Source organism: Oryctolagus cuniculus, chromosome 9 (assembly GCF_964237555.1).
Source record: "Oryctolagus cuniculus chromosome 9, mOryCun1.1, whole genome shotgun sequence".
In the NCBI taxonomy this organism is placed as follows: Eukaryota; Metazoa; Chordata; class Mammalia; order Lagomorpha; family Leporidae; genus Oryctolagus; species Oryctolagus cuniculus.
The window spans coordinates 37,753-155,249 of NC_091440.1; the positions used below are offsets into that span (position 1 = coordinate 37,753).

The 117,497-nt window shown below is 47.3% G+C and overlaps 3 protein-coding genes across 12 annotated transcripts; all 3 read right to left on the reverse strand.

Annotated features, from left to right (window-relative positions):
* Positions 1-5,753: 5,753 nt before the first annotated feature.
* UPF3A (UPF3A regulator of nonsense mediated mRNA decay) lies at positions 5,754-23,343 on the reverse strand. Of its 2 annotated transcripts, XM_008252270.4 has the most exons (9): positions 22,931-23,343; positions 22,731-22,837; positions 21,497-21,603; positions 16,954-17,052; positions 16,718-16,828; positions 13,261-13,316; positions 13,008-13,166; positions 9,284-9,444; positions 5,754-6,735 (listed from the first exon to the last, which is right to left on the reverse strand). In XM_008252270.4, exons 1-9 carry the CDS (start codon positions 23,036-23,038, stop codon positions 6,558-6,560), a joined length of 1,086 nt encoding a protein of 361 aa, XP_008250492.1. In that variant the 5' UTR covers positions 23,039-23,343; the 3' UTR covers positions 5,754-6,557. The 2 variants fall into 2 exon arrangements, with proteins under 2 accessions (XP_008250492.1, XP_051685368.1); XM_051829408.2 differs by lacking the exon at positions 9,284-9,444 and having other exon boundaries at positions 22,931-23,186.
* Positions 23,344-34,714: 11,371 nt separating this feature from the next.
* Positions 34,715-72,806, reverse strand: CDC16 (cell division cycle 16). Of its 4 annotated transcripts, none has more exons than XR_011378591.1 (20): positions 72,588-72,801; positions 70,189-70,243; positions 69,996-70,093; positions 69,132-69,170; positions 68,666-68,806; positions 65,967-66,126; positions 64,611-64,702; positions 64,011-64,144; positions 62,833-62,912; positions 60,748-60,797; positions 58,878-58,951; positions 58,164-58,247; positions 55,338-55,463; positions 47,068-47,220; positions 45,810-45,873; positions 42,497-42,558; positions 41,478-41,613; positions 38,848-38,938; positions 35,088-35,289; positions 34,715-35,005 (listed from the first exon to the last, which is right to left on the reverse strand). XR_011378591.1 is itself a non-coding variant. In XM_051829405.2 (20 exons), exons 1-19 carry the CDS (start codon positions 72,633-72,635, stop codon positions 35,127-35,129), a joined length of 1,944 nt encoding a protein of 647 aa, XP_051685365.1. In that variant the 5' UTR covers positions 72,636-72,801; the 3' UTR covers positions 34,715-35,005; positions 35,088-35,126. The 4 variants fall into 4 exon arrangements, 2 of the variants coding, with proteins under 2 accessions (XP_051685365.1, XP_051685366.1); XM_051829405.2 differs by having other exon boundaries at positions 35,088-35,383; XR_011378592.1 differs by lacking the exon at positions 58,164-58,247.
* A 25,142-nt stretch (positions 72,807-97,948) lies between these two features.
* CFAP97D2 (CFAP97 domain containing 2) lies at positions 97,949-114,652 on the reverse strand. Of its 6 annotated transcripts, none has more exons than XM_017339753.3 (5): positions 114,310-114,652; positions 110,227-110,307; positions 109,257-109,375; positions 102,989-103,148; positions 97,949-98,368 (listed from the first exon to the last, which is right to left on the reverse strand). In XM_017339753.3, exons 1-5 carry the CDS (start codon positions 114,397-114,399, stop codon positions 98,321-98,323), a joined length of 498 nt encoding a protein of 165 aa, XP_017195242.2. In that variant the 5' UTR covers positions 114,400-114,652; the 3' UTR covers positions 97,949-98,320. The 6 variants fall into 6 exon arrangements, with proteins under 6 accessions (XP_017195242.2, XP_017195241.2, XP_017195244.2 ...); XM_017339752.3 differs by having other exon boundaries at positions 97,949-98,371; XM_017339755.3 differs by lacking the exon at positions 102,989-103,148 and having other exon boundaries at positions 97,949-98,371; positions 114,310-114,518.
* Positions 114,653-117,497: the final 2,845 nt, after the last annotated feature.

Here is a 117,497-nt window from a genome sequence, read left to right on the forward strand (position 1 = left end):
TGCACCAGATGTCTACCCTGAGATGCTGTTTACTGTGGCAAAATACGCATAAAATCTATCATCTTAACAATTTTAGGTGTATAGTCCAATGGCATTAAGTGCATTCGCAGTGAGCAACAATCACCATCCGACCCTTTCGTCTTGTAACGGTGGAACCCCATACCCACCGCACAGTACCTCCCTTCCTCCCGCCTTGCCCCTTAAGATGGCTGTTCTACTTTCCATCTCTGAATCTGACTATTCCTATCAATGAAATGTTACCTTTTTATCGCTAACTTTAGCATGATGTCTGCAGGTTTACCTGTGTTGTAGCATACTGCAGAGATTCTGTTTTTAAGGCTTTTAATAAACATTCCATAGTATGGGTATACCATCTTTTGCTTATCCATTCATCTGTCATTTGATTTGCTTCCACATTTTAGCCATTGTGAATGCTTTTATGAACGTGAGTGTACAAATATGTCTTTGAGATTCTTTCAATTCTTTTAGATATTTACACAGGAGTGGGGTTACTGGATCCATGGTAACTCTTTTTAATTGTTTTGAGGCACTACAGTGCTGCTTCCATAGCAGCTGCACAAGAGTTCCAATTGCACAACATCCTCACCTGCACTGGGTAGTTTCTGGTTTTCGGTTGTGGTTCTATGGTAGTCAATCTAACGGAGTTCAAGTGATAGCTAATTGCTGTACATTGCATTTTTCTAATGATTACTGATGTTGGCATCTTCGTGTGATCTCTTGTCATTTATATATCTGGAGAAATAGTTATCCAAGTCCTTTGCCCATTTTTAAATTGGGTTGTTTGGGTTTTTGTTGTTGAGTTAGAGGAATTTTCTGTGTATTCTGGATATTAGCCCCTTATCATATGTATGATTTGCAAATGTTTTCTCCCATTCTGTGGGTTGACTTTTTGCCATGATAGTGTTTTTTGAGCTATGAATTTACATGAAGTACATTTATGTTTTTTCTTCAATTGCCTGTGCCTTTGTTGTCATATCCAAGAACTAACTGCCAACACCAGTATCATAAAGCTTTTAACCTGTGGTTTTCCTCAAAGACTTATCATTTCAGATGTTGTCTTTGATCCACATTGAGTTAATCTGTGTATATGGCATTAGGTGAGAGTCCCACTTCATTCTTTGCATCTGGAGATCCAGTTTTCCACGGATCATTTACTGAAAAAACTGTTCCTTCCCCATTAATGGTCTTGGCACTATTGCCAAAAGACCACATATATGAGGGTTTGTTTCTGGACTCTCTTTTGTTCCATTAGTATCGATGTCTGTCTTTATACCAGGACTACCTGTTTTGATCTCTATCTTGGAGCAAGTTTTGAAATCAGAATGTTATCCTCCAGCTTCATTCTCTTTATCAGGATTGTTTTAGCCATTTGAGTTCCCAAGATTCCATAAGGATCCTAGGATTGCTTTCTATTTCCAGACCCACACACAAATTGTCTCCCAGTCCATGAACCTAAGATGTGTTTCTATTTTTTTTTAAATTTCTTCAGCAACATATTCTAGTTCTCAGTGTTTAAGCCTGTCACCTTCATTAAATTACATCCTATTTTGCTCTTTTTGATGGTAGTATAAGTAGAACTGTTTCTATAAATTCCTTTTCAGATCATTTGTGGCATATAGAAATGCAATTGTGGGGGCAGGCATTTGGCACAGCAGTTAAATTGCGACTTGCAACACCCACATTCTCTATCAGGGCTTGGTTCCAGTCTCAGCCCTTCATCTTACAGTCCAGCTTCCTGCTAACACACATTCTGGGAGGCAGCAAATGATGGCTCAAGTACTTGAGTCTGCCACCTATATGGGAGACCTATGTTGACTTCCAGTTTCCTGACCTTGCCAGTCTTGTTCTGGGTATTTGGGTAGTGACCCAGTAGATGGAAGCATGCGTGTTCTCTCTTTGTCTCTCTCTCTTCATTTCAAATCTTGTTCTCTATTTCAAAATAAATGAAAAATATTTTAAGGAGAAATGCAACTGATTTCATGTGACCTTGTCTTGCTACCTTGTTAAATTCATTCTTTAACAGGTTTTTTTGTAATCTTTGGGATTATCTACATGTAAAATCATATATTCTGAAAACACAGATATTATTCTTTTCCAGTTTGGATGACTGTTTCTTCTTGTCCAGTTTCTCAGGCTAGAACTTCTCCTACTATGTTAAATAGAAATGACAAAAGCAGGCAACCTCACCTTGTTTCTAACAGAGGGAAAACTCTTGATCTTTCAAACCATTGAGTATGACTTTCACTGTGAGATTTTTGTGTATGGTTTTTATTATGTTGAGGTAGTTTCCTTATCTTCTTAGTTTGTTGAGTGCATTTATCATGAAAGGATGTTGAATTTTTTTTCTGCATTACTTGAGATAATGTGTTTTTTCCTTCTAATATAGTGTATCACATTGAAATTTGTATGTTCAGCCATCCTTGCATTCTAAGTCCCACTTAGTCATGGTATATAATCCTTTTAGTGTGCTACTGAGGAATTTTTGATCAGTGTTCATCAAGGATACTGGTCTTACAGTGTCTTAGTCTGGCTCTGGTATCAGAGTAATACTGGCCCATAGAATGATTTAGGATGTGTTCCCTCCTCTTTGATCTCTTTTTCAATTGAATACATGATCTTCTCCTTCAGATTTTTTGAAGAATTCTGTTAGTTCTTTCAAGTTGGCAGAATTCACCTTAAGCCATCAGGTCCAGGGATTTTCTTTGGAGATACTAGATTATGACTCGGTCTGCTTAAAGTTAGGGATCTATTCAAATTTTCTATTTTTGTGTGTGTGTAATTTTGTCTTGGTAGGTTTTGTGTTTCTAACAGTTTGTCCATTTCATCTGGGTTAACCATTTTTTGGCATACAGTTGTTCACAGGATTCTCTGTGATTGCGTTTATATCTGTCCCCACTTTCATTTCTGGCTTAGTAATTTCAATCTTCTCTGTTTTTTCATAGTCCAACTAGCTAAAAAAAAAAGTCGGTTAATTTTGCTGATGTTTCCAAAGAAACAGCCTACAGATTCACTGATTTTTCTCTTTATTTCAGCTTTAATCTTCATTATTTCCTTCTTTCGGATAGTTTTGGATTTAGTTTTTTTCTCCTTTTGTTCTTATTTTTCTATTTCCTTGATTTGTGGTTTTCTGGATTTCATTGTGTTTATAAATTTCCTTTTTAGGACTGCTTTTGCAGCATCACATAGGTTTTAAGGAGACTTTTCTTTTTAGTCACCTCTAAGTATCCCCCCCCCCAAAGAAAACTTTTATTTAAGGAATACAAACTTCATGTATTTCATAAGTACAACTTTAGGAATACAGTGATGCTTCCTACCATTCTGCCAATCTCTATAGTTTGATCAGAATCTTAGACCACTTTCATGTAATGACTTATAGGGAGGGACTGCTATCATCTGCTGTGTCTGTATGCCTTAGAGCTTTTTCTGTTCCTCATTTCCTCCAGTACTATTTTCTCTTGTCTGTAGTTGATTTTTTTCAGTGAAACATTTAAATTCTTTTCCCATGTCCTTCTGTATATATACATATATATTCTATATCTGCCTTCTTTGTGGTTGCCATGGTTATTCCATTTAATACCCAAAAGTTACAACATTCTCATTTGAATTTACACCAGCTTAGCTTTAACAACATACAAGTGGCCAGTGTTGTAATGTAGCAGGTGAAGCCACAACCTGTGATGCCAGTATCCCATATGAGTGCTGGTTCAAGTCCTGGCTGCTCCATTTCTAATCCAGCTCCCTGCTAATGGCCTAGGAAAAGTAACAGAAGATGGCCTAAGTGCTTGTGCCCTGCCACCATGTGGGAGACAAAGATGAAGCTCCTGGCTCCTGCTTAACTCAGCCCTGGTGATTGCAGCCATTTGGGGAATTAATCAGCAGATGGAAGATCTCTCTTCCTCTGTCTGTCCCTCTGTAGCACTGAGTTTCAAATAAATAAATCTTAAAAAACCAACATACAAAAGACTCTGCTCATGGAACAGCTCCACCACATTCCTTTTTGGTTGTTATTAAGTCATGTATTCCTATGTTGTATGCCCCAAAACATCAAATACCGATTCTTTGAGAGAAGTTATTAACCTCTTAAGTTTTATAGAAAAAAAAACCACAAAACTACAACCAAAGTTGCAATAATACCATATTTCAGAGTGAACATTTTTTTTAAGGATTTATTTATCTGGGGACTGATGCTGTGGCATAGCAGGTAAAGCCACTGCCTGCAGTGCCGGCATCCCATATGGGCACTCCCATGGGAGAACCAAAAGAATCTCTGGGTCCCTAGCTTCAGCCTGGCCCAGCTCTGGCCAGTGGGGCCATTTGCAGAGTGAACCAGCAGATGAAGGATCTCTCTATTTGGCTATTTCTTCTCCTCTAATTCTGCCTTTCAAATTCAAATCAATCAATCAATCCTTAAAGAAAAAAAAAAAATCCAGAAGCCTCAACAAGGGAGACCAAAGGTCCAAGAGCCCCAGGTAGGGCAGCAGCAGGAGACAACACACCAGCCCTAGGAGAAGGAGCCAGAGACTATCTCCCTTCTTGGCTTTCCTGCTCCATCCCAGCCCCAGCAACTGGGTGAGTCTTCCCAACTCAGACACACCAGGAGTAAGGGTTCCCCAATTCTCTAGGCATTGCCCACCCAAATCAACTATCTCAGTGTGTATGTGTGTTCTTGTGTTTTAAACGTTTCTGTTTTCAAGTATAAGAAACATCAACAGATTTAACCTAGTTGATATACCCTATCCTTGCTGCTGCAATTTTTAACAACGAAAAAGGATGCTGAGACTAAAAAGTCTAAGAACCAGTTTTAAATCAGTATTTTCTAAGGAACTCCAGGCAACAAGCCAGAACCACCAAGACATCTCAGAAACGAGGTGCACTGTGTCCTGCCATCTCAGATCAGAGACAATGTGCAATGAGGACCATCTGGCCCATGCTCTGAGCAGGGCCTGCTGCCTGCAAGCCAAATAAAGCCTGTGCCTCTCTTTATAAAGTTTTTTTGAAATAATGGTCTCACCCATTCACTTACACATTGCTTCAGGTGCCTTCTCACAAGAATGGCAGAGCCCAGTGGCAGACACATGGCCTGCAAAGTGTAGAACATCTTACCACCCAGCTCTTTTCAGCCAGGACCCTTGTAAAAACACAGCAAGTATTTCTCCCATGGACAAGAACACAGCCATGCCATGAAATTGGCTACCTTGTCAGCGCCGCAGCTTAATAGGCTAATCCTCCACCTGCGGCGCTGACACCCCAGGTTCTAGTCCCGGTCGGGGCGCCGGATTCTATCCTGGTTGCCCCTCTTCCAGGCCAGCTCTCTGCTATGGCCCGGGAGTGCAGTGGAGGATGGCCCAAGTCCTTGGACCCTGCACCCGCATGGGAGACCAAGAGAAGCACCTGGCTCCTGGCTTCGGATCAGCGCAGTGCGCCGGCCACAGCGGCCATTGGAGGGTGAACCAACGGCAAAAAGGAAGACCTTTCTCTCTGTCTCTCTCTCTCACTGTCCACTCTGCCTGTCAAAAAAAAAAAAAAAAAAAAAAAAAAGCAATTGGCTACCTACAGCAGTCATGGGTTTTTAGGTGACAAATGATTTCTGAGTTTTTAATGAATAGACATTTCATAATTAATCACTAACAAGAAATGGGTACAATTAGAAAAATATTCAAATAGAAGCCACATTTTAAAAAAGCATATTTTATACAAAATTCTACTTAGGAAAAGTACCATAACTTCAGGACTTAAAACCCACAGCAACAAACACTTTTATTTAACAAATGGTTAAAGCACAGAGTCAAAAACATTAACATTTTAAAAAAGGAAGAAGTACTGTAGAACACAGTTTTAACATTTACATTAAGCTATTTAAAAATAAAAGTGCCTAAGACCCAGAAAGGCAGGCTATAGAAGCTAACCCGGGTTATCCCTGCTCCACATGACATTTCTGCTTCTCTGGAGATCTAGCAACCACAATGGTTACAAATCCGGTGCGTATCCATTCACAAGGCTGTGAAACTGTTTTAGCCAGTCAAACCAGTCAGCGGTCAAACCAAAGGGCAAGAATGAAAAAATACAATAGACTTTGAAGAAGTGGCTGAATTTTAGTGGTTACAAAGGAACAAGAACTGCTCTTTCCTTGGCACTGTAGCTCAGAGAGGGCTAACAAGAACCACCAGACACAGATTTTGACAGATCATGTGCTAAAAAAAACTGCAAAAGACCCAAAATGGATGCTATTCACAAAGTGCTTTAGAATTAATACCAACACAGTACTAATTTTTTTCCATGTTTTACTATTTTTTCTACTTTCTAATAAATCATTTCCTGTTATGGCTAAGTGGTAAATATTAGCTTATATTAAGAATGTTAAAAATCTTTTAAATTTATGCCCAATTTTTAAATGATTACTCCTTTGAGAATGATTTCCAGATGTTTCCATGTGCCCTCTGTATTTCCAGCACGCAGCTCCCTTCCTAAGGAGTCAGGTTACATTCCAGGGTACAGATCTCAGGGATGCCCTTCTCATCCATGGGGACCAGAGGCTGTTACAAACAAGGTGCACACAAGGACTCACTCTGCCTCTTCACTCTTCTCGGGACCAGTCCCTGCTGAGTCTTCTGCCTCCCCACTCCTCCCGCCACAGCCCTCCTCAGAGGGTCTTTGGCCACACTCACATACTCGGAGGCGAGTTCCTGGCTGATGCAGCTGCATGGCCGGCTGGTCCTGCCAAGGCAGAAGAAGAGCAAGGTCCCCCAAGGGCCAACACCACACACAGTATCTCTGTAGGCCTGATGATAAAGCTGTATAAAGGAAATCAACCTTACGGCTGAAATCAGCCCTTTTCATAGCACATCCCAGAAGCTAGGCATTATGAGGCCAAAAAAAAAAAAAAAAAAAAAAAAACCTATGGAAAAAGAGACAGTTGGAAATCAAAGTAGGTATCTGGGAAAATATTATTGCTCAAACCACTCTGTGGGAAACAGCAGTCAGGGCATTCCCCTCCCAGTTTGAGATGAAAACTCAAACAAGTCCATCTTGGTCCCTCAAGGTAAATACAGGACTGAAATAAAATGAGGCACAGACATCCAGAGAGACAGCCTTTCAGACCTGTGAACCGGAATAGTTACTGACATAGTAACAAGCAATTTCCACGTAGATCACAGCTGGCCTCCCTATCCACACCATGCAACTTCCGTCAATCCTGTGTTTTCTGTGCAGAACCAATTTAGGCATGACTGAGCCATTTCATTATACACTAACAATCAGAATGTTTTAATATAAAAAATTAATGAAATATCTTTTATTTTCTCTGCTTAAGGGTAAACGTCTTAACATTTTATTACTTATTTTTATTTACTTGGACGGGGGAAGGGAGAGGGAGAGGGAGAGAGCGCACCAGGGGCCTGAATTAATCAAGTCTCCCACATGCACACAGAGAGCCGTTACTTACTGCCTCCCTCCAGGATGTGCAGGAAGCTGGAGTCAGGAGCAGAGCTGGGACTCAAACCCAGGCACTCCGGTAGAGTGCAGTGTCCCAAAGAACTCCTTACCTGCTGCACCTAGCACCCTTCTCTAGGGGTGAACTTTACACTCCTCTCCTCAAACAAACTGAATAAATGTGCTAGTTCTATAGTAAATAAAACTAATTTTGCCTGGTGAAAAATAACTTGATTCTCTGAGAAAAGATGATGGCTGATTTCATTCCCAGATCTGAATTTCAGGGTGTACAACTACCCTAGTAATGCTTCACACTGTCAGAATAGAATCCCAGACCTCAACACAGCCAGGCAGATTTTTCATTTCCAGTTTAATGAAAAAAAAAAAAAAGGTTTGCAAAGAACAGCTGTAAGACCATGGACGTACCACGTGCACCCTCAGCACGGAGCTGAGCAAAGATCCCCAGCTGAGTCATGAACCAGGTCCCTGGTTCTCTGCGGCCTCCACAGGGACACTCCCATCCTGGCTCCCCTTCCTCCCTGTCTCAGGCACATCCTTTCCCCCACCCCAGCTCATCCACACTCCTTCCCAAAGGTGCTCACACGCATGGTGAGCCTGTGCTTTCTGCCATCATCTGCAGGACATCTTTGTGTTTCAACTTTTCTCTTACACCTTCTCGCCATGTCCCTTTGCTCTTTCTCACTGTCGACCCAAGACCTGTGACTCAACACAAAGGGTCAGTAACCCGTGCAATCCACCAGTCTCCCTGTCTACAGTGAGTTCCACCCGAGTACTGCCAACTGCTACCAACACAAATAGATGTAACAACAGTATCTGTCACTACACCTGAGTGACAGACATGCTGTAAGCATTTTGGTACTCCATGTACTTTTCCAATTCTCAATAACCCTCCAAAGTAAATAAAATGCCTCCTTTTCTTACAGAAAAAGTCACTGAAACTAAGAATGGTAGAGAGGCTTTCCTTGGAGTCCAGAAGAACATCCCATCCCAACACAGCCCTTACTACTGACAGCGTGACTTCTGCTTCAAGCATAGGTAAAATAAATAGTTTGGTAATGCCAGTAGTTATATTCATGCATCTACTGAAACACTAAATGAATAGTAAACAAATAAACAGCTGCTCAGCTCAACGGTTCTTAAAGTCAGAGAAAGCCCAGCTGCATGTGGCCCGTGGCCGGGGTGGATCAGGAGCAGGTCTCTCTGGTCCAGAGGGTAGAGTGCTGTGTCCAGAGAAGCTCTCTCCACAGAGCTGCACACGAAGCAGGCTTGCTCTTGGGCCTGGACTCCTGCTGCTCACTGCATTGGACACCCCAGGACACACAGGGGCAAGGCCAGCAGAAGGCAGGATCAAGAGATGCTGGTCAAAACCCACAGCTAAGGACTGGGGACAATTTACCTAACACTTGGATTCTATTTGTCTATCACAAAAGACTTGCCAGCCCTAAAAGAACGGGCTGTGAATTCTGTAGACAACATGAAGGAGGACCAGAAGAGCAACTAGGCCGGCATTTCATGACAAACTGATAAAAATCACAAGGGAGGAAAAGACTGGAAATAAGGGCCCCAAAGACTAAAGATACAGGATCCAGAGCCCAAGAGGGGACACCTGAGTAGAAGAGGGAAGTGGCCAAGACAGCAGCCGTGATCAGCAGCAGATAGGGCTGGGGACCCAGGGGTCTCCTGGGTTCCTCCCATGACTGCTGAGAAACAAACACGCATGCACATGTCCTGCAACACTCTACATGCTTGGACTGCCACAGGTACACCCCTACAACTGGAAGCTCAAGTGTGGTAAGAATGAAAGCTTGCTCACTTCTCCCTGAGCTCCTCCAGCGAGCTCTCCAAGGACCTGGCCTTCACGACTGTGCAGGAAGCACAGGTCTCCAGCTTTCCATCTCCAATATCAGTTTCCTCGCCTCTTTCTTTTGGTTTCTCTGTAGTTGGTTCCTCTCCCTTTTCTGGTTTCTTAAGAAGCTGAGAAATTATGATATTAGTAAAATACCAACCTCAAGAGCACATTATAAAAGTAGTTGTTAAATAAAAATATATACTAAATATCAAGCCCAAATATCTAAGTAACAAAATGATGTAAGCTGAAAGTCCAAAAAAACCACCTGGATTTGGTTCAATACAGTCAATATTTCAGCCACTAAAATATTCTGTAGTTACAAGAAGTGGTGTGGCAGTTGATGTGGTGAATTAAAAAATGTCACAAACAGGAGGTTCACAATTTTCCAATTTCAATGTGAAAGTTAATGCATCCACAGTTGTATGCCATTTAACAACATTCTGGATGCATGTCCCTAGGCAGTCATGTTATGCAAACACCACAGAGTGTGCTCGTACAGACACAAGCTGCGCCATCCCCAGGCCATGTGGTCTCACAGGGCCTCCACTGCATACACCATCTGTTGTGGATCACAATGTCCTACGAGGCTGTGACTTATCTAGGTACACACACAGAGAACTGTCTGAAAGGCTCTCTGTATATGGTGTGAACAGTGACTACCAGTCTCTGAGGATTTTCTTTCCTTCACCACAGGTTCTAGTTTACCTAAAATAAACAAGTATTATTTCTGTAATTTTTTTCAAAAAGTTGCTTTAGGTAGATGGCTTTTAGGACACTTTACAGCTTTCAAAACTTATGACCCTCTTTCTTACAGCACGTGCAGCAAGATGCTGGGACACATCTAATTTGACTGTCTTTGCATCAGGGCCTGTACAGGTAGAATCCTTTGTAGAATAGAGCCAGCAGATGCACTTCTGGGAATTTTATTCTCATAAAATTGAACATATTTTAAATTTCAGTGTAGCAAAACTAGTTATGTTCAGTTAAATGAGTTCACTTACAAACAAAAAAGACGTAAGTTGAGGAAAACACTAGAAGTTGTTTCTCATCACGTGAGTGCATTGTAATCCTGTGTGGACTCCCTAAATTTGACCTTCCCCTCAGCGAGTACACTGCTCTCTCTGACAGCAGCAATACATCTGTAATAAATGCAAGCTCTGGGTAGGTCCAAGTCTCCACCTGCACTCATCCAACAAATGACTCTGTACCCACAATCTTCACTCTGTGCCTCTGATACCATCTGCCTGGGGCCAGCTCAGGCCTCACAAGTTAGGACATGACACTGATGAGGGCAACAGAAGGAGCTGGAGGGCTCCACAGGAACAAGGTGGAAATTGAGGCTAGATGAGAAGGCATCACAGCATATCTGGGTGGAGGGAGTAGGCACAGAAGCCTGAGGAAAACAGCAGGTGCACTTGAAAAAAATTCATCAAGCAAGAGAGCTGGAGATGAGCCAGGAACACTCATAGAAGAAGGTGGAGTGGATGTGTGGGAGCGCCACAAGGTCATCAGGAGATGAACAGCTACTGACAGGTGTGTTCTCGCCCAGCATCCATGTCTGCACGTAACCTGGTCACACACCCTCGTCTGTGCTCAAGCTCATACATGTACCTCAGTCACACACACACACCTCATCTTTCCTTACACTACGTATGTGTAACCCATACTCACATGACTCATCTGTGCTTACACTACTTACGTGTAACCCAGTCATATACACAGAATCCTTGTATGTGCTTATGCTTATACATGTACCTCACTCTCACACACACATACACCTTCATATGTGTGTACACTATATACATGTAACCTGGTCACACACAAAGCCCTGCCTATGCTCGTAACTTGGTCACACACTATATAATGTGCAACCCATCACAGACACATACATCTTTTTTGAAGCACTCCATGAAAAAGATCACACAATTTCCTAGATGATGTTGTCTAGCCTTTAACTTGTACGTTCTGGAATTTCACTTCTAATTTAAGCTCACAGCACAGTTTCAGAGTTCTCAGGGGGAACTCAACAGCTGGGTCGCTCCTACAGTTAGGACTGGTCACGAGGACATGCTCCACATCTCTGCCTTTCATCTGTCGGCATATTGCTCCACACATTTTGTTTGTTTGTTTTTAATAATTTAAATTCTCTGAATGACTTGTGGTCACAGATCCCCAAGTTGAGCACAGATGTTTATCAAAAACTAAGCTTGGGGCTGGACGACCTGAATCTCAAATGTCATGTTTGGCCACTGTGCCAGACACTCAGGGCAGAAGCCAGGGTTGGTTGCTCCCTGTTGCTGCCTCCGATCTGCCACCTAGAGTTTGTTTTACCAGATTTGGATGAAATCAGCTCTTTCTCATGCTACGTTTATTCTGATTTTTTTTTCTTTGTGAAGGACACTGAACTTACTTTTACTGACTTAAATCTGTTTCATTTCTTTGACTTATTTTAGATTCTAATTTCATTCTTTAAAAAAACATAAAACTAAAATGCTATACCCCAAAAGTTCTACTTGAAATTATAGTTGACATGGGCTATAAGTTTCAATGGTTCTTTCTGAAAACTGTCAGTAAGAAGCTGCTGACAAGTGATTTTGAGAATGTAAAGCATGAGGCACTGGGGTAGCTGTTGGTCTCGTCTGGAAAGGGAAACGAAAATGAGATCAGATGATGTTTGCATGCCAGTGACCGTAATATTTACAAATAGGTCACTCCTGGTGCATGAGCAGGAAGTGACAGAGCTAGATTTATTAGCTGTCTTTCAAGGACTGTCAGTTCTTACTTTTGAGAACATGTTTGTTAGAAGAAATCCGTTTGCTATACTTTGGTTATGGAGAGCTGTGTTTGTGCATCAAAGAGGCAAGGACACAGAAAAAGAAGGGTTCGAAGTTGCTTCCCAAGGAAAAGCCTGGTTTTGTCCATTCAGCCCCTCTCCTTGCCAACAAGGGATCGACCACCTTTATTTAACAGCCTTGGTTGGGCTCCTGAATTTCACCTATGTTATCAGATTATGCAATTTTAAAACCACATAGATCTTTACACAATTCTTATCAAAGCAAACTTAAACTGTTACAGACGAATGTTTTAGGGACAGATGCTTTATCTATTCCTCCTGCACATCTGTATCTTTTATCTCTGAAGCAAATGTGCTTGAATGACATTCTATTCCCTCTTAAGTTTTGAAGACAGAAACATTTTAAGAAACAGTGTTGTTTATTAGTGCTGCTCAGTTATTCCCGGCTTCCTTGGAAAGCCATATGACTGGCATGGGCAGAAAAAACACATGGCACCTCCTCTTGCAAGCTTTGAGAACTGTGTGCCGTTTTCCAAGTCACACATCCCTTTCCTGTCACAAAGACTGACAGCAGATGCCAAGATGGAGCCTCCATCAGCTTGGGTCACCAGATGACCACTGCAAGCCATCTACTGCTGCAGAAGAGACACATGAGCAAGAAACAAACTGCAGTTTGGTTGGACCCAGAGATCCTGAGACTGCAAGCTCCTGCAGCACAGCCTGGCCAGGCTTGCACGAGGAAAATGGTCGTGTGTTTTTTGAGGGTTACTGTTCAGGAACTGTTCACTCTATCACTAGTGAATTCCACGGGAGAAGTTATGTTACAGAAAATCCTTTGCTTCCCTAGAAAAACTATTCCTAGAAAAAAGAAATGGAATGTTTCTCCAAAATTACCTTAATCTTTACTTCTTTCTCTGCAGTTTTCTTTTGCTTATCTGCCTCTTTTCTTTTGCATCTCTCCTCTTCTCTTCTTTTTCTTTTCTCTTCTTCCCGCAAGCGTTTCTTTTCTAACTCTCTTCTCCTTCGTTCTTCTCGTTTCTCCTCCCGAATTCTCTGCATCCATGGAAAAACATGAGTATGAATCATCTGCATGGAAATGGCAGATCCAGGAAGGAAGGACACTCACCAGGTAGAGGGCCAGACCTACCTGCTTTTCCAATTTTCTATTTTTAATATATTCCAAAAGAGGTGTAGTTCTTCTAGCTAAAACACAGAAATTTTGTGGCATTTAATTCCAAAAACACGACTTCTTTTCAAGTACTTATCTTCAATTTAACCCTTAAGTAATTAGAGGAATAGTATTATTCGTGAAATTTACATGGGCATACACTGTACCAGAGTTCTTGGACACAGCTAATTCCTGGCTCTTTAGAGTCATAAAACACCACTCACAAAGATGGCATAAAAGTAGAACAAGCAGGTGTTAAACTTCCTGAATGTGTGGCCGGCGCCGTGGCTCACTAGGCTAACCCTCCGCCTAGCGGCGCCGGCACACCGGGTTCTAGTCCCGGTTGGGGCGCCGGATTCTGTCCCGGTTGCCCCTCTTCCAGGCCAGCCCTCTGCTGTGGCCAGGGAGTGCAGTGGAGGATGGCCCAGGTGCTTGGGCCCTGCACCCCATGGGGAGACCAGGAAAAGCACCTGGCTCCTGGCTCCTGCCATCGGATCAGCGCGGTGCGCCGGCCGCAGCGCGCCGGCCGCGGCGGCCATTGGAGGGTGAACCAACGGCAAAGGAAGACCTTTCTCTCTGTCTCTCTCTCTCTCACTATCCACTCTGCCTGTCAAAAAAAAAAAAACACTTCCTGAATGTCATGAGTACCTCTTCCTACTTCTGCAGATACATCACATCAATACTAATCATACTAATACATTCACTTTGATCCACAAATATTCTGGAAATTTATTCCTTCTTTCCCTTCTATCACAGGTGCAGCATCCCTAATCAGAAAATCTGAAACCTGAAATGTTCCAAAATCTGAACCTTCTTGAGCACTGACCTGACCTGGGAAGCTACCCCTGATCTCATGTGCAGGTTGCTGTCAAAACACAGGTGCGGGACCAACGCTGTGGCGTAGTGGGTAAAGTTGTTGCCTGCAGCGCCGGCATCCCATATGGGTGCTGGTTCAAGACCCAGCTGTTCCACTTTCAATCCAGCTCTCTGCTATGTCTGGGAAAGCAGTACAAGATGGGCCAAATGCTTGGACCCCTGCAACTGCATTAGAGACCCAGAAGGAGTTCCTGGCTCCCAGCTTTGGATTGGTGCAGCTCCAGCTGTTACAGCCATGGGGGGGGGGGGTGAACCAGCAGATGGAAGACTTCTCTCTCTGCCTCTGCTTCTCTATAACTAACTCTTCCTTTCAAATAAATAAAAATTAAAAAAAAAAAAAAAAAAAAAAACACCTCAAAGATGCATCTACCTGCATGAAATTATCTTCAGGCTGTGTAGGATACACACAAAACATATATGAATGTCACGTTTAGATACAGGTCTTCCCCGTAGTATATATGCACATATCCCCAAATCTGGAAAAATTCCAAATCCAAAACACTTCTGAACCAGGCATCTCAAATAAGGGTGCTGACTGAACCCATGTCCATGCTGTAGATAACTCAGAAGGATAAGACAAAACTCTTTCAAAGTTCATTCAGAAAGTTACCACACACGGCACTGCTAATCAAAATGGCACAGACACTTCCACACAGTCTACCTTGGTCCTGCCTTTCATGCCTCTGACCCGACCTGAACTGGCTGTGACCTGCAGGTTCTGGCACCTGCACACACGCAGACGCAGGCAGACGACAGTGCCATGTGTGCTGCAGGTCCTCACAATCTCAGGCTGAATGGGCTGCAGAGAATCCCTAAATGCATCTGAAACTGTCATGACATTTCTGGAATTCTGAGGATCAGGAATTAGAGGAGAGCCCCTAGCCGGGGGCCCCCAGAAACAAGGGCCCCTGACACAGTGACATCACCTCAAACGGCACCTGAAGAGGAGCTCTGCCGGGCACAGGAGCTATGGAAGGAACTGATGTCATCGTAGAAACCCACACTGGCTGGCAGGTTCAGTGGCTATGGAAAAACCCCTCCTCTGTGTTGACCAAGCCTCTGGCTCAGGGTAAGGACAGGCACTGGAACAGGTGAGATCACCTCAGATGAGCTACAGCCTGACATCCTTTGGATCCTGTCTCCTACAAACTGGCTGCTCTGTTACCCACAGAATTCATAGGACTGGTAAACGAGACCCTATATAAGAAAGTGTTTTATACACCGTAAAAGTATACTTTATCAACAAACATGCATAACCACTAATATCAATTTAACCAGTGCAAGGACAGCTACCACTGCTGTTCTGTGTGCTGTACACTTATCTCACAAGAGGAACGCGAGGCTTGGGAAGGCAATGGCACTTGCTGGGTGTCACCTCTTCGAGCTGATTCCAGGCCTGTGTGCTCTGAAGAAACTCATGACACAGTCCTTGCCAACTAGAGTTTCCTACTTCCATTTCACCCTAAGACTTGCACATGAGAAGCTACTGAAAACCAAAAGCTAAAAAAGCAAAAACTGCTTGCTTAACATTCAAATTTCAGATTGGAAGCAAGGCTCTGAGACCCAGTCCTGGGGAAAATGAATGAATGAGTGCCAGGAGACTCTCAGTTCAACCCAGCAACGTCTAAGGCTCTGAGCACTGTGTGGCAGGCCCCGAGACACTGGCACTGTGAGATGAAGGGGACACAACAAAAGGCAGCAAAAGGGCTACCTTACAACGCTCTGAAATGACAGACCCTGCACAAGGGGACACTGAGCAAAGTGAAAGAGGAACGGGAGGGGCAGGAAGGTCACTTCTGTAACGGCTCTGTGCTTTTCCTAGCTCTCCTTAAATTTAGTGAGTTCAACAGTGAAATCTCAATTTTTTGCCCCTGAAACTTACCACAGTCCTTGCCTTCTCAGTGTCAGTGCCACAATCTACAACTCCAAGAATCTTTTTTTTTTTTTTTTTGCCCCTGACCTCCCACATCCAACCCACCAGCATGTGTGGTCTACCCCACCTTCCAAAATACACACTGCCTCTGCCAGCCTAGCACAACCTCCTGGACCCAGCAAAGTGTGTCAACCAGAGCCCTTGCCCCTTCTCCAGGAAGGGGACGTAAGTCAGACCTCTTGCCCAGGTGCACTCCCTGCCTCTCCAACCACACCGCCCCTTGCTCCTTGTGCACCTGCTGCTCCTACAGTCCCACGGCTCAGCCTCCAACTCCTGCACAGCTTTCCTTACCTTCTGCCACGTCACAGAGCGCAGAGGAAATTTCCTGCTGTTCCAGTTCACTACACTTGTGGTGTCCATCACCAACCCAGAGGCTCTGGCTACCCTGACGGGTGTGCTTACTCCCCACCACCCACCACGAGAAGGCAGCCACGAAGGCAGACACCTTGCACATCCTGTTCACTGCTCTGTCCCTCGTCCAGACCCAGAGTTGGTACGGGCAAGATGTATCCTCAGTACATCCTGTCATTCGCTTTAGTGCTTTATTTTGAATTCAAAATCATGAAAATGTAGAACAGATTCTCTAAATAAATATCCCAGGGGAAAGAAGAAAGGAGTAAAGCAGACCAGTGAGCTCCCTCGCCCTCGCCTCCAGTTCTCCCAGGAGAGTTTCAGGACTGGCACTGGTTTTCTCTTCTTCCACAGAGTAAGCTTCTAAAAACCTCTTGTACTCAGGATCTATGAGGAGAAAAAAATGCAAAATCAAAATAAATACATTCCTCCCCAGGCCTGGGACAGGAATCATCCTCCATCAGTGGATTTCCTCTGGCAGCTTCACGAGCCAGCGTCTGGAAAGAGCTTACCGTCTTCGATGCTTCCAGTCTTGGCATCTTTCTTCTTCAGCTTTTTCTTGGCTACCTTCTGGAACGGAGCAAATTCAACCACAGCTGGGTACTCCAGGCCTTCAACCACAAACAGACCCAAGACCACCATGAGCCTCAGCTCCGTCGTTTGGAAGGCCCTGCTCTACGCTACACAAGGACAAGCCCAAGGTTCTAGACCATCATCACTGCTGCAACTACAACTGAATACTGTTCTCAAACACCTGAGCCCTCACCAGTCAAACTCCAGACTCCAACAGAGGAGGAGCAGTTACTCACTAAACAGAACATTCTTCACGCTGTAGGTCAAAGTTCTGTAATGATACAGTCACAAGCCACCAAACTGTTCACAAGGTAACTTACACCTCATAATTAAAATATCATCAAATAGTCAGGTTTCTCAGTGTCAGTTTACATTTTATATTAAAAGGTTAATTCAATCTGTTAAAGAAGGTCAGAAATTACTTTGCTTAAATGAGACACACTGGGCCATCACAGTGGCACAGCACATTAAGATGCTACCTACAACGCCCGTATCTCACCTGAGCACTGGTTTGAGTCCAGGCTGCTCTATTTTCTGTTTTGTTTTGTTAATTTATGTGAAAGTCACAGTTATACAGAGAGAGAAGGAGAGGTCGAGAGAAGGAGATAGGGAGAGGGAGAGGGAGGGAGGGAGGGAGGGAGGTATCTTCCATCCACTGGATCACTCCCCAATTGGCTGCAATGGGCGGAGCTGTGCCTATCTGAAGCCAGGAGCCAGGAGCTCCATCCAGGTCTCCCACATGGGTGCAGGGGCCCAAGGACGTGGGCCATCTTCTACTGCTTTCCCAGGCCACAGCAGAGAGCTGGATGGGAAGTGGTGCAGCCAGGTCTCAAACCAGCGCCCATATGGGATGCCGGCACTGCAGGCAGCGGCTTTACCTGCTACACAGCACCGGCCCCTGCTCTGTTTCTGATCTAGCTCCTGTCTGATGTGCCTGGGAGAGCAGCACAAGATGGGCCAAGTGTGTGGGCCTCTGCATCCACATGGGAGACTTGCATGGAGTTCTAGGTTCCTGGCTTCAATCTGATTCAGCCCCCCCATTATGGCTATTTGGGGAGTGAACAAGCAGATGGAAGACACCTCTCTCCTGCCCTCCCTCCCTCTGTCCCCTCTGTCACTGTCTTTCAAATTAAACACACACACACACACACACACACACAGGGGTAAAAGAGGACCTTCAAAGGGTCAAACAGCATGTAAGACCTGCTTCAAGTTAAAAGGTTGAGAATGGAAGCTGAGGGGCACAGATACACAAAGAGAAACGTTCACTAAGGGAACTTGTCATCTGCTGCATCAGCAAATGGGACACTTCCACCTCCACGCTAAGCCCAAGTACTGTCTTTGCCCTGGCGGCAAAGATCAGGTACTGTGACACAGCTCTCATTTCCCTGGAGACATTTCTGCGCTAACCTCAACCATATGGGATAAAGGTAAGTATCGGGGCCGGCACTGTGGCATAGTGGGTAAAGCTGCCGCCTGCAGTGCCGGCATCCCATATGGGCGCTGGTTCAAGTCCCGGCTTCTCCACTTCCCATCCAGCTATGGCCTGGGAAAGCAGTAGAAGATGACCCAAGTCCTTGGGCCCCAGCACCCACGTGGGAGACCCGGAAGAATCTCCTGGCTCCGGATTGGTCAAGCTCCGGCCATTGCAGCTATTTGGGGAGTGAATCAGCTGATGGAAGACCCTATCCCCCCTCCCCCGGCCGCCCACCTCTCCTCTCTCTATGTAACTCTGATTTTCAAATAAATAAATATTAAAAAAAAAAAAAAGGTATCAGGAGGCAAGCAGCACTGATGCAGCAGGGATAATGTCTGATGCCTCATAGTAGAGGCTCATCAAATGGCAGCTGACTTGCCCTCTGACCTCAAACCTGATTAGAAAGCCACAGTAGGGGCCGGCGCCCCAGTGCAACGGGTTAATCCTCTGTCTGCAGCGCCAGCATCCCATATGGGCGCCAGTTCTAGTTCCGGTGGCTTCACTTCCAGTCCAGCTCTCTGCTATGGCCTGGGAAAGCAGTAAAGGATGGCCCAAGTTCTTGGGGCCCTGCACCCACGTGGGAGACCAGGAAGAAGTTCCTGGCTCCTGGCTTTGGATCAGCACAGCTCCAGCTGTTGCGGCCATTTGGGGAGTGAACCAACGGAAGGAAGACCTCTCTCTCTGTCTCTCCCTCTCACTGTCTGTAACTCGACCTCTCAAATTAAATAAATAAATAAAAAAGAAAAAAAGCCACAGTAATCAAACAATGCAGGGCTGGCACAAAGATAGGCACACATGGAAGAGACAGCCTAGAATTAAACGACATGTGTGGTTACATGTGTGGCACAAGGGTGCCGGGCCATTCAGGGGGGAAGGGACAGGCTTCTCAACAAGGCTGTGGAAACTGGTCTCTATTGCAGAAAGAGGTTGAATACTAACCTAGCATCACAATTAAAAATTGGCTCAAAGTGGATTAAACCTAAACATAAGCCCTAAAACTACAACACTCTTGAATATGACACCAAGACACATGCAACTAACGTGGAAACAAACTGGACTATATGAAAACAGAAAAACCTCCATGCATCACACTTCTGCTTCCCAGTCAGCAGAGAGAAAAGGCAGCAACTTAAAGAACAGTAGGAAACATGTGCAAATCACATATGTGATGAGGGGCTGACACTCAATGCACAGAGAACTCCTGTAATCCAACAACTCAAAAACACAATCTAAAAAAGGGCAAAGGACTTGGATCTTTCTCCAAAGACGGTATACAAATCGTCAACGAGCACAGGGGAAGATGCCAGACATCAACAGTCATTACAGAATGCACACCTCGGTCCCAATGAGACAGCATTTCAAACTCAGGAGGTCGCTACTGCAGAACCCAACAAGAAAAACCAGAAGATAATCAGTGTTGCTGAGGATGGGGAGTCACTACATCCTTGTGCACCACTGGTGGGAGATACAGTGTTACCGCTGCTATGGAAAACAAAAACTCCTCAAAAAATTAAAAGTAGAATTACGAAATGATCAGCTGACTCCACTTGTGCATCTATATCTAAAAGAACTGGGAGCAGGGTGTCAAAGCTCTATGTGTACACTCACATTCCAGAAGCACTATGCACAACAGCTAAGACATCGTATACTCATGCTGTGGAACACTGCTCAGCCTGAAAAGGGAATGAAACTCTGCAATATGCTGCAACATGGGCAAACCTGAGGGCATTAAGCTAAGTAAAATAAGGCAGTCACGAAACGACAACACATGATTCCACCAACTCGAGGTACCCAGAGGAGTCAGATTCACAGAGCATACAGCAGAATGGCGGCTGCCAGGGGTGGGGCGCATGTGTAGTTTCAGTGCTACGAGATGGAAGGAGTCCTGGAGACGGCTGCTCGAGGAGATCACACTCAACACTAGGGAACTGCACTCTTACAAAAACGGTAAGATAACAGACTTTGTTATATCTATCTGCCAATGCTTAAATAAGATATTTATTTGAAAGGCAGAGTGACAGAAAAAGGGAGGGGAGAAAGGGAGAGAGGGGCAGAGGGAGATATGCTGCATCTGCTAGTTCACTCCCCAAATGCCCACAACAGCCAGGGCTGAGCTAGGCCAAGCTAAGAGTCTGGAATCTTTCCTGGTCTCCATGTGGGTGACAGGGGCCCAAGTACCCGGTCATCACCTGCTGCCTTCCCCGGTGGATAGCAGGGAGTTGGAGCAGAAACAGAGCAGCCTGAATTTGAACCGGTGTTCCATACAGCATGCCAGCATCACAAGCAGCAGCTTACCCCACTGCACCTCAATTCCTACCCCACTTCAATATTTTTTGAAAAGTAAATAAAAGACAGTTGAACAAATAAACAAGCCAACACAAATGTCAAACAGATTTTGACCTGGCCCCCAGCTCAGCCACTCTGACAATCTTGTTTATCCATCACCCTCAGTGGAGAAGGACACACTGATTCACACGGAGGGTGGGAGGAGAGGGAGAGGGTGCCTGATGAGTGAGACAAATTGCTCTAAGACGGATTCAGACTTGACAGCAAAGAAGCCACACCTGGCAGTCCAACAGGGAAGGAGGAGTGGACATCAAAGGCATAACCAGAAGGTACAGGGGATTGAACCCACACAGAGCAGGACAAATCTTGTCATCCACGCAGGCCTGACTGGAGCTCAGGGTCACAACCCCTCCCCGCGACATTACCGAGAAGGGGTGAAGGATGAACAGTGCTGTTAGGAAGACACACACTCAGATTCAGAAAATCTATATGAAAGAAGGATAAAATATAGAAAAACTTCACTCTAACAATAATACACAAGTTGTCGCCATTACATAGACTAAATTATGATTTACAACTTTAAGAGTAGCACCCAATCACAATATACTCACAATATCTTATTTTAGATTAGTCTCTGAGAACTAACTAAAACTCACAAAAATTACACCCAAGCCCATTGTTGTACTTCGAGACTGTAAGAGTTGAAAACAGTGATAAACCTTTGCTGTCAATGAAGATAAATCCATCAAAACGATCTCGGAAAAGAAGGATGTCATCAGGATTCCTAAAATTGATGTATGCTCTCGAGTAGAGGTGAGGACACAGACTGAAACAAGATACAACAGGAAAACCGCTTACCGCTTAGTACAAACACAGGGTCCCCTTTCCTTCATTTGCTTATGCCAAAAAACCATCTCCCGGTTAATTACAGCAATTTGGATATTCTTTAGCAACAAACAAACCAAAAACCACTAACTGAGATCCTTGTAATCAGCCAGAAAGAGATGTCTTAGGCCAGCTTCTCTGCAATGTCAGAGTTAGAATCCTGGTCCTCAGAGGTTGAAAAAACAAAGGCAAGTGTTCTGAACACAGACGACCAGGATGCTGTGTAACTCATGGCTCATTCAAGAAAATGTATACTGTAAGAGGGACTCCGCGTTAATCCGGATAATATTTAGATTTGCTTTTTTTTAAAAGTACTTATGGGGGCCAGTGTTGAGGCATAGTAAATTAAGCCGCTGCCTGCAATGCCAGCTCCCTGCTAACAGCCTCGGGAAGCAGTCAAAGACAGCCCAAGTGCCTGGAACCCTGCTCCAGGTGGGAGACCCAGAAAAAGCTCCTGGCTTCGGCCTGGCCCAGCCCCAGCCGCTGCAGCGATCTGGGGAGTGAACCAGAGGGATGGAAGGGCTAACTGCCTTTCACATAAAATAAATAAAATTCTTAAGAATAAAGTATTTATGGTGGCCCATGGATGGGGTCCACACAGAGAACTAAGCGTCCTCCCCTATGCCACGGTCACCAACATTCTGCGCAGGCGGCGACTTCCAGCCCCTCCCACAGAGCTCTGCAGCTCCGGGGAATCAGGGCCCTCAGGAGCGGTCAGCTCAAGACCGGCCTGGGACCCCAGGCCAAGATCCTGCGCCCAACGCCGGTCCTCGCATATCCGCCAGTCGTTCTGGACGTCATTCACCTGCTAACGATGCTTTCCTTGAACTGGCATTCCTATCAATACACGGTAATGACAGGGGCTGCAGCACAGGGCACCCTGCCTGTCTCCTGCTGGGTCCGAACCAGCTCACGCACGTCTGCCACTCACTCGGCAGAGTCTCAACGCGATTCGCTTTTACAGGCCGCACAGACGAAGCACCGGAGGCGCACACGGCCAGCAGCCCCGCGGCAGGGACGGGCGCGCCGGCAGCAGGTGCGGAGGCCCCGGCCACCTCCCGCCCTCACCTGAGGTCCGCCGAGAAAAGCTCGAAGTAGTCGTGCGCGGGCAGCGGGCGCAGCTGCTCCTCCAGCTGCCGCTTGGTGAGGCCGGGCGGGAGCCGCCGCACCACCACCTGCGGACCGAGCCGGCCGTCAGGGCCCGCGCCCCGCAGGCGCCCCGCAGGCGCCGGCCCTCCGCGCCGCGCCCCCGCCCCGCCCCGCCCCACCTTGCTGAGCGCGGCCCTCTTCTCCTCGCGAGCTCTGCCCGCGCCGCTCCCGCAGCCGGAGGACGAGGCTGGCGGCGTCCCGAGCTCTCGTCGGAACGGGATCTCCATGGCTCTCGTCCGGACGCCTCCTTCGCACTCCGGCCCCGCACAGCAACGGCCGCCCTCCGGCCTCGGCCCCGCGGAGCGCAGGTCGTACCCGCCGCGGGGCCGCCGCCGCCGCGCGCCCGCCGCCGAAACCTCGCGAGAACTCGGCGCCGCGGTCACCTGGGCGCGCGCCTGCGGCTCACAGGCTGTTCCGGTCAGCTGCCGGGGAGGGGCAATCGGAGGCTCGGGCAGAGCCCCGGTGGGGCGCTGTGCGCGCGCGCAGTCCCTGAGGAGTGCCTGGTGCGACCCTACAGAACACCTACCGCAAGACTACCACGACACTGCCGTACTTAGTACAAAACGCTGTGGTGTTTAATACAGAAAACAGTGCGACACTTACTGCAGAATACAGTACTAGGTAACTACGATACTAGAATGCGTAGTATAGAATACTACGCTACTACAAGAAATATACTTAATGTGGTACTTAATACAGAATACTACAATACTTAGCAGAGAATACCACAATTCTTGGAAAATACTGTGGTAGCACACACTGCCATGTTCAGTACAGGGCACTTTGATACGCTGCTCGGGGCAGAATACTTACTATAATACTTGGAACAATGAGTGTAAAATAGAATACTTGCAATGTTACAAAACTACAACTTAGTACTCAGGACTACAATACTACATAAAGTGGTTGTACGGAATACTCAGTATAGTACTACAATGCTATACTTAGTACAATACTTGGTATGACAGTACAGAACATAACACAATACTATGATACCACCGTTCCGTTCTCGCAGACACAGTTGAGGAAGCTGGTGTTTGTCAAGCAGCACCACAGTGCACCTTCGTTCTGCTGTGCGATTTACCTGTGGGGGGAACGCACTTGCTGCAGTGCCCTCACCTGTGGGCCAGGCAGTCAGTAGAGCAGCCAACAGCCAGGCCCCATGCACCGGTATTGAGTCAGTTCACCAGCAAAATTCATAATCCACTCATGCTCTTGATTACTGGGACAACACCAAAACCAGACTCACACTAGTGTATTTTTGCTTTATAAATTACAGGCAGCACTTGATTAATTCATATGTAAATTATGTATTTGTACTCTGCAAGGAATTTTATTAATCTTTATTTCAAACTTTATTCCCAGGCTTCTTCAGCTTAATTAGCAGCAAAGAATGAACTCCATAAGCAAAAACTGAAAGAGCTGCCCTGAGCTTACAAATGTGAGAAATCTAGATTTTATCTGATCATAAACAGAACAATTTTTATAAGCAGTCATAATATAAAACAGCAGCTCCCAGGAACTTTTCTTCAAAAGTTCACTGCAGGGGCTGGTGCTGCGGTGCAGCAGGTTAAGCTGCATCTATAGTGCCTGCAATCCGATGAGGGCACAGGTTGGAGTCCCAGCTGCTCTGCTTCAGATCCAGCTCCCAGCGGAGGATGGCCAAGTCCTTGGGCCCCTGCCACCCACGTGGGAGATGCAAAAGGAGCTCTTGGCTTTTGACTTCACCTTGGCCCAGCTCCAGCCACTGGGACCACTTGGGGAGTGAACCAGTGGATGCAAGGTCTTGGTCTCTCCTCTCTATAACTCTGCCTACCAAATAAATAAATCTTAAAAATTGACCATTCATTTTGCCTCATTCTTAGAAGGCTCATCAAAACTCTCCACGAAATGTGGAACTTCATCATCATCCTCGGGAGCACCTCTTGGTGCCTTTCCATCCACAGATGGGGGAGAGCTTCGGCCAGCTTCCTCGTCTCCGCCTGTCTGCCCACTGCTGATTTAAGATTCTGGGAGGCCGGTGCCGCGGCTCACTTGGCTGATCCTCCACCCTGAGGCACCAGCATCCCAGACTCTAGTCCCAGTCGGGGCGCCGGGTTCTAGTCCCGGTTGCTTCTCTTCCAGTCCAGCTCTCTGCTGTGGCCCGGGAGTGCAGTGGATGATGGCCCAAGTGCTTGGGCCCTGCACCCGCATGGGAAACCAGGAGGAAGCACCTGGCTCCTGGCTTTGAATCGGCACAGTGCGCCGGCTGCAGCAGGCTGGCCATAGTGGTCATTTGGGGAGTGAGCCAACGGAAGGAAGACTTTTCTATCTCTCTCTCTCTAACTCTGCCTGTCAAAAAAAAAAAAGACTCTGGGAAGAATCTCCGCCAGCTGCTTTGTCTCCACACTGCCTGTGATGGTCAAGGGGCTGCAAGAGAACTTCAAGGCTGTTAAAAGTGGATCGCTGTTCTTTGCTCTGTAAACATATGCACCTCTTTTATACTAGATATTAAGTTCTCTAAGTTCTTTAAGGATAAAGTTTTTTATCATCTGCCATCACTGTTCTATGAACTATCTTCTGTCTGCAAGCAGTTCCTTCCGTACCAGTGTACTCTTGTGCCTGCAGTTAAAGTTTTTCCTAGTTCATGATCGTTTCATTTTGTCTGAGTGGAAATGGGGCCACGTGGTAGACTAGAGTCAGTGCTCAGAGGTCTCAGGTACAACAGGTAAGATCAAGTACACACACACAGAGGCTTTAACCTATTTTTAAATGTATTTTTTCCCATTTTATCCTGTTTTTTCCTTTATTCAGGTTGGCTGTGTTTCTCACTTATAGCACCTTTCTTCCAAGAACTTCAAGCACAAACAAAACCTAGAGAATGAAACAACAGGCTTTAGGAGAAAAATAAGAGATTTAAGAAGTCACTGGCAGACAACTGAAAGGAAATCCAGAGGGCTGGCGCCGTGGCACAGTAGGTTAATCCTCTGTCTGCAGCGCCAGCAGGCCATATGGGTGCCGGTTCTAGTCCCGGCTGCTCCTCTGATAATCCAGCTCTCTGCTGTGGGCTGGGAAAGCAGTAGAAGATGGCCCAAGTCCTTGGTCCCCTGCACCAGTATGGGAGACCAGGAAGAAGCACCTGGCTCCTGGCTTCAGATTGGCACAGGTCCAGCAATTGCGGCCATTTGGGGAGTGAACCAACAGACGGAAGACCTTTCTCTACTTCTCACTCTCACTGTCTGTAACTCTACCTCTCAAATAAATAAATAAAATCTTTTTTTTTTTAAAGGAAATTCAGGCTTCCTAACTCAACCCAGTACTTTATCCTCTCACCACTCCCTTGAACATACTCCAGTGTGGTCCTTTTTTGTTTTTAATTCATGAGGAAGACCAAGAACTCCCATCAACTGGTTCATTCCCCAAACACCTATAAGGGATGGAGCTGGGATCTGATGGGGATGCAGGTGTCCTAAGCAGCAGTTTAACCTGCTGAGCTACAACACCTGCTCTGATAGAATTTTAGAACTCAACTATGTCCAATAAAATTATTTAAATCTTACAGGTTTCAAATAGATAGTGAATAAAATACATTTGTAAAATGGCTTTTGACATTAAACAAAAATACTCTGAAGAGAAATTAAACAGCTCCACCATAATATTAAGAAATATGCAAGAGCTAAGCTGACTGCAAGGTCTGCATGGACTTGATAAGAAGCACACACACCCTCCTTGGGACGTCCTCAGCCCTACGCTAAATGCCAAAAGTGTATTCAAACTGCAGAACACAGAGGTCCAGACTCAGAACAGACAGAGCAAAAAGCTCCAGGATGGCCCACCGCACACAGACCTTCCTGCAAGAGTTCTCCCAGCCAGCCCTGAGCCCACCTGACCGCCCAACAATGGGGCCTGCTTGGCTGAAGCCAAGACTCCACTCGCCCTTCAAGACCACCTGTGCAGATGCTGTGAGAACCCGCCCTCACGGCTAAGACGTCATGAGGAGCACTGTGGGTACCCTGGGAACCCTGGATGGTCAGTTTCCCCAGTGTGTGGTGTGAGTTAGAAGTGTGACTCCCCCACTGCATAATAAAATCCTTATTGAAACCAACACTGCCTCAGTGCCATTACCACACTTGCGACAACAGAGAATCTAACTTTGTACATATTACCTAACAAGTTTAAATGCTGTTTCATGTGTGCACAGAACCTTGTAGCCAAGAAAAGAAAGCAGTGGTATCTCCAAAAGTCACACAGTGGATATGGTAGTCAACCTTGCTTAGCAGAACTTTTTGTTTTTAATATTTGTTTATTTGAAAGGCACAGTTAGAGAGAGAAAGGAACAGAGAAAGAGAGGGGTCTTCCAACTATTGGTTCACTCCCAAAATGGCCACATCAGCTAAGGCTGGGCCAGGCCAAAGCCAGGAGCTTCTTCCAGTTATCCCACGTGGGTGCAGGTGCCCAAGCACTTGTATCATCCTCCACTGCTTTCCCAGGCACATTAGCAGGGAGCTGGATCAGAAGAGGAGCAGCCGGGACTCGAACCAATGCCCATAAGGGATGCCAGCACTGCAGGCGGCAGCTTTACCCACTATGCCACAATGCCAGACCCTAAGGGGACCCCTTCAATGTGTCAATGAGACTACATTTAACTAGGTGGTTCCTACCTACTTAGTAGACACTTGAGGAAGCTGGTGCCATAGCACTCCCAGTCTTTCCTCTAAGGATGAGAGCACAGCCACTTTCAATTGGCAAGAAGGGCACCTGTTAGAACTGCATCATTTTGAGACACTGCAGAATTGTGCAGTAACAGACACAATACTTGGCAGTAAGACACAGGGCCTTTTCTTCACTCTTTGAGGCCTAAACACAGTGCTGACACTGCTGATGAGCTGGGTCACAGTTTCATCAAGGGTCTTTTTTTTTTTTTTTTTTTTTGACAGGCAGAGTGGACAGTGAGAGAGAGAGAGAGAGAGAGAAAGGTCTTCCTTTGCCGTTGGTTCACCCTCCAATGGCCGCCACGGCCAGCGCGATGCGGCCGGCGCACCGCGCTGATCCGATGGCAGGAACCAGGAGCCAGGTGCTTTTCCTGGTCTCCCATGGGGTGCAGGGCCCAAGGACCTGGGCCATCCTCCACTGCACTCCCGGGCCACAGCAGAGGGCTGGCCTGGAAGAGGGGCAACCGGGACAGAATCCGGCGCCCCGACCGGGACTAGAACCCGGTGTGCCGGCGCCGCTAGGCGGAGGATTAGCCTAGTGAGCCGCGGCGCCGGCCCATCAAGGGTCTTAAAGTAACTTCATGGGCCAGGTGTTTGGCTCAGTGGCTAAAACACTATTAGGGATGCCCATATCACATTTCAGAGTGGCTGGGTTTGAGTCTTGGCTCTCCTTCCGATTCCAACTTCCCACTAACACGCACTTTGAGAGGCAGTAAGTGATGGTGAAGTATTGGAGCTCTGGCCTGGCTTTGGCCCAGCCCAGCTGTTAAAACTTATTTAGCGGGTAAACCCACAGATGAAAGGTCTATGTGTCTCTGCCTTTCAAATAAAAATAACATTTTTTAAAAAGAACCATCAATATAATAATGGCTCTCTTATCAGAATTCATTTATCCAGAAAACTAAAGAATCCTAATAGATGATCAATGAGGAAACTAAATGAAAAAATGTTTTTGCTCTGGCAGGTCAAAAAAGTGTGAAAAAACACAGAACTTTATGAATAACTACTTTCATTTTAGTTACTTTAAAAATAATTGAAGTTTGGGCCCAGCGCTGTGGTGCAGCGGGTTAACGCCCTGGCCTGAAGCACCAGCATCCCATATGGGCACCGGTTCAAGACCCGGCTGCTCCACTTCCGATCCAGCTCTCTGCTATGGCCTGGGAAAGCAGTGGAGGATGGGCCAAGTCCTTGAGCCCCTGCACCCACTTGTGAGACCCAGAGGAAGCTCCTGGCTCCTGGCTTTGGATCGGCACAGCTCCAGCTGTTGCGGCCAACTGGGGAATGAACCAGCATATGGAAGACCTCTCTCTCTCTCTCTCTCTCTCTCTCTCTCTCTCTCTCTGCCTCTCCTCTCTCTGTGTAATTCTGACTTTCAAATAAATAAATCTTAAAAAAATAAAAATAAAAATAATTGAAGTTCATGGGGCCAGTGTCATGATGCAGTAGGTTAATGCTCCGCCTGTGGCGCCGGTGTCCCATGTGGGCGCTGGTTCTGGTCTTGGCTGCTCCTCTTCCCATCCAGCTCTCTGCTGTGGCCTGAGAAAGCAGCGGAGGATGGCCCAGGTGCTTGGGACCCTGGGAGGAGGCACCTGGCTCCTGGCTTCAGATCAGCTCACCTCCGGGCCGTTGCAGCCATTTGGGGAGTGAACCAGCAGAGGGAAGACCTTTCTCTCTGTCTCTGTCTCTCACCGTCTGTAACTCTACCTCTCAAATAAATAGATAAAACCTTTAAAAAAAATAAATAATTGAAGTTCAGGCATTTGATTTTCTAATCTCAGCCAAAAAGAAAGGAGGTATAGAGATGCTGACAGAAGAGATACAAACTCAAACTAGCCTGAATATGAAAAACACTGGGCAAATTACGGTCTCAAGGTACATTCTTGCTTAAGTGCAGCTGCAGTAAGTGACACTCACCAAGTGGGAGAGACTGGGGTCTGAATGCTGGCCCTGGACACATGGGTGCTTGCACTCCTCATTTGTGTCTTTCCAAGGGATACAGCAGAGTTAGAATGTGGGGATCTTCAGGAAGAGCTAAGATTATTTTGCTTAGGGAGTTAGAAATATATGGAACACATTTTAGATAGCTCATGGTAAAAAAGTTCTGGGGGCCAGTGCTGTGGCATAGTGGGTAAAGCCATCACCTGCAGTGCCAGCATCCCATACGGGCTCTGGTTCAAGTCCTGGCTTCTCCACTTTTGATTCATGATAAAAGACATAAATGTCAGAATCTCAACAATTTCCAAGCAGGATAAACTCAGAGATCAATTTTGAGATGTGTTGTGGTTAAACGGGCCAAGGCCACTGCCAAAGCCTAAGTGAGAACCTTGAAAGCAACAAGGGAAGTAACTGCCACATACGAGGAATGATGAGTTTGATTAAGCTGATTTCTCACAGTGAGATGACCTATTTAAACTGTTAAAGAAAAACAAGGTCAACCAAGAATGCTCTCTGATAAAACGAACCTGCAAGAACCAAGGAAAAATTAAGACATCCTCACATTAACAGAAGGTAAGGGGGTTTGTTACTGGTGAACCTTCACTACAAGAGGAAGTCCTTGGGGCCAGTGCCATGGCAGGTTAAGCCACTACCTGCTGTGCCACATCCCATATGGGTGCCAATTCAAGACCCGGTTGCTCCACTTCCAATCCAGCTCTCTGCTATGGCCTGGGAAAGCAGCAGAAGATGGTCCAAGTCTTTGGGCCCCTGCACCCATGTGGGAGACCCGAAGAAGCTCCTGGCTCCTGACTTCAGATTGGCAAAGCTCCACTCATTGTGGCCAACTGGGGAGTGAACCAGCAGATGGAAGACCTCCCTCCCTCTCTCTCTCTCTCTCTCTCTGCCTCTCCTTCTCTGTGTAACTCTGACTTTCAAATAAATAAATCTATCTTTAAAAAAAAATTGGAAGTCCTTGTGGCTGAAAGGAAATGGTGCTGGACAGTAGCTCACAGGCCCCCAAAGAGCACTGGGAAAGCCAATATCACTGTACTTTCAGCTTACCTTCTCTTTGTGTCTATGTGATCTATAAGGTAAATGCATAAAACAGTAATTACAAACCTAGAATAGGGACATAACATGTAGACAATAGCATATTCAAGGGAGGTATATAGGAGCACAGGTTATGCCACCAAAACAAGGCTGGAAATACTAGAAATTTAAGATAACCACTAAGAAAAAATATATGCAGAAAAAAAATCAAAATGGTACAATAACAAAAAATCAAGTCAAATAAAAAGTAACCGAGGAACTAAGGAATCAAAGCCATGTAAGACACAAGAAAACAAAGAGCTAAATGGCAGAAGCACTTCTTTATTAGTGATTCCTTCAAATGCAAATGGCCTGAACTCTCTAATTAAAAGGCAGAATCAATAAGAAACATATGACCCATCATATGCTGTCTAGATACATGGACTTTCGATAGAACAACATAAAGAAGTTGAAAGGAAAATGATAGAAAAAAAAAACCATGTATATCATAATAAAAAGAACTGAGGGGACTAATATCAGATAGGTTTTAAGTCAAAATTTACCAAAAATATTAAAACAGCACAAATGATGACTGACATGACACATTATATGCCAATAAAGATACTGACCCATCAAGAAGACAACAATTTATAAAAATATACACCCCTAACAAAAGAACCCCAAAATATCTGAAGCAAGCACTGACAGAAATGAAGGGAAAAGCAGTTCTACACAACAGTCAAGACTTCAACATCCCACTGTTAATAATAGAGTAACTCGTCCAAGACTTCAATATTTCACTTTCAGTAACAGAGTAACTAGGAAGAAACAAGTAACAAGGAAAAAGAGGACCGCATCATTCCTACAAACTAATCTGACCCAAGAGTCACAGACCTGTAGCTAAACCCAGAAAAAGAACACACAGTCTCCCTAAGTGGACAAGGAACACCGTTCAAGCTGAACACAAACCATGCCTCATCTGGAAAGACTGAAATCACATGAAGAATTCCTTCTGATCAAAATGGAATAAAACTAGAAATCAACACAAGAAGGAAAAATGGGAAACTCTGAATTACATGGAAATTACATACCCAAAGGGTCATAGAAAAAATCGCAAGGGAAATCAGAAAATACCTTGATAAAAAATTAAAATAAAACCACAATACACGAAACTTATAGGCTGCAGGGATAAGAGCGCTCAGAGGGAAAAAAGCCTGTCATGAAAGCATCACAATTTAATAAACTAACAGTAAATCACAAAAAACTAGAAAAAGAATGGCAAACTGAAACCAAAATTAGCAGAAGGAAGAAAATAAAATTAGAGATAAATGAAACAAAATGAAAAACATAGAAAATCAAGAGCTGGCTTTTCTAAAAAACCTACATTGATAAACTTTTAGCCACGTCAAGTAAAAAAAGGGGGCAGCATTGCAAGCTGCAGCTTGGGATTCCCATATCCCACACTGGAGCACAGGTTTGAGCCTCAGCTATTCTGCACTTAACAACCCAGCTTCCTGATATTTGACTGGGAGACAGTGGATGAAGGCCCAGGTACTTGTGACCCTGCCACCCACGTGCAAGATCTGGATGGAATTCCTGGCTTCTGACTATGACCTGACTCAGAACCAAGTGTTGTAGGTATTTAGGGAGTAAACCAGCGAATGGAAGCTGTGTGTGTCTCTCTCTCCCCTTTACCCTGTGCCTGTCACCCTGCTTTTCAGTCAGTAAATATTAAAAAAAAAAAAAAAAAAGGAAAGAAAAAGAGAAAAGGAAAGAAGGGGGACAGGAGGGTACCTGGCACAGTGCTCAAACATCTGTATCCTACACTAGAGTGCCTGGATTGAGCCCTGGCTCTACTCCTGACTCCAGTTTCCTGCTAATGCATACCCTGGAAGACAGAAGGTGACCCTGATAGCTGTGTATAAGATGTGGATATTTTCCAGCTCCTGGATTCAGGCTGGTCCAGCTTCAGGCTACTGCAGCCATTTGGGGAAGCAGAGTCTGTCTCTTGCCAATCAGGGGGGAAAGAAAGCATTCCACAGAAATAGGGGGAACTATACACAAATCATATACTTAAAAAGGGGTCACTAGCAGAAATCTTATTAAAAAAAAAAAACTACAATAGAGAAACCCAATTTAAAATGAGTAAATAGGTATTTCCAAAATACACAGAAATGCCCAGTAAGAGGCTCCACCTCACTGTTCATTAGATGAATGCAAATCTATTTTGTTAAAAGATTTCCTTTACTTGAAAGACAGAGTGACAGAAAGGGAAGAGAGAGATCTTCTACCCACTGGTTCATTCCCCAAACAGCTTCAAGAGCTAGGGGCTGAAGAGCTTGGAACTCCATCTGGATCTCCCATGTGGGTGTGAGGGGCCCAAGCACATTTGCTGCTGCTTTTACATAGTGGGGAACTGAATAGGAAGTGGAGCAGCTGGGACTCCAAGCGGTACTCAGATAATGGGGCGCCAGTGTCATGGGCAGCAGCTTAACCCTGCCTGGCCCCAGTGAATGCAAATCTAAACCACCAACAAACACTACTTCATCTCCACTAGGCAAGAACCCCCGCCTTCCTGCTCTCCAGGGAGCCAGAGCAGGAATGCCAGGCTAGTGCTATCCTTGCTGGGATGTTCCCAGGATGCCCCAGCAGCCACTAGGTTGCACGGAGAACCACAGGATGCCTCAATACCACAGACTTTCTATATAGGTAGCCTGAGCCAGTGCCAAGGGCGTGACCCCTTCCAGCACCTTTTATTCCACTGACACCTCCTGGCAGAGCTGACCTGGCTGCACAACCACCTGGGCCTCTAGTCCATTCTTGCAGTTCTCAAGGTCTGGGCCCTGAGTGGACACCTAACTCTCCAGGCAAGCCAAGGGAAACTAGAGCCAGGCCCTGCACACAACACCTGCTGGGCAGGACCTGGGAGGTCTGTGCGAAAATGTTCTGGCCCTCCCTCACCTTGGGGCAGCACAAGACTCCAGCTCAGGAGTTTCTGGACCGCTATGCTCTCATCCTAACCTCATTTTCAGAAGGTTCTGAGAAACATTTGGACAAAGCATCTTTTTTTTAAAGACTCATTTTATTTGAAAGGCAGATTTACAGGGGTTGGAGTGGGGACCTTCCATCTGTTGGTTCACTCCTCCATATGGTCGCAAGCCAGGAGCTTCTTCTCAGTCTCCCACATTGGTGCAGGGACCCAAGTACTCAGGCCATCTGCTGCTTTCCCAGGCACATTAGCAGGAAGTTGGATCAGAAGCAGAACAGCCAGGACTTGAACTGGCTATCATATAGGATACTCGCATTGCAGGCAGAGGGAGGCTTTACCTGCTACGCCACAACTCCGGCCCCAGATACTTTTATAAATAAGACATTCAGAAAAGATTTCCACTTGTAGAAAATTCTACAGGGGCAGGTGTCGTGGTGCAGTAGGTGCTGCTTATGAAACCTGCATCCCATATCAGAGTGCCAGTTTTGAGTCCCAACTACTCTGCTGCTGACCCAATTTCCTGAGAATACATCTAAGGAGGCAGTGGATGGCTGCTCAGGTGCTTAGGGCCCTCCTCCCATAAAAGAGATCCACGTCAAGTTCTCGGCTCCTGGCTTTGGACCTGGCCCAGTCCTGGCTATTGCAGTCATCTGAAGAATGAACCAGTGGATGAAAAGATCTCTCTCCCTATCTGTCTCAACTTGCCTTTCAAATACATAAATCTTAAAAAATAAAAAAACTAGACTAGGCAAAATTTATAGACAAAGTAGATTCAATGTTTACTGGGGCTGCTTAATAGATCCTGTTTCTGTTTGGACAGATGGAAACTTTTGGAAACAGAGGTGATTGGTGTACATGTGAACATCATCAATGTTGCTTAAGTTGCATCCTTTAAAGCAGCAAGTGATATGGTATGTATCTGTGTATTCATGCATCTTTCATTAATAGACTTGGTTCTTAGAGCAGTTTGGATTTACTGGGACACTGGACAGAAAACAGTGTTCTCATTTACTCCTTTCCTTCCCCTGCCTCTTTCCTCAGCATCCTGTGATTAACAACCTCCCCTGAACCAAAACTGATGCATTATCATTAACTGAAGCCCACAGTTTATGCAACCTAAATTTTCCCACAATGAAGAAGAAAAAAAAACAATGGATGGGTTGTGTCACAGGGATAGGAAGCAAAGCTCAAAGAGCTCCCTGTGGCTCAAGTGGAAATAATGTAAGTCACAAAATAAATACAAGCATACTTCAAAAAGCTTGTGGAAAACAGAATTAAAAGATAAGTTTATTTTGATGCAAAAACATGTCGCAATCTAAGGTGATAATAACGTAGAGACTGAGGGGAGACACACACAAGTTCCTTGTACTATCTTTACAACTTGTCTATAAATCTAAAATCAGTACAAAAGTTTATTGAAAAAGAAAAAGACATAACAGATGGTTTACCTTCTTTATTCCACTACGTATAACTACTTTGTAGGTTCAGAGAATCAGAAAACATCTGTTGCAAAGGCGTGCTCTCCAAGTCTCCTGGGCGGGTCTCTGTCCCTGAATATAGAGATGCAGTTTGGATTCGTGTTAGGAAATGGGAAACACTTAATACGCGGCAAGGGTGGAAGGAAATACTGACCTACACACTAGGACAACGGGTCCAGGACCACTGCTGGAGTCATGCGCTGTGGTCTGACATGGATGTTTCTAACATCATGTCACTCTCATTCATCTCAATTTCAAAGGTTTCCAAGGAAGGTCTGGAATCTGGAGTCTTCCTGGAGGTGTCCAGTGGTGCAAGCCCCGTGTCTTCTGCAGTCTGTTTTTCTACTTCAAATTCCCTGAAATCCCACGGAGGTGAAATAATGTTTTTTAGTGTCTTCATTGTATGCACATCAAAGTCATAACATTTTAATTTGTCTTTAATGTCTGCTCCTAAAAAGAAACACAATTAGAAATTCTATCATATATGTCATTGCCATCATTACATAATCCTGTACCTGTTCTTTAAGCCAAAGTGTACTTTCAAGAGCACAAGGACAGATCAGAAGGAAAAAAGGTTCCAGTCTTTTTCTTCTTTTATTTTCCTCCCATGTCTAAGGGAGATGTTGGAACACTTGCACAAGTAGCTGCAAGCTATCCCCTCGCCAAGGCCCCTTCAACATGGCCGGCCTCTGTGGGCAACTCTTTTTCTCAGCTGCTTCACAGGAACAGGCGTAAGTGTTGGTACAGTCACTAAGTTATACAGGTAGAATCCACAATGAAAGGAAATACATTTTCCATATTTCAAAAACCTTCAATAATAATATATATTTTTGAACCGATCTGAGCACACAAAATGACAATTTCACACAGTTCCAATTAATAGCATTCGGTAATGGGTGTTTAGCCGACAGTGAGAGGCAGACTAAAAGTAACAGTCATGATAAAGCACCTTGAACATCTCTCCAAGGCCATCACCCCTACGAGGGCAGCAAAATGTCTATTTCTTCATCATTGATATCTCCAACCCTTAACTAGCTTTTGCATTTAAGCCTCACAACTCTTCCCCAAATATATGAGGACACTGAGGCTCAGCCCTGCTCCCGAGGCACAGGGGCCCCTGGGTGGCCGAGCTGAGGTTTCAACCCAGGCTCTTCAGGGTGAGGGAGCTCAGGTGCTTTTCTCTCTGAACCACGCAATCCCAAGCAGACAGCATGAAAAAGCTCACAGCTGACTGCTTCAGGCAGGAACATGAACACTCCCAGCGCTACAGACCTCATGCCCCTGTTTGAAGCAATAATCACTACGCGTTTTTTGTCACCTCCAATTACTTTTGCTTATTACTAATCCTCTCATAAATGGAAGTAATCAGTATATACTCTTTTTGCCAAAATCTGTAGTTCACTCATACTACATGATTCAGTCATGTCTCATTTGTATGAAGCCACAACCTGTCTCTGCGTTGTGCTGGTGGACATGGGTATCGCTCCCAGCTAGTGCTGTCATGAGTAAGGCAAGGCATAACCTGGCCAACAGAGGCTCCTGCTTCTGCAGGGCTGATTCCTGACATTCCAGCTCAGGACGCCGGTCACTACGCAGCACCCCCGATGTTCAGTACATTGGTTCCACAGGGCCAACCCAACACCCTACCCAACACCCCCAAACGATGTGTGAGCTCTGAGTCTGCACTGTCCTGACACTGCCAGTGAACCCCACTCCCAGCACCCTTGCCCTTGGACAGCCCCTCCCCATGCTGACTCTGAGCTTGATTATGAGACTTGTTCTGAAGGAAGTGATGGTGTTCAACTGCCAACCATCAAGAGGTCCTGAAGCTTGAACTCCATGTGAAATGAGAGCCCCAGAGAGAGGCCCAGCTGTGCAAGCTGTGCAAGCTGAGGTCCCCCCAAAGCTATCTCAGATCATCAACCCAGACAACCATCCACTGAACAGAGCTGCATGAGTGAACCTAGGCAAGACCAGAAAACAAAGCAGCAATGGACTCACACACAAAGCCGTAGAACTGGTGTGTCACCGGGGATGAGCATTCATAAGGCAGCAAGACAACTAACACAACTGGCTTAGCTTTGGTGCGTATGGTAAACTTAACCCCCAATAATCCCCAACCCATGACAGCTCCAGCTGGTTGTTCCACATCATCACCAAACACTAGACATTGTCAGTATTTGAAACTTTCAGGCACTCTGGGGGGTGCGCAGTGGTATTTCTGGTGGTACACAGTATCTCACTAGAGTTTTAATCCCATTCCCCTGACAAGTTATGATGCAGGGCCTGCTGAGCTGCACAATGACTACCCGGAATTATGATGCCCATTTTTAATACGCCTTTTGACTATTTCTGTCTTACTGACTTGCAGGATGCATTCCAGACAAGAGTTCTTTGATGAGTCAATATACTGTAAGTCGCTTATCCCCTACTATGGCATATCTTTTGCTCTCTTAACCCACTGAGTCCCAAGTTTTCAATTCTGTGACTACTTCAAAAAATATTTGTTTTGAAGTTACCATACTTGGTATATTTATTACTTCATTTAAAATCCACAGGTGTCCTATGGTTGGGCAATGGGACATAATGGGTTAATGGTGATTCTGAAAAATCAAAGTTTTGGGGGGGCTGGCACTGTGGTGCAGAGGGTTAACACCTTGGCCTGAAGTGCTGGCATCCCAAATGGGCGCCAGCCTGAGACCCGGCTGCTCTACTTCCAATCCAGCTCTCTGCTATGGCCTGGGAAAGCAACAGAAGATGGCCCAACTCCTTGGGCCCCTGCACCCGTGTGGGAGACTCAGAGGAAGCTCCTGGCTTTGGATCAGCACAGCTCCGGCCGTTGTGGTCAGTTGGGGAGTGAACCATCGGATGGAAGACCTCTCTCTTTCAACTCTCCTCTCTCTGTGTAACTCTTTCAAATAAATAAATAAAATCTTTTTTAAAAAATCAAAGTTTTTAATTTTATTGAAGCCAAATTTATCAACTGTTGTTCCTCTTAGGTTTTTATGTCCTGCTAATGAAATCTTGGGCTATCCCAAAATCCAGGTGTCAAGATTTAAACTCCAAGTGCCTAACCTCGTGATGACTGTAGCCAAATGAGTGCCAGGAGACGGTAAATCTGCCCACATTTACCTGTCACTTGCTATTCCATACACGCATAATGCAAAGAAGGATCTATCACTGCTGTGTGAATCAAAAGTCATCTTAACCCACCACTGAAATGTGAAGATTAATGTTCTATTGTCCCGCGGCCAGTGCTGTGCCGCAGTAGGTTAATCCTCTGCCAACAGCACCGGCATCCCATATGGATGCCAGTTCTAGTCCCGGCTGCTCCTCTTCCGATCCAGCTCTCTGCTATGGCCTGGGAAAACAGTGGAAGACAGCCCAAGTGCTTGGGCCCCTGCAACTGTGTTTGAGACCTGGAGGAGGCTCCTGGCTCCAGATCGGCCCAGCTCCAGCTGCTGCAGCCATTTGGGGAGTGAACCAGCAGATGGAAAACCTTTTACTCTGTCTTCTCTGCCTCTGCCTCTCTATAACTCTGCCTTTCAAATAATAAATAAAAAATTTTAAAAATAAATATTCTACTGTCCCTCACCATGAAACAGTGAGGTCAGAGTAGCTGCCTCTGCGTGTCTCTAAGATCTCTTTTTCCATTATGCAATCTGATTGACACTACTATAACACAGTGCTTTACATATATTGTGACAGTATTCTGGCACATCGCAAGTACTCCTTCATCAGTCACTAATTCCTACATCATTATTCCAACAAAGTAGTCTTTTATTATATTAATGTATCTAAAATAGTTCAAGATAAACTTAAGACTCTTAAATGAGACTCTGAGAAACCTAAACAGAGATACACAACCACCTAGAAATGGAATACAATGCCAGTAAGAATGATCAGGATCTTACCGATATAAGCTTCGGAGTCACCAATGTACATCTCAATGCAATGACCAAGCATTGTAACAGAAAATGTGTCATCTCGCCTAAGACCGAGGGCCTGCCAAAAAGATTCAGTATGGTTACTAAAAGATAACTTCTTTATTTTAGTTTAAAAGTTTCTCTATTTACTGACTTCAAAATATTCCCAGAGAGTACGCATTTGGAATAGTGGTTAAAAACACTACTTGCCCACATCCATAAAGGAGTACCTGGGTTAGTTAACAGCTCTGTTTCTGATTCTAACTTCTTGTTAATACAAACCCCACGAGGCAGCAGGTGATGCCTCATACTTGGGTCCCATCACCTATGTGGAAGACTTGGACTGAGTTCCTGGATCCCAGCTTTGGCCTGGCCCAGCCCTGGCTGTGTGGGCATTGAGGGAGTAAACCAGCAGGCTGATTGCTCGTGTTTGTCTCTCAAATAAAATTAAATAAATTAATATAAAATTAAAATAGACAGTTAAATAATAATTAAATAATTAAAATAAAAATAAAATTAATATAAAATTAAATAAATTTTATTCAAATAAAATTAAAATAAATAAATAATTTAAGGAGTCGGCGCTGTGGCACAGTGGGTTAACATCCTGGCCCGAAGTGCCAGCATCCCATATGTTCAAGACCCGCCTGCTCCACTTCCGATCCAGCTCTCTGCTGTGGCCTGGGAAAGCAGTAAAGGATGGCCCACGTCCTTGGGTCCCTGTACCCACATGGAAGACCTGGAAGAAGCTTCTGGCTCCTGGCTTTGGATCAGCACAGCTCCAGCCATTGCAGCCAGCTGGGTAGTGAGCCATCGGATGGAAGACCTCTCTCTCTCTCCCCGCCTCTCCTCTCTCTCTGTGTAACTCTTTCAAATAAATAAATAAATCTTTAAAAAATAAATAATAAATTTTTAAAAAATAATCCAAGGGGCCAGTGCTGTGGTGTAGTAGGTAAAGCCGCCACCTCATATGGATGCCGGTTTGAGTCCCAGCTATTCCACTTCTGATCTAAGACTCTGCTTCTGGCCCAGGAAAGCAGTGGAAGATGGCCCATGTGCTTAGGCCCTTGCACCCTTATGGCCTAGGAAAGAAGTAGAAGGTGGTTCAAGTGCTTGGGCCCCTGTACCCACCTAGGAGATCCGAAAGAAATTCCTCACTACTGGCTTTAGATTGGCCCAACGCTTGCCATTGCAGCCATTTGCAGAGTGAACCAGTGGATGGAAGACCAACCCCTCCCTCCCTCCCTCCCTCCCTCCCTCCTTCTCTCTGCCTTTCAAATAAATAAATCTTACCAAAAAATAATAATAATCCAAGGAACAGGGGATGGGTATATGGGGTTGTCATAAGGGAGAGAGCTGCAAGGCTGATGACTGGTGATATTGGGTGATGGGGTCATGAAATCCCTCAGGCAATTCTATTTTCTTATGATTGAAATCTAACTGCAGTAAAAGGTTAAAAAACTCATCTCCAAAGTGTCCCCTCTTGAGACTTCTGTACTGATTAAGTTACAGCAGAGAGGTAAGTTATAAAACATTCCAACAGAAGTACCTGGAAGATCCTATAAGACCAGAAAGCTTACTTAGTCCAGACTTCTGATAAGCCTTGTATTTCTGATTATCCCGGAGTACATCTGGGACTTTACTTGGCCTGAAAATCTCTCACTTATCCTTGAAAAACAGTTACAAATCTATCTACTCATGAATTATTTCTGAAATATTGCATTTTTTCATATCTTATCTTTTTCTCCAAATACCAATGATTCCTCAATTCAAAGACCACATCTTCTCTGAACCTGGGATGCCTCACAACTGTTGGTTTATCTTTACGGTGGCGTCCTGCCTGTGTATCCAGAAAACCAACAAGACGATACGCAAATTGTGGGTGTTTCCTAAAGTCTTCTGTTGACACCAGCAGGATGAGAGGTTCGGAGACCTTTGCAAAGCAGGTGGGAGGGGACAGAGGATACGGACTGCAGAGGGGCACACCTACACCAGGCCACTATTCTGGGAACCAAGGACACTTGGGTTGCAAGATGTAGTCATTTACATCATTGTCTTCCTTATGTATATACCACAGTGATCCCTGATGAAAATCTGTAACTAAATATGTCCAAAGAGTCCTTTCTCTAGGAACACAAGGTAAGCAACAGGAAAAATTTATTTTAAAGTTTAATTGAGAGCATTTTTTTTTCTTTGTGTTTACTTTGCTTATTCATGGTGTCTTAGGTCTGATGAAGTTTACATGTTAAGGATTCTTCCCTTTTGATGAACCCCCATTCTGTTTTGTTCTCCTAGTAAGATAAGCTAAGGGAATTAATTTAGGGATCATCCAGGAAGCCTGGGAGTTTTCAGGGCTCTCACTGTGACCAGGGATTTCTCTCCCTGCCTACACCAGAGAACGGATCCACTGACTGGTGTGTGCATCACTGCACACGGAGCAAGAGCCTCATGCTTGTGGCTAATCTGATGCATACTGGACAACACACACATGCTGCTTCTATGGAGAAAAGAATAAAATGCAAGGCTATCTGAAAAAATTTTAAAATACAAAAGATCTTTTCAAAGAAAGAAGTGACCAATATTAACTAGAAGTACAGTTAAGCACAAACAAGACATACAGTGTGGAAATAGTCCACAGCATTTTCAAAGTTGCCCATCAAACTGTGGATGTATCCAATGGCAGAATAGGTGGACGCATTCTGAGGAATCAGCACCAAGGCTTGCCGGTGGTAATCCAGAGCCTCTGCGTACTTCCTGTCAAGAGAAGACAAGGAGGGCAAAGACAGGGAACATTTACTTGTACAGCAAAAGGACTGCGTCCCCATGACTGAGCACTCACCTATGTAAACCCAGAAGACATACTCTCTTATATGAGTGACTGCACTGGCCACTGGCTCACACCCACATCCATGTATCTCAGCACCCCTCACTATGCACTTTCTTGGCATGCTCCCTCAGTGGCTGAGGGACACCTGGGTGGACCTCGGCATCCTTTGGATGTCTGGTGATGCTGCAATCAGAACCAAATCCCCGATTTCGAGCCTGTGGCTTACTACACCCTCACTTTCAATGTGATGGAAAATCCCCACACCAGGGTGGCTAAAAGTCATCAAAGAATTTTAACTTAGGTCTAATATTTACTTAGAACATGTTCCCCAAGGTTCTTTGAAATACTTGCCCTACAAATTTTTTTGTGAAAAAGAAGTTTAATGTTTAATTAAAGTGCAAGAAATATCACAGCTCTTTCAGTAATGAAAGAACTCATTAGAGCTTCTCCGACTTGCTTAACCAAAGAACCCACTTTCTACCACTTTCATTTGTGTAACCCAACTCAACATCTCCAGTGGAAAAAAACATAAACAGTTTTAATTAGATCTACTGTCCTAATTCTTCTCAATTTTCAACACTAAAAATTCAATATACAAATAGTTACTATAATCCTCAATATATCCCTAAAATAAAATTATATCAAGAGGTAAATAATGAAAACATTGCTTTTGGTGCTTGCTATATCTGAGCAGCCAAGTACAAGGCAGCTGGAGGTCTCATGAAACAGACAGTGAAAAGGCTACTCAAAATTAAGTGAACTTCTTTCTGGTCACTATGTCTATTTCTGAAAATGGTCTACTTCACTTACTTAAGTTTTCTGCAGACATGTCCCAAGTTGTTCAACAAAGGTTCCCATTTGTCAACAGTCACCTAAAACACATCAAGCCATGTGTTACGGACATTGGTACTAGTCACCTCCCCTCTCCGCAAGCTGGTTGTCTCCTGGGCTGTGCCTCAACCACAGCAACAAGCAAGAGTATTTGCTGTTGTGTCATCTTTCTTTCTTCCCAAAGGAGACTTCCTGAGAAATCCATGATTTTGTTAAAGAACACATCCATGCTGAGCAAGGTCCCATCATGCACCTGCAGTCTATAGTGGCTGAAAGCCATCTGCTGACACAACAGCGTTACCCAGAGAGGCGACAATCACTTTAGATTCAGTGTGCCCCAGCAACCTGTCTCTCCTGCTCCCTGCTCTCTGACCTTACCCCAGCAGCCAGTCAGTGACCACCAGGCCACCGCTGACCTTTCCGTCCACAACAGGACTTCTTCATTCCACCTGCTGGGCAAACTCCAAACCCACTTGACCCTCACTTTCCCCATTAATTCTTATTTATTTGTTTGTTGCTATTTGAAAAGGAGAGACAGATAAGACAGACACACAAAGAGCTCCTATCAAAATGCCCACAATGGCCAGGGTTGGGCCAGGCCAATGCAGGTGTCCAGAACTAAAGCCAGGTCTCTCATATTCGCAGCAGTGACCCACATACTTTAGCCATCACCCTGTCTCCCAGGGTGCACATCAGTAGGAGGATGGATGGGAAGTGGAACCAGGACTCAAATCTAGACTCTTGGGTCTGGGATGTGGATGTCCCAAGAGGTGTCTTACCTACTGCACTGACACCTACCTGTCACCTTCCCCATTAACAAGCGTTTTATCTGGACCTGTCATACAAGTCTGACTACACTGCCCTTCTTAAGCCTGTTCTGTTCCCCACTCTCCTTAGAGTTAAGGTGCAAACCTTTAACATCATTTCACAGCCCTTAATGACCCACACTTACCTTCCTGACCCTTTTTTTTTGGCATTTGGCACTCTGTAAACTCAAAATTCAGGCCATACTACACTAACTCTACTCTTTGCACACGCCAGCTCCCATACTTGAAATAACTTTTTCCCTCAATTCTGCCTGGCCTTCAGGACTGAGGTGGATGGTAAAGGCTTCCTGACTGCCCTCATGCCTGGGTAAAAGGACTTCTCTGCGGGCACCTCTCTTTACTCAGTCACACTGTGTTGTGACTGCCTATTACTCACCTGAATTTCCAAATGGGTCCAAGGGCAGGAAGTATCACATGGGTTCCCAACTGCAGCCAACCCACAGCCCACACTCTGGGCATGGCTGACACCTATTAACTATGCATCTACCAAATGAATGAGCAGACTCAGCTAACCTTCTAATACTGATGCTAGCCCTGGGAGAGCAGCAGCCTGTGGAGATGAGAAACAAATCCTTAAAGATCCTCGGACAGGGCTGGCACCATGGCATATAGCAGGTAAAGCTGCCACCTTCAGTGCCGGCATTCCATAATGGGTGTCAGTTTGAGACCTGGCTGCTTCACTTCCGATCCAGCTCTCTGCTATGGTTCGAGAGAGCAGAAGATGTTGCAAGTCTTGGGCCCCTGCCCCTGTGTGGAAGACTGGGCGCAAGCTCCTGGCTTCTGGCTTTGGATCAGCTCAGCTCTGGCAGCTGCAGCCAATTGGGGAGTGAACCAGTAGATGGAAGACCCGCTCCCCTCCCTGCCTCTCCCTCTGTGTATAACTCTGACTTTCAAATAAATAAATTAATCTTTTAGAAAAAAAAGGACCCTCAGGCAGAACTGTCTTCTTCAGCTACTCTGATGCGTGCTGTACTTTACAAATAAAGTCAAAAACATTATCTCCACCAACCACTTCATCAACCATTACTTTAAACTTCTGTAAGATGTCAAAGTCTCCAAATCTATGTGTGGTTTAACAACACAGCTTTCAGATTTCCTGCGCACAAGCATCACCTGGGGCACTTGCTAAACTTGGCATTTTGATTGAACAGACCTGCAATTCTGCACCTCTCCAAAGCTTCCAGGTGATGCCGATGCTATTAGACCACTGGCCAGCAAGTGAGTGGCAGCCCCATGGGGTTATCCAGAGCTAGTCAAGATCAGCTGAAGAAACACCTGCTTCCTATACATTCTTGTGTGAACATACAGAAATAATTTCCTAAATAAATGCAGCTATGGGGACAGGGAATTGCCACTTGTAAGGAACCCACAGAGTTGTGCAGGGGACAGGTGTACAAACAGGACAGAGACAAGAGAGAATAATGGAACTGAGAAGAGCAGCAAACACTTACCTACAGGGATTCATGCTCTCTAAAATCGTTACTACCTAAATATAATACCAGTGGATCTACAGCTCTGCTAGTTGGAACGCTAATTCACGGGGCACATTTTTTTATGAGACAGAACCTAGTCAAATGCTTCAAACATTAAAAGGCCTACCTACACTGTCAGCACAATATACTCTCAGTGCATGAGTGCGAGTCTCAACAACACCTGCCCTAATCCCACGGCTGCAGAGGGAGTACCTGCAATCACACTGAATCGACCCTCAGGCACAGCCAAGGCTCTCTGAGGTTCTACAGAAATCTCACGTTAGACACCACAGTGCCATCCAATTTCAAAATCACCTACTACGAAGGGTCTTCAAAAAGCTCACGGAAAATGCATGTTGTATGTTACAGAAACACTTCGCGTGGTGGCCAGCGCCAATGCATAGTAGGCTAAGCCTCTGCCTGTGGCGCTAGCACCCCATATGGGTGCCAGTTTGTATCCTGGCTGCTCCACTTCTGATCTATCTCAGCTATGGCCTGGGAAAGCAGCAAAAAGTGGCCCAAGTGTGTGGGCCCCTGCAGCCACATGAGAGACCTAGAAGAAGCTCCTGGCTTTGGATGGCCCAGCTCTGGGCCATTGCAGCCATTCTGGGAGTGAACCAGTGGATGGAAAACCTTTCTGTCTCTCCCTCTGTCTGTGTAACTCTACCTCTCAAATAAATAAATCTTAAAAAAAAAAAAAAAAAAAAAACACACTACACATGAATTTCAAAATTTTTTGCATCAAAACAAGCACCTTTTAATTCCATTTTCCACAATCTTTTTGAAGCCCCTTATATATTCGGACGCTCCCATGTGTCAAAGCCTGAGCACCCTTAAAACAAGCACTGACCTTCCTCTGAGTAGAAATTCACTCATCTCCCCCCTCTGCGGCATAACACCTGCCAACTCACGCAACTGCTGGGTTCTGACCTAGTTTACAGATTGAACAGCGTGCACACTCATGGTGTGCACTCGCAAATACCAGATAGATACCTCATTCCCAATTGCTTTAATTTTTTCCAAAGCATCAAGAAACCATTTTTCTGCTGTTTTCCATCTAAAATAGAGGGGAAAAAAGGTTGCCAGTTAGTCAAAATTAGCAAGTATTAACAGTTCAGAAAAATCCAAGTATCTCTAGTAGTACTAAAATGAAATGGGGTAAAACTGTTGAGAATTACTAAAATTAAAGACATGTAAATGATTAACTTTGAATTAACATAACATGAATTCCAGACATAGGAGACATCTATGGTATTTATGTCTATGAGGTCACTGTGAATGCTGACCTAGCAATGCAGAACCACTGCTCCCAGGGGAAACACATTTAGGTTCCTGCACAGTCCTGGTTATAACATTTTCATAAAGTGATTAAGGAGCGACCCTGTTTTATTTGTTTCCGTTTACAGATTCTTGATTTAAGATACCTACTGATTCATTAATACTGAATTCACAGCCAATAGCACAATCACGCATGCTTGAATGAGGCTTACCTAACACACATTAGGCATATCACAACTCCTTGTGCTTGAGAACACCAAACAGCAGGCAGCACTTGGCTCAGTGGTTATTTTAAACAGCGAGGTAGCCCATAAAAATCACAAGATTGTGAAAAGTGTGGCACTGAACAGAGCATTAAAAATCGCATCTTTTTACATTCTGAGTGAAGAGAGAATGTCCACATCCATTGTACAAACACTTCAGGTCCCAGTTGTGTGGATTATAAATTAAGGGTCAGTGCACACACAGTACTGGCTATATGATATCATAAAGGCTGCAAAGTACCTAGAAAACCCAACTTCACAAACAATACTGAATAATGCATAATCTAACACAAAGGGTATTTTTCTCAGAGTATGAAATTCACTTATTCTGTAAATATCGAGGTTCACATTGACCTGGGAACTCTTGATTTCCAGGTGACCAAACAGAAAACACTCTGGGACTCTCAAGTGAGTCTCCAACTCCCAGTGGACAGACAGCTCTTCCAGGCACTGGGGTAGCAGTGACTCTAACCACTGAGTCAGGCCATGGAACCTGCAGCACCCACGTCACAGGGAAACCCCAGCCCAGATGGAGTATTTTTAAGGAAATCCAAGAAAACAGTTTTAATCTTCTTTGGTAAAGTGTCTAGCTCCCTCTTCTATATTCATGCATTTAAAAATAAACACCTGCTGTAGAGTTGCTCTGGTCAGTCGAGCTCTGAGCCTGATGCTTTAGGACAACAGAACAAGCAGAAGGGTAAAGAACTTACTCTCCATTCTGAAACGCAACCACTCCAACCTCGTGCATAACAAAGGGGTCTTCTGGTGCGATGCTCAGAGCTTGGCCAAAGAACCTTTCAGCCAGTTTTGAGTTATTTGTCAAACCATATTCTAGTCCAATATACAGCATTGGCAAATGACACCTAAAAGTAGTGGAAAATGTCACACATTCAACACCAAAAACTATGTAATTCAGCAGAAATTAACTTGTCAACCTTAAATCCTATCTGTAAAATATTTTAAACATTAACCCAAAATACAGATTTACTTTTCTTCCAGGGGCCAAAACTGTGGCATAGCGGATAAAGCCACCACCTGCAGTGCCAGCATTCCATACAGGCACCGGTTCAGAGTCCCAGCTTCTCCACTTCCAATTCAGCTCTCTGCTATAGCCTGGGAAAGCAGTGGAAGATGGCCCAAATCCTTGGGCCCCTGCACCCATGTGGGAGACCCGGAAGAAGCTCCTGGCTCCTGGTTTTGGATCAGTGCAGCTCCGGCCGTTGCGGCCAATTGGGGAACGAACCAGCAGATGGAACACCCCTCTCTCTCTCTGCCTCTCTTTCTCTCTGTGTTATCTGACTTTCAAATAAATAAATAAATCTTTAAAAAACAAGATTTACTTTCCTTCTAAAATGTACTGGCATTTAATGCATGAGCTAACGAATCTATAGAGCTTTTAGACTAACCTCCTGGATTTGATCAGCAAACTATTAGCCTTTTTTTTTTTTTTTTTTTTTGACAGGCAGAATGGACAGTGAGAGAGAGAGACAGAGAGAAAGGTCTTCCTTTGCCGTTGGTTCACCCTCCAATGGCCGCCGCGGCCGGCGCGCTGCGGCCGGCGCACCACGCTGATCCGATGGCAGGAGCCAGGAGCCAGGTGCTTCTCCTGGTCTCCCATGGGGTGCAGGGCCCAAGCACCTGGGCCATCCTCCACTGCACTCCCTGGCCAGAGCAGAGAGCTTATTAGCCTTTTTTTTTTCTGAAGTAGAAAACAGTCTCTAAAGCAGAGGAGCAGCCTGCAGGGCCACTCCCCCGGGGCTCCCCGGATCTACTCAGGAACACTTAGCATCCTTCGATACGCTGTTCAGTTCTGCTTCCCTTGATGAAGTCCTTAAACGGCTTTGCTCACTGTGAATTCCATCAGGAACAGCTCTACTCTGAACGACACAGGTGTATGAACGAATGCTATTTTCCCATCTGAGAGATTCTAGACACAGGGTCAGTACTATTTATTAATTCAATTTTCATCTGTTCACACTACCAGATCAGTGACTGTATTAAAGCAACACAGTATGAGGACCTTTCTTCAAAGATGACCCAAAACACCCAAGATACTGACTGGTTTATATGTGCTTTGGTTATAAACTGAGTCAAGACTCACATTAAGCTTAGCTACAGAAAGGTCAGGAAGAGTCCTTTAGATTTACCTGCAGGTAGTATTTTCAAATGGTCAAAAATCTACATCCACAAAAGCAAGAAGAATAGTGGCAATGAAACCAGTGTGTTGTCTTGTTTTAAATATTTGTTTACTTACTTATTTATTTGAAAGTCAGAGTTACACAGAGAAAGGGAGAGGCAGAAAGAGAGAGGTCTTCCATCTGCTAGTTTACTCCCAAATGGTCACAACAGCGGGAGCTGCACCGATCCGAAGCCGGGAGCCAGGAGCCAGGAGCCAGGAGCCAGGAGCTTCCTCTGGGTCTCCCACGCAGTGCAAGGGCCCAAGGACTTAGGCCATCCTCCACTGCCTTCCAAGGCCATAGCAGAGAACTGGATGGGAAGTAGAGCAGCTGGGACTCCAACCGGCGCCCAAATGGGATGCCAGTGCTGCAGGCGGCGGCTTTACCTGCTATGCCACAGCACTGGCCCTAGACCAGTGTTGTGACACAGTGGGTTAAAGTCACGGCCCCAACACCAGCACCCACTATCTGAAAGCTGGTTCAAGTTCTGGCTGCTCCACTTGCGATCTAGCTCCCTGCTAATACATCTGGGAAGGCAGCAGATGGTCCAAGTACTTGGACCGCTGCCACTCACATGTGAGACCCCAGTGGAATTCCTGGCTTCTGGTTTTGCCTGGTCCAGCCCCAGCTGTGATGGCCATTTGGGGAATGAACCAGTGGATGGAGAATCTTTCTCTCTGTCACTCTGCCTTTCAAGTAAATAAAACAAATCTTTAAAAAAAAAAAAAAAGTGGCAGAAACTGCCAATTCTACTTCTTCAGAAACTCAGAAGCTGGCCAAGGGCATACATTGAGGAAAATATGGATTCTGGTAAATACAGTAGCCTTTATTGAGCTTTCCTTGTCCTGTTCCCATCTCCCCAACACCGGCCTCACACTAGCCTTGACTGCCAGCAGCCTCACAAACACAGAAGTTATGAACCACTGGAGCCGCCCCTCGCATGCCACAGGAAACTGTCATTCTCTGACCTGGCAGCTCCTTCACAAAAGGCCCATTCCCAGCTTGCTTTTATTTGACTCTGAGTGAACCTGATGATGAAAGCTCCATCCTGGGGCCACTTGCTGAAAACAATCAGCAGCAGTTATTTAAGATTTGGACAAGTACCTTTAAGGGAATCTGGGGAATAAGATGTCCACAGGCACCTGGAAGACACTCCAGAGGATACAGACAGCTACACATGTGCACAGGAGAGAATGGAGAAAGCCTCCATCTCTCATCCCTGCCTGACCTTGAGGATCTGTGCAAGAAGGAAGTGAGGGCTAAGGCCAAGTTGTCCATCTCAGAGTGCTGAAGGTGTGCCCCAACACAGGCAGCGTCCTTCAGCCAAGAATGGAAGCTCTATGGTTCAAGATACACAACAAAACAACCAAGTGACAGTGGCTTCACTGGCCTCAGAACAGAGGGTACAAACTACAGATTTCACTCTGGGAAGAACCTAAACAAGCAGCACAATGAGAAGTCTTGGGGTGGGATGGGGAAATCTGATCTCCAAAACCGCCACACTATGTTACTACATGCAAACAAGGGAGGAAGAAACATCCATCAGAAACTGTCCTAGAGGCCAGATGTTGGACATACCAAATACTTAATACTTAAATATTCAGTGAACTAGAGGAAATTATGAATACAAAAATAAAGTATGAGAACAATCTCCTTGCCAATCAGGGAACAGCAATAAAGAGAAATTATAAAAAAAGAACCCAACAGCAATTCAGATGTTGAAAAGCACAATAACGGAAAATAAAAATTCATTGAAAGAACTGAAGTGCAGATTTGAAGATAGAGAGAAATCAGTGATAGTCACAAAACCATGTAACTGAGAGAATCCATCACCAACAGACTTCCCCAACAAGATATACTGAAGGGAGTCCTTTAAGCTAAAATGAAAAGATACAAGTGAATAACTTGAATCTATGTGAAGAGAAAAAACAATCTAGTAAAAGTTACCAGTAAATAGGAGAATACAGTATAAATCTATTTTTGCTTACAACTCTTTTCTTGTGTCTGATTTAAAACACAACTGAAAGAAGTAATTACAAATCTGTGTTGATGGGTTTATAATATAAGAGATTAACTCATATGACAATAGCAAAGAGGTGGGAGAAAACAGCTAAATTTTTAGTAAGGTTTGGAGCCGGTGCCGCGGCTCACTAGGCTAATCCTCCGCCTTGCGGCGCCGGCACACTGGGTTCTAGTCCCGGTCGGGGCGCCGGATTCTGTCCCGGTTGCCCCTCTTCCAGGCCAGCTCTCTGCTGTGGCCAGGGAGTGCAGTGGAGGATGGCCCAAGTGCTTGGGCCCTGCACCCCATGGGAGACCAGGAGAAGTACCTGGCTCCTGCCATCGGATCAGCGCGGTGCACTGGCCGCGGCGGCCATTGGAGGGTGAACCAACGGTAAAGGAAGACCTTTCTCTCTGTCTCTCTCTCACTGTCCACTCTGCCTGTCCAAAAAAAAAAAAAAAATTTTAGTAAGGTTTGGATAACTATTGAAATTAAGGGAAAGAAAGGAAATAAGTTGGTATTAATCCAAACTAGATTATTTTATGAAGTTAATTATAATCCCCAGGATAACCACTAAGAAAGTAACTCAAAAGGGGCCAACACTGTGGCACAGCATGTAAAGCCACTGTCTTTGACACAGGCATCCCCTAATATGGGCACCAGTTTGAGTCCCAGCTGCTCCAATTAAAATCCAGCTCCCTGTTAATGGCCTTTCCAGCAGTAAATGATGGTCCAACTACTTGGGCCCCTACCACCCACGCAGGAGACCAGGAAGAAGCTCCTGGCACCAGGCTTCAGCCTGGCCCAGCACTGGCTGTTACGACCATCTGGGGAGTGAACAAGCAGATGGAAGATCTCTCTCGCTCTCTCTAAGCTTTCAAAATATATAAATAAATCTAAAAAAAAAAGGAACTCAGAAAATGAAAATATGTAGCATAAGGAAAAACAATTAAAATGGTACATTATAAGATATTTAACACAAAAAAAGTAGGAATCAGAAACAGAGGCACAAAAAGATACATAGAAAACAGAACAAAATGGCAGACATGCATCCTATGACTGTATATTAAACATGAAGAAATAAAGACTACAATCAAATGGCAGAGATTGGCAGAATGGATAAAGAAACATGATTTAACTATATATAGTCTCCAAGAGACATCTTTAGATTCAAAGACACAAAGAAGTTAAAATTATAAAGACGGGGGCCAGCTTTGTGGTATAGTAGGTTAAGCCACCACCTATGATACCAACATTCCAAATGTGCACCAATTCATGTCCTGACTGCTCTACCTCCAATCCAGCTTCCTGCTAATGCCCTGGAAAAAGCAGAAGATGGTCCAAGTGTTTGGGCTCCTGCCACTCCTGTCGGGGAGCCACTGAAGTTCCTGGCACTGGCCTGGTCTAATAGCTGACCGTTCTGGCCATCTGAGGAGTGAACCAATAGATAGAAGACCGCTCTCTCTCTCTCTCTCTTTCCAATAAAGAAAGAAATCTTTTAAAAAAACTATAAGGATGGAAAAAAATAACACCATACAAACAGCACCAAAGGAGAGCTGGTACAACTACACCGATGTGAGATAAAATAGACTTCGGGACAAAAATTATTACTAGATACAATGAAGGACATTACTGTCGCTCCCCCTCTTCGTGGAGGAACGACACAGGACCCTGCGTTGTTCTTTCGTCTGCTCGGCCCTCCCCGGGTTTGCTGCTGGTTCTTCCCGGGTTGGCTACTGTCCCTTCCACCTCCGTGGAAGGGCGGTTCCCCCTGGCCACTTTCCCCACTTCCGCAGGGGAGCGGCACACCGCTGGCCGGCTCTCTCGGGGGCTGCACAGGTGTTCCCCTTAGATGTTCCCCTTAGATGTTCCTGGTGCATGCCGTCTCTCTCCTCCTTTATAGTCCTCCTCCGCCAATCCTAACTCGGCTGCCCACACGCCGAGCACGCTGCTCTCCAATCAGGAGCAAGTCCTACAGTTTATTGGCTGAACTGGAGGCAGCTGTGTAGAAGCTGTTTTCTCCTCTCCCAGCGCCATATTGTGGGAGAGCAGATGCATAGAATAAGTCTTAATTCCAGTAACTTAGTCTAGTCCGAGTTGCTCCCCACAATTACAATATTAAAAAAAGGCTCAATCCATCAAGAAGTTACAATTATAAACATATATGTACCGAACAGCAGAGAATCAGAACATGTAAGAAAAAAACTGTGAGAATTTTAGGGAGAAATCACAATTTAATAATAAGAGTTGGAGGGGCCAGCACTGGGATGTAGTGGGTAAAGCCACCACATTTGGTAGTGGCATCCCATATGGGCGCTGGTTCTCATCATGGCTACTCCACTTCTGATCCAGCTCCCTGCTAATGCACCTGGGAAAGCAGCACAAGATGGCCCAAGTGTTTGGGCCCTTGCACCCATGTGGGATACCCAGAAAAAGCTCCTGGCTTCAGACTGATCCAACTCTGGCCACTGCAGCCATTTAAGGGTAAAACAGCAGATGGACCATCTTGCTCTCTCTGTAACTCTGCCTTTCAAATAAACAAGTGCAATTTTTATAAACAACAATAATAATAATCAATAATTATGAGTTGGAGATTTCATAGCTCACTTCCAAAAGTGGTTAGAGTTACTAGACAGATGACCAACAAGGAAATAAAGTCTCAACAACACTAACATTAGCAAGAAAGCTACTATCTGCAAGTCAGAAAAGAGCCCTCACCAGGAACCCGACAGGCCAGCGTCTTCATCTCGGAGTCCCAGCCTCCAGAGAATGGGGAAAATTGCTGCTGTGGTGTTGGCCAGGGCAGCTCAAGCCAATGATCAGAGAGCTGAATCCCTCACGGTGCTTTCATGGGTGACTAGTGAGAACATGAAATCATGCTTGGGGCTGAATCTGTGGCATAGCAGGTAAAGCCTCCAGCTGCAGTGCTGGTGTCCCTTATAGGTGCTGGTTCGAGTCCCAGCTGCTCCACTTCTAATCCAGCTCTCTGGTATGGCCTGGGAAAGCAGTAGAAGGTGGCCCAAGTCCTTGGGCCCCTGCAACCAAGTGGGAGACCCAGGAAAAACTCCTGACTCCTGGCTTCGGATCAGCACAGCTCCAGCTATTGCAGTCATTTAGGGAGTGAACCAGCGGATGGAAGACCTATCTCTCTCTGCCTCTCCTTTTCTCTCTGTGTAACTCTGACTTTCAAATTAATAAATAAATCTTTATTAAAAAAAAAAGAAAAAGAAATCATGCTTACCAAACTCAACTCTCTTATACTTAAAATCTAGGTTATTTGGATGCAGAACTTACTGTCAAAAGGTCTGATGGTCTGAAAAGGTAAATCAAATCTAACATCAAGAAAGCCAACATAAACACATGATCCTAGCACTGAACACTACAAGCACAGGCAGCTAACTCTGACTGAGTACTCTCTATGTGTAGGATATTGCTCAAGGGGCCAGCGCGGTGGCTCACTTGGTTAATCATCCGCCCACTGCGCACGCATCCCATATGGGCGCCAGGTTCTAGTCCCAGTTGCTCCTCTTCCAGTCCAGCTCTCTGCTGTGGCCCGGGAAGGCAGTGGAGGATGGCCCAAATGCTTGGGCCCCTGCACCCACATGGGAGACCAGGAGGAGGCACCTGGCTCCTGGCTTTGGATCAGCGCAGCATGCCAGCCTTAGCAGCTATTATGGGGGTGAACCAACGGAAAAGGAAGACCTTTCTCTCTGTCTCTCTCACTGTCTAACTCTGCCTGTCAAAAAAAAAAAAAAAGATAGTGCTCAAGGACCGGCGCCATGGCTCACTTGGTTAATCCTCCACCCGCGGTACCAGCATCCCATATGGGCACCAGGTTCTAATCCCAGTTGCTCCTCTTCCAGTCCAGCTCTTTGCTGTGGCCCAGGAGGGCAGTGGAGGATGGCTCAAGTGCTTGGGCTCCTGCACCTGCATGGGAGACCAGGAGGAAGCACCTGGCTCCTGGCATCAAATCGGCATAGTGCCAGCCGCTGCAGCCATTTGGGGAGTGAACCAACAGAAGGGAGACCTTTCTCTCTCTGTCTATAACTCTACCTGTCAAATTAAAAAAAAAAAAAAAAAAAGATATTGCTTAAAGTCTTTCACCAGTATTATCTCAATTACTCCACAATAATACATTGTTTTGTTATTCCTATTTTCCAAGAGGGTAAGCAATTTGCCCAAGATCACATGTTGCTGCGTCGAAGAATCAGGAAGTGAGTCCAGGCAGCCTGATGCCAAATCAGCCCTCTGGACCTGCACACCACTACCTCTCCATACAGGGGTAACCCTCAGTCAGCGCAAGTGGTCCACACAAAAGAACTCTGCAAGATGTAACCAATGGAAGATCCAAAAAGAATGAATGAGAATGACAGCTAAACCCCCAAAAGTAACATACATCACCATCAGTACTGCATTTATAATATTGACTTAAATCTAGAATATGGGCAAATACAATCCTGCACTACCACTAAGCCCCATCTATTAAAGAAGACACAGTGACTGCTGACGACTCTCCTCTGACGGAGAATGTAAAGAGGAGCTTCTTCACTCATCTCTTCTCTTGGCCTCACTCTCACTTCCTTGCTGCAACGAGATAAAATGCTAGGCAGATTCACTACACCAGCTGCTTTCCCTCTTCGTCTCCACAGCTACTGTACAGTCACGAGCTACTGGTAAGAGGTGACTACAATGCTTTTGTTTAGTTCAGTAACCAAGTGGAAGTAATAGTAATAATAAAAATTCCATTTCATTTTGCTAACACGGAAACCCCTCCAAAGCACTGAGCCAGTCTGCTCAACCATACCCTTTCATGAGCTGTGCTGCTGTGAAGTAGGCAGCCATCGCCTGGTCATGTTCACTCTCAACAGCAAATGAATGTCCATAGGCAATCCACGCAGGCCCGTACGTCTTCTCAAGCGTTGTAGCTTTGCTGAAACAAGAGTTCATCTAAGTAACATATTTAGTCTTCAATTAATTTTATCTAAGTAGATGGCATCAAAGATGTTTATTAGTAACATTAAATAAAAACGGTTCACATATTAAACTCTAATGTAACATCTGTGCTCTCTCATTTGAACTGAAGCAATGGTTAATAATAGCACAAGCAAAAAGTGACTACAGTTTAGAAGTGAAGTCCACAACTTTCCAGGTACTACAGCTGAACCCATCAGCATTCTATATAAAAGTTGCAAGAACTATTCAACAAGTGTAGTAGAGGTAATGTTTACTGAGGGCCTATTTTATACCAGGCACTATTATCAGATGCCTCCGATGCTGACACCATCCTAATAACTCACTTTAAATTAAGTACACCAAGGCCTAAGAGCATAATAGGCTACACACAGTACTAAGAGATTCGCCCTAGTTACATGCACTGGACTATGTGCAGTCTTCAATTAGGGGACACACTGGAATGGCTAATTCACAATAAGGAATAAAGAGAACATATCACAAAACAAGACAAACATACAGGGAAATCACAGCACCGACAGCCTTCCTAAAGCCTGTAGCTTCTCTAAAATGCTGGACACAAAGAGAACTCAATCTTCCTCCCAGTGCAAAAGCCTTTCAAACCATCTTAACAATTTCCTAACAATCCTGGGACAGAAGCACATCATTTTTAGTTATTTTCAAAATATATATATATATATATATATATTTGCTGGCGCCACGGCTCACTTGGCTAATCCTCCTCCGCCTGCAGCACCGGTACCCAGGGTTCTAGTCCCGGTTGGGGTGCTGGATTCTGTCCTGGTTTCTCCTCTTCCAGTCCAGCTCTCTGCTGTGGCCCGGGAGTGCAGTGGAGGATGGCCCAAGTGCTTGGGCCCTGCACCCACGTGGGAGACCAGGAGGAAGCACCTGGCTCCTGGCTTCGGATGGGCGCAGTGCACCAGCTGCAGCAGCCATTTGGGGGGTGAACCAACAGAAGGAAGCCCTTTCTGTCTGTCTCTCTCTCTCTCACTGTCTAACTCTGCCTATCAAAAAAATAAATAAAAAGGCTGGTGCCGTGGCTCAATAGGCTAATCCTCCACCTTGCGGCGCCGGCACACCGGGTTCTAGTCCGGGTCGTGCCGGATTCTGTCCTGGTTGCCCCTCTTCCAGGCCAGCTCTCTGTTATGGCCAGGGAGTGCAGTGGAGGATGGTCCAGGTCCTTGGGCCCTGCAGCCCTTGGGAGACCAGGAGAAGCACCTGGCTCCTGCCTTCGGATCAGTGCGGTGCACCGGCTGCAGCGCGGCGGCCATTGGAGGGTGAACTAACGGCAAAGGAAGACCTTTCTCTCTGTCCCTCTCTCACTGTCCACTCTGCCTGTCAAAAAATAAATTAATTAAATAAAAAATAAATATATATATATATAAATATATATATATTTATATATTTATGCTGTGGCATAGCAGGTAAAACTGCCACCTGCAGTGCCAGCATCCCACATGGGCGCCAGTTCAAGACCTGGCTGCTCCACTTCCAATCCAGCTCTCTGCTGTGGCCTGGGAAAGCAGTAGAAGATGGCCCAAGTCCTTGGGGCCCTGCACTCAGGTGGGAGACCCAGAGGAAGCTCCTGGCTCCTGGCTTTGGATCAGGACAGCTCCAGCCGTTGCAGCCAACTGGGAAGTGACCCAGTGGATGGAAGATCTCTCTGCCTCTCTGTGTAACTCTTTCAAATAAATAAATAAATCTTTAAAAATATATATAAAACCATTGAAATCTTTACTTAGTATAGAGTTGATCTTCTGCATATAAAGATAATTAAAAATGAAACTTAATGAAGAATGGGACGAGAGAGGGAGTAGGAGGTGAGGCGGTTTGGGGGAGGGAAGGCGGGTATGGGGGGGAAAATGCTATAATCCAAAAGTTGTACCTATGAAATTTATACTTATTAAATCAAAGCTTTCTATTAAAAAAAGTTTTCCTCATATAAGTTTTTTTTTTTTTTTTAAGATGTATTTAGTTACTGCAAAGTCAGAGTTACACAGAGAGAAAAGGAGAAGCAGAGAGAGAGAGATAGGTCTTCCATCCGCTGGTTCACTACCCAGGTGGCTACAACAGCTGGAGCCACGCCGATTCAAAGCCAGGAGCCAGGAGCTTCTTCTGGGTCTCCCACTTGGTTGCAGGGGCCCAAGGACTTGGGTCACCTTCTACTGCTTTCCCAGGCCATAGCAGAGAGCTGGATCGACAGTGGAGCAGCTGGGTCTCAAACCGCTGCCCATACGGCATGCCAGCATTGCAGGGTGTGGGTTTACCCACTACGCCACAGCACCAGCCCCAACTCATATAAGTTTTGCATATATTTTGTTAATGCTATTCCTAAATGTTTTATCTTCATTGATGTTATTGTAAATGGCTTTTTCCCGTAATAGTATCCTGTAATGAATTATTGTTTATATGAAAGCTGTAACATTTTGTGTGTTAATTATATATATATATACACACACACATACACACACACACATATTCCCATGTAAAAATATATATATTTATTTATTTGAAACGGAGAGTGGCAAGAAAGACTGGTTCACTCCCCAAATGCCTGCCACAGCCAGTGCTGGGCCAAGTCGAAACCAGGAGCCCAGAACACCATCCATGTCTCCCGTGTGCATAGCAGGGCCAAAGTATTTGGGGCATCCTCCGCTACCTTCCAGGGAGCCGGATCAGAAGCGGAGCAGCCAGGACTGGAAGCAGAGCTCCAATATGGGATGTTGGCCCCGATCCCCACTTTCTGAGAAGAGAGAAAGTAACTTTGCCAAAGCACTATTGTTAGTGATCACAAAACTTGGATCAGAATTCAAGTCTGACCCCAAAGACCATTCTCCCTTAGAGATCACTTTCTACTTTGCATAGATGAAATCACAGGATCCACTACATTCAGTCTGTAATTAATTCTTCACATATTGGACAGTTTCCTATCACCTGACCCTGGTTGGAGAGCCTGACTGGGCTGTGCGGCTTCATCTTCAGCAGATCCACATAGGAATGAGTTCACGTAGTGGAGAATTCTGCTTTACAGTCACATCCAGTGACCCTGGTGTTAAGTGAAGCTTCGTGTAATTTCACAATTATTTACAGGATAAGTCTTAAAAACAAAAGGTTAATAGTATCTCTGTAATGAAAAACAACCTCTGCAACTATATTATTTCATTTCATATTTGTTCTCATTGATAGTATTAAAAACATCTGAGCTCCAGGAGAACTGATTTAGTTTATCTTCTGCCACGGCATCTTGAGTCTGAAGAAATACTCACTCCTCACCCACACTCAAGTCCTCAACACTAATCCCTGCACTTACAGCACAGCAGCAAGAAATGGCTTCCTACAGGTTCACAGCAGGGGCAAGACAATAAATGCATACCTGAGGTATCTTCTGGCATGTTCATTTTTATGACCAACCATGAGATAATAACATCCCACTGCAAACCAAGACACCTAAAATGTTCAAAATTTACCGTGACCAAAAGACACTTAGTTTTCAATAAGTATTTATAACACATTAGACCACACAAAAGTAAGACTAGATGTTCCTATGTCATTTATTCTAGTTCAAGTCAGAAATTTCCCAGACAGTCTATCTATTTGGTCCTAGATGAGAACACAACAGGAACTCCACAACTAATCCCCATCCCCCAGTTGGCTTCAACACCAAGACAGGGCTCCTAAGGGACATGGTATTTCAAAGCAAGCTGGAGCCCTGGCCCTCCTAGGCACTTCCTGGCTCTCCCCTTAGTGTGGCTCGTGTCTAGCTGGCTTCTCCTGCACATTTCACACTGTGCCAGGGTGCAGATCTGACTCAGAGCTTGACTCCTGACTCTGTCATAAGGACACAGCTTCTGAGTCCATTCCCATCCACATTTCCCCACGGCAGCTTGGAAGACACTGATTCAGACAGCATGCAATTCAGTGAATCATCTTACACATAAAATGTGAACAAGCCATCAATTTTTAAAAAATTATCTGAGAGGCAGAGTACACACACACATTCCCATCTGCTGATTCACTCCTGCAACAGTCAGGGCTGGGTCAGGCTGAAGCCAGGGGCCAGGAGCTTAATCCAGATCTCCAATGTGAGTGGCAGGAACCCAACCACTTGAGCCACCACCTGCTGCCTCCCAGGGTCTACACTGGCAGGAAGCTGGGGTCAAGAGCTAGGGATCCAACCCAGGTACTCCAATATGAGATGCAGGCTGAATGGCTGCCCCAAAGCTACCTATCAATTATTAGCATTTCTTCTGAAGAGTGGGAGTATTACTGGCACAGTCACTACTTTATATTTCTGTATACTAAGTATTTTTAAATAACAAGCATGTATAATCTCTATAATGAGAAAAACACAAAGGTTTTAGTTTTAAAGTTATTGTTTCAGTCTAATTAAAAAACACCTTCGGGGCCAGCACTATGGCACAGGTTAATCCTCCGCCTGCAGCACCAGCATCCCACATGGGCACTGGTTCGAGTCCTGGCTGCTCCTCTTCCAATCCAGCTCTCTGTAATGGCCTGGGAAAGCAGCAGATGACCCACGTGCTTGGGCCCCTATACCCACATGGGAGACCCAGAAGAAGCTCCTGACTCCTGGCTTTGGATCGGCTCAGCTATGGCAGTTGCGGCTGGAATACCTTTCTCTCTATCTCTCTCTCATTGTCTGTAGCTCTACCTCTCAAATAAATAAATAAAATGTTAAATAAAAAAAAAATACTTCATGAACTAAAAAAGTTAATGCTGATATCTAAGTATTCTAAGCACCAAGAGATTCTACTCAACACTTTAAATAAAACATTATTTGCAGCCGGCGCCGCGGCTCAATAGGCTAATCCTCCACCTTGCGGCGCCCACACATCGGGTTCTAGTCCCGGTCGGGGCGCCGGATTCTGTCCCGGCTGCCCCTCTTCCAGGCCAGCTCTCTGCTGTGGCCTGGGAGTGCAGTGGAGGATGGCCCAGGTGCTTGGGCCCTGCACCCCATGGGAGACCAGGAGAAGCACCTGGCTCCTGGCTTCGGATCAGCATGGTGCGCTGGCTGCAGCGCGCCGGCCACGGCAGCCACTGGAGGATGAACCAATGGCAAAAGGAAGACCTTTCTCTGTGTCTCTCACTGTCCACTCTGCCTGTCAAAAAAAAAAAATTTATTTGCTTAAATTTAAAAATAAGCTATTATCTAAATACTAATTCAGTATTTTATTAAAGTTCAGGTAACAAAATACACTGCTGGAAAAGACATTTACATTACTTACAGGATTACTGGGATATAAATCCACCAGTTTATGAGACAGATAGAAAAGCTCTGTATTAGGGAAAAAGAAAAAAAGGAATATAATTACTCACATCAAATGCAATTTAAAATAGGACTTTCCCCTTAGTCCCAACTGTTCACAACGACACAAAGTCTGTTCTCACAGCAATAATTTCATACCTTCTTTCCTGCCAGATTCAACAGCCATTTACCTAGTGAAGTAGAAAAGCCTCATCAGGCAAACACAGGCCCAACACCTCACCAGGTGCCAGGCCCACGCAGCCACCAAGCGCTTAATGAGTGACTGAGTGCGGAGGGACACAAGGTGGGCAGCATGGGCACCATGGTGCCCTGACAATGAACTTCACCACACTGTCCAGGCCACCACTGCAACCACACACAACCAATGTGCCTCAGCAAACTCCACAGCTGACCAGATCAGCCAGATTATTTCCTTCTGAGAAATATGTAAACCTCAGCATCTCACAACTCGGGGCACACTATGCTGCAGCCATAGACCACAGTAAGCTTGACGCCTGGGCTTCCCCTCCAGACAGGGCTCTCTATACAGTTTTGTTTTCTTTTTTTTTTTTTTTTTAAGGTTTATTTCTTTATTTATTTACTTATTTGAGAGGGAGAGTTACAGACAGAGGATGAGACAGAGAGAAAGGTCTTCCATCTGCCGGCTCACTCCCCAAGTGACCGGTTTACTCCCCAGGTGGCCACAGTGGCCAGAGCTGAGCCAATCCAAAGCCAGGAGACAGGAGCTTCCTCTGGGTCTCCCACGAGGGAAGGGGCCCAAGTACTTATGCTATCTTCTACTGCTTTCCCAGGTCACAGCAGAGAGCTGGATCAGAAGTGGAGCAGCCAGGACATGAACTGGCACCTATATGGGATTCCAGCGCCACAGGCAGAAGCTTAACGTATTATACCACAGAGCCGGCCCCTCTATACAGTTTTGAAACACTGAAGGGCAAATACAGTCCAAACACAACTGTTTCTGAAATGCAAAAATATAGAAAACACAACTGTTTGTTCCCTTCTGATTTTTAACACTTACTACCTCTTGCCACATCAGTTTTCTTATTTAATTTACAAAAAGAAGAAAAAAAAAAAACACTCTAACCCTAACAGACCTGGAACCACAAGTTACATCTTAGAAAAGGAAGCAGGGATTGGGGGCTGGTGCTGTGGCACAGTAGGCTAAGCCTCCGATTCAATGCTGGTGTCCCACACGGGCGACGGTTCATGTCCCAGCTGCTCCTTTTCTGATCCAGTTCTCTGCTATGGCCTGGGAAAGCAGTGGAAGATGGCCCAAATGCTTGGGCATCTGCACTCTCATGAGGGACCCAGAAGAAGCTCCGGGCTCCTGGCTTAAGAGAGAACCAGCTCTGGCCGTTGTGGCCATTTGGGGAATGAGCCAGCAAATGAAAGACCTTTGTTTCTCTCTCTCTGTCTTTAACCACCTCTTAAATAAATAAATTAAATCTTAAAAAAAAAAAAAAAAAAGGAAACAGGGATAAAGATTTAAACCACTGTGTTAGAGGTCACTGTGATACACAGTTCTTTCCCCTCATCTTACTTTTACTGGAGAATTCTATAATGTTGTTACCTGCAATCTCAACTACCCAGGATCAGAAACACAAAATTTTAAGAGTTACAGAAATTACTTTTTGTCTCAAGAACTGTTTTAGTAAGAAAGAAGTCTTGGCCGGCGCCGCGGCTCACTAGGCTAATCCTCCGCCTAGCGGCGCCGGCACACCGGGTTCTAGTCCCGGTCGGGGCGCCAGATTCTGTCCCGGTTGCCCCTCTTCCAGGCCAGCCCTCTGCTGTGACCAGGGAGTGCAGTGGAGGATGGCCCAGGTGCTTGGGCCCTGCACCCCATGGGAGACCAGGAAAAGCACCTGGCTCCTGGCTCCTGCCATCGGATCAGCGCGGTGCGCCGGCCACAGCGCGCCGGCCGCGCCGGCCATTGGAGGGTGAACCAATGGCAAAGGAAGACCTTTCTCTCTGTCTCTCTCTCTCACTGTCCACTCTGCCTGTCAAAAAAAAAAAAAAAAAAAAAAAAAAAAGAAAGAAGTCTTACCATTCGCTTTATTCAGTTCCACCAGTGTCCCTATATGTACAGGCAAACAGTTTGCATGGAAAGGGTCTTTCTCCATTACTCTGAAAGTTAAAGCAACCGACCCATCAGCACCTCAGAAACAGTGCTAGCACCCAGCACTGCACCTCACTCCACCACCTTCAGACTAAGACAATGGCTAGCTTATAAATGAAAAAATTGTGGTATATTTGGGAAGAATGAAAATAAACAGTATCACATATGTTTACCACAAATCAACACACTTATATAAAATAAAGTCCAATTATTTAAAAGCATCAGAAACAATATGAAGATTAAATGGATCACAAGTATTTGCCAATTATACATTTTGTGATTTAAAAAAATCTTAAGCCGGCGCCGCAGCTCACTAGGCTAATCCTCCGCCTAGCGGCGCCGGCACACCGGGTTCTAGTCCCGGTCGGGGCGCCAGATTCTGTCCCGGTTGCCCCTCTTCCAGGCCAGCCCTCTGCTGTGACCAGGGAGTGCAGTGGAGGATGGCCCAGGTGCTTGGGCCCTGCACCCCATGGGAGACCAGGAAAAGCACCTGGCTCCTGGCTCCTGCCATCGGATCAGCGCGGTGCGCCGGCCACAGCGCGCCGGCCGCGCCGGCCATTGGAGGGTGAACCAACGGCAAAGGAAGACCTTTCTCTCTGTCTCTCTCTCTCACTGTCCACTCTGCCTGTCAAAAAAAAAAAAAAAAAAAAAAATCTTAAACAGCCCAAAAGATACACACAATTCAGCATATGTAATTTAGCTGAAGGATAAGTGTGAATTACACAGACTGGAATACTGTTGTGCAAGTGAGGTGCCAGACCAGCACACAGTGCCTGTAAGGCTGTATTAGCCTATACTTAAATAAAGAGAGCATATTTTATAAAAAGCTGTGCACCAAAAGAGTACTTTCACATTTGCCAACGATTATTAAGACTGGGGCGAGGAAGACGGACACTCTTCCCAGTGCAAACAGTCACTTGCAATCTGCAGTCCTGTGCTTGTCAGTTGCTCTTTTAGGACAGCGCCCCGTTTGGTGCTCAGCTAACAGTAAAGGCGACCTCATTGACCCACACCTAGCCCCAGAGTATACAGAAAGCTCATCTGTGTGTTACTTGGATATGTGCTAGACCCCAAGGCCCTATACAAAAACAGATGGATATACTCACACAGAAGTAAGCTTGTAGCACATCTTAAAGTCACAGTTATAATAATGTCTCTCCGCTAAAGACACTACCACATCCAGGTTCTCCTGCAGGCCATCTACAGACTCAGGAATGACAGTTTCACCAGGTTTATTATACTGAAACAGAGAAATCAAAACATAAACTCAATGAACAACAACAAATCAAAAGACAAACTCAATCTCTGTTTGGCCTAAGTGGTTGAAACATTTACACAAGCAAGGACAAACGTAAGTCTCTGACAACTTCACTGACTTCAAGTGTCATCAAGACTCCTCTCAATGTCCTTGCACAGTCCCCTGACAAGAAGCACTTCACCAAGCAGGGGCTCAGGAAACACAAGAAAAATCCTTATTTACATGCAACACCATCCCATTGATTTGATAATTCAACCTTTTAGTATAAGGAGTCCTTGGAAGGAAGAAAGTTTTGTTTTTTTAGGAATCATATCATGTATTTTAAATAATCTGGATCTAATCTTACAAAGTATCTTAATTTTTTTTATTTTTAAAAATAAGAGGCCAAATTTAGTGGAAGAAACAAGACATTTACATAAAGTAAATACTAATTTTGTGTTTTCCTTACCTTTTTTAATTTGTTTTCAAATAGAAAACGTAGCAATTCCTGTTCTTCGGCACAAAGTTTGTTAAGAGGTAGTGAGTCAAGAAGTTCTTTTTCTTATAAACGGTAAGAAAAAAAGAGAATGTCCTCATAATATTCATAGAAAAAAACAAAGCAGTTAAAAATATTCTCCTATAGTTCCTACTAAATAAAACTTCAAAAAAGAAAATAAGCTTAGAAGGTTCTAGACAAAGCTGGCACTATGTTCCCAAACCCAGGTGAGTCACCCAGAAGGCAGAGGCACCTCTTCTAGAGCTGGGCCAGGAAGCCTGCAGGTGGCTGCTGACATCAGCCGGACTGAGGCCCCCTCCCCGACCTTAGCTCCACTGTCTGTTGTGAGAACATCCCCGCACTGCACAGTATTCAGCAGAACCTGTGACCTCCAGGCATTAGATGCCAGCAGCAACCTCCCATCTCTCATTCCTTCCCCCTTGTGGTGACAACCAAGATCTGCAGACAAGGCCAATGTCCCCAAGGGCAAAAGTGTACTGGACGGGGCCCCGCACTGTGGCATGGCAGATAAAGCCACCACCTGCAGTGCCGGCTTCCCATATGGGCACCAGTTCAAGACCCAGCTGCTCTAATTCCGATCCAGCTCCCTGCTATATCCTGGAACAGCAGTAGAAGATGGCCCAAGTCCTTGGGCCCCTGCAGCTGCATGGGAGACCTAGAGGAAGCTCCTGGCTCCTGGCTTCAGATCGGCACAGTTCCAGCCACTGCAGCCAAATGGGGAATGAACCAATGGATGGAAGACCTCTCTCTCTCTGCCTCTCTCCTTCTCTGTGTTAACTCTTTCAAATAAATGAATAAATCTTAAAAAAAAAAAAAAGTGCACTAGACAAGAATCACTGCACTAGGCTGAGATGTCTGAACCCCACTTTCTGTTCCTTCTGTCACCCACTTCGCACCAGCACTGAACACCAGGTCAGTGGCTCAGCCCCTATGGTACATGAGGGTCATCTGGAGCCTGAGGTCGTCTGATGCCTCACCTCTGGAGACTGACTGAGCAGGTCTGGAGTTGGGACCTGGTGTTCTCAGTTTCTCAGGGACTGACCATGCAGCCAGGCTGGGATCACTGAATCCAATACTGAAGCCTCAGTTCCACCTGCACTACTTCAGATCACTCCCCACAGATGGCCTCTCACATCATAGAAATCCCTACAATAGCAAAAGGCAGTACTGCGTCTGGCGGTGTGCTCTCATATGAAGTCACTGTGAAAATTATTTAGCAGGTCTGCTTACGCCTACTCTTGACTCCAGATTTCAGAGAAAAAAACAGCATTAACTGTGCTAAACATAAGAATACCAGAGCTTCCGAACCTTCTTGGGCTGTTAACATGTGGTGTGACGTTAAAAGATCAAATGCCTCAAAACAGTAGACGTCGAGCTTCAAAGCTTCTTTGTAGCTGTAGGTAGCTAAGGTTCGGTTATCCAGAGCATCATAGATCTTCCCTCGTAAAAGACAAATTGAACTCTTTATCTGATGAAAATACAAGTCACATACTAAGTTATTAATGCTTCTAAACTTATTTTTTTACTATAAATTATTTATTATTAGAATGGCAAGAAGCTTTAATACTTCTGCAAGATTTAGTTCATCCCAACTGTTAAATCATTGTTAAGAATTACTTGAAGGGCCGGCGCCGTGGCTCACTTGGTTAATCCTCTACCTGCGGCGCCGGCATCCCATATGGGTGTCAGGTTCTAGTCCCAGTTGCTTCTCTTCCAGTCCAGCTCTCTGCTGTGGCCCAGGAGGGCAGTGGAGAATGGCCTAAGTGCTTGGGCCCCTGCACCCTCATGGAAGACCAGGAAGAAGCACCTGGCTCCTGGCTTCGGATTGGTGCAGCTCCGGCCATAGCGGCCATTTGGGGAGTGAACCAACAGAAGGAAGACCTTTCTCTCTCTCTCTCACTCTCACTGTCTATAACTCTACCTGTCAAAAAAAAAAAAAAAAAAAAAGAATAATAATTACGTGAACATGAGAAAACAAAACACAGCTTCTCTAGTCTTTCTTCCTGGAGTTCAAATCACTTTAGCCCAACAAATCTTCCTGTACATGCCACAGCTACTGGGTTCATCATTTGTTCTGCCCCAAATACATCAAGGATTGAAAGACAGCAAACTGGCCGGCGCTGCGGCTCACTAGGCTAATCCTCCACCTTGAGGCACCGGCACACTGGGTTCTAGTCCCGGTCGGGGCGCCAGATTCTGTCCCGGTTGCCCCTCTTCCAGGCCAGCTCTCTGTTATGGCCAGGGAGTGCAGTGGAGGATGGTCCAAGTCCCTGGGCCCTGCACCCCATGGGAGACCAGAAGAAGCACCTGGCTCCTGCCATCAGATCAGCGCGGTGCGCCAGCCGCAGCGCGCTGGCCGCGGCGGCCATCGGAGGGTGAACCAACGGCAAAGGAAGACCTTTCTCTCTCTCTCACTGTCCACTCTGCCTGTCAAAAAAAAAAAAAAAAAAAAAAAAAAAAGAAAGACAGCAAACTTTCTTTCCCCTGTGAAAAGATCTTAGTTTGTGAAAAACTGACAGCAATGCAGCACAGGGGTCCCACTAGCCAGGAGCATGGCTTGGTGCAGCTGGACACACATGAGTTCATATCAAAGCCATGTCACGTACTCATGAGCTTTGACAAGTGATCTACCCTCTCATGGCTTCTGTTTCCTGTTCCCATTGGTAAAGAGGGGGAAACACAACCTAACTTACAGACCTCTGCGGGGTTACAGATGCTACTACCCCTCCTAGGACAACACACAGGAACATGCACAACAGCAACTCAGCACCACCACTTACAAGAGATTTATGGAAACCTGACTCCCTTTCCAGAACTGAACCTCAAGAACTGCAGCTGAGAAGCAGCAAGAATCATCAAGGATTTGAAAGGAATTTGTCAATCGACATTTTAAAAACAACTGGCATTGTGAGAATCTTAGACCTAGACAGTATCTTCTGAGACACTGAAAAAAAGTAATTTAACAACATTATAAATGAATTACCCATTTCTTAGCAGATAAATGCTAAAAGATTCAAAAATAATTCCAAACTCATTCATAAAAGCATTTCCTGGCAGAAAAATTAACTTGCTTCTGAATACATAAAGTAGATGAGTAAACAGATTAAGACAGAAGGGAGGGAGGGAGGGAGGGAGGGAGGGACGGACGGACAGTAGAGAAAAAAACCTAGAATGTGCAATATTCCTCATGCTCTAAGATGGAAACGAGAACCAGGTTCCTTACACGTCTGATACAAAGAACTGGGGTGAAAATCAAGGGATTCAGGGTCCCTGCAGGATAAAAGATGTTCTGAGAACTGACCACAAGGCCTGCACCACTCTGTGAATACACTAAATGTTCTAGAACAGAGCAGGGAAGGCCTGTACCACCCTGTAAACATACTAGACATTCCAGAACTGACCACGAGGCCTGTACCACTCTGCGAATATACCAGACGTTCCAGAACTGACCACTTCTGTGAATACGCTCAATATACTAAACACCATCAAACTGCACATTTCTAAGTGAATGAATTGCATTGGGTGTGAATTATGTCTCAGCAAACTGTGAAAAAAAAGTAACAATTCGTATTAGCCATCTGACTGTGGCTGATATTAAGTTATATTTCATAGTCTCTGTACGAGATCTTGGGAAGTATGCAAACTGGAACATATGAGGAAAACAGAACAAAGAACCGTGAAATAAACAGTATTTCCTGGAAAGAAACAAACTGAGCCAATCAAGGTTTCTTTGGGTCCAAAACACAGAACATAGAACCAGGAGGAAGGCTGTCCCACCCACAGATAGTGGTGCACGTTGTCAGAACTTTAGAGGGAGAGAGCAGGCCAGACCACCTCAGGTGCATCTGAGAACCTAATTACAGCTTCCAGCTGACAGCTCAGAAAGTTCTCATCTTGCTGGGTGAGATGCTGAGGTGCATAAATAAGTCGGCAAGCACCATTACACAAGGATGCTAGCAATGTGAGTTCTTCCTGATTTCAATGAGAGTGAAAATATTGTCACTTACTGAGGATGGTGACATCTCCCAGTCACTGGAGGAGTCTTTCAAACCACTCTCATCCTTCAAGTATTTTTCAAATAATCTTTTGTTGATTGGCTCCTCCATATCAAGAATGTCGAGAGCCTGCTGGTGCTCTTTTGCAGCATACTACAGAGAACAGAAACGCTAGTCATCAGCGTGGCTTCTCACAGCAAACACACACACATACTCTACAGCTTTAAAGGGAAATCAAAGTATTATATCCATAGATTTTAAAATGTCTAAAATACAATTTTCTTCAGGCATGTCACCTTTTAGTAAATGAAGAACCAGTATTTTACAGCAAACAGTGAAAAAGAAATGAACATTTGCTCATGAAATACTTTAATAACCTGCCATGAACCACCATTAAAATTCTCACATATACATGCAGGAGACCTAACACTGCATGATCAAAGTCTCATTGAACAAAACTGGAACTGAGAACACTTACATGGCATCTAGCTGCAAGGTATCGACATGCTTCATATAGCTAGAAAAGAAAGAAAACCATCAAAAAGTAGTCAAAATAGTATGTCTCTTCACTTAAAAAAACTGGAAGGATAGAGAGCTAATTTCATAATTTCTCATTGCAGTGTAAAAAAATATTCCAGTACTTTTAAAACCTATATTGATCATTAGCCTCCTGTTCACTAAGGATTCAAAAAGGACTGAGGGTCTGCTTTAGCAGTTACATACAACAGGGAGACAAAAACAGCACAGCGGATAAGCACCACAAAAGAAGTACACGCAAGCAGCTCAAGAAGGAGACATGGCAGAGAGAGGGTTGGTGAGGAGCTGGGCGCAACCAGGCACTGGGTGCTACAGGTCCAAGGAACCAAGGCAGCTCAAAACAGACTGTGCTACTTGCACTGATGGTGGCAGCAAGTTAAACACAGACTAGAGAGAAATCCTGGAGGACCTCAGGCATCTGACTTGATCCTGTAGGTAACAGGAAATTGCTGAAAGACTCCGTGGGTGACAAAATCAGATCCAGGCCATCCTTGCAGTTTACAAGTGAATTGGACCCAGGGAAGGTGGGAAGGGAGGAAATGTTAGTGGAGAAAAGAGACAAGACAGAGAGTTTAGCAATAGTGGTGAGGAGATGAAAAGAGATACCGTGATTTCAAAGCTGCAGAGAACACAGAATCTGTAGAACTCAGTGACTAGATGGAGGGACCATGGTTAGAAATAACTAATATCTTTTCACATTCAAGAAAAACTAAATACTGAACCCCTTTAAACAAGTTTGGCATAAAGAGGAGATGCTCCTAAAACACTAATCCAAGTTGTTAAGTTCACACGACTCTGCACTCACTTTGTCCAGTTTCCGAGAGCGGAGCGCATGGGCTGCTCTGTGATACTGTGCGGTCAGGTACAGGCACTGAGCCAGCCAATACACGTCCTGGGGCTCCTCTGCAGGGAACAGTCACACAAGACGTCAGAGGTGCAAGGCGAGACAGAAACATTTCAAAAGGTTAAACAGAAAAAACTTGGCATTTGTCACTTACCATGAGAGAGGGAAGCTACTTTATCTGCCCAAAACAGAGCACTCTGATACTGTTGCTGAGCACAAAAAAGGAAAGGCAAGCGGTGAGTGTGCTGTCACTTCAACAGCTTTAAACAGACACCTACAGTTAGTAGACCCCTACAGCATACACCAACACTTCCACACAACAGCCTGTTACATGTAGCATGGGGTCTGTCACACCACAGTGTTACAGCTCAGCTAGCATGAGTTTTAGTTCAATGGCACAATAAAAATATTACTGTAGAATTTCTGCATATACAATTCATTAAGGCTTTTTATTAAATTATACTTTTATTTCATTTGAAAAGCAGAGAGGGGCTGGTGTTGTGGTATAGTTGGTAAAGCCGACGCCTGAGACACCAGCATCCCATACGGGCGCTGGTTAGAGTCCTGATTGCTCCACTTCCAATTAGCTCCCAGCTAATGTCCTGGGAAAAGCAGCAAAAGATGGCCCAAGTGTTTGGGCCTCTGCTACCCAAGTGGGAGACCCAACTCAAGTTCCTGGCTTTGGCCTAGCTCAGCCCTGGCCATTATGGCCATCTGGGGGCGGTGAACCAGTGGCTGGAAGATTATCTCTCATCCCCTCTCTCTGTGACTTTCAAATAAATAAATACATCTTAAAAGAGAAAAAAAAAAAAAAAAGGCAGAGAGCGCGGGCGCAAGAGCGAGTGAGCTTCCATCCCCTGGTTCACTCCCCAGATTCCTGCCATGAGCCAAGAATTCAACCCAGATCCCTCACATGGGTGGCAGGGACCACGAACTTCAGCCATCACCTGTTGCTTCCCAGGGGGCACATTAGCAGGACACTGGATCAGAAGCAGAGCCAGGACTCTACCCAGGTGCTCTGACATAGGATGCGGACACCCCAAGGTGCCTCTCAAACCCCTGCAGCAAACCCCCACCCAGGGGGTGTTTATACTCATACACTGCAAAAATGTATCAGCAAGTATCTAAAACAGGAGATAATTTAAATGATTATTTTGCAATAGCTCAGTCTCTAGTCATTAGTACTTCTTGTATTGATATTTACATAGCAACACTTTTTTTTTTTTTTTTTTTTTTTTGACAGGCAGAGTGGACAGTGAGAGAGAGACAGAGAGAGAAAGGTCTTCCTTTGCCGTTGGTTCACCCTCCAATGGCCGCCGCTGCAGCCGGCGCACCGCGCTGATCCTGGCAGGAGCCAGGAGCCAGGTGCTTTTCCTGGTCTCCCATGGGGTGCAGGGCCCAAGCACCTGGGCCATCCTCCACTGCACTCCCTGGCCATAGCAGAGAGCTGGCCTGGAAGAGGGGCAACCGGGACAGAATCCAGCGCCCCAACCGGGACTAGAACCCGGTGTGCCGGCGCCGCAAGGTGGAGGATTAGCCTATTGAGCCACGGCGCCGGCTCATAGCAACACTTTCAACAAGCTGTTAGTGAATCCCAAAATGAAATTTCCTAGATGAAACCCTGCACTCAAACACCTCATACAACACAGTTGTGAACTGAGTACTACTCAAATTTCAAACACACACAAACCTTCACTGACCACTGGGAAAGTCCCCTTCTCCGGCCAGCTCCACCAGAAATGAGCCACTCAGATTCACCATGGCCACTGCAGTCTCCTGGCCCTCACTCAGCCCCTCTCCCACCTCTGCCCGCTCCCTGCACGTGAAACACGGACATCCGCTGCCGGGGGGCGGAAAGGGGACACCCACGGGATGGTCCCTGCTGGCAGAACCAGGCCTGTCTTACTCCTCGATACATCCCACGGCCAAGAAAAAAACGGCTGGAACACATCTGCTGTTTGATTCAAGGGACGTATGGCAAACAAAACGACAGCTCTCCAGCAACTGCAAACGTTTGGCCGAATCACGCAGCGTTCAACCCGGAACACTGCGCTGGAACGCGCCCTCTCCTCACTGCGTTTCCAATGCACTGCCCGCCAGCGTTTTAGCAAATCTTCACGGCATCGCGCACAAAGACGTGGCTGCAGATTCTGGGGACACTTCCTGCCTTAGCACGCTGTGCTGTCGTTCAAAGGCAGGCAGGGAACGCGGATGCGGTTAGCAAGATTTTAAAAGCGCTGACTCGGGACGGCAGGCGAGTTGACATCTTCGCTCAGTCAGTAAGAACCGCAACTACGACTGCAGCCGACGCTCTGCTGGCCGGCCAAGCTCACGGAGCACCCCGCAAATCTGCTCTGAGACGACCCTCCGATCCCGGCCGGCCGCGGGCCTGACACGTGGGCGGCCTCCCTGCAGCGGCGCCCGACCCCGGGGGCCTCCCGCCGGCCGAGCCGCGGCCCGCGCCAGTCCGACCCCTCCCTCGCCCCTCCGCCATCACCGCGGCCCCCAGGCCCGGGCGCACTCGAGGCCCAGGGTCCCGGCCGGACCACCCACCTGGTCCAGGTACTGCCGGACGCGCTTCCGCAGCCTCTCCAAGTTCATGGCCGCGAGCCGGGGCGTGAGGCGCCGGTCGACGCCGCACCCGCCTCCCGGAAAGCGCCCGCTCCGAGGCTCGCGAGCCCTCGCGCCCGGCTCCAGCCGGCCCCCTCAGACACCAGGATCCCCCGCGGCCCCCCCGCCCCGCCACCCGGCACTTCCGCTCCCGAAGGCCCCGCCCCGGAAGTCACCCGCAAAAGCGTTCCCTCCGGTGCGAGCGGCGGCGCCTCTGGTTCCGAGGCGTTCCGGTTGTCCCGAGTTCCTTCCCCGGCCAGTGGGCGTCTCGAGGCGCTCGGGCGCCGGGCTAGTTTACCTAGTCCACGGGAGGGTCATCGACACGGCCGCGGGTCGCAGGCGGGCGCCGGGGCGGCGCGAGCTCGCCCCCATCCGCAGAAGGGGCGTTGGCCAGCTCAGTGGCCCTTTCGGATGCCTTTTGGGAAAACCCAAGAGGCTCATCTCAGGCTCTAGAAGAGGGAGCTGCGAACAAAAATAAGCAAAAGCCTAAGAAGCTAAGGCGCGCCGCTTGGGTCGCTGGCATCCCGCACTGGCGTCCCCAGGTTCCAGTCCTGGCTCTGCTTCCGATCCAGCTTCTCCTATTTGGAGGCCATCGGTGATGGCTCAAATGAATGGGTCCCAGGCAGGCACGTGGGAGAGCGGATGGAGTGCTAGGCCCCTGGCGTCCCCTGACGCAGCCCCAGCTGTGTTGGGCGCTTGCGGATGGAACCAGCAGATGGGAGAGCTGGCGCGCTCTCTCTCAAATTAAAAGAATAGGTGCTGTGGCACAGCGGGTTAATGCCCTGGCCTGAGGCGCCGGTTCGACACCCGGCTGCTCCACTTCCGATCCAGCTCTCTGCTGTGGCCTGGGAGAGCAGTGGAAGATGGCCCAAGCCTTTGGGCCCCTGCACCCGCGTGGGAGACGCGGAAGAAGCTCCTGGCTTTGGATCGGTGCAGCTCCAGCCGTTGCAGCCACCTGGGGAGTGAACCAGCAGATGGAAGACCTCTCTCTTTGCCTCGCCTCTCTCCTCTCCCTGTGTAACTCTGACTTTCATATTTTAAAAAAAATAGGTGTTTCTTGGCCGGCGCAGCGGCTCACTAGGCTAATCCTCCGCCTTGCGGCGCCGGCACACCGTGTTCTAGTCCCGGTCGGGGCGCCGGATTCTGTCTCGGTTGCCCCTCTTCCAGGCCAGCTCTCTGCTGTGGCCAGGGAGTGCACTGGAGGATGGCCCAAGTGCTTGTGCCCTGCACCCCATGGGAGACCAGAAGTACCTGGCTCCTGCCATTGGATCAGCGCAGTGCGCCAGCCGTGGCGGCCATTGGAGGGTGAACCAACGGCAAAGGAAGACCTTTGTCTCTCTCACTGTCCATTCTGCCTGTCAAAAAAAAAAAAAAAAATAGGTGTTTAAGATTAATGACATTTTGTTGGCAAGGAAATGAGCTTTCTCATAAATTGCTGTAATGAGCAGCATTGATGAACAAGTTTGAAATATTTTCCCAAACTAAAATTTCTCATACTCTGACTTAACGATTCCAATTCTTGGTAAATAGCCTTTAAAAATGCACTTTTAGGTTTAATCTCTCTGGTAGAGACAGAGAGAAAGAGACTCCCATCTGCTAGTGTGATAGCTTTGGGATCCGCAAGGAGGAAGACCTATACTTGCGGGAATGGAAGTCCCTGCCTGTACTTGCGGGGAAGAAAGTCCTTGTCAGGGTCCCTGCGGGTGCCTAAAGGTCAACCAATGAGGATCAGACCCGTCTCAACCTTTAACTCCCATGCCCTGAATCTATAAAAGGAGCCCTCCCAACCTCTGACGTGCGACTTCCCCGGCCCCGCTCTGTTGGGACCGTGGAACCTCGCCCGGGAGCGGAACCCCAATAAAAGCCTGTGAATTAATTGATTCGCTGCCTGGGAAGATCTGTTTCGCACCAGACACCTTACAGATGGTGCTGAAACTGGGGACCTGAGGTTTAGAGCCTCCCCTTTCTGGGTTCGAGGCCCCCTCGCTTATTGAACCTGTCTGGTGCCCCAGGCTAACTATGGACCACGCTTGACCAACTGTAAGTAACTTCTCCCTTGCTCTCCCTCCCTCCTCTGGGTTGGCCCAGTCTCTGCGATCTCTGGCTAGCTCTCTGTCTGGACAGAGACCTCCAAATCGTGCGCACGTGGGCTCTGTTCTCCGCTGTTTAGCCTCCCAGCTGCTTGTGGAGACGTCCTGCCTCTGGCTTGGCCCCGTAGAGGACTGACCTCTAAACCGTCTGCTGAAGTCCGGGACAGGGGACGCCTTGACCGAATTTCAGTAGATCCGGGCTACCAGGGAGTCCATGGGCTCTGGCCAATCCCGAGGGTGGGACTCAAAATGCCTCCTGGCCTGCCTCCTAAAGAACTTGAAGAAACTGGGACTGGCCCAGGACCTACGGAGTAAACGCCTAATCTTCTACTCCACCCAGGCATGGCCTAATTACCTTGAGAATTTCTGCCGCAGGGAGAGAAAATGGTCAGAGGTCCCATATGTTCAGGCTTCCTGAGACCTCCGCTCCCATCCTACCCTCTTCTCTAATTTCCTCTCTGCCTGCTCCACGGCCCAGGTCTTGCTGGCCAAGATCGGGCCCCTACCTCCTAAGGACGCCTCTTCTGTGTTACTGCTGAACTCTCCACCCTCCACCTTTTCAGACCCTCCTGAGTTCCTGGGGATCCCACAGCTAGCCAGGAACCTCCCGCCCCCATATGCGCATTCTTCGGCCCCCATATGCGCATTCTTCGGCCCCCACCGCCACTTCCTGCCTCCCCCCCCCACCCCCGCAGCCATTGCTGGAAGCCAGGTAGCCATGTGGCCCAACCACTAGTGTCAAGCTCCCTACCCCCATCCTAATGGGATTCACTGCTCCTGCTTCCCTGGCCGCCCTCTGGCAAAGTTTTAAAAGGACCTGTTCCTTTGAAAATATTGCTTTGTAACTTGCTGAACTTATTTTTGCAATTTATTTTAACAGGTTTCCAGGTAATCAGTACTCAATGAAACAGCAATGGGTAATTAGTACTTGTTTTAGATGAATGCAATTTTAATTTTAATTGAATTCAAGTAGAGATATATCATATCAGCATCTTAAGTCATTTAGGCGTAACTGCTAATTTATTGTAAACTCTTGTATACTCAGCATGCTAAATTTGTGTTAAAAATGTTATAGAAATGTGCATTTGGTAAGGAAGGTTAAAAGGAAAGAGTTATTTTGAATAAAGAAAGGACAAGGTTTGTAAGATTGACTTCATCCTGATGGCTAGTTTACTCTAGACTGGAATGGAAATGATGGAATATTTCAAGTAAGTTGAAGAGGGTGTGTGGAAGTCACAGAAGGTTACAAAAGAAAGAAATCTTGGATCTTAATGAGAAAGCCACAGAGGCCTAAAGAGTTAAATGTTCTGTAAAATCCTACAGATGCTTTCAAAAATGCTATGTGAAGTAAGCACGTGCCTCTTGTTGAATTTATAATGAGTTTATAATTTTAAACGTGGCAACTGAAAGTCTTTTGTCATCCACAGTTTTATATATCAGATTTGCTGCTCATAAAACTAAAGCATTGTTGGTTCTGTGCTTAGCTGTCCTCCTATAGGTTCTGATGGACTTTTTCCAGCCACATCTATTGTATTCAGTACTTTGGGATGGCGCTGTAAACAGATGAAGCCAATAATGTATTATAGGTACGAACTGAAAGTATGGTTAGCTGAGGTTACTAAGAGCAGAAAGTAATTTGAATCAATTGGTAAATTAAAAAACAGTTAAAGAGTTTAAAAAGCTAGTATTGACACTGCTATATTTGTTATCTAATGATTGAAACTGCTTTCTAAGTTTTCATTTGATATTGCTATTGTCAGGAAGTGATCTGGGACTTGAGCACCCCCTTGACTTGCATCCTCTGGTCTGCTTTAACAAAAACCAGGAGGAAGAGAAAGCCAGGCATCAGAAATGTGAATGTAGGTGGCAGCCTATTAATGGCTGTTCTGTACAGTGGTCTGCCCTCAAGGAGACCCAACCCACTGCAGTGGCTTTCAATGTGGTGAGCCTGGGCTTCAGCAGAAATTAGCTTGTGAAGAGCCCTGGCAGCTCTGCCAGCCAAGAGTTGGATCACTGGAAATGGAACTGCCCTGGAGTCGAAGGACTTCAGGTCAGAGCCACAGATCTTATTGGCTCTAAGCTGAAAAGCCATTCACTCAGCCCAGCTTCCAAGGTGACCACTGCTGTTGAGAGGGGACAGCCAAGTAGGGTCAACAACATTACAGGCAGAACTGTAAATTTCCTGTTAGAGATGCCACCTGCCTTTACCTATCCAGCTCTCCTCCCAGACCAGCTGGGTAACGAAAGTCAACAGAGTGCCTTCCCCAAGAAGGTTCATACCTACCTTAGGATGTACCCTATGTGAAGAGATAGATAAGTCTGGGCCTCTTAACTTATAAGCCCACCTATACTCCAACATCAATGGCTCTACTCCCAACATGTGTGTACTGATGGTCCTCTCCTGTACTTAATTTGTATGATTATTCAGAATTTCTCTACAGACAAACCCCTCTACTTGCAAAAGTCAAGTGGTCTTTCTCCTGGTCTCAGCTGGGATCAGATTTAAACCACGTCCATCGGCCAGCACAGCGGCTCAATAGACTAATCCTCCACCTAGCGGCGCCGGCACACCAGGTTCTAGTCCCAGTCGGGGCGCCGGATTCTGTCCCAGTTGCCCCTCTTCCAGGCCAGCTCTCTGTTGTGGCCCGGGAAGGCAGTGGAGGATGTCCCAAGTGCTTGGGCCCTGCACCCCATGGGAGACCAGGAGAAGCACCTGGCTCCTGCTTTTGGATCAGCGCAGTGCGCCAGCTGCAGCGGCCATTGGAGGGTGAACCAACGGCAAAGGAAGACCTTTCTCTCTGTCTCTCTCTCTCTCTAACTGTCCACTCTGCCTGTAAAAAAAAAAAAAAAAAAAAAAAAAAAAAAAAAACAAACACGTCCATCAAACAATCCTCACAAGGGTCCAGAGAACCCCTCATTTCCTCTCCTCTATGAAATCCTTTCATTACCTGGTTAATGCCACTCTTAGGATCATCGGTTGCTATCTCACCCTGACTTATATATTACAGTGTCTACGTAAGTGTTTACAGCAGATGATAATAGAATGAACGAAGGCCTTCAGCAACCAGGCGGTCAACCAGATGCTTCTCCATCCATACATTCCTGTCCCTGCGGAGCCCTAAGATACCCCCAGCAGGCCCCTGTAGATGACGTCCCCAGTCAGCAGGAAATAGTCAGAGAGACTCATCGTCGCCCCCTTTCCTATCATCAAAAGGTTGGGATGGTAGCTTTGGGATCCTCATGGAAGGAAGGCCTATACTTCCGGGAATGGAAGTCCCTGCCTGTACTTGCGGGGAAGAAAGTCCTTGTCAAGGTCCCTGCGGGTGCCTAAAGGTCAACCAATGAGGATCAGACCCATCTCAACCTTTAACTCCCATGCCCTGAATCTATAAAAGGAGCCCTCCCAACCTCTGATGTGCGACTTCCCCGGCCCCGCTCTGTTGGGACCGTGGAACCTCGCCCGGGAGCGGAACCCCAATAAAAGCCTGTGAATTAATTGATTTGTCTGCCTGGGAAGATCTGTTACACACTGGACCTTACATAGTGCTGGTTCACTCCCCAAATATCTGCAATGGCCTGGACCAGGGCCACAGCCAGGAGCTGGGAACTCAGTCCAGGTTTTCTGCAGTAGTGGCAGGAACTCAGTTACTTGAACCATTCCTGCTGCCTGCCAGGATCTGCATTGGCTGGGGACTGTGAGTTAGGGGCAGGAGCGGGAATTAAACCTAGGTTCTCTTATCTGCCAGGCCAAACACCTGCCCCTGAGTATCTCTTTCAGAAAGTGTTCCTGCATGTAAACTTTCTGGATATTTGCATGACCAAGTACATTTTTATTTGCTCTTGTAACTTAAGTATAGATGAACTGAATATAGAATTCTAAATTAAAATAAGTGATAGGTCAACCGGGGTCTAGAATTCTGCATTGAAAATACTTTTCCCTCTGAATTTTGTCTCTTAGCATGAGAGCTGCAGATGAGAATCTTGTGCTAATTGGCATCAGTCCCTTCCAGGTTATGGGAATCCCTCTCCTTCCCCTCCCCACCCCACCCCACCCCTGCTTTTGAGACTCTCTTTTTCCCAGGAGTTCAGAAAATTCACAAGGAAATGGAGTCTCATTCTTCTAGCCCAGCCCTCATTGGGCCCCTTCAGTTTGTAGACTTGAACCTTGCCTCAGCAGAGGCATTTGTTCCTTTGTTATTTAATCCCTGTAGTTCTTATTATCTCGTCTAGACGTTATGGTAGACAATTTTTTAAAACTTGTCCCCAGGCTCATGACTTAGTATTTTTCTTGTTTTTGCCTTCATTCACGGAGTGGGGAAGACTGCGTTGACGCGATTTAGTGAACTTCGTGTTCAGGAACTTGATCTTGATCTTCATCCATGCCTATTCTGCTCTTCAGTTATTTATTTTTTTTTTTAATTTATTCAAGAAGGAAACAGAAACAGACAGAACTCCCATTCACTGGCTTACTCCTCAAATGCCCATAAGGGCCAGGGCCAGGGCCAGGAGCTGGGAAAGCAATCTAGAAATCCCTTGTAGGTGGCAGGAACCCAACTACTTGAGCCATTACTGCTGCTGTTAGGTAGGAAGTCAGAAATTTAGCCTATGTATGTGTGAGAAGGGCCTGAAGCACCTGCTGCAGAGGCTCCAGAAGCCCAGCATCTTGCACTTCAAAGTCCTGCCCAGACCCTGATAACCTCCCAGGTAGTCCTGCCCCCCTCCACACACACACCCACACACACCCAGGAAAGCTCCCAGGAGAATTCTCTCCTCAGGGCCAAATGGGTTACCTGACCTGATAACAGGGGCCAGTAAAACCTTCACAGATGCCCTAAGGGAAACCCCTCTACTGGGGTGGGGGGCAGCAAATCTGGGGAGGAATTTGCTAATTTTCACCTCACAAAACCTTCTGATAGAACTCTACATCCTTTGTCCTGGAAGAAAGAGACCTGGGTAAAACAGACTCCCTTACAGACTAGGGAGTCCAAACAGACTGCATGCTCAGCCCTCTCTCTGCTGAGCTGGCTGCCTGGCCTACCCAGGGGTATTCTCTCCATTAAACCATGTAACCTCGCTCTCTGTCCCTTCCATTCTGATGGATGCCCTATTCCCAATAAAACCTTATCACTTCAGAAAAAAATGCATTTTTGCCTGGCTGCAAAATGGCCTGTGTAAGGATGTTCACTATAGCACCATCTGTAATAGTAAAAGGTTGCAGACAATTTAAAGACCCCTCAGGTAGGAAACTAACTAAGTCACAGTGCTCATACTGCTACAATGGAACACTGTGCAGCTGTAGAACAAAGAAGCCCCAGGTGTATGGACATGAAACACTCTCCAAGATAAAGTAAATGAGAAAAGGCAGTTATATGACAGTGTTATTGTAGCCTCCTATTTGGGTTGTTAGGGTTTTCAACCATGATGGAGAATGACAACTGTTGCCCCCCCTCTTCGTGGAGGAACGACACAGGACCCTGCGCTGTTCTTTTGTCTGCTCGGCCCTCCCCGGGTTTGCTGCTGGTTCTTCCCGGGTTGGCTACCGTCCCTTCCACCTCCGTGGAGGGGCGGGCCCCCTGCCACTTTCCCCACTTCCGCGGGGGAGCGGCACACCGCCGGCCGGCTCTCTCGGGGGCTGCACAGGTGTTCCTTCAGATAGATGTTCCTGGTGCATGTTGTCTCTCTCCTCCTTTATAGTCCTCTTCTACCAATCCCAACTCTGCTACCCACACGCCGAGTACGCTGCTCTCCTCCAATCAGGAGCAGGATCAGCTCCTGCAGGTTATTGGTCGAACTGGAGGCACCTGTGTAGAAGTTGTTTACTCCTCTCCCAGCGCCATATTGTGGGAGAGCAGATGCATAGAATAAGTCTTAATTCCAGTAACTTAGCCTAGTCCGAGTTGCTCCCCACAGACAACCAAGACTGTTAGGTAGGAAGTTAGATATGAGCTTATGTGTGTGTGACATAAAGGCCTAAAGAGAAGACCTCTATCCAGCATATGCATCTACATCTCAAAGTCATCCTGATAATGTTTCAGGGGTAGCCCAGTGTTCCCATTCTGCCCTGCCCCCTTCTACCTGATAACCTGCCAGGTGGAGGTCCCCGCCCCTTCTGCCTGACAAATCTTCCACAGTCTCCCAGAGAGCAGCCTAGTATCTGCATTTCAAATACCCTACTCCGGATGGATCCCCATTCTCTAGGGGACCCTGCTCACCCTTTGAACCCAGGATGGCGCCAGCTAGGCTTCCTCCTGTCTGATACCTTCAAGGGAAAACTCAGATAGGAGCTTCTTAATATTTACATCCATAAAATCCTTTGTTTCAGGAGGAGATGTGTGAAGACAAAGACTCATCTCCTTAACACCCCCCCCCAACCAGACAGACTGCGCTCAGCCCTCTGCCTCTGCTGAGCTGTCCACCTGGCCTGCTAGGTGTAATCTCTCCACTCAACCATGTAACCTCACTCCTCCCCCAGTCCGAGCGACTGCACTCTCTCTCAGGTCCTGTCTGGAGAGGTGCCCATCTGTTCTTGCAGATGTCCCTACCTTAATAAACTTTGCTACTTTTTACTTTCCGCTACTCTGTCTCATGCCTGAATTCTTTCTGCGCGAAGACAAGAACCCTCCATTCTCCGGTAACAAGACCACGCTGAGCAAAGAAAGAGTTTTATTAGGGTGAAGAACTGGTGGGAGCAGCCTCAGAGGGAGAGGAGCTCGGGCTCACGCGTACTGCTGGGGCTTTCTAGAGAACTTGTGTCAAGGGAGGAGGGAGGGAGGTGGGAGATGAGTTGGAGCAGCTGAACAGAGGGATGTGGGATGTGGGCTGGAGCAGCTGGAGAGGATGCCAGATAACATGAGACAGAGTGCTCCTGACACAGGGAGCCTCTGGGGCTGCCTGATTTGTAGCTGTGGCTATAAAGGTTTTAATTGGGACTGGGAAGCACAGGATGCCTCCCTAATTTGTAGCTGGAACAATTTGTGGGAATGGTGAGGAAGTCAGATATGAGCTTATGTGTGTGTGACAAAGGCCTAAGGAGACAGTTAGGTCTAGCATATGCATCTCAAAGTCATCCCTATAACATTTCAGGGGCAGCCCAGTATTTGCATCCTGCCCTGCCCCTTCTACTGGATAACCTGCCAGATGGGGGTCCCCGCCCCTTCTGCCTGATATCTGCATTTCAAATATCCTGCTCCTCCAGGGGGTCCTGCCCATCCTTCCTCAGATAGGAGTTTTTTAGTATTTACATCCATAAAGTCTTGTTTCAGGAGGAGATGTGAGAAGACAAAGACCCATCACCTTAACACCCACCCCCACCCCCACCCTACACCCCACCCCACCCCCAGCCTTAACCGGACTACACACTCAGCCCTCTGCCTCTCTGCTGAGCTGCCCACCTGGCCTGGCCAGGTGTACTCTCCACTCAACCATGTAACCTTGCTCTCCCCCAGGCTGAGCAATTGGACACTCCCTCCCAGGTTCTGTCTGGGGGGGTGCCCATCTGTTCTTATGGATGTCTCTTCCCTAATAAACCTTGCTATTGGCGAACGCCATGGCTCACTTGGCTAATCCTCTGCCTGCGGCGCCGGCATCCCAGGTTCTAGTCCCAGTTGGGGCGCCGGGTACTAGTCCTGGTTGCTCCTCTTCCAGTCCAGCTCTCTGCTGTGGACTGGGAGGGCAGCGGAGGATGGCCCAAGTGCTTGGGTCCCTGCACCCGCATGGGAGACTGGGAGGAAGTACCCGACTTCTGGCTTCAGATCAGCGCAGCGCTGGCCCTAGTGGCAAATAGGGGAGTAAACCAATGGAAGGAAGACTTTTCCCTCTGTCTCTCTCTCACTGTCTATAACTCTACCTATCAAAAAAAAAAAAAAACTTGCTATTTTATTTTCCACTACTCTCTGTCTCATGCCTGATTCTTCATTGCATGAAGACAAGAACCCTGCCATTCACCAGTAACTGTAGGACAACTGAAAGGACTGGCATGGTACAGTGCCTTCAGGCAGGAGTGGGAGAGACACTTCCCTGGGATATCTTGGATATCTTTTAATGTTTTTTGGAATTCAAATTCTGTACGTATATTATTTTTTAAATATTTGTTTATTTGAGAGGTAGAGTTACAGACAGAGAAGGAGAGACAAAGTTTTTCCATCCACTGCTTCACTCCCCAAGTGGCCACAATGGCTGGCACTGGGCTGATCTGAAGCCAGGAGCCAGGAGCTCCTCTCTCTGTGACTTTCAAATAAATAAATAAATCTTAAAAAAAAAAGGGCAGCGAGTCAGATGTTAGGTAGGAAGTCAGATATGAGCTTATGTGTGTGTGACAAAGGCCTAAGGAGTTGACATCTAGTGTCGCTCCCCCTCTTCGCGGAGGAACGACACAGGACCTTGTGCTGTTCTTTTGTCTGCTCAGCCCTTCCCGGGTTTGCTGTTGGTTCTTCCCGGGTTAGCTGCCGTCCCTCCACCTCCGTGGAGGGGCGGGCCCCCCTGCCACTTTCCCCACTTCCGTGGGGGAGCAGCACACCGCCGGCCGGCTCTCTCGGGTACTGCTCAGGTGTCCCTCAGGTGTTCCTGGTGCATGTTGTCTCTCTCCTCCTTTATAGTCCTCTTCCACCAATCCCAACTCTGCTACCCACATGCCGAGTACGCTGCTCTCCTCCAATCAGGAGCAGCTCCTGCAGCTTGTCAAGTTGGTGAGAGGCAGCTGTGTAGAAGCTGTTTACTCCTCTCCCAGCGCCATATTGTGGGAGAGCAGATGCATAGAATAAGTCTTAATTCCAGTAACTTAGTCTAGTCCGAGTTGCTCCCCACAATCTAGGTCCAGCATATGCATTTCAAAGTCATCCCAATAACCTTCCAGGTGCAGCCAGTATCTGCCCTTGAAACATCCTGCCCTGCCCCTTCTACCCAATAACCTTCCAGGTGGGGATCTCGCCCCTTCTGCCTGATAACCTTCCAGGTACAGCCCAGTATCTGCACTTCAAACATACCCCATTGCCAGCCAGGCTTCCTCCTGTCTGATAACTTCAGGGGGAAAACTCAGATAGGAATTTTTCGTATTTACATCCAACCAGACTACGAACTCAGCCCCCTGCCTCTCTGCTGAGCCGCCCACCTGGCCTGGCCCAGTGTATTCTCTCCATTCAACCATGTAAACTCGCTCTCCCCGAGTCTGAGCGACTGGGCCCTCTCAGTTTCTGTCTGGAGAGGTGCCCATCTGTTCCTACGGATGTCCCTACCCTAATAAACCTTGCTATTTGCTTTCTACTTACTCTCTGTCTCACGCCTGAATTCTTTCTTGTGCAAAGACAAGAACCCTTGATTTCTCCAGTAACAACAGAGAGATCTTCCATCCCCTGGTTCACTCCCCAAATGCCTGCCAAGAGCCAAGAACTCAACCTGGATCCCTCAGAGAGTTGGATTGGAAGAGGAGCAGCCAGGACATGAACCAGTGCCCGTATGGGATGCTGGCATTGCAGGCAGAGGCTTAGCCCACTGTGCCACAGTGCTGGCCCCGAATATTAACTTTCTAAAGTAAATGCAACTTTTATAAATATAAATCCTAGGGGGCCAGCCGTGTGGCTCACTTGGTTAATCCTCTGCCTGCAGTGCTGGCATCCCATATGGGCGCCGGTTGGAGTCCTGGCTGCTCTACTTCCCATCCAGCTCTCTGCTGTGGCCCAGGAAGGCAGTGGAGAATGGCCCAAGTGCTTGGGCCCATGCACCTGCATGGGAGACCAGGAGGAAGTACCTGGCTCCTGGCTTCAGATCAGCACAGCACCGGCCGTGGCAGCCATTTGGGGGGTGAACCAATGGAAGGAAGACCTTTCTCTCTCTCTCTCTCTCTCTCACTGTCTAACTCTGCCTGTCAAAAAAAAAAAAAAAAGAGCATAGTGATACTGATATCAGAATTGACCCCCTAAAATATATATGAAAATGTGGCACCTTAAAGTTCCCCAGAGGTCGATTCTGGGGTGCCACATATGTTACTGGAATTTGGGGTGCCATATGATCTCACCACCCTTATTAATAAATCTCCAATATTAATAAGCCCGAGAGGGTTCTTGCCTAATATTTAGAGAAGAATTCTAAATACTGGCATAAATAAACGGGGCAGCATGGTACATTTTAAGCTTTTATTTAGTGAGAAAGATGCATAGGAGAGTGAGAGCTTTATGCAAGAGAGAGGGGTAAATCTGGGTTCATACTGAGTACCAGGAATCAGCCACATGGGGGAGCATCTAGGCCAGGAAGCCTAGGGCAGGTGGCCCCAAGGCCACACACCCTGGAGGCATAGCACTACAGCCAGCCTCCTCCTGGCTAGGGCTAGGGCTAGGGAAAAGAAGAGGCTGGACACACTGTGTCCCAGGCTTTTAACCCACTTCCAAAGGGGAGTGGTTAATTAACCTGATTGGCCAGTAGGCACACAGGTGTGGCCAGATAGGGGCATGAGGTCACACAGGGACATAGCGAAAGTATCAGGTAGGGGGTGAAGTCACACAGGGACATGATGAAGGCATGGTCTTCCAGCTCACAAACCTAATTAATTTTTACCTGTATGTCTGCCTACCTCAATACTTCCTACCATACCCTCCATCCCTCCCTCATTCCCACTTTCCCTCCTTGTCCTTTCCTTTTTATCTTTATAATGACATATTTTCAATTTTCTCTATTATTACAAGCTTATCCCTACAATAAATGAAGAATTCAACAGGAGGTAAGTTAAAAAAATGAGTGTTCCTCAAGAGTATAGACAAAGGCTATAAACAATAATGAAATGCCAAAATGTTAATTTTGCTGATATATGTTATAATTTTTGGACTCTGTGTATTAGTTACCACAAATCAGGATTTTAATGGTGGGGTCATATGATAGATCTATTTTCAGATTTCTAAGAAATCTCTATATGGTTTCCTGCCAACAGTGCATTATGGCACCAATTTCCCCACACGCTCACCAGCATTTGTTACTTTTTGATTTTTGAATGATAGCCATTCTTAGGGGGATCTCATTGTGGTTTTCATGTGTGTTTCCCTGACAGCTGGTGATCCTGAGCTTCTTTTCATGTGTTCGTTGGCCACTTTTATTTCATCCTTTGAAAAATGCCTGTTTAGGGGCCGGCACTGTGGCACAGTGGGTTAACGCCCTGGCCTGAAGTGTCTGCTTCCCATATGGGTGCTGGTTCAAGACCCGGCTGCTCCACTTCCCGATCCAACTCTCTGCTATGGCCTGGGAAAGCAGTAGAAGATGGCCCAAGTCCTTGGACCCCTGTGCCTGCGTGGGAGACCTGGAAGAAGCTCCTGGCTCCTGGCTTTGGATCAGCACAGCTCCGGCCGTTGCGGCCAATTAGGGAGTGAACCTCTCTCTCTCTGCTTCTCCTCTCTGTGTGTAACTCTGACTTTCAAATAAATAAATAAATCTTTAACAAAAAAAAAAATGCCTGTTTATATCTTTATCTCATTTCTTACTTGGAGTGTTGATTTGTTGTTGTTGAGTTTCTTGAACTCCTTATATATCCCAGATATTAATGCTTTATCAGGTATAGGATTCACAAATATTTTATCCTATTCTGTCAGTTGCCTCTTCATTTGATTGCATGTTTCCTTTGCTGTGCAGAAGATTCTTTGATGTTTGTCAGTTTTTACCTTTATTGCCTGTGCTTCTGGGTCTTTTCCAAGAAGTCTTTGCCAATGCCAACATCTTGTTGTGTTTCCCCAATGTTCACTTCTAGTAATTTGATGATATCAAGTTGCAGATTTAGATCGCTGATCCATTTTGAGTTGATTTTTGTATAAGCTGTAAAGTTGGGGTCTTATTTCAACTTCTGCATGTGGAGATCCAGTCTTCCTAGCACCATTTGTTGAAGAGACAGTCCTTTCTCCAGGAATTGATTTTAACTTCTTTGTCAGATAAGTTGGTTGTAGATCTTGGATTGATATGGGGATTCTGTTTTGTTCCATTAGTTGATATGTCTATTATTCTGCCAGTACCAAGCTGTTTTTATTATAACTGCCCTGAAACATGGCTTAAAATCTGTTATTGTGATCTGTCTAGCTTTATTTTTACTGCTTAAGATTGCTTTAACTATTCAGGGTCTCTTGTGATTCTTATGAATTTTAGGGCCATTTTTTCCATGTCTGAGAATGTCTTAGGTGTTTTGATTGGGATCCCATTTAATATGTAAATTGCTTTGGATAGTATGGACATTTTGATTATGTTCATTCTTCCAATTCATGAACATTGAAATTTTTTCTCCCTTTTTTGTGTCTTTTTTAAATCTCTTTCCTTAATGTTTTATAATATTCATTATAGAGATTTTTCACATCCTTGGTTAAATTTATCCCAAGGTATTTAAATTACTGTAACTATTGTGAATGTGACTACTCTTAGAAATTCCTTGTCAGCCATGGCATTATCTGTGTATACAAAGGCTATTGAGTTTTGCAGGTTGAATTTATTTCCTACCACTTTGCCAGATCTGCTTATGAGTTCCAATAGTCTCTTAGTGGATTCTTTTGGTCCCCCTGTATATAGAATCATGTCATCTGCAAATAGAGATAATTTCATTTCCTTCTTTCCCATTTTGTATCTCTTTGATTCTTTTCCTTTTCTTGTCTAATGGCTCTGGCTAAAACTTCCAGGACTATATTGAATAATACTGGTGAGAGTGGGCATCTTTGTCTGGTTCCAGATCTTATTGGAAAGCTTCCAGATTTTTCCCATTCAATAAGATACTTGTGAGGAGCAACTGGGAGCAACTCGGACTAGACTAAGTTACTGGAATTAAGACTTATTCTATGCATCTGCTCTCCCACAATATGGCGCTGGGAGAGGAGGAAAGAGCTTCTACACAGCTGCCTCCAGTTCAACCAATAAACAGCAGGACCTGCTCCTGATTGGAGGAGAGCAGCGTACTCGGCGTGTGGGTAGCAGAGTTGGGATTGGTGGAAGAGGACTATAAAGGAGGAGAGAGACAACATGCACCAGGAACATCTATCTGAAGGAACACCTGTGCAGCCCCCGAGAGAGCCGGCCGGCGGTGTGCCACTCCCCCGCGGAAGTGGGGAAAGTGGCAGGGGGCCCGCCCCTCCACGGAGGTGGAAGGGACGGTAGCCAACCCGGGAAGAACCAGCAGCAAACCCGGGGAGGGCCGAGCAGACAAAAGAACAGTGCAGGGTCCTGTGTCATTCCTCCGCGAAGAGGGGGAGCGACATAATGGTGCCGTGACTCGGATAGGAAGCCTAGGCAGGGTTTAGTGTCGTTCCTCCATGAAGAGGGGGAGCGACATAATGGTGCCGTGACTCGGATAGGAAGCCTAGGCAGGGTTTAGTGTCGTTCCTCCGCGAAGAGGGGGAGCAACATAATGGTGCCGTGACTCGGATAGGAAGCCTAGGCAGGGTTTAGTGTCGTTCCTCCATGAAGAGGGGGAGCGACATAATGGTGCCGTGACTCGGATAGGAAGCCTAGGCAGGGTTTAGTGTCGTTCCTCCGCGAAGAGGGGGAGCGACAATACTGACTGTGGATGTGCCATAAATTGCCTTGACTGTGTTGAGGAATGTTACTTCTATACCCAATTTGCCTAAGCTTTTCATCATGAAAGGGTATTGTATTTTACCAAATGCTTTCTCTGCATCTATTGAGATAATCATATGGTTTTTGTTCTTCAGTTTGTTAATGTGATGTACCACATTGGTTGATTTGCAAATGTTGAACCATCCCTGCATACCAGGAGTAAATCCCATTTGGACCTGGTGAATTATCTTTCTTATGTTGTTGGATTAGATTGACTGGTATTTTGTTAAGGACTTTTGCATCTATGTTCATCAGGGATATTGGTCTATAGTCCTTTTTTTCTATGACTCACTGTTAATTCAGGAGCATATCATTCAGTTTTCATGTGTTTACATATTTTCTAGAGTTTCTAAAGTTGTTAATTTCCAGCTTCATTCCATTGTGGTCAGAAAAGATACATGGTATGATTTCTTTTTTCTTTTTCTTTTTTTTTTTTTTTTAAGAAAGCTGAGACTTGCTTTATGGCCTAGCATATGGTCTATCCTGGGTATAGTTCCATGCACCAGTGAGAAGAATGTGTATTCTGTAGCTGTGGGATGAAATATTCTGTAGATATCAGTTAGGTCCATTTGGACAATAGTATAGATTAGCTCTCTTGTTTCTTTGTTGATTTTCCATCTAGTTGGTCTGTCCATTGATGAAAGTGGGGTTTGCAGTCCCCCATTACTATTTTTTTTTAATTTAATTTTATTTATTTGAAAGTCAGGGTTACACAGAGAGAGGAGAGGCAGAGAGAGAGAGAAGGTCTTCCATCCGATGGGTCACTCCCCAGATGGTTGCAACAGCCGGAGCTGCATCGATTCGAAGCCAGGAGCCAGGAGCTTTTTCTGGGTCTCCCATGTGGGTGCAGAGGCTCAAGGACTTGGGCCATCTTGTACTGCTTTCCCAGGCCATAGCAGAGAGCTGGATTGAAAGTGGGGCAGCAGCCAGGTCTTGAACTGGTGCCCATATGGGATGCCAGCACTGCAGGCAATGGCTTTACCTGCTATGCCACAGCACCAGCCCCAATAATTTACATTCAAGGTTATTATTGATAAGTAAGTTTTGGTCCTACCATTTTTCCATAAAGGTACCTATTGTTTGTTTTGGATTTCCTTTGAAGCTTTACTAAATTTTTTTTGCCTTCACATACTTTCACAATGTTGGCCATTTTTCTCTGTTTCTATGTGTGGCACATCCTTAAGCAAGTATCACCACCCAAGCACCTGTTTCAAATTAAATATCAGCCTTCATAGGCCGGTGCTGTGGTGCAGTGGGTTAACACCCTGGCCTGAAGCACCGGCATCCCATATGGGCGCCGGTTCTAGCCCCAGCTGCTCCTCTTCCAGTCCAGCTCTCTGTTATGGCCTGGGAAAACAGTACAACTAGGCTAATCCTCCGCCTGTGGTGCCAGCACCCTGGGTTCTAGTCCTGGTTGGGGCGCCAGATTCTGTCCCAATTGCTCCTCTTCCAGCCCAGCTCTCTGCTGTGGCCCAGGAAGGCAGTGGAAGATGGCCCAAGTGCTTGGGCCCTGCACCCGCATGGGAGACCAGGAGGAGGCACCTGGCTCCTGGCTTCAGATCGGCACAGCACACCTGCCGTAGCAGCCATTTGGAGGGTGAACCAACGGAAGGAAGATCTTTCTCTCTGTCTCTCTCTCTCTCACTGTTTAATTCTGCCTGTCAAAAAAAAAAAAAAAGATGGCCCAAGTCTTTGGGCCTCTGCACCCTCATGAGAGACCCAGAAAAAGCTCCTGGCTCCTGGCTTCGGATTGATGCAGTTCTGGCCATTGCGGACAATTGGAGAGTGAACCAGCAGATGGAAAAAACTCTCTCTCTCTCTCTCTCTCTCTCTCTCTCTCTGCCTCTCCTCTCTGTGTAACTCTGACTTTCAAAGAAATAAATAAATTTTTTAAAAAATCAGCCTTCAGTGTGTAAAATAATTTCTTTGTAATTAGGCAAACTGCAGCAGAAGAGTTGTATCAGTTGCTTCTTTCTTTCTGGGGAAGTCAGCAGGACATCTGCATGCCACGGGTTCTCCATTGATTTGAGGGTTGGAACAAAAGAAAAGCAGTCTTTTCCACACCAAATCATGGAGGTAATGTGCAGAGAAGAAAAATCCACATTTCAAGAACAAGGAAAGTAACTGGATAAAGGAACCAGGACCACTACTCTAGGAGTCAACACAGAAATATTTGAGAAATCCTGAGTTCAGAATATTGTTTTTGAGATAAATAAAAAGCACCTAAATGTCAAGGAAAGTGTTCTTCCTGTGATAAGGAGCCTTACAAGGCCCATTTGCTACACTTGGTCTCTGGGGAGCTATGTGCCCTCAGCCGAAGGCCAGCAAGCCATGGCGTGCCTCACTCCACATCTCGCTCCTTCTTCCCACTACATTATTGAGTCAGTCAACCTAGGCTTGCCTTTATTTAAAAACCATATGAAATGTAGATAGATCAGAGAAAATCCAACTTCTTGCTGGAAAACAGCTCAAAGCATATGTTCCCAGGCCATCACTTCTTTATGACACCACAGCCATGCAGAGCAATGCGGTGAGGTACCTGGACCATAACAAATTGGGTGTATTCAAAGAGGTTCAGGCAAGGGGAAATGTTTAGAGGCAAGAAGCAGAGTACATCAGATACTTTGAAACAAAAAACAATCCTTGGCTACTATGATTAATAACCAGGGTGATGAGGCAGGAAATAGGGTCTGGGGAGAACACCAAGAGGGAAACTCAGAAGAAAACTGTTAAAACTGCTAAAACTGTTTTCCTTGCTTGAAAATGCCAGTTTAGAAGGCAGCTAGCTCAAAGACAGCCCACCTACATGCGTAACCAACCCAGGCCAAACCCAGGGAGAGAACAGCTAAGGCTAATCTTGAGAAGCATGTGTCACTGTGTCAGAAAACCCCTGACCAAATTCCCAAAGATATCTCTCAGCCCAGGACAACAACATCCCTCCACCCAAGACCTCTGGCCAGAGTCTCTCTGACATCCCTCCGCCCAAAGCATCTGTCCAGAGCCTCCCTGGCAACAACTCCTCCTTACCTTTCTAAAAATAGGCTATAAGTTAACAGTCCATATGAAACTTGGGGCCCTGCATTTTCTCAGAGGCTGCTCCTACAGTCCTACGGAGTGTTCTTTTGCTTTGCGGCCCTGGGAGGAGGCTCTGAGCCAGGTCTTTGTTAGAGTTCTCAGAGGCCTGCTTTCAGCTTCTTTGTGAAGAGTGCTTTGCTTGCTATAATAAATCTTTGTTGCCTACACTTGCTTTCCTGTGAGCAATTCAAAGTGAGTCTTGTTCAAATCATTGTCTGAGACTCGAAGAACCTGTCCTTCCCACCTACAACAGTAACATTGGTCCAAGGTTGAACAGGCGTTGCTGGGAGGATGGCCTTGAAGAAGCACTTTTCTCCTAAGGTTGTAGTGGCCTCTGTATAAGCTGTGTCTCTGGCAGGGTCTGTTGTGACAGCCACCATCAGGCAATCATGCATTAGAACCTAACCTTGGGGCTGGCGCTGTGGTGCAGCGGGTTAATGCCCTGGCCTGAAGTGCCGGCATCCCATGTGGGCACCGGTTCTAGCCCCAGCTGCTCCACTTCCAGTCCAGCTCTCTGCTATTTCCTGGGAAAGCAGTAGAGGATGGCCCAAGTCCTTGGGCCCCTGCACCCGCGTAGAAGACCTGGAGGAAGCTCCTGGCTCCTGGCTTCGAATGGGCACAGCTCCAGCCGTTGCGGCCATCTGGGGAGTGAACCAGCGGATAGAGGATCTCTCTCTCTCTCTCTCTATCTCTCTCTCTGTGTAACCCTGACTTTCAAATAAATAAATAAATAAATCTTTAAAAAAAGGAACCTAACCTTGACAACCTCCTACTTTTTCTTTACTTGTTGTCAGGGTTGACACAACTGACCATCTTGATTTTGACAACTTTCACATTCCTGTCACAGGACCAGGTGAATGAGTTCTGGCCAATGGAGCATGCAAAGGTGCTTGTGCCATCTGTAGTCCCAAAAGCACAAAAAGGATTGAGAGGGGTTGGTGCTGTGGGGTACTTGGTAAAGATGCCACCTGCAGTGCTGGCATCCCATTTGGGCACCAGTTTGAGTCCTGGCTACTCCACTTTCAATCCAGCTCTGTGCTGTGGCCTGGGAAAGCAGTAGAAGATGGCCCGAGTCCTTGGGCCCCTGCACCCACATGGAAGACCCAGAAGAAGCTCCTGACTCCTGGCTTCAGATGGGCTCAGTCAGCTCCAGCCGTTGTGGTCATTAGGAGAGTGAACCAGTGGATGGAAGACCTCTCTCTCTCTCTCTCTTTCGGCCTCTGCCTGTCTATAACTCTGCCTTTCAAATAAATATAAATCTTTTTAAACAAGAATTAAGAAATGAATGATTTGCCACTGCAGGCATTGTGACATTGTTAAACGGCCACTTGGGACGCATGCATCCCGTACTGGACAGAGTGCTAGTTTGAATCCTGCCTGCTCTACTTCTGGTCCAGCTTCCTGCTAATGTGCTCACTGGGAAGCAGCAGGTTGTGGCCCAAGTCCTTGGGACCCACCACATATATGAGAAACTCAGATGGAGTTCCTGGATCCTGGCTGCAGCCTGGCCCAGTCCTGGCTGCTATGGGAAGCCTTTGGGACATATCTCAGAAGATACACTACACACTTCACACACACACACACACACACACACACGAGACATACCTCAAGGTGCACACAGATACAAATAGCACACCTTACACATGATACACCTCATATACACCCACCTCAAAAATACAAATACACCTCACAGACACACATCACACACCACACAACCTCAGACACCTCACACATGACACATCTCACAAGACATACATACACCTCAGATGCATACCACAAACACACACACATCAGACATAACACATCTGACACACCTCACACCTTACAGATACACAACATAGTTCAAAAACACTCAACATACTTCACAGACACACCTCACACACATGACACATGTCACACATACATCCATTGGCACACACTACACATGACCCACCTCACATGTACACCTCAAAAACACAATACACTTCGAAAACACACTTCACAGACACATCATGTACCACAGTCTCACAAACACCTCACACACCACATGACACATCTCATACACTTGACCCACCTCACAGACACACAAACCTCACAACCACACTGCGCATGTCACATCCACATGTCACACACCTCATAGTGTTGAGTCCGAATTTCCCAATCAATGCACAAGGCACAGTCACGGATGCAAAAACAGAGGTTTATTTGTTACCAGCCAGCTGGGACCCCCTACCCACACACAGCCATTTAGCAGCGCACAGGCAAAAGGCCCCCTCGTTTCCATGAGAGGTTTTTATAGCCTCACACTTACAAGGGTGCACTGTCATCTCGTGCATAGGTTACCTTCTTATTCTCTATATGGCAAGATATTGGGACCTAACATGTTCATTGGTTCATTTAAACGTAAAGACTGTGTACGTTATGTGGCGGGATGTGGTGGAATGAGAAGGCCATGCCAAGGTGGCTGCCAGCAAGCTAGCGTCAGTTACTCAGGAATGGCTTTGACACCCACCTGGCAACGGAGCCTGCCTGGCAACAGGCTGTGATTGGATGGCTTTGAATCCCACCTGGCAATGGAGCCTGCCTGGCACCAGGCTGTGATTGGTTGGGGCATAGACCGCCCCTTGAGCGGATTGGCTGGTCTTGGCTACATAAGATGTTGTACCAACTGCAATAAACGAGTCTGCGGGCTGCTCGCCTCAGGCCTGCTTTAGCCTGTCTCCCGGGGTCCGTGTGGTGACTCCGCGCCTCTTGCCCCCACCACGCTCCTCCTCTCAGAAACGAATCCACTGCAACATTGTTGAGAAATCAACCGCAACAGCAGGAAGGCCACACAAAGGAGATGGCACCGGGAGAAACTGGCGGGAAGCATCGGGCTATAAATTCCAGGGGAGCTGGTGGGGGGCAGGAGGTCATACATTCCAGGGGAGCGTAGCAGGCAAGCGAGCAGCCAGAGCACAGCAGCGGAACCAGCATTTAGCAGGCTAGGGACTCCAGCTCCTACAACAGATACACACACACATCCCTCACACCTCAAACAACTCACAGAACAAACCTGCCCTTCACAGATGCACACACCCCTCCGATGCACACCCACACACAACACACACAGCACACACATCACACACCCCCAAAACACACGCTTGTGACAGACTTCCCTCTTTTGCCTGGGCTCTCCCTAACGGCCCAAACTCAAAAACCTATGCCTCCCCTATTCCTCTCTTGGAAGCCCCTCAGTCTTGGGCTTTAACAACCGGTCGATCTGGTTTGAGCCCTGGCTGGAGGAGCGCCGGTCGCGCATGCGCACAGGGAGTCCGGGCCCGCGGTCGGCGCCGCGCAGGACCTGGGCACGCGCAGAAGGAAGGCGGCTCACTAGGCTAATCCTCCGCCTTGCGGCGCCGGCACACCAGGTTCTAGTCCCGGTCGGGGCGCCGGATTCTGTCCCGGTTGCCCCTCTTCCAGGCCAGCTCTCTGCTGTGGCCCGGGAGTGCAGTGGAGGGTGGCCCAAGTGCTTGGGCCCTGCACCCCATGGGAGACCAGGAGAAGCACCTGGCTCCTGGCTTCGGATCAGCGCGGTGCGCCGGCGGTAGCGGCCATTGGAGGGTGAACCAACCGCAAAAGGAAGACCTTTCTCTCTGCCTCTCTCTCACTGTCCACTCTGCCTGTCAAAAAAAAAAAAAAAAAAAAAAAAGAAGAAGAAGAAGAAGAAGGAACGCTTTGCCCCAGATCCCTGGAGTGGGAGTGGGGGCCGACTCGGCGCCGTTGGCCGCCTCAGTTCCGGGGGCGACTCCTCGGTGCGCGGGTCGCTGGACGCTGGGGCTCACGACTCAGGGAGAAGCTGATCTGTGAGCGGCAGACCCGCCCGGCACCCTTGCCCTCGGGCGGAGGGACCCGCAGGAGTTAGTGGCCGCACCGCCAGGCCGGACGCTCAGCCTGGGTTCTGCCGCAGTGAGGGGCGAACTGAGGACGGCGGCGGAGCAGAAACGGCCGGGCAGGGGTGTCGGGGGCTTGCGGGGCCCAGCGTGGAGGCGGAGGCTCCTGGGGAGGCAGCACGCGGGGCCCCGCTCAGTCAGCGTCCAGGGCGGAGGGAGGAGGCGCACAAATTGTGAGATTCTCAGGACATCTCACATTTTCCCAAATGGAATTTCATAATTTGGAGAACCTTACTGAACACCAGCTTGTAAGAGCTATGACGAATTGCTGATTGTGAATGTCGCAGTGGTGATTGGATAAATTGTTGATAATTCTCAGATGCTGGGTTACTTACTATGTATTGAAAATGATTACTTTCCTACCATTTAGAAAAATGTAAAAATTATTTTGATGTACGTATTTGGAGAAATACGTTAGCAAAATTAACAAAAAGTGAGCCGGCGCCGTGGCTCAATAGGCTAATCCTCCACCTTGCGGCGCCGGCACACCGGGTTCTAGTCCCGGTCGGGGCGCCGGATTCTGTCCCGGTTGCCCCTCTTCCAGGCCAGCTCTCTGCTATGGCCAGGGAGTGCAGTGGAGGATGGCCCAGGTGCTTGGGCCCTGCACCCCATGGGAGACCAGGAAAAAGCACCTGGATCCTGGCTCCTGCCAGGATCAGCGCGGTGCGCCGGCTGCAGCGGCGGCCATTGGAGGGTGAACCAGCGGCAAAAGGAAGACCTTTCTCTCTCTGTCTCTCTCTCTCACTGTCCACTCTGCCTATAAAAAAAAAAAATTAACAAAAAGTGCTAATTAGGGGACTTGAGGTTGAGGGCTGCTTAAATTTCTCATCAAGCATATGGAAAGAGAAAATCCTCAAGTGCAAGGCCCCTTAGTTAGGGGCTGCAGTTCTGCAGAGCATCACTAGGGGGCCCAGTTTCCTCCCAGTCACTAGGCTTTTCTCTAAGGCCCCTGGGGTGACTGGCCAGCCTGGGCATTTCACCTTTGTGGAAGTTACGCTCTAGATATGCTTGGTCAGGCTGAGAACATCTGGACGTTGACAGGAGGCCCAGGTCATGAAGATAAGAGCACCCATACAGTCCTTGCAGATGGCTCACAGATGGGCACCCTACAGACCACTGGGCAGTAACTGCCCAGTCTGTTCCAGTTGCCACTATTTTGAGTGCCCCTCTCTTTGTGGTTTCCTGTAGTCTACTTGTGTGTTACGTGGAAATTAATGTCATCATTAAAGAATTATCTATTATATATATATATATGTTTATACAGTGTTTCCCGACATTATACTTGAAGAGAAAAGACAAATACCTATACTAGAAGGTCCTATTTGCTAAACACCAAGATGCTCTGGTGGTGAAATCGGCAAAGTGAGTTCTCACTGAGTGGCTCGAATCATGTGATACAGGACAAGTGCATCTGAGCAGTGTGACTGCCAAGGGGTGAGCACGCGTCTCATATTTAAGACCAGCAGCCCCCGCTTCCTGCTGTTTCAAGCCTGAGTCCTTAGTTACAAACTTTGGTAACGCTGCAGTGTGTACCTTAGCATTCTATCAGACTCAGCTCCAACTTTGCCTTACAGGTGCTTACTTTCCCTGCTGGCAAGCCTAACTTCTGGGCTTCAAGACTTTGGGAGTCAGGAATTGTGGAATTGCAGCCTGGAAGAGCTTGGATTTTTCATCCAGCCAATGATGCCTGCAGTTCTAGAACATCCCCTCATGCTTAGGACTCCATCCCCTTGGCACACAGGGACCTGTACTTGTGTCCCTTTGAGGCACCCTTGACTGATTTGGCAGCAACAGAGGACAAAATAACAGAATTGACCCACAAGGGAGTTCAAGGGTAAAAGAGTGGAAGTTTCCCCATATGGGAAAATTTTGTCCCTTTTTGACCATGTGGAGCAATTTGATAGTCTTCATGAGCTGTTGACTCTGGAAAATGGTAGACAGAAAAAGAATACAATGTGCTGTAACCAAATAACAACGTTTCTAGCTTTGCAAGAGTCCTTTAGAGCTCACAGGCCAAGACCAGGGGTGAGGAAGCAAGTCAGGGAACAGACCGGCACAACTGGACATGATGCTGCCACCATTAGAAAGGAGGTACAGATTCAAGGCTTGTAAACCAAGGACACAGTCGTTGGTGAGAGATCATTTCTCTATCAAATTGGGCACAAATCTAAACTGTTAATGAAAGTGTTGTGTCCACATTGGGGTTTCTAGAGGACATGGGAGAGCCCCAGGGTCAAAGCTGCATTCAATCACATGGGGCCAACATGGCACAGCAGGTTAAGCCACTGCTTACAACGCCATCGTACATCAAAGTGCTGGTTTGAGTCCCAGCTGCCCTGCTTCCCATCCAGCTTCCTGTTAATATGCCTGGGAAGGCAGCAGAGGATGCACTTGTGCCTCTGCCACCCACATGGGAGACCAGGAAGCAGTTCTTGGCTCCTGGCTTTTGCCTGGCCCAGGCCTAGCCTGCTGAAGCCATTTGGGGATCGAACCACTAGATGGAAGATCCATAGCACTCTCACTCACTCTTTCCCTGCCTCCCATTTATCGTCCTTTACATAAATACTTTTTAAAAAATAACAGTCACAGAGTTGTTAAGGTAATTACACAAATATCCCTAGGAATTGTAAACAAATCCACCATAGATCAAAATATGGTAACAGAGTAAGTGTTGAAAAATCATTTAATTCCCAACATCACTCAGTGTGTTTGTTTTCAATTATCAGCCAAAGGAGCAGAGGAAAACAAGGTTTGCAGCATTGTGCAGTCCAGCATAGTGTCCACGCTGTCTCAGAGCTGCCTTGCAAGCATCTCCTGGCTGCACAACAGCAAAGAGGGGAAGAGGAGGGGCTGCCCTACCTCGGCCTAGAGCCTGGTTCCCATGGAGCCCAGTTCTGGTGGCAAAGCTGATGTCCTGAGGCTGTGTCATGGGAGTGCAGTGGGAGCCCCGGAGTGGTTGTTCCTGGTTTCTGTCACCACCTTCACCAGGCTGCCTTGTCCCAATCTGTCCCGAATCCTGTGCTTTCCCGCTTGATGTTTAGGATCCACGCTTGAATGTGCTCTTTCTGAGTTTCAGTTTCTGTTCCTGCTGGATCAAAAATACATATTTGAAACATTTTCCTCATGAAAGAAGAGTAAAATATCAACTTAGTAGAAGGCACGGGGACAGTGTTTAGAATCAATCCTTTCAAAAACAGTTTTACAGAGATATAACTGTAGCACAAACTTCACCCACTTAAAGTTTGTATTTCAGTGGTTTAGGCATATGCAGAGTTGGGAAATAGTTATCACAGTCTAATTTTAGAACATTTTCTTTAAACTCCCCTAAAAACCCACACTCATTAGCAGTCACTTCCCAGTTCCCTTTCCCAGGCCCCTGACAATCACTAACCTACTTTTTTCTGTCTGCACGGATTTGCCTGTTCTGGGCATTTCACAAGAAAGGAATCACACCAATTGGCCTTTGGACCTGGTTCCCACCACATGGTGCAGCCCGTATCAGCACTTCACATTTGATTTTAGCCAAAAGGCCAAGAGAATGATTGTATCCACACTTGATTCTTGAGATGGTGGACCAAGATGTCTCTCAAACTCCAAGACTCTAATTCCATGTGGCAGAGGCATAAGGAGAAGGAATAACTCAAATTTATTGTTTGCCAAGTCAGGGCCAACACAATCTCTTGTCATGGTTAACTCATTTGGTCCCAACATGAGTCCTGGAGATGGTCCCCACTCCATCTACAACTAGAAAGCAAGGCCCTGGGTTTAGTTCCAAGTTAACTCATTTGGTCCCAACATGAGTCCTAGGAGATGGTCCCCACTCCATCTACAGCTAGAAAACAAGGCCCTGGGTTTAGTTCCAAGTTAACTCATTTGGTCCCAACATGAGTCCTAAGAGATGGTCCCCACTCCATCTACAGCTAGAAAACAAGGCCCTGGGTTTAGTTCCAAGCAGTGGAGAAGCCTGGGAGACCTGGAGCAGGCCTGCCCTGTGCTCCCACTATTGCACAATTCAGCAGAAGCTGATCACTTAAGGATTTACTGTAGCTCCTCTGTCTCATTTTTGTTTTCTTTCTCTAGGAAGTGGTGGGTCACTGGGTTGGGCTCTTGTCAAGAATGATGCATAATTCCAGGCTACTGAGGGCTCCATTGGAACTCAGGACAGGGCGAGTTTTTCTGCCAAGTCCATGGAATGTGAATTGCAGCTGTGCAGGACCTCAAAGGTCCCAGGAATGGGCGGTGGGCATCGGATCCGAGGGTGGAGCAAGCTTGGCACTGAGAGTTTCTCAGGATTCTCAGGGGATTTGGGTCCTAGAAAGCTGAGTTATTTCCTTTCCTAAGCCCACATATCCGAAATCACCTGGTTCTGGTTTTCTTTCTAAAGGGAAGAAACCTACCCTGAAATGTGTACTGCTATCTGCTACCTCGGTGTGGACGCTGGGAGGCACTTCAGGCAAGGCATCCACCCCGGCCTGGCTCCCAGCAAAGGGGATTTGTCGCCTAGGTGTCCCAGGGCCTGGGCCCGCCCCCTCCTCCTCCCTCACAGACAGGAAGAGCCAAAGAACCTAAAGCACAACACCACAGGCTGTGACAAGGCTGTCACCAGGTTTTGAGACTCAGACGTGGCCCCAACTGCAGTGCAGGGACAGCAGTTTGGCAGCTGTCCCCTGGTTCTTGATGGTTTCCATTTCTGCCTTTTCAGAAAGGGAGAAAGTGCTGGGCAGCTGAGGACCTCGCCCGGCAGGGGGGCACAGTGAGTCTTCTATGCACCCTGCAGGCCTGTGCAGAGCAAGGCCTATAGCCAGCTGGCAGAGCAGGCCCTGTCCAGATAGCCTCGGGCTGGAGCTGCAGCTGCTAGAGACCCTTTTTTCTATGGCTTCCGTTTTCCATTTCTTTATTTAACTTATCCCACCCTCCTTGCTCTAGGGCTTTATCTGTTTCCTGTTAATAAAGCAATAAAGTGGGGAGAGAGAGTCAAAGTAAATAAATGAAGGATGGGTTTGAAGCATACACTCTAAGCATTTTCTTGACATTTGCTAAGAAAAAACCCAACACTATGAAAAAGGGAAAAGTAAGGAAACACAAATGAGGAGCCAGAGAGGAGAGCAAGCACTCTTCTCATGTCCGGAAACACAAATGGACAAACAGGGTTAGGGGTAGGGCCTAACCAAGACCAGGTTTAAAAGCAAAATTACACTATTCTGCTTCTAAGACAGACAAACTAAAATGAAATGATGCCCCAAAGCATGCCAGGAACACATAACTGGAGGCAGCCTCTCAAAAATTCAGAGGAACTGAACACTGAGACCCCCATGGAGCATGGGCCCAGACACAGACCCTTGCCCATCAGGGAGGATTGTTGAAGGCGCTGTTCTGGCTTTCCAAGGAGCTGAATGGGGCTTCCTGGGCATGGGGCCATCAAGAAAGAATGGAGGCACTGCTGAGCCAGGTCAAGGGTTGGGGGTGGAGGGTGCAGCTGTAACCCTTGGAGAGCAAGCTATGTGAAGAATATTAAAGGCTATTGAACTTGTAATAAACCTGGAAAAAATAAAATTTGATCTCTAATTTATATAACATAAAAACTCCATATTTATTAGACAGAAAGCTAATCAAGAAAACTACAAACACTAGGAGAATACATTCATAGGCTTAAATCTTGCAGGAGCTCTCCCATGTAGGACATAAGAACCAGCTGCCTGGATGGGCTTTTGGCAGAGCAGTTAAGCGGCTGCCGGGATGCCCACATCCCATCTTGGAGTCCCTGGGTTTTAATCCTGGCTCCACTTCTCCATTCCAGCTTCCTGCCAGTGTGTACCCTGGGTGGCAGCAGGTAATGGCTCAAGTACTTGGGTCCTTGACACCCACTTAGGAGATCTGGATTGAGCCCTGGCCTGGCCCAGTCCTGGCTGTTGTAGGCATTTGGGAATCTCTTTCTCTCTGTCTCCCTCCACCCTCCTTTCAAATAAATTAAATTTAAAAAAATTTTAAGAACCACTTGCCACAGAGGAAAGTACTGGTTTACAACCTAAAAATAAGTGTTAGTAAAATAGTAAGGAACAACATGGTACAGAAGACCTGTCACATCAATAATAAGGGTAAATATTTTCAGCACATAGACAGCTACCGCCTCTTAATAACTGAAAGAAACATTTCGTAGGACACTGATCAAAGATATGAACAGACAGTTCATAGAGCAAAAAATACGATGGCCCAAAAATTAAAAGCACATGTACCACTCTTTTGTTGGCAAATGTGAGGAAACAAGTACTTTGACACCACTGTAAAAAAGAGATGCAGATTGCTAGTACCTGTTGCAAATTTAAATATGTGTACCTGTTGATTTATCAGTTTTGTTTGTAGGAATAGAAGTTACAGAAATATGTACATGAGGAGATATCAACAGACTAGTTTCCTTTGGAACAGTGAAAATAAAACAACCTAAATTTCTGTCACACGAGGGTTAGTGCAGAGCCAAGGCCCATCTGTGAGGAGACTCCATAACTGCTATGAAGGGAAGGGGAGGCCTTTTTGCACTGGCATGAGACTTTTCCATGATACGTTACTGAGCGAAATGAGGAATTTCCAGAAACTTCAGAGTGTGATCCCATTTTTAAATAACTATATCTGTGTCTATATAGAGAGATACACATAATGAATAGACATTACAGTTCCCACCCAAGCTGCTAAGAGGTTACTTCTAGAAAGTTCTGCCTTTTTTTAAATGAGCAAATATTTTATTACAATTAAGATCTGAAGTGGAATGTTCAAGTATTTAATGTAAATTCCAAGATAAATTAGATTTTCTTAATGAATTAGTAACCACTGCTTACTAGCTACACATCTTTGCAAAGGTGCTTGTCCCCACCCCACCTCAGGATTCTGTAAGAATTGTTCAAGCAGAGAATTGGGAAGCCTAGGAGGTCCCAGTAAGCATAGAAGGAAGCTCAGTGGGGGCCATTGCCAACCCCAGTGCCCCGGGGGAGAGCAGAACTGGAGCCAATTGGGGGAGGTCCTGGCCTGGCTCGGGTAGGAGTCTGTGGTCCAGGAACATGCAGGTAACATTGACTCCTGTGCATTTTCCCCTGTGATGGGTGGTATTTCAAGGAAAGCTATCTGGAAATGCTGCTGGCCATGGAGCTGTAAATACAGAGGAATGAGGGTGACGGAAGATTTTCAACCCTGCTTAATTTGATTTATTGGACATTTACAAGCATGATAATTCATGGTAAAATTTAATGTCACTTCTCCTCACTCAGAATTTTGGTTTTGCCAGCAATGTGGGTAAGATGAGGAGGGTGAGTCTAGAGTTTACAGAATCCGGCAAACCCTTTGGCCACCCTGGCCATTCTGTGTGGGACAGCTAATTCAGGATGGACACAATCCAGCCAGTGGGACAGCTAGTGTTGTGCCAAATTATTGTTTTCACCAAATCTTTCCCTCACAACCTATCATCCATCAACTGAGTTTAGCTTTAGCTTTTAAGTTTGTAAGGGAATAGTGGATGGATGCATCAGTTGAGTCATTGTCCTGTGTCTTTTACTATTAGGATGTGGCCATTTGGCACTGGCCTGTGAACAATGGAAGGAGGTTCCCTCACACTAAAGGCAGGCAATGCGGTACTGGATGCGTTTGAGTAAGTACAGTGGGAATTTGAAATAGCCATAGATTCAGGACAGAGCCCCAGGCGCCTTTATGCATGGAGTACCTGCGTTTCCAGAGGTGTCCATCTTGAGCCCTGCCCAGCCTCCATGCTGCCTGTATGCACAACACCACGGCTCAGCCTTTGAGAAACCCTCTGGGACGATTTTGTTTTCTTTTGGTGCTCTTTTCCCGGTGTAGACTCCAGAACAGAGCACAAGTTTTTCCTGAAAGACCAAGATGGTTAGGGCATATGTCAGGGCCCGGCAGCTTCGGGGACTGCAGGGTTTGCACTTTGCATGACTGTGGACAAGCGCAGAGCAAACCCACGGGGAGGTGCTGGCTCCAGGGTGAGCACTCAGCTGCTCTGGGGACCACACAGCCACTGTGGGAGGGACAGAGCAGGGCTCCTGAGGTGGGCACTCGTGCCTCCCCAAAGAAGGATGTCACAGGCCACCTGAGGAGTGCCTGCTGGGAGCTGACCCAGGCTGGATCTTGGAAAGGTTCCTGACTTATCTTGAAGATAGTCCATGACTTCAGACCACACTCACACAGTTTAGAAAGAACACTGAGGAGATGGCAGAGGATGACTGGAGACAATGAGAAGGGACGGCACTGTGGGAGCACCGAGGGGCAGGAGCGCAGCATGGATTTCAAGAGCAGCGACACTGGAACAGAGACCTGGGCTGAGCAGGTGTGGACCCCTTCCTGGAACAGTGCCCACCTCGGTACAGTACTAGGCACTTGGGCTGTGCCAGGCCCCATCGTAAACACCCCTCACTTTTATTTTTCAAAATGTATTTGTGTGGTAAGCAAACAGAAAAAGATGGACATCTTCCATTCAATGTTTCACTCCCCGGTGCCTGAACGGGCTAAAGCCAGGAGCTGGGAACTCACTCCAGGTCTCTCAAACAGGTGGCAGGGCCCCAGCTAAGCCCTCATCACTGCTACCTAGGGTGCCCATTTACAGGAAGCTGGAGTCGGAAGGGGAACCAGGACATGAACCTGGGCACTTGGACAGGGGATGCAGAAGTCCCAAGTGGCTTCTTAACCACTGGGCCAAACACCCATCCCTGCATTCGTGCTTTTTACTCCGCCAAAAAAGGAGCATTACTGCCAGGAAAACCACACTTCACCGCAGTACACATGCACTTGAGAGTCACTGAAGTGGGTACGTGGTGTGTGTGGGTAGTGTGTGGTGTGTACTGTACGTGTATAGGTGTTTGGTTGTGTACTATATGTGTGTGGTATGTGGTGTGTGTATGTGTGTGGTATATATGTACTGTGTGGTATGCATGGTGTACTGTGTGTGCTGTGTATTATGTGGTAGGTGTGTGTGATATTGTGTTGGTGCTGTGTGTATGTATATGATTGTGTGTGCTTGGTGTGTAGTGTTACTAGGATAAATAAAATACAGTTCTCTCATTTAATTCTGATAATAATCTCAACAATAGGATCTTGTGCTTTACTACAGCTAAGACCTTGCCTGGCATCACTGAGCCCATCATGGTGGAACTGGAATGGGTTTGGGTCATGGTGAGATGCGTGGGTCCTCTGGCTAGCTCGTGGTTGGAGTGGCCACAGGGTTGACAATGGGATCTGTGGCCTAATGGGCACCATCTACAGTGCTGAGCTGAGCCCAGGGATGGGGCTACGGGCCAAACAGGAAAGAGGGCAGGGTTAGGGAGGTGGAAGCATGAGAGAAAGTGGATAAAGAGTTAGAACAAGGAGCGAGTGGATGTGGATTAAATGCCACAAAAGGGTCAAGTATCAGACTGGGTCTGACAAAACCGCATTGTGTAGATCAGAAACAGTGGAACATCAGCAACTTCACTCAGTGTAAGAAGAGTAGGACTGGAGAGTCCACATGGACATTAGTGCCTAAACGTGTCCATTTCACGTCGGCTACAACAGCATGTGCTTGGAATTAATACACAGACCCACTGATACGGGCTGATTAAGTCGTGTGGGTTTAGCTGTTATGAACCCAGTAACATGATATTCAAGAAAACAAGTAGTGTCTAATGTCAGGGTTAAAAGATTACTGTGAGGTAACTTTTTTTTGACAGGCAGAGTTAGACAGTGAGAGAGAGAGACAGAGAAAGGTCTTCCTTCTGTTGGTTTACCCCGCAAATGGCCGCTACAGCCAGCGCACCGCGCTGATCTGAAGCCAGGAGCCAGGTGCTTCCTCCTGGTCTCCCATGCAGGTGCAGGTCGCAAGGACTTGGGCCATCCTCCACTGCGCTCCCAGGCCACAGCAGAGAGCTGGACAGGAAGAGGAGCAACCGGGACAGAATCCAGCGCCCCGACCAGGACTAGAACCTGGGGTGCTGGTGCCACAGGCGGAGGATTAACCAAGTGAGCCACTGCGCCAGAGGTTCAACTTTAATCATACTTGCCACATTTCTCTAGACACAGACCATGCCCACTGGGAAAGGCAGAGGGAGGACAGAAGCTGTGGTCAGCGCTCTCCTGTGCCCTTGCAATGGTGTGCATTGTGCTGTCATGGGTTTGCCTCTTCTGGTTTTCTTCTGTCCTCTCTGGACTTCACTCGCAGTAGGCAGCTCTCTTTATTTGGGGTTCTGGAGCCTTTTCTCTTTCAGGATGAGAACTCCTCCCTGATCCACACTCACGTGTCATGGCCTTATGTGCCACGTTTTCCACGTGACAGGTCAGGCTCTGCCCTGGTGACCGCATTTGCAGCAGGTTTGAAGAACAGTCAGTCTGGGAAGGCCCAGAAGCAGTGCAGTGTTTTATGTGTCTCATGTTTTGTTTTGTTTTGTTTTTTTTTCAATATTTTATTTATCTGAAAATCAGAGTGACAGAGAGAGGAGAGATAGACAAACAGATCTTCCATCTTCTAGTTTACTCCCCAGATGGCTGTAACAGCTGGAGCTGGGCTGGATCCAAAGCTAGGAGCCAGGAGCCTCTTCCAGGTCTCCCACAAGGGTGCAGGGACCCAGGCACTTGGGCCATCTTCTACTGCTTTTCTATAGCAAGGAGCTGGATGGGAGCAGCTGGGACTCGAACCAGAACCCATATGGGATGATCTCCTCAAGGCAGCAGCTTAACCCGCTGTGCCACAATGCCAGCCCCAATATTTATTCTTTGTGATACTTTTGTGAATGGAATTATTTTCTTAGTTTCATTTTCTGATTGTTTGTTGCAAATGTATAAAAATACAATGGATTTGTGTGTTTGTGGTCTTGTATTCTGCAACCTGTTGAATTTGTGTATTCATTTTTAGCGAATGCAAACTCACTTATTTGTGAACAGTTTGATTCCTTCCTTCTTGGTGTCCATGTTGTTTGTCTTCATGTCCAGGCAGCCTTGCTCTTCTTCACACGCTGCTGCAAGCGGAGCAGCCCTGAAGGATTAGGGGCCACGGTGTTCCCAGTCTGCCTCCTCTCGGGTGGCATCTCAGTGCCCTGGAGTTGGGCATAGGACAGGGGCAACCTCCCCTGAGGGATACCCCAGCTCCGCACTCCATGGTGTGGGGACCATAGGTCCTCCCAGTGTGGGCCCCCTGCCTCGGGGGTCGGGGCTCCAGTACCCCTAGCAAACCCGTGGCAGGACCCAGATTAGGGCCTCCTCTCCAGGGATGTGGGCCGAGCAGAACACAGGTGTCTCCCACACGCCTGGGACAAGAGGTGCTGAAGTCCTGCCCCCAGGAAGAGAACCACCGCCTGGTTGCTGGATGAGATGGAGCCTGCGTTCTCATTCTCGGCTCAGCCCCTGCAGTGGCACCTGCTTCCTGAGCTGGGGACAGGGAGGGAGGGGCAGGCTTCAGTTCAGAGTCTGGGGGTGCTGCTGTTCTTGACAAGCTATGGTGGGTTTCCATAGGCTGTGTCCTCAGGACCACATTCAGAGACCTCAAAGCGTTGTTTTTAGAGGCTGCTCACCAGTGTCTCTGGGGAGAGATCTTGGAACTCCCAGGCAGCGCGCTGGAGGCCCCGGCTCCGGCTGACTCAACTGAGATTCGTTCAGCACAGGTGTCAGTCTTGTGCTGAGAGCACTGTTAGTCTCTGTTTTTGTTTTTGTTTTTTTTTTTTTTTTAAACTTGAATGATCATTTTACACATGATTTTACTTGTAATAAAATGCTCTTCCCCAGGCAAATGGATTCACCAACTGCGGGTCACACAACACAGCACTACCCAGCAGGAAGAAGGCCGATCTGCACACGGACCAGGATGCTGCAGACAGGAAGAGCAGTTCACACACAGGGACAGCAGACAGGCTCCTGGCCGGCACCAGGAGTGTTTGTGTCCTGTTGTGGAGACAGTGTCACAGGTGTAACATTGGGGAACTCAGACTGCACACTTTAAGCCTATGTGCTTATCACACGCCGACTAAATCTGAATCAGGAGTGAGCATCTCATTGCTGGCTGTACAGTTTCTCTCAAGGCGCTGACTTCTGCTGTTGACCAACTGGCCTGCTGCGTATGTGTACATCTGAGCCAGTTAGTTCGCTGGGCTTCCCTGTAGAAGGACTGCTTCTCTTTGGCGCCTCATGTTAATTTGGCAGGTGTCAACCAGACGAAACAGCCAGGTACTAGGCACCAAAGCGATGTGTTCCTGACAAACACTGCTGATGTTTCCTGGCAGGTGTCAACCAGACGAAACAGCCAGGTACCAGGCACCAAAGCCATGGTTCCCGACAAACACTGCTGATGTTTCCATGGAGATGCACTCAGCTTAGGGCTGCTGGGCGTCACCGGCTCCAGTATCCCTGGCAGCACCACATATGAAGCTGGGCTCACTGTGGTCTGGATACTGGTCACTGCCGTAGTTCATCACAGCACACTTCCCAGCTGACAGGCCAGCACCTCCCCAGCTCAGTCCTCTATCCAGCCACTCCCAAGCAGGTGCCCTAGCAGCCTCACCTTGCAGGCAGCAGGCTGAGAAGCACACCCGTGGGGGCTGCTCCTGGGCAGCGTGACCTGTGGATGAGCTGCTGTCCCAGCCACTTGATTTGTGCTCAGGTCAAAACGTCTGTCTGCAGGGCCTGTGCTGTGGCGCAGCGGGTTAAAGCCCTGCCCTGAAGCACTGGCATCCCATATGGGTGCCGGTTCTAATCCCGGCTGCACCTCTTCCGATCCAGCTCTCTGCTATGGCCTGGGGTAGCAGTAAAAGATGGCCCAAGTCCTTGGGCTACTGCACCTGCATGGGAGACCCAAAATAAGCTCCTGGTTCCTGGCTTCAGATTGGCGCAGCTCCAGCCATTGTGGCCATCTGGGGAGTGAACCAATGGATGGAAGACCTCTCTCTGTCTCTACCTCTCTCTGTAACTCTGTCTTTAAAATAAATCTTAAAAAAATGCCTGCAAGCTGATGGTGACTCCAGGTCTCCCATCGCTTACCAGGGCTGAGGGTGGGTGCAGCCAGGAGTCACAGGGAGCTCACTCCTGACAGCCCAGCCCCTACCCTGCCTCTGGCCCAAGTGGACCATCTCTGAAGGGCAGAAGACATGTGCTCTGACCAGGCACCCAGCCAGACCAACTCGCAAGGGTGTGTTCTGAGCAGCTTCTCGTGGGCCCTGGCCTCGGGGTGCCCGAGGTGCAAGTGTTAATTTACGGTGAAACCTGGGAGCTGCCAGGTGCTTCTCAAGGTTTTAAAAGGTTCGAGCGCTTCAGGAAAGACCGCTCTCATTGTGCTTGTCTCAGGCACCGCAACCCCCTACGCCGTGGGGAGGACCATGGCGTGCCTATAGCTAGAGTTCTGGGATCTGCGGGGGGGGGGGAGGGGGGGGCGAGGGCTCTCACTAGAGAAGAGGCTCAGGGCTCATACCTCAGCAGCCACGTGGTGGTCTCAGGGGCTGCACCTCACAGCAGGGGAACCACACTTTGGGACCACCGAAGAGCAGGCCTGGTGGCCAGCAGGGTGTCCACAGTTCACAGGCAGCCAGGAGTACACGGTCTACTCATGGAGATACAAAACCACTGCTGCTTTTGGAAGCTGCCCTGGCTGACAGGCTGTAGGCCCAGCCTAGAAATCGGGCGTGGTGCCTGCTTTCCAGCTGCTGCCCCACCGTGCCTCGGTTTCCCCATCTGACACGACATGCTCAGTAGTCTCTGCCTCACTGGGTCACGTGAGGACTCAGAGTTAAACAATTAGCAGGCCTGGAATAGTCCTGGTGCCAGTTGCATTAGCAGTTACTCTGTCTTTTTTTGCTGCAGGTGGGGAAAATGGCTCGCATGTCTCAGCTAAGACCTGGATTCAGGGGCTGAGGGGGGAAGGTGCTTCTCCGATGCACAGCGATAGCTGAGCCCCGCCCCAGAGCCCAGGCCTTGGGTTTGCTGCTGACCAGGGTGGGTGGTGGGGGCCCCTCTGTTACCTTGTGTCAGTGGAGTCATATCTGCTGCCAGGCTGCCCCCTTGTCTTCAGGATGTGGGCCACCCTCTCCAGGAGCAGGCGGTTGTCCCTGTCGATGGTGGAGAGCCGCTCCTCTTCCAGCTGTGGGTGGAGGAGGGGCCTGGAGCAGCCCTGGCCATGACTGTGCACAGATCTGGGGCGGGGCTCCCTTCTGCCCCCACTTTCTGTGACTGGAGACCCCTGGATTTTGCTTTGCCTCACCAGCCATCAGCGAGGGCACCGTAGCACTGCTCAGCAATGGCTGTGGCAGGAGCGACCTTGACCTCTTGCTTAGTATTGGAACACAGGCTGCAGTGGGATTCTATGGACTTGGAGCAGTAGAGTAGCAAGGTGACAGTGAGGAGAGAAGCTACCATGTAGAATTAGGGCCCCTCTGAAATGGACACATGGCTGTGATGCTAATGAAATAATTTCAGATTGTGAGAGAGATTCTTATACTGCTCAGAAGATTTAGGTTTTAAAACACCTAACCCACAGTTGCTTAGGGCTGGTTGTGCTCAGCCAAGCGCTCCTCCCTTGCCCAACAGGTGCATGAAACGCAGGGCGCTCTGCCTGATGGGCATTGCTACAAGCGTGACCACACAGTTCTTGCTCTCACTAGATGGCCTGACCTTTAAGAAACAATCATTCTAAGGGAGTCCAGTTTAAAGGAAGGATGCTGAGTAATATCTCAGAGCTGCACTGTATAACTGGCCACCGTGAATCACCAGTACCAAGTCTGAAACCTGACAGGTCAGCACAAAGACCAGAAAGCTTCAGGCCACCCACTAATTCCATCAGGCCAAGACAGGGCTCACTGGCTGCCTGCCCTGCACTAACTGCTGAGTGACCCATACCCCTCACCACGCCTGCCGCTGCCACTTCCCTGGGCGCTTGGGCAGATCTTCCCAGGTGGCCGTCCGCTTAACTGAGGGAGGGCGCTGCACACCTACCTTCAGCCTCTTGACCTTCAGCTGCAGGTGGCAGAAAGTCGGCGGGGCCCGAGTGTCCACCAGCGGCTGGGCGTTCTGCACCTGTGGCACAGAGTGGATAGTGACCTCAGGGGCAGAGCAGCTCGGGTTCCCAGCACCAGGAACACTTACAGACTGTTATCCAAGGCACCAGAGATTCCGAATCTGCTGATGGCAGGAGGTTCCCAGTGGGGTCATGATTTGATTCCAAGTCTGAACCCCCTGGCAAGAAGCAGGCAGGCCTCAGAGTAGAAAGTAAAGTAGGCACAGGGCACGGCTCGTCACGTGCTGACTGCCAGACGACCTTGCATCCTGCCAACCTTGCGTCCTGCCCTGTGCTGCCCAGTGGTCTTTTACACGACGCCCCGGCCCTGTGATGCTGCCGAGCCTACTGGTGGTGCTCTCAGTGAGCTGCATGTCTGTCCTGGCAGAGCACCATCTCAGAAAACATCAGCATTACAGGGACAGTTGTTCTTAAACGTAGCCGATTCATCGCGCGAGGGCCATTCCATTCTGTTTGTTGTGCACTCTGCACGCTGGCTGCTGGGGCCATCAGCTGATGAGGTGGTGACAGTTTGGGAAGCTCCACTAGCTGGAGAATAAACTGAGAGCCTACAAGGACAGCCAAGCACGGGGCTGGCAGCATGGCCACAGTCGGAGGACTCTGAGGCTGCAGAAGGCAGAGGACGTGGGGTGGGGTGTTTGACAGAGCCCCACGGGGCAGGGCACCACTGGGAAACAGCAGCAGAAGAGTGGCGTGGTCAGATGTCCTCAGAGACTCTGTCTCCATGCAATGTGGGGATGGAGTGCCATGGCCACTGTGCCATCCCAGGCCCTAGGGTGGCCACCAGAGAGAGATGGAATCCGCTGGAACTGGGCCTCTTGGAGGGGCGAGGAGGGAAGGAGAGGAAGGAGGAAGAAAGCCCGTCCCCACCCCCTGCTTCCTGTTTGCAGCCTGGTGAAGGCTGTGGGCAGGTGTGGGGTGTGGCCCCTGAAGAAGTCTGCGCTGACCCCGTGGGCGGTGACATCCAATCAGTGTTCGAGAAAGACCTGTCATTCAAGGCCCTACCGCCCTGCTCCAGTCCTGCAGGGGAGAAGGGCGTCCTCTCCCTGCTCTCCACCTGCCCAGGCAGCCCCTACGCTTCCCTCCCCATTTCCATACTTGTTCCTGTAAGCAGCCTATCATTTTGTGGTTTTAAATTTATGAAAAATTGAATTTATTAAATAAATTTATGAAAAATTACGTATCTAACTACAGTTACGATTCTTCTTCCTTTTTCAGTTAAATTTGTTTTCTAACTATTGTCTAAAATTGCAAACAAGAATAAAAATAGAGGAAGTGAGCCCATACAGGGCTTGCTGGCTCGGTAAAACCTGCCTGGGACCAGCCTGGCTTCACCTGCATCCCTCTTGCAGCCTCTCCCTCACCTGAGAGCTGGAACCACAGCCTTTCATCCGCAAATACTTTAACACGTGTTCCAAAGAAGAGAAACTTTGAAAAACGTAATTTCAGTATAAGAGCCACACCATAAAACAGTGATAGTTCTTTAGCTGTTAAGGCCGTATCACATCTCCTGCTATTTTCTATTGTCTGTTACTAAAATATGCTCTAGTCAATACATCTGGCCACGTCTTCTTGCATCTTTGCTGTGTGCCTCTGGAATTGCGGTTGGGGGTTAAGGGAGAGTGGGTGTGAGCCCCTGTGAGAGGCATGTGGCCCACACGCCTGCCCATCGGTCTCAACGACACTGCCTCTTTCCTCAGACTGCTTCTGATATTTTTGTCAGTCTGATAGATGAGAATAAGGGTTAAGGTCAGAGTCAGGGTCAGGGATCAGGGTTGGGGTTAGGGCCTGCTCAGGTCCTGGGGTCATCCCTGTTGAGATGCCAGGCAGAGATAAGGCACTGGATTCTGGAGCTGGCTTTGAGGAGCCATTAGGGCTGTGAGGGCACCATGTTCTCCTATGCATCCTTTTTCCTCTGTATGACATCAAAATTCCTGCTGTACCCAGGGATTCTCCACAGAGCAGTTAAGAAGCTGAGTGACTCCGAGGGCCGACCCCCTCCCTGGAGGGGGAGACTATGTTCCCATTGACTCCCAGTGCTGGCAGGTGGCATTGGTGAGGGTCTGGCTGGCTCTTCCTGCAGCTCCCAGCCCTGTGGCCCCCTCCCCTTCTGCTGACACCCACACTTCTCCACCCCCAGGACATCCTTTGGGACTGGGCCATGAACACACTCCTCCTGCATTTCTTTGTCCTAAATGAGTTCTATGTCCATGGGACAGACCGGTCAGCTCCTCACACACTCCATTCTCTGACCTCCCTCAGCAGATCTGGGAGACGGGGCAGCGGTGACGCCCCTGGGCTGCACCTGGGGCTCCCGCCTTCCCCACACCCCTCCTCCTTCCCAGCCTCCCTGCCAGCTGTGGCAGCCCGGTGCTGGCTCCTTGCACTTCAAGACTTGACTGGCCCTGTCCTCACCATGCTTCCTCCTGGGTGCCATGTGCAGTCCCTCCCTCAGCACCTTCCTGCCTGCTCGAGGGAGTCCTCAGTCCACACCTTCTGCCATCAGCTGCGAGCCTCATGCAATGACCAGCGACGCCCTTCCCTGCCCCACAGCCATGGACCCGTGGGAAGGGGCAGAGCTGTGGGGCAGTGCTGTGTGGGTCCACGTCCCCAGCACACCTGCGCTTCAGCTGAGTCAGCCTCACTGAATGCCGCTGACCAGCCCTCGGCAGCACCTCCAGCCTTCTTTATCACACAGGTTCTCAGGAACAGAGCCTGGCTTCTCCCTCAAGTTGGGGATATTTCTTGACAACCCTCCTCGGGACACAAAAATGAACAACAGACCACCCATGGCTGTACAATCTCGCACAGTTTTCAGAGAAGTAACGCTCACTGCCAGCGACTTTCACTAGCTGCTTGCTGTATACTCCAGCACTGAGAACCTCGCCGTGAACTAGCTGGGGCCAGCAGCACAGAGGTGAGCATACAAACAAGACACAAATGAAGCGTGTGTCCCTCTCGTGGCTGCTGCTGCGGTGCAGAGGGTTAAGCCACAGACAGCGACACTGGCACCCCCTAGGAGCACTGCTTCAAGGCCCAGCTGCTCCTCTTCCGCTCCAGCCCCCTGCTGATGCCCCTGGGAAAGCAGTGGAGATGGCTCAAGCACTTGGGTCCTTGCACCCGCATGGGAGACCTGGAAGAAGCTCCTGGCTCCTGGCTTTGGCTTGGCCCAGCCTCGGACATTGTGGCCAGTTGGGGAGTGAACCACCGGATGGAAGATCTTTCTTTCTCTCTCCTCTCTCCACCCCTCTAACCTTTCAAATAAAGAAGTAAATCTTTTAAATAAAGAAGTAAAGAATAAATAATAATAAAGAGGTAAATAAATAAATAAATATAATAAAATAAAGAAGTAATAAAATAATAAAGAATAAAGAAGTAAAATCTTTCAAATAAAGAAGTAAATCTTTAAAAAAAAAATCACCACAGGGCCACACTTGTCTCCAGAACCAGAGCCCAAACTTCTCTGGGGCCACCTCCGACCCTGACCCATGCAGGCACTCGCCCAGTGAGCTAGGGCTGCTGGCTGGTGACTCCAGGGAGGCTCAGGCCCACATGAGTTGAGTGGAAAATGCTAACAGTGCATCTCCTGGAGGACAGGCTGGGCCTGTGGTCCCCTCTGAAGGGTGCTGATTGATGGGGGAGGGCTCCTTCAGACTCATTTAGGCAAAGTCTGGTGCTCTGCCAACGTTTGCTGTGACTGGCACAGGTTGTGAAAGAGCAGCCAGGAGCAGTGTGGGGGGAATGGAGCCACATGACGACCATGAGATGTCCCTCCTAAGAAAGGGGCACCTGGCCCCCTGTGCCCAGCTCTGCAGCTGCCTCTGAGCTCCCCGGAGAGTGCCAGAGTCTCAGGACTGTGCCAGGAGTGGTGTGTGGGGGGGGGGAATGGAGCCACATGACGACCATGAGGTGTCCCTCCTAAGAAAGGGGACCTGGCCCCCTGTGCCCAGCTCTGCACACAGTCTCATGGCTGTGCCCTGTGGCTGCAGGGCCCTCCCTACCTTTCTCCTGTGGTCCTGATAGGCTTTGTCCCATGAGCGCTGTAGGTGCTCCCCGGCGTAGGGGAGCAGAGGCCGGGGGGCCCTGTACATCTTGAGTCAGGAAACTGTCCTGCTGCTTCCGGAGAGACTGGCCCAGGACTGTTTGCTGGCCACGTCACAGTCACCATGGCAGCCAGGCTGAGGGGAAAGAGGCAGCCAGAGGGCAGCACAGGAAGGGAACAGAGCTGGCTGGCCTGCCTCAGAGATCAGAGATCTTGCAAGCTCAGTGTGGCCACTTTGCTGGCCGCCCCCAGCTCCCCAGGGATGGGCACAGCTTCCTCCTCAGGGAGCTTCCCCTCCCCCCAACCCTGGCCCCAGTCTGTTCCTGCCTTCCCTGACCCTCCCCCGTCTTTGAATCCTTGCTAAGCATTTGGACAATTCCAAAACACTTCTGTTGGCAGCTCATGTGGCAGATTGCTAGGGTTCAGTCCAAGGATGTTAAGCCCTGCCTCTCTGCACTGCTTTTATCTAGGTTGGGAGGGGCCTTTCCTGAGACGGAACGAAGTGAAAACCATGCCAAGGCAGCTGTTGAGTCATTTCTTTTTTGTCTAAACCAGATGTGTAATTTTGGAGACAGCATGATTAGAGGAACTGGTTAAGGACAAAACAGCACTGTCACTTTCATTTCAGAATTCCCGTCTTCCTAACCGCGCGGTATCCGCCCCTTGAGTAGTGGACAGGGCCTAGTCCAGCTCTGCACACGTGCAGAATAGGAAGCAGCACTTCTCGAGGAGCCACGCTCTGCATATTAGCATTAGTGCCTGTCAGTCTGTGAGATCAGCCAAGCTAAAACAGTAGAAGACTTGGGAGCAATAAGACGTAAGGAAAGCAAAACGCGGGCCCCTCCGGCACACGCGGCCGCACGGCACAGCCTCCTTGGGTGCACTGCGGCAGCCATGGCCTTGCTGTCCTCAAGTTTGGTAGGAGACTTTGCGGGATGTAAAATTGCTGATGAGCTGAAAATTAAAAGTTGTGTGAGTTTTTGCACAAATGAATCTTTTAATACATCATTTTTCACAAGTTTCAACTTTCGGATGATATATACACACAGGATGCACAGTAGATACAGCCAGCACTTTAAGGCATAAGGCTAACTAAGATTTGTTGGCTGAAAAAGACTATATGTTGGGGCTGGCACTGTGGCATAGTGGGCTAAGTCTCCATCTGTGGCACTGGCACCCTATGTAGGTGCCAGTTTGTGTCCCGGCGGCTCCGCTTCTCATTCAGCTCTCTGCTGTGGTCTGGGAGAGCAGTGGAGGATGGCCCAGGTGCTTGGGTGCCTGCACCTGCGTAGAAGACCCAGAAGATGCTCCTGGCTCCTGGCTTCAGATTGGTCCAGCTCTGGCTATTGTGGCCATTTGGGGAGTGAACCAGTGGTTGGAAGACCTCTCTTTCTGTCTCTCCCTCTCTCTGCCTGTAACTCTCAAATAAATAAATAAAATCTTAAAAAAAAAAAAAAGCTATATGCTGACGCTGGCATTGTGGTACAGCTGGTTAAGCTATTGTTTGTAATTATAGTATTCCATATCAGAAGGCCCACTTGAGTCCTGGGTGCTCCAATTCAGGACCCATCTGCACCTGAGGAGAAGCAGATAATGACCCAAGTCTTAGGTCCCTGCCAACCATGTGGGAAGGGTGAATGGAGCTCCTGGTTCCTGGCTTCAGCCTAGCCCAGACCTGGTTTTTGTAGCCATTTATGGAATGAATCAGCAGACAGAAGACCTCTGTCTCTCTCTCTCTTTCTGCCACTTTGCCTTTCAGATAAATAAGTTTCTAGTAAAAGCTGTATGTCCTATTCAGAGGAATTACATCAAGATTATTAATTTATTTTACCCTGTTATGTCAAAAAATTGCAGGAACAAGCCCAGCCTTCAGCAGCTCCATAAATACCTGCAGAGAATGAGGGGATGACAGTGGTGCTGTCTGCTGTTGCTGTCCACTGGGACTCTTGGAGTGGGGCTGGCTCTTCTGGTCCTTGTCTGGTCTTCTCCAGAGACCGTGCCCTCGTCTCACACCCCAGACATTGCCAGCGATGTTCAGTGGAGGGGTGGCAGCTGTGTTCTGTCAGCTTTTCATACTCACTTGGACCAAGCAGGGATTGAAGAGAATTGATGAAATAAGTGATGTCCAAGTTTCTTCTTCCACAAGGTTTACACACAGACACTGTTCCTGAGGCGTTTGGCTAACACAGAGCCAGGGCCAAATCCCACACAGCTCCCCCTGGGACACGTCATGGACTCTTGGTCATCTGCGTGTGTCTGACATCACGGACAACTTGGACAAACCAGGCTTAACGCCAAAGACCCAGAGCACCCTTCCTCAGCTGCATGGTCTGGGCTCTGACTGAGCTCAGACCGGGGACTCAGTGACTAATAGCTGTTTGGAATCTATGCTGAGGACGTAATCTGAAACGCTGACAGGATTCAGGCCCTCAAAGGATCGCTCCCAAAAGTGGAAAGGCAGGCAGCCTGGCACTCAGCTAAGGGTTCGATTGGTTTACACTCATGTGCTGTGCTCCAGGTCCCACTACACAACCACACTGCATTTTGTGTCTTTTGTATTGAGGGTTTTTTTTTTAAAGGTTTATTTATTTATTTGAGAGGCCCCTAATCTTGGTTTTCTAACCAAGTCCACCACTCCTCTCGAATGCTGGCTCTCTGCTCTCCCACAAAAGGCGGTGAGCGTCCAACCTTCAGCACTGAAGAGGGTCTTTGGAAGCAAACTGCAAACGATTTTAAGTTCATTCAGCTTTCGCAGGGAAGAGGTGCCTGTCTCCAGTGCCCTGTTCCTGTGAGTTCTGCGAGGGCTGCGGCTAAAGAGCTGCTGCGCTCAAGCCAGCCCTCCCATCACATCATCTGGGCCTTCCAGGTGTGGTGAGACTCAGCGCGTGCGGGGTGTCTCCTGGGGGCACGCGCACACGGACGCGACCGGACGGGGCCCCCTCAGCACGCAGGGCGTCTCCTGGGGCACGTGCACACGGACATGGCCCCTCAGCACGCAGGGCGTCTCCTGGGGGCACGTGCACACGGACGTGGCCCCCTAGCACGCGCACATAGACGCGGCCCCTCAGCACGCAGGGCTTCTCCTGGGGGCACGCGCACACGGACACGGCCCCCTAGCACGCGCACATAGACGCGGCCCCTCAGCAC

Coding starts and splice junctions, on each gene's coding strand:
- UPF3A (XM_008252270.4), bottom strand. CDS start 23,038: ATGGAGATCCCGTTCCGACGAGAGCTCGGGACGCCGCCAGCCTCGTCC. Junction 22,838..22,930: donor AGAGGGCCGCGCTCAGCAAG/GTGGGGCGGGGC, acceptor CTCGGTCCGCAG/GTGGTGGTGCGGCGGCTCCC. Junction 6,736..9,283: donor CTGGAGGAGCTCAGGGAGAA/GTGAGCAAGCTT, acceptor CTGCCTTGGCAG/GACCAGCCGGCCATGCAGCT.
- CDC16 (XM_051829405.2), bottom strand. CDS start 72,635: ATGAACTTGGAGAGGCTGCGGAAGCGCGTCCGGCAGTACCTGGACCAG. Junction 62,913..64,010: donor TGCTACAAGCTTACTTCTGT/GTGAGTATATCC, acceptor TTTAACTTTCAG/AGTAATGGAGAAAGACCCTT. Junction 41,614..42,496: donor CATGTCTGCAGAAAACTTAA/GTAAGTGAAGTA, acceptor TTCTCTTGACAG/GAAGTACGCAGAGGCTCTGG.
- CFAP97D2 (XM_017339752.3), bottom strand. CDS start 114,399: ATGTACAGGGCCCCCCGGCCTCTGCTCCCCTACGCCGGGGAGCACCTA. Junction 103,149..109,256: donor TATGACTCCACTGACACAAG/GTAACAGAGGGG, acceptor TTGGTCTTTCAG/GAAAAACTTGTGCTCTGTTC. Junction 98,372..102,988: donor GGACACCTCTGGAAACGCAG/GTACTCCATGCA, acceptor TTTTTGATCCAG/CAGGAACAGAAACTGAAACT.